General features: G+C 42.0%; 5 protein-coding genes across 7 annotated transcripts in view; 1 reads left to right on the top strand and 4 right to left on the bottom strand.

Annotated features, from left to right (window-relative positions):
- Positions 1 to 6,241: 6,241 nt before the first annotated feature.
- igsf3 (immunoglobulin superfamily, member 3) lies at positions 6,242 to 73,575 on the top strand. The gene is made up of 9 exons (XM_029458606.1): positions 6,242 to 7,224; positions 21,960 to 22,340; positions 46,049 to 46,468; positions 49,685 to 50,071; positions 52,496 to 52,903; positions 55,697 to 56,122; positions 66,227 to 66,637; positions 68,382 to 68,828; positions 69,385 to 73,575. Exons 1-9 carry the CDS (start codon positions 7,185 to 7,187, stop codon positions 69,633 to 69,635), a joined length of 3,171 nt encoding a protein of 1,056 aa, XP_029314466.1. The 5' UTR covers positions 6,242 to 7,184; the 3' UTR covers positions 69,636 to 73,575.
- A 5,970-nt stretch (positions 73,576 to 79,545) lies between these two features.
- Positions 79,546 to 82,171, bottom strand: rpe (ribulose-5-phosphate-3-epimerase). Its single transcript, XM_029459065.1, has 6 exons — positions 82,050 to 82,171; positions 81,599 to 81,678; positions 81,342 to 81,481; positions 81,072 to 81,206; positions 80,342 to 80,428; positions 79,546 to 80,240 (listed from the first exon to the last, which is right to left on the bottom strand). The coding sequence occupies exons 1-6, from the start codon at positions 82,169 to 82,171 to the stop codon at positions 80,118 to 80,120; spliced, it is 687 nt and encodes a 228-aa protein (XP_029314925.1). The 3' UTR covers positions 79,546 to 80,117.
- Positions 82,172 to 104,031: 21,860 nt separating this feature from the next.
- Positions 104,032 to 109,919, bottom strand: LOC115026496 (atypical chemokine receptor 3-like). Its single transcript, XM_029459343.1, has 2 exons — positions 109,725 to 109,919; positions 104,032 to 107,079 (listed from the first exon to the last, which is right to left on the bottom strand). The coding sequence occupies exon 2, from the start codon at positions 107,008 to 107,010 to the stop codon at positions 105,874 to 105,876; it is 1,137 nt and encodes a 378-aa protein (XP_029315203.1). The 5' UTR covers positions 107,011 to 107,079; positions 109,725 to 109,919; the 3' UTR covers positions 104,032 to 105,873.
- Positions 109,920 to 118,941: 9,022 nt separating this feature from the next.
- LOC115026497 (NAD(P)H dehydrogenase [quinone] 1-like) lies at positions 118,942 to 120,440 on the bottom strand. 2 transcript variants are annotated; one of them, XM_029459344.1, is made up of 6 exons: positions 120,284 to 120,440; positions 119,973 to 120,140; positions 119,759 to 119,889; positions 119,572 to 119,685; positions 119,388 to 119,489; positions 118,942 to 119,308 (listed from the first exon to the last, which is right to left on the bottom strand). In XM_029459344.1, the coding sequence occupies exons 1-6, from the start codon at positions 120,285 to 120,287 to the stop codon at positions 119,009 to 119,011; spliced, it is 819 nt and encodes a 272-aa protein (XP_029315204.1). In that variant the 5' UTR covers positions 120,288 to 120,440; the 3' UTR covers positions 118,942 to 119,008. The 2 variants fall into 2 exon arrangements, with proteins under 2 accessions (XP_029315204.1, XP_029315205.1); XM_029459345.1 differs by having other exon boundaries at positions 118,949 to 119,308; positions 119,973 to 120,137; positions 120,284 to 120,376.
- A 2,798-nt stretch (positions 120,441 to 123,238) lies between these two features.
- LOC115026436 (NAD(P)H dehydrogenase [quinone] 1-like) overlaps positions 123,239 to 124,193 on the bottom strand; it is a 1,471-nt gene continuing 516 nt past the window's right edge. For both annotated transcript variants that reach the window (XM_029459281.1, XM_029459282.1), the window contains exons 3-6: positions 124,060 to 124,190; positions 123,873 to 123,986; positions 123,689 to 123,790; positions 123,239 to 123,605 (exon numbers count right to left, since the gene is read on the bottom strand). In XM_029459281.1, coding sequence (XP_029315141.1) covers positions 123,306 to 123,605; positions 123,689 to 123,790; positions 123,873 to 123,986; positions 124,060 to 124,190 — 647 coding nt within the window. In that variant the 3' untranslated portion in view covers positions 123,239 to 123,305. The remainder of the gene's footprint in view (positions 123,606 to 123,688; positions 123,791 to 123,872; positions 123,987 to 124,059; positions 124,191 to 124,193) is intronic.

The raw sequence follows: 124,193 nt of genomic DNA, 5'->3' as shown, positions 1-124,193 counted from the left end.
CTCAGCAAAGTTAACACTTCTCATTGTTTTTACAGTTCAGTATTATATGGATTATATTACATCGGCTTCAGAGGTGCCGGTAGGCAGAGATTATGTTAACCTTTGGACACAGCTGATGGCTGTTTCCCCAGTTTCCAGTCTTTATGCTAAGCAATGCCAACTGCTTGCTGGCGGTAGCCTCATACTTGGCGTACAAACATGAGCGTAGTATCAGTCCTTTCAACTAACTCTTGACAAGAAAGTGAATAAGTGTACGGTAAATTTCAAATGATTTCTTTAAACCAAAATTAATTTACACTGTTTGATTTCCAGCCTTGTCCATGAGTACAAAGAAGGTTGTAAACTGTTTTCTGTCTGTCTGTTAGCCTTAGATAGATTAGATAGATAGATAGATAGATAGATAGATAGATAGATAGATAGATAGATAGATAGATAGATAGATAGATAGATAGATAGATAGATAGATTGATCCCGAGGGACATTTAGGCATCCAGTAGCTTCAAGGACATATGACATTACACATCTCCCCCCCCCCCCTCCCACCATTAAAAAGTAAATCAAAATCAAAATCAAATTAAGCAATAAAGGCTGTTATAAATACAAAAATACACTGCAACATTGAGCACTGTTTTTGGTTTTTGGTTTGAATCCCCCTGCCATCACCGAGAGGAGTTGTACAGCCTTGTGATGGACTGGAGATTTGCACAGGATGTTTCCATGCCTTGCACCCCACTGAATGTTGGATAGGCTGCATCTTCCACGTGACACTTATCAAGTAATAATTAAGTGGAGAGAAAAAATACCGACTTCCTGAATAAGACCCAGTCACTGATTATGAGACAGTGTTCTATTGTCCCTGCTGTCAGATGAAACCCATTTGTTCTCACTCTATATCACTTTCACACACAAACATCATATCCGACACGAGTTTGACCCACTTACTAATTAGATTGCTACTCATGGATTAGCAGTCTAATAGCCACTGTTGTTCAATACAAGCGACATCACTGCTAAATCACAGAAGTATGATGATAGGATTTTTATTTTCATATACTGTATCTAATTAATTTAGATTTACTTGTGAATTCTTCTTACACTAATGTTAAAGAGAGCAGCAAACAGAATGGTTTAGAGGACTGGAAGTTGTTACCAAAATCTACCTTTGAGGTTAAAGTGATCCAATAATTATTGTTTAATACCTTGCATACAACATCAAGAAGTGTCAGACCTGTGTTCAACATTTGTCAGGAGCAGGGTTGTGAATCCAGGTTATATAATAAATGTTGTGTGGTTGTGTTGTGTTGGTCTGAGAGGGGAGTAAGAGACATGTGTCTGGGAATAGACCTGAGATCTTCTGGTTGAAATCCACTACATTAAAGTCCCAACTACCCTGTTATTTCTCCAGACTTCACTGCCACCTCAAGAAAATGAACCAGTACAACCACAGTAATGTCAGTTCAGATTATTATTAATATGTAGTTAAACAATGTCAAAGAAAAGGATATATGTGATTAATACTTGCATGTATCTATTATAGTAAGATGAATCAAATTACCACGTAGAATAATACTGTGAATCAGTAACTTGGTAGTGTATTGACTGTGGCCCCAAAAGCCTTTTTTGCCGACATACTTCCTCTTCCGGCGGTGCGTCATGTCAGTTTTACAAGGGTTTGTGGTGAGAATTAGTGTCCTTATTCTGCATACACAAAGAAAAAGCTCCAGTAAGTGTGACCATGAAAAGAAAATGATGTTTTTCAGCCTGGAGTTGATAGATAGCATCTGCTTTGTTGTTGTTACCCAACAGCAAAAAAAAAGGACATGCCTGTACCTGCGAGGGATGATGATGAAATGTGTGCGTGTTGTGTAATGTGGTTTGTGTTTTGGGGCGTAAAGTTGAACAATGTTCACAGTGTGTTTAAGCTCACCTTGATGCCCTTGTTGTCATGAGCTATTCCCTGAGAATACAGCGTGTGTGTGTGTGTGTGTGTGTGTGCGTGCATGTGTTTTTGTGTGTCACTTTGTCCAGTACATGACAAATGAATAATGTATGACATTCAGCTGTGCTTGCACGTTTGGCAACACCCACATAATCACGAGGAGAATGAGAGACAAAAGACAGACAGAAGGAGAGAAGAAGGGAGATTAATGCAACACAAATGCGTGAACCTCACTAAAATTATTTTTAATGAAGATCCAAGATAATTAGTTCTGCCTCATGCAACGAAAGAACAAGTGCATACAGCTGTCCTTCTTCATGACACCGGAGGATTTTATCCACACCGCTGCCAAAAACAAGTTATAATTGTATCTGACTTTCTGTTATTCAGTGTGGCCTGGTGGCCCTGCTGCTAACACCCTCTGTATATTAACAACTGAAGTAACACAGTGTGATAATACCTAAGCCTACCCAGGCTGGGTGAAAGGATTTATTGTTGCTCAGATGTTCACACGCTTGTTCGCTTCATTCAAAAGCCTTTAATTGTCACGTTCAGTATTCAGAGTAATAATTTACAATGAAATAAATATAGGATATTTCTTGCACCCAAGTGTCAGCTCATGATTACAAAAATTACATGTGGTGCTCTGTCCTTGTTGCTGTGTCAGCTGTGCAGTAAACTAAGGAGATTTACCTAAACATAAATTAATGTTGTTACAACCCTCTACAAAGGTAGATTGAAAAAAGTAGGCGCTTTCACTGGAGGGTAGTAATTACTGCAAAAACAGTTTGTCATTGAAATCCTTTGCCCATGCTCACATACATGTGAACCAGGGGTTTACTGCAAAGCAACTCTTATACAATGAATAATAAAAGATTCCAGTGCAAACACATGTGGGAACTTACAAAAAAAGGAACATACATTGTGACACACAGAAAAGAAAAGTTCTAAGTAGCATGTAGCACAGAAATGACAAAGAAATCAAAAGAAGCTATCATATGTGATGGATGGAAGGAGACACTGACCGACAGAAGGCAAAAGAAAAAGGTCATTTCATATTAATACTCTACATTAAGAGCCCAAATGATGAATAATTAATCTGTTGCAAAATGTAGCGATTTGTGCTCCTGGTAGGCTAATGCAATGCAAAAGAAAGCTCCGCAACTTCGGCTTTAAATGTGTACAGCATAAGTGTGGTGTGCACGACTGTAAGTTTGGATAACTGATTTTTAGCTTTAAAGAAAATACATCTTGTGACACTTGGTTTATAACATGAAGGCAAAATTACATCTCTGACTGCACCAGCCTCAGCTGTAATCAAAGGTTATCTGACAATGCAGTGTTTAATCTTCCAAGCCGATGTGAAGTGTGGCGTGAGAAATTGGAGTGTATTATTTTGACTGTGACTCAGCTCACATTAAATCCTAGATAGAAGAGGCACTCTTGAATCTGGTTGGTCCCAGCTGGAGAGTTGCCTTCTGCCTGCTGTCTGTCAGTCTGCTGACTGTCAAAACCTACAGTGTATAGAATATGTCAGGTGGGTACCTGTGACTATACACTCCTCATGCACTCATGGCCTCTGAGCAGAAACATACCCGCCACATGTATATGGAATAGGAGAAATGTTAGGATTGTGAATGTGTCCATACTTGTTGATGGATTGCACAAAAGCTGTTCTCCCCATAAGCAATGCCTAATCACTTTGACCTTATAACCCCACTTGTACTGATGTTTAATTCAGATGAATCACATATTGCAACATAACCTTTGTTTGACAATGAGAAGTTTCACTGCATATGTTCTCTTCTTATCTTTACCCATCTGGACTATTTACCCAACCCTTTCTGCCTTGCTCTCTCACTTGTCTTCGGGAAGTCTATTAGAATAAATATTACCAGAGGGGAATTTCAAAAGTTCTCTTTCTACTGCTTTTTGACTCCATCAGAACAAAGAGCTTTTGTTTACTTATTTATAAATTTCTCATTTGTTTCAGAGATGATTCGTGTAACAGCTCATTGTGTCCTCTGTGCAGCCGAGCTTACAGCTGGGATTCATCAACATCAAGTGGGTTCCATGTGATTCCATGTTTGGGTGGTACATATGTCTTCACATGTACATTTCATGTGTAATTTCAAGTGACACTGACATCTGTGTGGGCAGGTTAATAATGGACTCTTTTGAATACGTATGTCTGTGTGCTTGTCTGTGAATTGCCTCCACATACTCCTCTGTGTAAATCTGACATGTGAGACATGAGAAAAATGCACAGAGAAATCAAATAAATAATGAATGTACTTTTGGGACGTACTGTGAAAATGTGTGTATGATGAAATAAGTGAACAAAATCTCTCTTTCTCCTTAACATTTCCTTTTTAACCTTGCTGACATCAGCTCGACAGACAGTGCTGTAAGGGTACTGAAATATTAAGATAAAATAAATAAAAAATGTTTTTATAAATGAAGCGGGCCCTAACCCTAAAACAGTCCAGAACAATTATAAAAGGTACTGCTGGTTAAAAAAAGGCTTTAGCTATCAACACTTTTGACGGACCCTGTTATGAAGTGCACACAGTGCAGACTCCTCTGTTTCCATGGAGACCTATTGTGATCCTCAGCACCCACTATACTTGCAAACATTCCTCTAAAGCCTTTCTCCACGCAAACAACCTTGTGAATAGGAAAACGGACGTGTGGGGTCAAAGGTGATCTCATCTTCAGTGCTAACGTGATACTGGGCTCAAATAACGTTGCAGATGCCTTTTAGCTGCTTGCCTGTGCAAATTGTGACATCACTCGTCCAGGCAATAAGGAGTCTATAGAGAACTGAGCTAAATTTAGGTGCAGCAATATGTAGACCAGGTGTAATGCACATGGCCTACCTAGCCAGCTCTGTATTAATTCAGCAGCGTTGGACCTGGATAGACCTTTGGAGAAGCTGAACCAATAGCCCACATGCTTCATACGAGCGTCTAATACCATTCTGGCTTAGTTTTTGTTGGCAGCAATGTCTGCTAAAGCCTTTGTTTTCTCTAACATGCTAAAAGCGGTCTCTCTTTTCTGTTAATATGACACAGTTTAAGACAGAAGGAGGGATGAAAAGATCTTTATTTCCGTTATTTCGATATAAGGTTACAGTTTGATAGCGTATCGTATTGTGTAAACATCTTTCTTAGTGTCTCAGGGTCAGATCCATTTAACCGGTTGTTCGGGAGGTTTTATCCAAGCTAAAATCCATGAGCACAACAATGGGAAAAAAGTCATTATACTGCTTCCAAAAAATGTTATTCATGTTGCATTCAGGCAGTGTTCGGAACTTACAATTCACAGTGGATAAAGAGAATACCAGATGGGTCCATTGCAATTACTTTTTTGTATGTGCATGCAAAGGCCTGCTCATTTATTTATGTATTACAAAGAAGGAAGCTCTGGGTTGGATTCTATATTTCTGTCCTTTCCAGAAAGCAACACTCTTACTTTTACAGCTTCCCAACAAAGCAGTATTATCTTATTGTGCTACTTTCTGTTTCCAAGCAAACTCCCATTCACCCGGTCTATTTTGAGATCACGCTAATAATGCAGTACAGTGTCATGCAAATCAATAAACCGGCATATGTCAAAGTAATGGTTGGTTTAGCTTATGATCTGAATCAAAGAGGGATGGAATTTCTAACTTGCAATCTCTGAAAGGTGAACTATAATGTGTTGGGGGAAAAAATTGTTTGTGCAGATATTCCCAAGCAGTAAAGTGTCACCCTATTATGTTGATTGCCGGTTGTGTGTATGGCAGCGTGGGGTAGGGGAAAATAGGGGTGTGTGTGTGATATAAAATATCAGACTATCAGTGCTGGGTCAATTATGCGTGAGAAGGTGACTTTTGTGATCAGCATAAGACAAGTAAACACCATAAAATGAATAATGTAGTCTTAGAAAATTAATGTATCTATGTTTCATTTGAAAGACCCTATCGTTATGCACTTTAATGTACAGTATAATGTGATTTTAGTGCCATGATGATTCATGTCAAATGCTGGTTAAACTTTACCCTGCAAAATAAAAAGCTGAGAATATTAGTATCTATAGAGGCTTAATTATCCTTCACTTCGCTTAACCTATTCAACCCATCCACGCCATGGCCTAGAATTTAAATTCAGAAATGCAAATGTGGCTTCTCCCCACTATGCTTCTCCCACAGTCGACGGTGTCCCACACGGCCGGGGCGTGGTCTTTGATAGGGGGGTGGGGGCAGACAGCACGCTGCTAAGTTTTCAAACTGCCAGGCAAACAAAAGTGATTTTCCAAGCAGGAAGCAGGAAAATGACCTTGGAAGAAGAACCGCTATGGACTGTTTCTGCCTGGGACCAGATCACAGCATTTGTTAGACAGATTGTAATTAGTGTTTGAACTCATGAGTAAAGCAGTTTTTTTTCGTAGACATTTTTTTTGAGCATTTTAATGCTTTGAATTAGGACACGCAGGCTCAGGTGTATTGATAGTACAATTAGGAACCCAGTGTTTGGAGTTAAAGTATGCATTGATTAATCTGATGTATTGTGTCAGAGCACAAAGCCTTGTCTGCTTCATCTAGAGCGCCCGCCCATTGGGCTTTCTGCGGAGCGATAGTGGGAGATTGATTATAGTCTCCGGGATTTGCCGTGGAGAAAGCCAGTGCCTGCTTGGGCTGAGATTTGCTCTCCTATCAGCGAAAGGGGAGGAAAATCATAGCGAGGACTTATTACAGTCTGACTCTACACCAGCAGCACTCTCTCAGATCCCCTTGTATACATTCAGCCTCCTGTCTGTAATCAGGTTTTCCAAATACGCGCAAGTCACGCTGGACTTTTGTCTTTTATTTCCGAGGAGGCTGCGCGTGTGACTCGCCTCCGCAGTCTCGGATGCGTAGTAAACGGGGAGTGGGTTGGGTCGCACCAGGCGCCTGGCATACGCTCAAGTCGTCAGCGATAAAAGCAAGATAGGTGAGGGTGAAATCGAGGGGAAGCGACATCCGAGGCTTTCCCCCCCCATCCCCGTTTTTAAATTAGGAGGACGCAGAAGAGGTGAGTCGGACACTGGGCAAACCGCCTGTGTGGATTTGACTTTCAAGAAGACCCGGCCGCTTTTCTCACCCGGGATTCGGAGATCTTATTTCTGATTCAGGACCAGCGGTTAACCACACTGTCAAACCCGACCAGACACCCCCCTCCTCATCTGAAGGGAATATTCAAGTGTATCTGCGGGGCAACACACAATGGCAACCGGTGCGCTCCTTCTTGCCTGTGCGCTGCTTGGTAAGTCATATAAAGAATCTTTCAGTCTTCATCTGTGCTGTGAATTTCCACTCTCCGTTAGATCAAAGAGGCTGCACCTGTATGACACATGTTACACCTCAGCTGGGAAAGCAACTAACCTACTAGTCATCATCATGAGTCAGGTGGAAGTAGGTTACATCGATAATCACTGCAATAATGACAGATGCCTGTGACCAGCTGTGTGTGTATGTGTTCGTGCGCTTAACTAGGTTAATGTGATATTTGGACTTTCAGTCATAGATTAACCCTATACTGTCTGACCTCCTGTGTTCATGGTCTGGTCTTTACAGACAACCTGTTATTAACCTGTAGTTAACCCACACACACATGTATAAATACACACACATAGCTTACATACAGTGTAGGTATATAACAACACGCATCATAGACACACCTGGATCACACATCACCAACACCCCAGGCTATATATTTATCCAGTGGATGTGAGGACACTAAGTTCCAGCTTTGTTGTACAGTAAGTCATCCCTAAAGGGTGAAAACCACTTTGTGTTCAGTTCTCACACATTTGTGACTTACCTGCAATTTGTTGTATATCACAGACAAATGCAAGTCCAAGCATGTAGCCTACAGCCGATGCACACACTCGTACACACACTCATGCAGGCATGATTGCTGACACACTCTTACACACAGTACATCCTGCCTGTGAACTGTCCCAAACAAACACCAGATGGCTTTTCTGTTCCTGGATGGGGAGGCCTGTCAGTGCTGCCGGAGGACAGAGGAGGGGGGGCGGGAGTGGGAGTGGAAGTCAGCCCGCTGGAGGCCCCCACTTGGCCAAGAGGATTACCAGTCTGCGCCTTGCCACACGTTCCCTTTCAGCACATCAGAAGTCACTCTCACTGGGTTTGGGGGCTGCAAATCACTTTTCCCCAATGAAAACGTGAGATGTATTGTTCCGTGTACAGTAGAGAAGACGACGCACAGTAACAATACTAATCTAATCTACAGTGTAGGCTGGTTAACGGAGGGTTTTCATATTGCATAATAACCATGAGTCATATGGTTAAACGGGATACAGTTTGAGGTGGGGAAGAACACTTCATGTGTCAGGATAGAGTTGTTTGTGGAGTGTGTGTGGATCACTGGCACAAATCACAAGAGGATTCAGGATACTTTCTAATGCTGTTATGACATGTTGCCAGCATTAGTGGTAATATTAGGCTGGCAATTCTCCTATATTTGATATGCTGCAAAGAAACCCCCACATAGCTGATAAATTTGTTGACTGACAGAAATAAATTGGCAACAATTTTGATAATTGAGTCGTTTTGGAAAGAAAAAAATGCCTCTTTTTTTGGGCTCTATAGCTTCTCAAATCAAGTCTCATGATAGTACACTGCCTATCCTTGGGGCTGGACTGTTGCTCAGACAAAACAAGATGTATGAAGACGCCATATTAGACTCTGGGACCTTGTGATGGCTGTAACACATACAGAAACATGCCACCATCTGCCATCAACATAACACCAACACCAAATCCCAATGGCAAAAAGATGATCTGACTAGAGAGCAGACACAGGGTTAGTGTCTCATGTAAGGATACAACTATGCTCCAAAAAAAAGCAACATTGGTGCTAGTGTATACATATGTATGTATTTATTGCCATAGCAATCGTTTATCCCTCTCCTAGGATGCATGTACAAGCATCCGTGTTAAATGAGATGTGCTTGTGTCTGTCTTCTGTCTGGTTTTGCCTCTTGTGTTAGCGAGCACATGCATTTGTTTGAAAAGAAGAATAAAATACAGGTGGATGACAGCTGTATCAGTCATTTTTAAACCCAAAGGTGCCACATTTTTGGCAGGCAAATCTTATATTGGGGTTATATCTGCTGCTGAGTTTGCAACCAGGTGTGAGTGCATGCCTATTTGTGGCACTGGGGTATATGATATAAAGCATATAAAAAAGAGTTGCCTGAAGGAACAAATGTTTATTAGCTTTAGAAACTGGATGTCTTCCTTCCCCCCCTGCAGAGAATGAGAAAGATGTCTTGCGCTTTGTGTGGTGTAACACGGTGTGCTTTCTTTTGGCGGGGGGGCGGGGTGTTTGCTTCTGTTTTTGTAAGGGTGTGTTTGAAACGGGGTGCCAACCTAAAGTACCCAAGCCGTCCCAGTTTATATAACTAAATTGAAATGTAATATGTGCGAGGCTGGCTGGTTTAACTGTGAAATGCCTGAGCGGGTTCCATTTACTGTGCTGACAGGAGAGCAGCCAGGTGCCCGGATTCAGATGAGCTGCCACGGGTCCGGTTTATAAGCTGGTCTCAGAGCAGCTTTGTACAGATGAAAATTTTAAAGCTCATGTCTGACAAGATGCACATTCTGCCACCTGCAGTTATTCTCGATTTGTCAAGATGTCATGTTTTATATACGTCTCGATTATCTCTGCCAACTCTGAGGAACAGGTGCTGTTTTCACCTCCGTTCACACAATATCTGAACTCGTTATAAATGCATTCGCGAAAACCTTTGTCAGATGGTTGGTCGTGAGGATAGGAAAAATGTGATGAATAATTCATGCGGGTTGGCTAAAAGTGGGGTGTGGCAGTGGGTGTGGCCTTTTATTCAGTAGGAAGGAATATAACGTAACCAATATACTACACAGAATCATGCTGACTGCTGCATCTTCATGTCATAATTCATCTTGTATTTCTCTAAACGCCACCGTAGCAATTCAGTTTTTGACTTTATTTTCCCTTCCATCCATTAGTTTCCATTTTGCAGACTTTTAAAATCGATATGTAGTTAAAATGCATTACCACGTAACCATAATGGGAATTCAGTGAAGCTGGAATGAAACGATACACTGCAGACTTGATGGAATACACAAATCAAGTCTCCGTACAGAAATGCATGAAAACCAGTGAAACCAGTCCTCCCACAAGTAAGAACAATACATTCAAATGTAGGAAATTCAGCAGTAATATAAAGTATACATGCAAAGTCCCTTGTTTCTCCCTTCTCTTATTTCTGTTCTGTCTCCCTGTGCATTCAGTCATCCTTATCTTAGAGTGACATTATTAAAGATATTTTTGATCAGTGGTTTCAAGTGAGAAAAGAGCTTTGTAACCATAGCCTGTTATCCTGGCTCATTACAGTGCTATTGATTGACAAGTTTTAAGTATCTGAAGTAACACCATCAAACTTTTGAGTCTATAATTCCCAATCAAACAACATGAAGGTACTTGAGAGTTCATTTCCTTTTTTAGGCATAACTAGTGTGCCTTTTTTTTCTTCCAAAACGCTTGTGCCGTTGAAGAAATGCAGCACTTATAGCCACATGAGTAAAGATTTGATTGTCCGTGTAGTGCTGCTGACAATTCACACACTTAAATGTGGTTAAAGATTGAAGACTCATTTTCTATTTCAGACATTCTCATTGAAATGTCTGCATGCGTTTATGTGAAGGAAGTCTATTAACAGCTAAGTAAATCTGGGCCATGGACGTGACAACTTCCCTTATTCCCATCTAGTTTTTTTTAATATGATTTTTAAGTTAAGTTTAGGAAGTTTGCACAAATATAAAGTAACAGCATTTAACTACTTAGAGGCTGACTAAGAGCACATTGGATTCATGTGTCATAACTCTGTATGGTCATGAGAAAGTTGAGGTCAACTCGAAGGGATTTCAAACTTGCTTGGGATTCAAAGTTTACATTGCCACACCCCAGCCTCTCCTCTGTCCCAAATAAGAATGACAGCTGGAGGCTCCCACCCCAAAATGACAGGGATTTTTAGCTTGTGTGAGGTCAAGCCAATGTGTCTTCTTGCTGTGCATCTTGAGTCAGCTGTTGCCACACTGGGAATGCTTTCCATGTGTTTGTAACTCTCAGCTGACAAAACACAGAGTGGCGTCTAGACTCTGAGGCATAGTGCAATGACTCCCTGTCTGGCTGTATAGCTGATGATGTGCTATATATGTATATGCTACGGAAAAGTTTGGCTTGTGTGCGTGTGATCGTCCCGAGTTTTGTCACTCATTGTCTTTTGTCTGTTGATACAACCTAAAAACAGAGAACATACTTCCCTTAGGGGAGATCCAGGCTTATGCAGCTGTCTGATTGTGGTGTTATATCCTGTGCCTGTTACATTCTGTAGTTGCACGCGCGCTCGTTTGCATTATAAGCACTACGAGACCCGCATACTTGTGTACACCCATGACAAGAAGCCTTTTGTCCTATTGTTTTTTTCATATCATAACATTGTTGACTCAACTGATAGAAAACAAACAATAGAGAAGTAGAAACGCGGCTGTCAGCTTGACTATCATCCACCAACTGTGTGGTAAGTTTCAGTACGTATTCATTAAAGTGATGAGTAATGAAAACGCAGGCCCTTTGTAGGTCAGTGTCAGGACTGATGTGTCCTATTAGTAATGGATCAATAGAACTGGATGAGGGGTGTGTGCTTCTGCTTGTACAATTTGTTGCATCAGGTACACCCAAAGGCAAGGCCAAATACTTGTTACTAGTGTCTACTACTCAAAGCACAAGTAATTGCCTTGTCATACATACTTCACAGTCGGCTACAGAAACTCACACCTAACTACCACTGCGGTTTTACTCCAACCCCACTGTCCTCTGTTATCAGGTTTCCTCCTATCTCTTTCCTCTCAAAGGTGAAAAGTTAGTGTGAAGGATAGAAAATAACCTCTCCTCCAATAGAGCTTTCATGAGAGATCAAGGAAACTTTGAGATTGAAATGACTTTATTGCTAGCAGAGCAATAAATCAGAATCTTAGAAGTTGGTTGTGAATAATCACCGCTAGTCTTCTCATGCAGTGTCTTGTTTTTTTTTAATGATGATCCTCCCCCATGACCCAGATCTCTCTCAAATCCACATAGGAAGATGAGTGACTGTGTGAAGTGAAGCAAAGTTCTCGAGGGAGACTTCCTGCCTGCCACAGTGAATCAGGAAAGCTGCTGGACCCGGAGTCTGAGCAGAGGCAGTGTCTGCTTTGTGTCTTGATTTTTGAATCGGCAGTAGCACGTCTGGTTTCCTGTCAGCACTGTCCAACAGTCTGCCGGGATCGCGTGGCTCATCCTGCACACTTGGTCACGCCTGAGATCGTATCTCTTGTTTTGTGATAACAACCCGACAACAGCCCTTTAGCTATTCAGTTTGTAAACTATTTGTGTTCTTTTGGGCTGATTTGCATGTAACACTGCCTCGCCTCACTCAAACGATACTCTGGCTGCCTCCTCCTCCTCCTCCTCCTCCTCCTCCTCCTCCACCTCCTCCAGTGAATAGACCATGACCTCCCTCCCCCACTCTTTTCTAAACAATACCATGCCCAGCCCACCTCCTCTTCAAAGAGCACTAATTAGAAACTACCCTCAAGGTGTGATCCAAACCAGATACCGTCCTTACAGTGTCAGAGGAAGAATCTGTTTAACGGTCACATCTACCTTGGACTAGTTTACAGGCACCTTCTTTGCCCAGTTAAAAGACCAACCCAGCCTCCTTCCCCTTGGGATTTTGTCTGCTCCTCCCCCCCCCCCCTCTGCTGTTCTGTGCTGGGAGTGATGATGACGACCGGCGAGATAATTCCACTTTACTCCTACACACACACACGCATACACTCGCAAGCACCCACAGCACTCTGAGCTGCTGTCCTGCGGTGTAGCCACACTCCCCTGCTCCATGCTTATATCATTCACCAGACCAGATCCCACGCTGGTGGGATACCCACCAGGCGGTGTAACTATGGTGACCGCTCCCCATCTGCACACCGCTGATCCATATTCAGTGGCACACGCGCTGCTCGTTGTGCACGTCCAAAGGTGTGTGTGTGTGCACATGAATAAATGTCTACATGCACGCCCCCCCCCCCCACCTCCTTTTTTGATTTTTTTGAATTCCTCTTGTGCAATCATTAAAAACACATCACTTACTTTACCATTTTGTTGTGGTAATGTGCTTCTTTTCCGCTTAACACCTAAGACCTAAGAGATGCATGTGTGTGTTTGTGTCTAATTGCTTATGCATAAATGCATGAATTTACAAGCGCATGTTTTTACTCCCTGAAAGGCAAAATGACTGACAATGGCAGAAAAAGTCTGTTTGAAGTAGACTAATTAATAGTTAATTAGTTTCCTTTCCAGTCTGCAGCTTAATGCACAAACGTGGGAACTGATAGCAAGCTGCCAGTCACACAAAACCTTACCACTGTACATAAAGTAGATACAGCTGTCATGCTTAATTGTGCACAAGCATAAGATGGATAATGACCAAAGATAACAGAGTTTTATATAGACTCACATTCTTTTTATAACAATTAACACCAACATTCAGTCGACTCTGCTTTTTATATATATTTTTTACATAATCTGTGTCCGTGTGAAAGTTTAGTTTGAAGTAGATTTGAGACCACAGTGTGTGTGTGTGTGTGTGTGTGTGTGTGTGTGTGTGTGTGTGTGTGTGTGTGTGTGTGTGTGTGTGTGTGTGTGTGTGTGTGTTGAGGTTGGATAGCACTGGGGGTTGGGGAGATGAGGTTAGTAGGGTAGCAGGTGTCCTTATAGAGTTAATGGATTTGGCGAAGGGAGTAGATTGAGGCACTTAAAGCACTGTGTGTGTGTGTGTGTGTGTGTGTGTGTGTGTGTGTGTGTGTGTGTGTGTGTGTGTGGATATGAATGAACCGCTGTGACAACTTGCCTCTGTCCAGTCTTGACTCCTTTGTCTCCGACACTATCATAAACGAAATGAACAGCAGGTGGGATCATGGTGTTGTTCGTTATGAAAGAATGATTGGCACATTTAACTACTAACCTAAACACTTCCATGTGTCTCACACAGACAGTCCCGCCACATCTTCTGTTCATCACATCTACCAATTGTAGCCATCTGTTACGAGCTCTCGATGACCCGCAGAATTGTAGATTTGAAAAGACGGTATGCGAGCTATATATTTGACATTATTACATACGTAATTGTTTTTGATATCTTCTTCATGACTTGATATTCTCCAAATGTTAGTGAGAATTTCTCCTTTTTGTAAAGTGCCTTCAATTCACTCCTTATATTCAGCGACCTATGTGGTAGAATTCAAAAGCAAATTGACATGAGCAGTCGTCACCAAACAATGGAAATATACTTCCTGTATGTAGTACTTGATTTTCTTTATGTGCAGCTGTTGATTGATTGTTTAATTGTAACTGCGGGGTTGAGTACAATTCTGGTATTCATGTATAGTATAGCAAGCTTTCTTTTGATTGATGAATTAGTGACACAGCTTGTGTGTGTGTGTGTGTGTGTGTGTGTGTGACTCTGTTGTGCTACTCAAGTAATCTTGTTTGCGTTCCCTCACCTTCACGTTGAGAGCCAGAGAGCGATAAAAGCAGCATATAGAATAAACCGCAGCGTGACCGGATGAGAAGGAATACAGTTAGTCTGGCGTCACTTATATTGTAAATTGTTTGAAAATGTTATTTAAAGGGTTCAGAGGATCTGCATGCTGATTATCTGTTTCAAATGATCGGTCGGGGATGAAACGATAGAACTTGAGAGCTGTTTTACATCGTGGTCAAAAAGGAAGGCGACGCAGCTGAGGGTGTAGGAGGGAGGATGAAGAGGCAGCTGTTCAACAGAGAAGGATGGATTATTATCTGCTCCTTGTTGTTGACACTATCCACTAATACTTCCAGCACCGGAAATAGATGGGAGAATGTATGAATCAGCCCACATGGAAAAATCCCAATCCTGCTAAGCAAGCATCGCCCCTGCTCCTACTTATATTCATAGTGTAATGGCAACAGACACTTGCAGTGTACAGTAACACATTAACACGGGTGTATGATTCAGCCTTAAGAAACCCCTGCTGCTTCTATCCTGGTCTCACCAGCTGTTATGAGCAACAGCGCAGGTGAGGTCATGACTTTTGTAGCCCAGGGGGGGCCATCAATTAGGACTGGTTAGCATAGTGAAAGCAGCGGACAGCATGACCCAGGTGTGACAAAGCAGGAGTCCCAGTTAAGAGCTGTAGACGTTGATCTGAATCAGAAAAAAATGGCACGTTAACATGGACTCGACTCCCTAAATGGCATGGGACTTGAAAGCAAAAACATTCATGCCTCATGTTTTGCCGCTGCGAGGTTGCCAGGCAAACAGCAGAGACTTCAGAAAGTTGTCGCTCGCAGCCAAGAAATAGTCCAGCACATAAAGCGCACACACACGAGAGTGGGATCAGTCTTCTCATCTAACTTTCGGCAAGAAAGAGAATAACAGTATTTCCCAAAATACTGAACAATGTAAAAACACTTCTGTCCCAGTTCCGAAAGACGGGGAGAGAAAAGAACTATGCAAGATGAAGCATTTGCATACAAACTCTTTACGCTCCAGCTAGAGATCGTGGCTGTCTTGGAGGTAGCATACATGTGCAGTACATTAATTTACCATACATATATACGTCTGCATTTTATGTTTGGTTCTCTCTTTGCCCTCCGGCTTTGTTACCTGCTTTCCATGACTGTGAAAAGTATAATGGCAACACTGCTGGCTTACACAAACTCCCTTAGTGATTTCTTTCCCTTCATATAACTGTTCTCATCTTGTAATCGTATATATATCACTGACATCACCTGGCTCTCTGTACTTGAGGCATACAGATATAAAACAGTGACAGTACATCCACTTCATCTTCCCACTCTCTGAACACTCCTGCACTCTCTTGTTCTGCTCTGATGCGTGGATGTAATGGGCAGTTGATGTAACTGTTTGTCAGCTGTTAGAGCGGCCTGGCTGCTAACCGGCCCTCTAATGGAAGTTAGAACTCGTAGTCTCTCTTTCTCGCTGTATTTCTCCATGTTTGACACTCAAACACAGAGCGCCACACCTGTTGCCCAGCTGACAGGCTTCCAGCCGCTAGGATGTTTATTTCTTTTCCTGCCTTGAACACTGGAAATGATTTAGCTTTCACACGCACAGAAGAAAACATGCAGTGCCACTCGTCTTTTCTTTAAAACTCCCCAGTTAATAACACCGCAGTGAAGATGGGTTTTGTTTGAAGCTGGCAAAAGGGTCAGAGTTTGTTAACGACAAACCTCGCAAAACTGATTTCTACATTCTGACGCCGACGATGATTATCACAGCAGGAAGGAGTGGAAAAAGAAGGAGAGAATGAGGCCTGCATTGTAATATTTGATTCTGCCATGAGCCCATCTATCAAAGAGAATCTGAGGAAGCTGTGAGGAAGAAAGAGTGGGGATTCTCTTCACTGCATTACATGCTTTACATTAGGATGACATGCCGTGTGCAATGAGTGAGCAGCCAAATATTCACTTTTTGTGCACTGCTTCAGCACAGGCACATGTCAAATGTAGACGAAGATGATAGGAAATGACAGAAAAGGCCATTCTAATCTCGCAGGGTTCAATACACGGAAGCGTACAGGTTCATTTTGTTGCACGATTTTTAGGCATGATTCTTATTGCACCATATCCTCTATAAATGTTGACGTTTCCCGCGCATGAAAATGTTTCTTCTTTCGACTGCTTTCATGTTTCTCCCTCCTCTTTTCCCTCATCTTGAAATCTCTCTGTCTCCTTCATACTCGTGCTCTCTTTGGTAATGATGTTAACAGGGTCAAATGCTTTTGGGGGCCTAGAGGGAGAAAAACGCTGAGTGATTTTGGAGAATGGTTAACCAGTGCTTAGAAGCGTTGAGAGGGAAACACTCTTAAGGTATTCATCTTTCTCCAGCATATAGTTCTTTCTGTCACACATGTATGTGCATCACATCACAAGTCAGTGGTACGCTTGTATTATCGCTTAGCTCTGTTCATTTCAGTAGTGTTCAGCACCCTGGAGGCAGCTGTCGTTTTCTCTTTAGCTTCCTTTACTTGTTCCTCTTTTTCCCTCTCTTCTCACCATGCGATCTTTCCTTTGCTCTTCGCTACCTCGCAGACTGAGAATCTTCACAAGATTTCAGATCTGTGGGATGGGTCTGAATCTTCCTTGGGGAGATAGGACATTGACTAGGTCCATTTTTTTTAAATGTCTAGCAAGCATGCTCATAATTAATTCATATTTCACTCACTGGTTCACCCTCTCTTCTTCAACTTTCCCTGAAAGTTTATGTAGAAAAGTTTGAGGGAGAAGACTTGCTGTTTATAAACACCATCAGGGGTGGGCAATACCACAACATTTGGTTTTGTTTTGAAATCGTGGCCAAAATGAACATTATTGATGTAAATAATTATGTTTTTATTTTTTAAAGCCCTTTTAAATATTTAGTTTCACATTATGGCTGAGCAATATGTCAACATTTGCTTGGGCTGTGTGGTTGTGGTTTATTCAGATTTCATTGACAGTGGCATGGCAACACAAGGAAATAACCCTCCAGCTGCTGTCAGATTCTGATAAAAGCTGTTATTAAATCATGATTAGTACATGCGTGACATCACCTTTTTCCAAATGAGTGCCCGCACTCTTCAAACTAGTGGGAAGAAGCCAGAGAAGCATATAGACATGCATGCACACACAAGCACACCCCATACTACGAACCCATTTGGCCCCCTTTTTTATTTTATTATTTGTCTTTTGTTTTACTTTGTATATTCTCTTTTCCCTATACTTGTCTTTACTTATCCTGTAATCAATTAGTCACTCAATTAAAAAAATGTATTAAACTTTTTTAATTTCATGCATTTAAAATATCTTTTAGATGATGCTCCTCTTTCATTCAGTATGACTGTTTGGTTCTAAAACAGTGAGGAAAACCCTGCATGCAAGACCAGAACAGCAGCAGAACTCTATTAGAGATGTATTTTCTGTTTTTATATCCATCCTGCTTTTGTGTGAGAGAAAGAGAGAGAAAGTGGTGACGGACAGCTCGAATATCTGCATTAGCACATATCCACGCTGCTGTGAAGGTCCTCCTGCATTACTTAAACCCTGCAGTGGTTTTGTTATGCACCTTTCTCAATGTATAATTAGCATGTGTGATAGAAGAGTGCTGGTGTGAGTAGTAGGCTTGAATGCCAGTGGTCTCCCTGCTGCTTCCACTGAGGATAAGACACTGGCCACAAATGATGGGATTAGTATTTAACCCCGTTGGATGGATGGATGGATGGATGGATGGATGGATGGATGGATGGATGGATGGATGGATAAAGTTTGTCTGTGGTCATTCAACATTATCTGACATGGATCGCATGTATCCTGCGTCCAGTCAACAAGCTAAGCGAAAATCCGAGGCCTTGTTGAGCAAATATGGGCACTCTGCGATCGAGGCCGCGCAGCCAGAGGTGAAGAAGTGGGGGAGTTTGCGGGCACTGGATTATTGTGGAAGGGTGGTGGAATACAGCGATCAGTTGAAGGTCTGCAGGGTTTGGTATGTCATTGTCAGCCTTTCTAAACAGCCTGCAGAGCGATGGGCACTTTGAAGTTTTGCAGAGCTGCTTAAATCCTGCCTGAAAAGATTCAGAGAACTGTGAGGCACAGAGAAGAGACAGGAATATACACACACACACAGAGAGAGAGAGAGAGAGAGAGAGAGAGAGAGAGAGAGAGAGAGAGAGAGAGAGAGAGAGAGAGAGAGAGAGAGAGAGAGAGAGAGAGAGAGAGAGAGAGAGAGAGAGAGAGAAGAGAGAGAGAGAGAGAGAGAGAGAGAGAGAGAGAGAGAGAGAGAGAGAGAGAGAAAAAAAATAATTGATGATGGGTGAAACATGCAGTAAGGCAGTGAGAGTACTCAGAAGTAAGGAGGCAGCTTGTTTCAAGAGGATGGCAGTAGACAGGCAAGCGGAGGAAAACTCTCAGTGCACCAACACGTTATGAGTAGTATGTTTTTTTTTTTGTTTTTTTTTTAGATGTATGAGTAATATGTTTCCAACATTTCTAGATGAGTAGCTGCAACATGAGAAGCAGTGATGCAGCGGTACAGCTCTGAGCTGGATGTGGGTAGACCGGGCGCCGCCAGATTAGCACACTGACATCACAGTGAAGAAAGACAGGGAACCAAAGTCTGAGTCAGAATGGATGGCTGCCTCTTACCTAATGCATCCCATAATATCCTCAGCCAGATTCAGCCAGCAATCCTTTGCTATGGACTTTCTGTCAGTCTCTTGGCGTTTGCTCACTGTGGAAGGAGTTCCTATGTTAACTGACTATTTAAGTATTCATGGCCAAATGTTTTGCAGGTTATGGCCTAAACAAACCTAAACATTTAGTTTTGTTATTGATTATTCAACGGGAGTGCATGAAAAATGTAAGCAGTGTTCATGTGGGAAATGATATTAACAAGTACATAATTATTATTGACTCCGTTTATCATTTCAAGCCTCATATAGTATTCCTAAAATGTTCCTATAGGGACATATCTGTTGTGGTTAAGAGACATTACTGTGAGCTTAATATACTTTACAATTGTTTGTTATTTTTACTGTCACTATAATATTTTACGATTTTCCTGCTGTAACATGTAGGCAGCTGATTTGCAGAAAAGTGTGCTGCTTTTTGATGAATGAAACATTTGACCTTTTTTCTTTTAAAGGTTAACTTGTCAAAATGTTTTATCCCGGTTAGTCCTGTGGGGGTCCATTAGGAGAAATCAAGCTATAAGTAATGACTATCAGTTTTCACTTTGGGATGCCAAGCAATCATAGATTTGTAAACATTTTTTATCAGTTTATCATTGGAATGTGTTTCTAAAAAGCAAGCAATAGACAAAAGACCTGAAGCTCCGACCGCAGGAAAGAAAATAAGACTTATGATCCACAGACTCGTGCATAGATTTACACGCATGGGAGTAAATGGACGCACACGAATAACAGTGAATGAAAGGAGGGAGTTTAGTGTAAGTGTAAGAGAAAGTTACTATAGAGGAGAGAGGATGTTGAAGCTAAAAAGCTGTTCTGGTGAATTATTAATGCCAAGTATTGTGCCCACAGACACACACACACACACAGACACACACAGCATCTTACAGTCTTACACACACACAGCATCTTACAGTCTTACACACACACACACACACACACACACACACACACACACACACACACACACACACACACACACACACACACACACCATCTTACAGTCTTACACACGCACGAACACACACAGCATCTTACAGTCTCTCTCACATACACACACACACACACACACACACACACACACACACACACAGCTGCAATCCCCAGTTGCTTGTGCAGACAGGAAACGGTGTAGTTGTCGCTCTGTCTGGATTTGAGGGGTATGTGTAAGTGCTCTGTTGTCTCCGGCCCCCATGAGAGAGATGTTTGTAGTTCTCTGAATGGTGTGTGTGTGTGTGTGTGTGTGTGTGTGTGTGTGTGTGTGTGTGTGTGTGTGTGTGTGTGTGTGTGTGTGTGTGTGTGTGTGTGTGTGTGTGTGTGTGTGTGTGTGTGTGTGTGTGTGTGTGTGTGTGTGAATGCAAGGGGTTGAAGCAAGATTCACATATGCTGTCGACCTAAATATAGTCTACAAAGCATCATAAAGAATAGTAATAATCAGTCTTCACTAGGGGTTTAACGTTAAAGTCGGCTCTCAGTTTGCTACACTACTCTGTAGACGGCTCATGCTTCTGTCTAGTAATTCAATGTTTTGTTTAAATAAGAACAGCATGTGAGGACAATAGAGGAGTTCTTAATTATTCATCTTAAACATAAAATCTGCAAAAACAAAGTTTTAAAGTTTGTCCTTCTCAGATTCTTATGTTCTTTGTTTTTATTTGCAAAATGCAAATAATACAAATAAAACACCGGTAGTATAAAGAGATCCTCATAATCTCAAGTGTAGAAAATGCTTCTAGGGAGCAAATGTTTAAACTGAACTTGTATTTCTGGCCTAGGACTGGGAGGCATTTGATAAATGAGGTTGCACCTCGGACACTACAGCATGTTTGTATCTTACTGCCGATTAATTCCTGTAAATGAAAAAAACAACAACGTTGACATCTAATTGCTGACATATTTTATAAATAAATAAACACTTTTGATTACCTTAAATAATTGTGACCAAGATATGTACTGAGTGAGACAAAATGACAGTTAAAAGAAATAAACGTGTTGGTGCTCACTGGTGGCAAACCATTGAATGTAATGGCAGCTTTTGAACTCGGCATTTTTGTACAGATATTTTTTGTTACATTTCAGCCCCCATATACGCAGATACCGATATCAGTCTCTGTGAAATGATTCATATTATGGATGCATCAGGAAAAAAACTTGTTCTCGGTTCAGCACGACCCTGCTGATTTGTGTTTTAGCAGCTCACACTGACCTCTCTTCTAACTTCCAGATGGCTGCTTCTCACCTTCAGTGTAATATAACTGCAGTGTTGTCCGTGTGGTGATGGGTTAATGCGTGAGTGCGTGCAATAGTAGTGCGCGTGATTGGATGACAGCTGTTAAAAAGAGTTGCTGTGAATATTTCATGTGGTTAGTGGTGTTCAAAAATGTGTGCGTTCGTGTGAAGTGTGTGTGTGTGTGTGTGTGTGTGTGTGTGTGTGTGCACACCTCAACCTCAGTAAGCGCTCTCCAGAATGCTCAGCTGCACCTGTCACGCTGTCTCTGTATTTCCTGGGAGATGTTGGGTGCATAAACTCTGCAAATGCTAAATATTTAAACTACAGTTTTGTAACTCATGTTCTCTCTTTCCTCTCTCCCTGCCCACACCCCATCCTCTCCATTTCTTTTTCTCCCCCTCTCCACTTCTCTCACCCCACCTTTGTCTTTAGCCGGTGTTGCCGTGGCTCAGAGAGTGGTAACGGTGCAAAGTGGACCGCTGGTACGGACTGAGGGCTCCCACGTGACCATCTTGTGCAACGTGACGGGCTACAAAGAGGGGATGGAGCAGGACTTTGAGTGGTCCATGTACCTGCCATCAGTGGCGGACAGGGAGATCCGCATCGTGAGCACGGCTCAGCCAAACTATGCCTACGCCGTGTATGCCCAGAGGGTCAACAGTAAAGAGATCTATGTGGAGAGGCTGAGCGGCGACTCGGCTATGCTCCACATCACCAAAGTGCAGGCCAAGGACCAGGGTCTGTTTGAGTGTTACACACCCAACACGGATGGGCGGTACCTGGGATCCTACAGCGCACGCACCAACCTCACTGGTGAGTCTCTAAGAACACACGCATACATTGTACAGATAAACCACCTGTGTGTACAGATAATACATCGTATAACATATGGATATCACACCTAAGTTTTTGAAGAACATAACTTTTAAGCCTTAATATCACCCCCCCCGGTACAGTTGTCATGAACGGGGAAATTAGCTAGAGAGACCAAAACCATTTTTTTTTTGGGACCAGGCTGTAAACATGTTTGTTTCCGCTTTTTAAAGTTGGGATATTTACCATTGGGGTCTATGGGGATTCACTTTACTTTTGGAGCCAGACTCATTTGAGGAACTGCACTTTTTGGAACTTCCACGTGGGCTTTATTTATTTTTCAGCACTGGAGGTTGCCGCTTGGTACAAATATATAGCACATGTTATCACAGGTTACCAGATTAAACAGAAAGCCAACACAAGTCGAAGGTTGCTGTATATAATAATTAAACTGGTGTTTACTGATCAGTTTGTACTGAAGCAGCTTTCAGACACAGAGACGGTGTTTGAACAAAGTGCTCGCGCTAATGTATTACGACCCACCTTTTGTAGCAGAAATGTAGCAGAGATATGGTCTTTACGTTCATTTCAATGCTAAATTGACCTGCAAAGTTGGCATGTGACCCCCTGTTGACCCCTTACAATCTCTGTGACTCTTTCATATATCCTGCTGCCTTTAAGTACCCCTCAGGTATTCAGTGCACATGATGGCAGTTTCATTATACTTTGCCAAAAGGCCCAAACTGGCAACCATCTCATTTAGGAATACTAACCTGCCCCAGGTTTTCTGTGGAAATTGACCATATATACCCATATTGTCAATGAAATTAGAAAGGAATCTTTTAACACATGGCACCCCTACACAAAACAGAGCCTTGAGATTAAGTAACTTCATTACACAATGTGCCTGAATTTTGCATATACCAAACACATTTACAATAACCTTTTCCATCCCCATGAAGGTCTGTGTGCTATGTGTTGTGAACCTGAATGTGTTAGAGATGTGTCCAAGTAAAACCAAGGCGTTAGTTGTTTCACAATCAGATCTGTGACGATCACAAAAAACAAATCAATAACCATGCAGAACCAATCCAAAAAATAGCTGTGAACTGTGCACTCTTTGGAAGGAGTGTGATGAGAGGAAGTGTTGTTCTCCAGTTTCACACAAAATCCCACCTGTCCGGGGGAAAAGCAAGCTCTCTCTTCTATCTCTCTCTCAATCTCAATCACTCACCCACACACCCACACACACACACACATGCTCCTTACCACACCTACATACTGAGTCTTCCCTTCCCCAGAGATATTGCAATAGTGCACCCGCTGTGTTGGTGTGATGTGTGACGGTTTCAAACAGAAGCATTAGTTTCTGTCTTCTACTCCTTCTCAATCGCTCTGGCTCTCCCAAAGACATGTCCAGATCTGCCCAACAGGCCTGCAGTATTGAAGCCACAGCTGTTATGGATGGAGATTCCATTCCCTTCATAACTTCATGCCTTTTTATCCCTGACATGGCCGACCTTCCTCTCAGGGTCCAATGCTTGTTGGCTTAAAATTCAAGTTATTTGTGTCCCAGTGTATCCAAGTCACTTAGTGAGTGGCTCTGTTAACTGAGAAATGTACCAATATTGTTGTGCTTTCTTTTGGCCCTCTCTACGGTGCGCTCAACAGATCAATAGGCTCGGCTTTTCGTTGAATAAGTGTTATTTTCTAGGATGAATGTGGGACAGGGCTAAAACAGCACTGCTGATGGCACACAGTATTTATAGAAATGCATGTGCGAGAGCTGTGTGCGTGCGGAGGTATTGAGGGACCGTTATCTGAGCCTTTCTGTGTCTCTAACCTCTTAACCCAGTTTCAGAGGTCAGGGGCACATGGCAGGGCCTCTCCTCTTTTCTTTTCTTTGCTGTGCTCTCGAGTCCCTCTGTGATCCCCCAGCAGCTGCACGCCTCCTTGAACCGTCGTGGGTAAACAATACCTTGTACTTCCTCCCCTCCCCCTCCAATGCCTCTTCTCTTCCTCTATCGTCTTTCATTATGGCATCTGTCTGTCTCCATTTATTAGACGAGGCCTCTTTCTCTAATTTGCTTTTGCTCTGATTTGTATGTATGTATGTATATATTATTTTGTTACATTATTTTTGCTAATGCTGCCTTTTTTGAGACGTGTGTGCGTTTCAAGGGTTATTATCGAAGGACAACCACAAGCAGGGGACTATTGTCGAGGAAGGAAGGAAGGATCTGAGATAGAAGGCTAGTGTGTGTCTGAGGATTGGTGGTTAGGTTAATTGTAGGGATAGAAGGCCACACAGTAATCTGTGTCCTGAGTACTGCATTAAGTCTTACTCAAAGGGATGTGTTTTGTCCTTTGTCACCTTTCCGTACAAAGAGCAGGGGAGGGTTTTAGGGTGGAACTTTAATAGCTGCTGCCTGAGGAGGAGAACAGTTTCTGCACCTGGACGCCGTTGATACTTGTGACGCTGTGATTTCATGTCTTGTATTGTCCTTCAAATAGAATCGGACACCTGTGCTGTGCATGCGGTTAATTACTTGGAAATATGATTCCTTGTTTTTCTTTGTATGGATGCTTTTTTAAGGAAATGAGAAGACAGAAAGTGTGTATCTGTCTTTTTTTACCCTCTGTGATACTAAACTTGGATTAATCAAATGAAAATGTTGCGCTGCTCAGCACCCAAGTGCCAACCCTGCCTTAGGCAGTGCAGTAATATAACACATGTAAGAAGAATAATTGGCCATCAGGGTACAAATACTGGATTATATCCACTAAATCAGGGACTGACACAGAGATGCTGGAAAATCATTATGTTCTCATACAGAAAAGATTCGATTTGACATTTCCATTGTTATTCTTTTCCTCGAATATTTTGAATGGTGAGAAGTTAGACTGGCTTACTGGCTATTAGGGATGCCTGTTAAAGAAATATTGGCCTACGTACTTAAAGCGCCTATAACTAATATTTTTAGATTAACAAATGTATCTGCATGTAATGAAACAATCTTTATAGTGACAAAAGCCACATAGAATTATTACCCTGTTCTGCATTTCCCCTCAGCTCTAAAGAGATTTTATATTTCCGTTCATGGTTTTTCAGCCCACAACTGAACTGTTTAGATTTAATATCACCAGTCTAATCAACCTTATTTCCAGCAGCTGCAGGCAGTTAAAACACCTTAAAATCCCACTGCATGCTACCTGCTGCTGAGCAGACTGACACAATTAGAGAATAGCTGGTGAACATAGCATTTAGCAGCTAAATAGAAAGATATTTGCCTCAGGAGTTGGTGGAGACCATAAACAAAGTTAAAAGTAGGATGATTATTGGACTTAAATTCTTCAGGTGGCCAGAAACCTTATTTTCACTTTTAGCTGAAACTGCCCCTAAAAGCTCCTCATCTGTGTAGCCCCACTTTGCCATTGCATTTTGGATCTCTGTAGAACGCCTTCAGATCAGGCAAATATTACTCGACATGTTTGAAGATGTGGTTCCATGTTTACACTGCTTTACTAGACTGACGAGCTCAGAAGAGTAAACCAAACTTGAAGTGTTCATCATGATGAAGAAATATGTCTCTCATATGCCACACAAGTGCTTCAGTGTGGCACCTTTTCTATATTTGATGTGTTTTTGAATGACAGTTCTAAAGCTACTGTAAACTGTGGCTCCAGGAAACAGTTGGATAAATTCCAAACTCCTGTTTTGTCTTTGTCTAGTGATAACAGCAATCAGAAAAGATGACATAGTGACAGCGTTATCCCTTTTAACCTTTTACCAGCTGCACTGGCACCACAGTCGAGCTTAGTGTGCAACCCACGCACCTGTTGGTAAATGAATACAGTTCAATGGAAAAGGCTATATTTAAAACAAATTCTAAAGCCATTATTTCTCATGCTCTTACATTGCGTGTCTTTTCACTGGATCAATTGTTGTTGTTTGTGCTCCACTGCCGTTGGTTAAGCGTTGCACTAGGCCTGTATTTGACCTGGGTGCTGTGGAGCTGTTTGAGGCCAAAGGTCACTTGCAGTTTGCCTGTGAACACAGCCTAACTCTGATCTCTTGGAGTTTGACTAAGCTCTGTCTGTCTGTTAATGTGTGTGTGTGTGTGTGTGTGTGTGTGTGTGTGTGTGTGTGTGTGTGTGTGTGTGTGTGTGTGTGACTTACTCCTACACATCAGATTGCAGAAGAAAAGGACAACAGCCTGACATGGCCATCATGGTTGTCCTTATCCTACGCACCAGCCTGTGTGTGAGCGAGTCCAACAGCTAGCAGAACAACAAGCCCTCGCAGAAGTATCAAACTGCTCTTACTTATGAAGCTCCCTGATACCCTGACTGTCCTAGAAAGCACCATAGGAGTCACCATGCTGGCTGCTATACAGATCATAGCCTCCGCATTTGGCAGTAGTCATCCATTCCTAGTCCTGTAGTGATGTAGTAATAGAGCTGGAGAACCAAAGCCTTGGTGAATCTTTAAACTGAAGCATTCTTGCATCTTTCCGTTATTCACTGCCATAGTTCCTCTTCAGATGTGTGACACTAGAAAAAATTAGGTTTGGCAGCGAGTGGTTTGGAAGAAAAGAAAGTGAGATGGATGGCGGGAAAAGGCAGCGATGAGGAAATTGAAAAAGATAGGAATGGGGACAGAAGCGGCAGTATTGGAATTGGGTAGTGGGGCGATGCTGAATAGAATGTGTGACCAATAAATGATGAGCTCTTCCTCTCCACTCCAATATGATTGGTTACACCTCCCCGAGGCATTACCCACAATACAACTGCCGCTATAGGGGTGCCTTTTTAAATAGTCTCTGCCTGATGTGACTCTTAAGGTTAATGCAGTTACAAACCGCCATACAAGTTCTAAATGCAATTAGCCAGCACAAATTGAGGAGACTGAGAAAGAAAGAGACAGAAAGAAGAGGCTAGAGATGAGACCTAGCAATTTCAATTAAGGAAGAAGGAAGCTGTTTCGGCGAATCATTTTCAGAACAAACCGTTGCAAAATACCACATTTCTCCAGTCACACTACATTCTCATTATATTTATGGCCAACATTTGATTTACTTCCATTTTTAATGGAGAAAAGGAATCAGTTCACCTGAAACTGTGGCTCAACTGAATGCTGGAAATCTGTGAAGCAATGCTTACCCAAGGTCAAAATGCAGTTTTGTTTCTGTGTGAGTGTTTGCGAATGGGGCAAAGAACAGGAGTGTTAGCCTAGCTGAGCCTGTGCACTGCTACACATACATACAGAGTAAGAGTGGCTGAATCATGCTTCTGCTGAGCTCAGCTGTGTGTGTGTGTGTGTGTGTGTGTGTGTGTGTGTGTGTGTGTGTGTGTGTGTGTGTGTGTGTCCCTCCCTCCCCTGCCTTTCTTTTCACAAGGGAGCTGGCGCTGCCAGGTTGCACTCCTGTACTTCACTTAATGAGATAGACTGAATGTGGAGATGTCATCTCGAATTCCATCTTCTACATTGGGTGACACCGGGACCCCGCCCCCCATATCCCTCTTCTCTGCTCACTCATCATCTGAATCCTGCTCGCTCCATCAATCCAAAGCCCCAGAGTCGATTTGGTCTGGTCCCCCGCCTCAGCCCCCAGCTGGCGTTGGTCTTTCAGGTATATGGATTTGTCAATACAGCTGCTCTATGAGCTTCATCACAAGAGAGGCACGAGGTTGATTGAAGCACATAGGATTGTGTACAGAACCAGTGGATGAATAAGGACAGAGGAGGGAGGAGGGAGGAGGGAGGATGGAGGATGGGAAGGAAAAAGATGAAAGTCTTTTTTAGAGCAGGCAAACATTTGGGTGAAGCCTTATGTTCACAAAGAAAGATATAGTCAGATGTACTACAGAAAAATAAAGGTGATAAAGTGTAGATGAATAGACAAGAGAGGTTGTTTCTCTACGTCTGTTGGTATTGATTGGGAGCATAGGCCTGTGTGTGACTGGACCATTTTATCTCCCTCGTTTCTCCTTGCAGTGACACTTCTAGCTTTGTCTGCCTCCCCCCCCCCCCCCCCCCCCCCCCCCCCCCGCTTCTCTGGCCTTACCATCACCTCTCAGTTTCATTTACTACTGCATTCCCTTCTCTGCCTTTTGTGTATGTGTGCGCGTGCATGTAAACACATACTGGCTCTAAGCTGCGGACCAGGCAGGACTCCAAATGGAAAGAGATTTTATCACTATGTCTGGCTTGCCATTTCCTTGTACATCTCATCTAGCGGACAGGGCTTTCTGCTCAATAACATTACTACCACTCGGACCCACCATACATTCACACACAGAAACACTGTCACAGTCGCACAGTGTAGTGAGCTGTCAGTCAGGACAGATGTCACACCCATAATTGAGTCTGAGAGCGACGGTGCTGTAGTGCTCCCATCGGAAGAAATCCTTTCTACTGAACATCACTGAAGAGGGCTTTAAAAACCCAGCGGATCACTGTAGTAGACAATACTACTGCTGAATAGAACATGTAGCACTGTGAATAAAACAGCGCTGTTAAACGGGGCCAAGCAGACACCTGTCTGGGTGGGGGGGAAAATGCATTTATTCCAAGTTAGAAATGTTCAGTTATTCTTTTGTAGGGCTTCACAAAGGCTCTACTCAAAGTTGGGGCAGTAAATCAATTAGAGAATTGTAATTTGGAGGAGCAAATGCATTTTAAATGTGCCTTCCGACGTGTAATCTCATCGCAAAATGGTCAAAGTCCCATCTTGCTGGGGTGGATCTTAGGTCTTGCCAGCTGCCTGTCACTTGCATTGACTTGGAAACACTGAACAAACACATTCAGAAGGCCATTTGGATATTGGACAAATTCACTGTGAACATTGCCAAATTTACAGAGGACCACTGAAGCTAGAGGTCTTCACATGACCTACCAACCTACCTGAAATCAGAAGAACAGTCAGACACACAGACCCTGCGCTCCCCGATTACACTGAATATAAAATGGTCTTTGATACTAGGATCCCAGTGACCCATGAAGACTACTGGATGAGACGGCATAGTGATTTAGCCCAGCTGCCTCTTGCTTCAAATATTGCTGCTAGGAGTATGGCGGGCTAATTAGGAAACTGTTGCCATTAAACATGAATCTAAATGCTCTCTTAGCCTACAGACTCACTTTCAAGCATACACTGCTTTTCAAATTTTAGTGGTTACCCTTATGAAAATATAAATGATGTCAGAGAGGCTCTGCTCAGAGAGATTTAGCTCATCGCCCACGCTACTGAGCTAGGCTAATGAGAAAGGATTTATTGTGCTAACAAATACACGTGTGTTGGTGTGTGTTTAGTGTATGTATGTTTATTAATGTTTATATAATGAGCTAAAGATGCGCCACTGTTCCTGTTGTTGATTTGATTAGCTTAGCTAAGCGCTAACCCCTCAGGGGCCTGCTGCCTCTTCTCTGTGAGATTAACAGAACACAGCCACACTTTGAATATGAATTCAGCATGAATATGGATGTGAATGAATGTGCGAACGAGTGTTTGTGTTGATGTCGTTAAAATGTGTGCTAGTAAAGAGTGGATCTCGCAGGATAATAGCCTCCAGGACTCGTGTGGTTGTGAGTGGGGTCCAGGACACTCACACTGCTGCATTGTTTGATGTTGGCGGCTGCTTTGAAGCCTTAACTGAGCACTAAGGGGACAGGAGGTTTTTTCCTGGTGCAAGCTATAGCCGACATCTGATAAGCCCGTTTGACACAGACACCATTCATATATACGAGAACATGCATAGATATTGGCACTCAAGCTCTCACTTGAGGCAGGTTATGCAAGACCAGTTAGAGATGCTGACACGTAGACTATTTTCAGTGATGTATCCTGTGCACGGAGAGAACTTGTAAAGAGTAACTGCACACAGGCAAATAATTGTTTTCGCAATGCCAAGTAGTGGTTGGCAGTGATGTAGTTTGTGCAACGCAACTGGCTATGGTCACAAGCGCATAAGCTGCACTCCATTCTGCCGTGCCAGCATGCTGAATGTTGTGTAGCGGTAAGGGCGGGGGAACCCTATAAAACGAAGATTGGTATGATGTTAAATATCTATTGGCTGATGGGCAAACAGCTACACGTCATGAAAATGCTGCCCTAAACATGAATATTATCTCTTTACAGTTTATTTGAGAGGCAGGGACATTTTTTGTAACTTTTCGATTTTGATTGAGCCACAACAAGCCACAGTGAAGTATGTTTCTATTAGTATGTATTGTTTATGATGCTGTTGGTCTTTCGCTAACCTGCTTTACAAGTTTTGTGTGCCAAATTGAAATAGAGTGGAAACGACTGCCATTCATGTCAAACCACCGTGCAGGTTGGCTTTTTGAGCGCACCCACAGACCACACGCAGCTATGATCATGGGTGTGGTCAGAGGTTCAACAGCTATATCTTTTACCCCATTGAGACCAGTTGTTAAGAGCAACAATGTTTTAAGTTAGAATTTTGGGCTTTTCATGCCTTTATGATAGAGAAGTGCAGATTGTGAAAGGGGAGAGAGAGAGGGAACGACATACAGCAAACGCCACAGGTCTTACTCGAACCAGTGGCTGCTGCGGGCAAGGATTAAGCCTTTGTATAAGCCTGTGTTACCAGTTGAGCTACCGGGACGCCCAAAAACAGAGGTTTTAGTTAAAACACCTGATGTAATGGATTTGAACGTGGGCCGCAGAGCCAGCCACAGGCTTTTTTCAAGTGCTGGTGTTGAAGTGAAATGTAGAAGTGGAGAAGCCTGAGAGGCTTAACTCATTTTGGTGAAGCAGCAACAAGGCAGCAAGCTGATGACCCTCGCGTTCTGTCTCAGGGACACACAGCTATCTAAAATCTGTAGTACACAATCCAATAATGCACATACGTGTGTGTGTGTGTGTGTGTGTGTGTGTGTGTGTGTGTGTGTGTGTGTGTGTGTGTGTGTGTGTGTGTGTGTGTGTGTGTGTGTGTGTGTGTGTGTGTGTGTGTGTGTGTGTGTGTGTGTGTGTGTGTGTGGTGGGGTTGGCATATGCCTAATTCCCCTCAGTGCTGGCAGCTCAGACAGACAGTTGCTCCCTCATCTGCTGCCCTGCTGGATGGGTGCCTGGTGATTGAGTGCTGCCCACCTCCCTGAGCTACACTCTATTTGTTTTTATCTCTCTCCCACAAAGACACTGTTTCTCATACACCAACACAACACACACACACACCTGCTAATACTCTGCACCTCTGGCCAGCTTCCACACTCCACTCCACTCGACCCCGGTCTTGCAATGTGCTCTGACGAAGTGGTACTCTAGATTCTTGTCATTGTGTGTTTATGCACAATACAGAAGGCCTTAGATATATGACTGTATTCTTGGACTCGTATGTACCTTTTTCGGGGAGCAGCCGTTTGGAACTGGCCAGAAGACAAGTGATATGTTTTGTAAGGTTCACACACACACACACACACACACACACACACACACACACACACACACACACACACACACACACACACACACAGAGAGATATGGTCAGATGGTTGGGGCTATAACTGGTTCTATCCTCAGGGAAGTCTTTAATTGGTCACAGTGCTTTACCATCTGGGGCTGGGGCGACTGATGGAGGGATGAAGGGAGATGGTGGGAGCTCCTGTTAGGGGTATAGAGAGAAAAAAAGAGGGGGAGGGACTGTAAATGCAGCACAGGGATGCAGCTTATTAGTTTTAATACTTGCACCTCCAGTAATATTAGAATCATAATACACTTGATAAATGTTGTTTATAGTGTACAAGGGGGAAGGTGTGTTTTGTGTGTGTGTGAAAGCAAATGATTGCATCCGTGTGCCTGTACAGTAGGTAGACGGGTTATTGCTTGGCAGTGTGTGTGTGTGTGTGTGTGTGTGCTGTTGATAGACATGGAGCAAAACCCTGCACATGTGCTCACAACCTCCAGGACGGCAGAGTTGGAGAAGACAAACCGACATACATAGGGGTGGCGTCTGTATGTCTTTCTCTCTTCTCGGGCTCGAGTGTTTGCTGTAATTCATGTTATTTGGATGCACAAGCAGACGGAAGCGTATAACGGATGAAACGATGGAGAAAGTGGGTCTCAAGCTGGTGAAGATGAGAAGAGAAATGTAGGAAAAGAACGAGAGGAAGGGGGGGAATGGAAGGAATATTTCACGTGTTTAGGCATGATGAGTAAATCTTTGATGCTTTAAAGGATTTCAGTCAACGATAGCTTTGCACACAGCTCTTCTCAAATGCTCTTAGGAAGATTTGTCTTTCATACTCCCACCTCTCGTCAGACTACCCCTCCTCTCACGCCTTGCCTTATAATCTCCCGCTTACTCTCCATCTTCCCAACACACTCACTCAGGCTCATTTCCTGGCTGGGCCTCAGTGAGAGGTTGTGTCATATTGTGTACACGAGCGTGCGCCCGCTTGTGTTTGCGTGCGTCTTAGTTAGTGTTAAATCCTCCTATTCTGCCTTTGTGTAAACAGCGTCTCATGTTTGAAAGCTTCTTCTCACCACGGATCCCTTCTCTTATCGCACAATTCAGCATTTTAACACATCACCATTCTCCTGCTACAATAACAAAGCCCACTCCTTCACTCACTGCCCATCTTTCTTTTCTTCTCCCACTTTCTCCTTTTGTTTTTACCTTACCCTCTCTGCTTGTGCCGTTCTGTGAGAAAACCATGACGCGTGCATAGAAGTCTGATAAAACAAACTGGTGAGACATGAAGGTTGATTGGAAAGTGCTTTAGATGTGTTCTTGTGTATTTATTTTAATTTGAATATCATATTTACAGCCAATTTATTTATTTGTTATTCTTAGAACTAGTAGTTTTCTAAATTCATGCATTTTGCAGCTCAGCACATAGTAGTAAAACACAGCCTGTGCCAGCAAGTTTTGTTATTAAACCACTGTATGTTCTCCTACAAAAATAATCTTAATAAGCAGCACACCCCTTAGGACTGTGTGTGTGTGTGTGTGTGTGTGTGTGTGTGTGTGTGTGTGTGTGTGTGTGTGTGTGTGTGTGTGTGTGTGTGTGTGTGTGTGTGTGTGTGTGTGTGTGTGTGTGTGTGTGTGTGTGTGTGTGTGTGTGTGTGTGTGTGTGTGATTTAGTGACCCAGTACAGCTGAGTCACAGCTCTGGAGGAAATGTTTGGCGGAGCAGAGGGGAGTAACTCAGTCACTTATACTACTGTGTGTATGTCAAAGAGCAGCTGTCCCCTCAGGCTGACTATCTGTGTGTGTTTGGGTGCTTGGGTGGGTGTGTACGAGAGAGAGAGTTTTTGATGTGCCTCTCCTACCTTTTAGGTATAATGAGCTGTAATAACTACAGGGGCCTATCTCTATTTCTCTCTCCTACTCGCACACAGAGCAGATGTTGATGATGATCCCTTTACTAGTTGTACGACCCCCTTGGATAAAAACAAACACACTTGCAATAGCGTCATAGTCTCACTTCCATGCAGACTACATAGAGTGTGATCAGCACTCGATAAAACGTGCCAGCCTGTGTTCTAAGACAATCATGAAGAAGACGAGCTGGAGGAGAAAGGAGGCAGAATCAGAATAAGTGATAATTGGGTGCTTGTCTAACGAAAATTAAACTCACCAGAAAATATGGTTGAGAGAGGGGGCGTGGATAGAGGGGGGTTTTCGTATATGGAAGCTCGAGTCAGGAGAAATTGTAAGGAGAAAAATGGGACAGAGCCCGAAGAATGTAAGGAGACAGGAAATAGTGCTTCAGAGACCCCATTATTAAATGAAGAGGCCCTTTCCTTTCAGTCATTGTGACCTCTGTGTTACAGCACAGGACACACACTTACACCCACACACCCACTCAGACTGATGTTCCATTAGCAGGGGACCTCACAGCTCCTAACTGAAAATCTCATAACGGCGTCTGTAAGATTTCTCATATCCTCTAACCCTTCCCATTACACCCCACCCCCATTTCTATTTTGTCTCTCCACATTTTTAGAAGATTGGATGTAGCGTGTTATGATAGGACTGTGTGGAAGCCTCTTTGATCAGATGGGATAGTGTGAGACATTCAACTTATGATGCTCATTTACAAAGAAATAATAGAAAAATGTTTTTTCATTTGTACAAGTTTGTTTAATAAAATACCAAAATGGGATAAAATGATTGAGAATAAACTCCAATCTCTGAATTCAGATAATAAGCAAGTGTTAATACATTCATAATGTGTAAGGAGCCCGTTCATTCTGCACATACTCCACTCTGAAAGGAAGACTTTGCATCTACAGTAACTCTTTTGTCCACTCATAAAAGCCTACAGATTACAGCACATATATTTTTAGGTTTTCCCCATTTGCATGGTGATTGTGTCTACAATGATCCCTTGATTGGGATTGAGCTCTGGCATGTTCTGGCAGCTTCAGCCCTCTATGCACAAGATCTTGACCTGGCGGAATTCATCAGCAGAGAGAAATCAGATAAATAACTTTTAAATCTTGACTCATTGATTTTCAAACATACTCTATGACTTGCTGAATTTATGTACTCAAGGTCTTACTTTCTGCAGATACAGTAAATGGTAGTGCAGCAGTGAAAAAGATCCTGCTGCTTGTGTTACATAAATGGATGTGATTTGTTAATGAATCATTTACTTGTTGTGCCAAAACAAAAATGTAAAAATCAGTTATGCCTCTGACCATGCACTAAGCTGTGTCGAAGTCTGAAAGCTTTGCAGACTGACTTGGCTGCTTCCAAATAATTTCAAGTTGGTCCACAGTGCCATCCACATATAGACACATGAATGTGCCGTTACATTTCTCATTGTGCTTCCTGATTTTAAATAGTTCCGTCCCAAGGCATTATCAACACTCCGCCCACCATCACAACAGTGTCGTATGCACTACAATTAAAACGTGATAAAATTACATTAGAATTTGTTCATGTAATAAATTGATACTTTTTCAAGACAAATCACTGAAATTACTTAATTAAATTAGCTAATGAACAATGGATGAAAATTGTAATAAAAATAGCTAATACATGATTAGCAGTTTGCCTAACCACTCCTTGTACAATGAGAGCTTAGCAACCATCACCAGGCACGGCAGGCCTGTCAAGCTTTAAATCTTCTCCACATGCTGCAGCGGTGTGCATGGGGCTCTGTTAAGAGCAATGCACAGCTTTTAACGAGTTTGAAAGGATGTTGTCTTTTTGGTAGCCTTTCCAAAAGCATTAGAGCTAGTGGCTGGCTATAAATGAGAAGCATTAGACATCTTAGTCTTTCTGAAATCAATGACCCATTGCTTGGAGAATTATTATTATTAAGAATTTAAGGTATATCTGCATTCTTACAGTAAAATGCAAGTATACAAATCTTGATGGGGTGTAGTAGCAAAAGTAACTAAGGAAGGTGAAGTTTAACAAACGGTTAATAAACTACTCTGATATAGTACTAATACTAAAAGTACAGCAGTAGATTAGTTTAACACTTTTTCTATTACTGAATACTTTTCTGGAGAAACAAACACAACAGTGTTTGAGTAAATAGAAACTTAAAATCCTTGGGTACTGCAAATTGTGGATTTAAAACAAGAAGGAAAAAACCCAGACCCTACTAATAACGATACCGTAGTGACACACACATACTCGCTTGAGAACTTCATATTAACAAACACAACATTTTGACATCAGATCTTAATAGACAAACAATCCCCTTTTTTTCCCTGGGTCCATACAATGCACAACAGTCTTTATGCCTGTATTACATAAGGCAGAAATAGGCAAAAACACGAAAAGAGACAGATGAAAATAGTGTTCTCAATCTGAGACTCAATAAGGTGCCAGGCTCATCTGATCATGTGTGTGTGTTCTATTATGGATGTACCCCCTGCTGTGGACCTAGATCCCACACAGCAGACTTCTACTCCAGTCTTTCTTCTTTCATCTATGTTAAAGAGGGCTCCCACGTGTCTCCTTTCTGGCTCTAAGGCGTGATCCTTACTCTGCCCTTTATTTCTCATTTTACTCCGTATCCTGACGTTATTATCAGTTCAGGCTCTTGGGGATGGTTTGTAGATCTTGGTTCATCAGAGTTTGCTTTAGTTGTTGCTTGTGGTGTTTTGTTTGAAGAACCTGCTTGATTTTCCATTCTCCTGAGAAATTGCTTGCTTAGGAGCAAGCACTTTCTCTCTCTCTGTGTGTGTGTGTGTGTGTGTGTGTGTGTGATTTTAGGGTATTGAAGTAAGAGGGACATCACATCAAAGTTCATTTAGCTGACACTTTTGTCCAAATCGACTTACAATAAGTGCAAACAATCATGAGGATACAACTCCAAACAGCAAGAATCTTGCAAGTACATCAGCTTCAAATAGGTACAATCATTTAAGTGCAGAACAATAGCTTCAAATAAGCCAAACAAAAGTGCAACATACAGAAACAATAGAATATGAATTCAACCATTAGCTACAAATAGGCCAAACCAATATAAGTGCAACATACAAAGACTTTTTTTTAAATTAATGTCTTTATTCGTCAAGGTGCAGTCGAAACATGTGAGTTTTCAGTCTGCGACGGAAGGTAACCCAAGTAAACACAAAATGCAGTTCTTAAATGATGATTTAATTTATTGAAGGAAAAAAGCTATCCAACCCTTCCTGGCCCTATGTGAAAAAGTAATTGCCCCCTTAGTTACTAAATCAACCAATTTACCCACTCAATTTTCACTCACCACACCCAGGATCTAAACATTACTTAAATAGAACCGGTCTGTCAATGTGAAGTTGGATAAGAAGTCTCAAAAATAAGCACATGATGCCGAGATCTAAAGAAATTCAAAAACAGATGAGAAATAAAGTTATTGACATCTATCGGTCTGGAAAGGGTTACAAAGCCATTTCTAAGGCTCTGGGACTACAGCAAATTACGGTGAGAGACATTATTCACAAATGGAGAACACTTGGAACAGTGGTAAACCTTCCCAGAAGTAGCTGGTCACCAAAGACCCCAGACTAACATCTAAGAAACTGCAGGCCTCACTTGCCTCAGTTAAGGTCAGTGTTCATGATTACACAATAAGAAAGAGACTGGGAAAAAATGGCATCCATGGGAGACTCATTGCTAGTGATCACAAACGTTTGATTGCAGTTGTTGCCGCCAAGGGTGGCACAACCAGTTATTAGGTGTATGGGGGCAATTACTTTTCACATGGGTGATATAGGTTTTGAATAACTCTTTACCTTCAATAAATTAAATTATCATTTAAAAGCTGCATTCTGTGTTTACTCATGTTGTCTTTGTCTTCTATTAAAATTAGTTGGATCATCTGAAACATTTAAATGCAACAAATGAGCAAATATAGAAAACATAGGCAAGGGGCCAAATACTTTTTCACACCACTGTAAGTCGGAAAATGAAGGGCGTATGTCATCTGTCTTTTTCACAAAGTTGTTGACAAAGCGGGACGGTAGGAGGGAAGAAGGAGGTGGGGGACTGGGGGGATCAAGGAGGAGATCAAGAGTTTTTTGGGTTCGGAGTTCGTCAGGGTGTTTTGATTTCAGCCATTTTGTTTCAGCTCCCCGTAGTATGGTTCTGTTAGCATGCACAGAGTCATCCAACCAGGGAGCTGGAGTGGACTGGCGAACCTGCTGCAAGGTGAGAGGACAGAGAGTCCAGAGGGACATGTACACCAGTCTACAAATAGGTTGCAAACAAAATCATAACCGTCTAACTGAAGTATTTTGTGTACGTCCTGCACAGAAATCGTGAATAATTGGTGCTGTTGGGTTGTGGAATACATCAAGCAAAAGAGCGCTGTCTTTTTGTTCTTCATCTTTGTTCTTTTCTTCCTTTTTCCTTTTCATCCTCAACCTTTTATTCCTCCTACTTTACCCTCCTCCCAACATTTCCCAATTGAACCATTTCATCCCTCATTCTGACTCATCAGCTTTCACACAGAAGAACAAAGAAGTGGAGGAAGTGAATGGGCAGGGTAATGGATAATAAGTATGAGAAAGACAGGTGTAGGCACAGTTTCTTTATATATATATATATATATATATATCTCTTTCTATTAATTCCTGACCCGCCTGCCTGTGTTCCAGGCAGTACGTGACGTCCGCTCAGTGATGTTGGACTTACATGAAGTGGAGCTGAAGATCGCCCACGCTCTCTGTTTTCCTCTCAGCAGTGCTCTTAGTTTCACAGAGTAATTAACAATAATTACCCTACTGGCTTTGCCAAATGGGCATTTGCTTTGCAACACCACACTCAAACACACTGACACGTATGGCCATTACATACAGAAAAGCGCTAACCATGTCAGCGGTGGCTGAGCACCTGCAGTGCTGGGCATTGCATTGCATCATACACTGTAGGGCCAAAAGTATGTGTTCACCCAAACATATACTTTTGTGTGAATTTGGATTGGGGATTATTTTCTTGCTTTTGAGTTTGTTCCCCTTTTGTTCCAGATTAATTAATTAATACATTTTACAACTCTGGAAAGTTGTCACAACAGCAGGTATTTTAGCTTTTGTCACGACAATTGTGAGGTAAACAGTAGAAATGTGCCATTTATGTTACAAAGTAATCCATTAGGAATCCATTAGATTGAATGTATGTGATGGAAATTGAGGATTTTGAATCCTCTTTTTATCATCACACAGCACCGATCCTAGTATTAGGAGGAGTGAGCAGCTATTATATATTACAGCAACCAGGCAGCAGTGTTAGGCAGCAGTGTTGGGGACCGGCGATCCTCCAGTTCCCAAGCCAAGTCCCTACGGACTGAGCTACTGCTGCCAAGTCCCTACGGACTAAGCTACTGCCGCCAAGTCCCTACGGACTGAGCTACTGCCGCCAATGCAGTCTTGCCAGATGACGTTGTGTTGCCGAGAATTCGAGCCTAGTTCAAACTTTTTGCTGGACACCCCTATATTGTTTTTCCAGAGATAAGTTGCCACCAATGTATGCACCCAGTCCAGCATTGCAGCTGTCGGTCTGAACCCAACCCTAGGCTTTCCGGACTTGGTGTGGAAGAGCATGACTGGCCTGCACAGAGCCCTAACCTTAACCGCATGAAAGATCTTTGGTATGTAACAGCGACTGTCCGACTGTAAGCCAGGCCTTATCCCCAACACTGGTGCCCAACCTCACTAATGCTTTTGTGGCTAAGTTGGAGCAAATCCCTGCAGCCAGTTTAAACAATCTTGTGGAGTGCCTTCCCAGCAGAGCAGAGGATGCTATGGCAGCACATTAACGCCTGTGGACTAAGATGTATAACAATCGGATACATTATGGAAGTCCACATACTTTTGGCCGTCTTGCTAGTAGGGTCATCCTGCCAGCTCTCAACGGAGTTTCTGTGGATTGCGTCACTATATAATTTTGTTGCAGTATTTGCCGGCAGGCATAAACAAATTCAAATATATGTCAGAGAATAGCTCCATCATCAATATTGCCATCGTTACGCACCTTTGATATCTACTCCTTTATTCCGATTGGCCAGCAGCCAGTGGTAAAAGTTTCACATTTCCAACTGAGGCTAAGCTACCACCAGTCTCAGTAAAATAAACAGAGCCAGACACGCGTTAACTATTACACTTGCATTTTACACTTAGGCTTTCAAATAGGCACATAACCGCGCAAAGACAACTAAATTACATCTGTGTGGGTGCATGCATGTGTTGTTTGGGCTGTTGAAAGGAGACGGCATGTGCTTATTTGAGCCAGAACATTTGCACTGGTAACATCCAGAAGGCATCTCTCCAGTTTTGAGTAATCATTAGTATCTTCTCCCACAACGAGACCAGAGCAGTGAGCGCCACAAAGTGTCGGGTGGTTGGATCTTCACGTTTGTTCCATCTTTAAAAAAAAACATGTTCCCACAAACACTCACATGTGAAAACGGTGTACGAACACAAAGAAACGCTGCTATTTGATTTCCCGTTGTTCCTTTTTTCTGTAAGGAATCTTTTCTGCTTCTGCAACTTGAATGACCACGGAACACGCTTCAGAGAGATGTTAAAGGTTTGGGTGCGTGCGAAATGTACTCTTCAGGCTTAATAAATTATCATCTGTTTTTCATGTCGTCTTTGCAAAATCTCTTTCCATGCCGTTTTTGTGTCCTCGTGTCCCCCACACTTCTATCCCTGTGTGACTGGACTTAAAAGGCCAGCTTGAGGGATGACAACCGTCACTCACTTCAGAGGGCTGAGAGAGGAGGGGAAGATCAGGAATGGTGGGAGATGAAAGCGAAAATTGCAGATGAGGTAGAGCAGGAAGAGAGTAGTTTTTAAAGATTTATACACATTGACAGCTTCAGTGTCAGTCAAAAAAAACCGCACAATAACACAGACATGTTTTTTTTCCTTCACATCCACACATGAGAACCTCCATTTCAAAAATGCGAAAGATTGCCTAATTCATCAGTGAGAAATGTTTTAATCGCTAGTACTTGTGAGATTCCAGCCTCTTCGAATGTGATACAAGTGAGGAAAATTACTTTAAATTCCTGAAAGTCCTTAAAATCAAATGCATTTATTTATTTTATGGTAATAAATATTGGCTCATTGAACACATGCACACTTTTTGCAATGATGAAATGACAGTGCTAAATGTTTCTTTTTGAATATGTTAAAAATGCACTGAGGAGGCATACCCATTAACCTCAACAGACTTTCTCTTGCGGATTTGCCTGGGTTAGTGAGGGAAATTAAATGCATTTAATATCTGGCATTTGCTCTTAGGTAACACTATTATTAACACTTACATGAGCTAGGAAGATTTTGCAGCTGCACAGCTTTTGGCTTGGCAAAGTGGCTCCATTTTCTTTTAACACGAGAATCAACTTAAGTTGAGAGTGTGCGTTTTGTTTTCCCTAAAATGTGACTTGTACAATCTGTTAACATTGTGGTGTCTGACCCTCCATGTAGACACACAAAGCTGGTCCCTCCAATGTATTATTTATTCATTAGTTAAACCTGTTTTTTTGGTTTGGATTAGAATTAGACTGAGTTAAAGGATATGACTGGCTATATTAAAACCGTTTTGCTATTGTCAACAAATCCCCTGAAAAGACCAATTTTAATTTTATTGTTTTATTCTGTCCTCTACTACTTTCCAGCCTCCGAAGCCCATCCATTTGTACTGAAGTAATTCTTATAACTTTAGAAGAACAAAAATAAACGACCAAGGATGCTTTTTGTTTATTACTCTACACATTTTCCAACACATCTGGGCCCTGCAGACTTTTGAAAATGTTACTTAAATGTATAAGATAATACATTTGTTAGGGACTATTTTTAAGCAAAGAAGATACACTTTTGGTGTACAAGTGAGTATTTACTGCAGCAGGATGGTGTATGTGAGATTGACTTAAAACAAACACAGTGCCCATATTTATTGTAATGAAGAACAATGTTACCTATTGCAACTGGCTCATTGAAGTGTTGTAATAATTGTAGCTACATGTAATAGTAGGATCAACTCATCGTTGGTTTTGGTGTTTTTGTAGGATTTGTTTACCACAAAAAAATATAGAATAGCCTAAGATTTGTCTTTTAAGGCTATTGTTATGGTTAAGGAAGAATAAGTCATTACAATGTCCTCACAAGTGACACAAATGAGTGTGTTTGTGTGTGCCACAGAATGCCATCGCATCCTGTTCTTAATCCTTCCCAGATTGAGGTCAGTGGGGCTATTTGGAGGATCTCGGTGTGTTTACAACCTCATTCTGACCCTTGGAAATGATGAGATTGGCTGGTGCTATCTCATTGGTTCTGTCTCCCAGACATATCTGTGTGTAGGGATGTGATTGGCCCAAACAATTTGAGATGATGTCAAAATGTTAAATATCTCTATAAGGAGCCAGCTGAGGGACATGAAGAATCCGCTGGCTGTTTCCACACTGTTTCCCCCGGAGGTCCACAAAGGGGTTGGTGTTGGGGGGATGAGGTTGTTATAGTACCTCCCAGCTGTGCTGAGAGGCCCTCGGCACCATGTGGGAGGGTTGCTATGGCAATGGCAGGTTGTAGCGTAGGTGTGTTGTTGTGGTAACTGTATGTCTACTTGAGGCTGCCGTTCACTCAGTGTTGGCTGGAGAGTCGGAGAGGACTCGGTGACACCAGGTCTGTGAAGAGCAGAATCAGACTTTTGGGATGCTTGTGTAATGAAATGTATTTTTTATTGGATCTTTTCTTTTTCAGACAGAACATGGTAACAAAGGGCTGAGCGAAATGGTTAAATTCTTTATCACAATAATTAATAAGGATATTTTCTGATATGAATATGCACTTTATTACAACATGTTGTGTGCAAAATCACTTGTAAAAATGATCAAAGTGATTAATAACCTTGATTCTAGTGACTCGCTACATCATAAAATAAAAAACCTTTATATCCGTAAAACTTCATCTAAACAATCTATCTAACCCAGCACATATCTGTAGAACAATAACATGAAATCTTATATTCACAATATGATTCCACTGAAAGTTAGTACATTATATTATTGAGGAATTATCACCCAGCAGTTGCAACCATTAGCAGGAGCTGACTGCTCAGCCTAAACCTGTACTGAGCTAGAAAGGTTCTCAGTAGAGTGCAGATCTCCACCAGGTGTCTCTCAGTCTCCCTTCCCAAACAAAGACGAGTTGAATCTCAATCAATTGTCCCTCCCAGTTTCTATACAGTCTCTTAAGAGGAGTGAGGCGTCAGCAGTCAATGACTGTATAAAGCAGTGAGCAAAATAGGTTTCTCAAAAATTGTGAATTACCGCAACCATGAGAGGTCCTTGAGCGTACAGTCATAAATGAGCACAAAGAAATAATAGGCTGATGGGTCCAGTACTATTTGAGATTATATGCAGACAGACAGATACACACACACATGCACACACACACACGACCTAACGCATGCTCTCCGCACAGGCTTATGCCTGGTGGAGATATTAAGCATATTTATATCCACACTAATACAGATCTACTAAGACTCCCATGCTAGTCATTTTATCATCCAATCAACAAACAAATATATCAGCAGAATAGTTTTATTTTTGCCCCTGACTACCATTTGCATCCCTTGTTGCTAGACTGTTTATCAAGCTCTCAAATTAATGGAGAAGTGGTTTAGAGCAGTGGTTCCCAACATGTGGGTTGGGACCCCATTGGGGTCGCTGAAGCTTTACAGGGGGTCACAAGGCCTTCTTGATTTTAAGGGGGATTTTAAATATATACAGTTAGCCAAAATCTCAGGAGTAGGGTAAGGGCACAGTGAATACCTGAACACAAGCTGCTTTATTCAGAGAGTTTTCCCTCTATGCTAAAAAGTCTTGTCCTACATTAGAAAAGTACACATATAAAACAACCAAAGAGCTAAAAGAACAATGGCTAAGCATCAGGGAGAAGAAAACACAGAATTGGTCAAAAAAAATAAAGCAATCAAGTATGCATGATTTGTCAATGAAAACATAGAGACAGAGAATTGTATTAAAAGTTCAAACAGGAAAACTCATCTCTGATGCAATACTCACAGGATAAGTCTGCTCAAAATTCATCCAAATAGTTGTTATACACAAACTTCATGCTGTTATTCAGTTCACTATCTGGGTTAACTTTACGGTAACATCAGTTGTTCTGTACCGATATCGTTATAAATGAAATACAATAGGAAAATATCTATAAAATGTCACTTATTCAGGGGTTATCAGTTTACTCAATGATGATCAAGGGTTCCTTTCAGGAAAAAGGTTGGGAACTACTAGTTTAGACGGCCTATTCAGTTAGACCTTGTCTGTATTTTAAAGATGGCTTCAAACTATTGCAGGAAACAGTTTATTCTTGTCTGGACGTACTGTATGTACCGCTACAATGCAGCATCTCATTACATTGCCACTGTGTTTGACCCAGCTGATTACTCGCTTTCTTTTCTTGCCACTTTTGTTTTATCGTTGTTTCTTTCTCTGAGTGTCTTGTTAAACTCCAATAACCAGATGTCATGCCTACTCTCTGCCTCCTTTATCTTTTTTTTTTCTCTGATCTCTCTGCCTTTGTCCCCCTCCGCCCTCCCCCCAGTGTGTTTCATTAGTGCTGTCTGTTCCTCTGTTCCTGCGATCCCCATATCTCAATTTAACTCATGTTTTCACACAGACACATGAGCGCAACCACACAGAGATGCATGTAGTATATACAGTAGTATGTCCTTGCATATGTCAAATGATTGCAGTAATAAAGCTTTTTTCCCCTGTATGTATTGCTAGTCATAGCGGGTGACTTGAGGCAAAGCACAGGCCTCAAACATGCTGATTTGTATTCTTCACAATGACAATCCCTTAAGAGCCTGAATAGCCAAACATCTTGATAAAGCACTCCACTAGCATAAACCCTCGCAAAGCACTTCCATTTTCTGGCTTTTAAGAAAGGCTCACCACATGGCAATGCAAGAAAGCTTCTCTCTGCATTATTTGCTCAATTCATTTTTATCTCAGCCTAGCTTAAATGGTTGACTGCTGTCCATTATACCCACTGATGTCTTCATATATTCTCTGTTTGTTAGGTTTTGTGTATGTGCACGTACACATGTGTTTGTGTGTGTGTGTGTGTGTGTGTGTGTGTGTGTGTGTGTGTGTGTGTGTGTGTGTGTGTGTGTGTGTGTGTGTGTGTGTGTGTGTGTGTGTGTGTGTGTGTGTGTGTGTGTGTGTGTGTGTGTGGTTACACCATCCATAAGCAAGCAATGCAGCATCAACCAGACAGGCCATGCATTAAATAGGGAGGCAAACAGGATATCATTCAGGAGCAGCCGCACACAACCACACACAACTGAGAGAGACAGTTTTCTTTTTATTCAAACCTTACGACCTTTCTTCCTCTTGGTTGTCCTAAATGCAGTTTTGGAATCTTAGGTCCAGTGATATCTATCAGTTTCTCTCTGCCGAGCACACTCGTACATATCCAAAAATACTCCCTTAGTTCCTTCTTAAAAGCTATATGTACATGTTTATTTCCGTCAGAGTGTTTCGAGCCTGCTTCCTGAAATGATCACATCTTGATGTCTCTGTTGCTTCCCTGCACTTGACTGTCCCCCTCTCTCATCTTCACTGTTCTCCACCATCTGGCTTAAAGTCCGTCTCCTGTTCTCAGTGTTATTGTAGATGGAAGGGCCGGGATGAATTTATTACAGCCATTTTAACTCGCTGCTTGCATATTTAGTATATGTGATCAAATAAATGTTTGAAAAGTTTAAAGAGGGAGTGCGGCTGTAAGATGCCAGTGTGGAGCTGTTCTGTTTGCTATAGCAAAACCAAACGGGATATAATCAGCCTGCCGGAGGCGTCTTCGGAGGCATCTGGCTGTGTGAGATAGAGAAAATGCCATCAACGTACGAAGACATGTGAAAGACATGTATGAACGAGAAAATAGAGGTGAATCGCCTCAGAACAAAAAGCTTGGTTGCTTTAACACCTTTTCCTCACACTGGAGAGTAAATCAGATTTGAAACCATTTACAGCAGAATGCCTGTTTATTTTCCCTTCCATAATAACAGGTGTAAACAAAAAAAGGCTGCTTTGTTATGGCCAGTTCTCCAACAACATCACATGGTATTTGAGTTGTTTGAGGGTTCATATGGTATTTAAAGAAATGCAACAATTTTATAAAATGAGTCATTCTAATCTGCCCTGACATCCCAAAGAGCCTCCACATATCCTGATATTCTTTCTTCTTCTTGTCTTTACTTTTGCAGTCATCGCTGATTCGTTGACGGTAACGGCTCCAGCCCAGACTCTGTCCAAGGTAGAAGGCGACACGCTACAGCTTACCTGCGAGGTTTCTCGGACCACACTGCAGCACACTCACTTATCGGTGGGCTGGTACCTGCGGTCCCCAGAGGATGCGGCCGCACCACCTCAGGAGCTGGTCACCTTGTCAAGGGATTTTGTTCTGCGCTCTGGCGGACCGTACAGGCAGAGGATGGCGGCAGGGGACCTCAGGCTGGATAAAACCAGCGCTACATCCTACAGGCTGACCATTCACAAGTTGCAGCCGGTGGACCAGGGCCTGCTGTACTGCCAGGCTGCTGAGTGGATTCAGGACACCGACGCCAGCTGGTTTGCCATGACCCGCAAGCAGAGCGACAAGACTCAGCTCCGCATTCAGCCCACTGGTGAGTCAAGTGAAGAGATTCTCAAAAAAAAAAGAAAAGAAATGGAGGGAGGGACGAGAGAGGGTAAAGATTCTGCTCTACTCTAAGGTTCCCCCTGTCCTTTTGACAGACACACACGCACACATGTGGGCCGGCTTCCTCTGATTGCTGATCTGTATCTCACACTAAGCTCATTAGCTCACTAAAAAGGGCTTAACTAAACCTCTACAGACTGCCCACTTTTGTATTCGTGTCTGTTTGATGGGCAACATTACAAGCACATCCAATAATTATTTAACAAGCTCCAAACAGCGTGGGTTTTTGACAGGAGGAAACCTATGGCTTCCACCTATACAATTTCCTAGACAACAAGTGGCACAGGGATCAGAATGTAAAGATGTTTTTTTTTTTCCAATCACTCCTTGCCAACAATTACACCATTCTAGTCTGTGCTTGAGTGCATTAATGGGAGAATCCGTGCTGGTTTATTGCGGTTGCCAACTCTAAAGGAGGATATTGTCTAATGGAAGGGAGGAAGGGAATTACCAACCAAGGGAGGAAGGGAGAGGGAGGGGTTGTGGGGAGACATGGCGTTGAGTAAGTAACAAGGGGGTGCAGGATGTAAGTATGTGAAAGAAAGAAATAGTTTGTTGGGGTGGCTGATGGAGGAGTAAGTCTCATATGATCATGATCTAATAAGCTGTCAACCCTCAAGACTTGATGGACCACAAACAAAGACTGCTTTACGACTCCTCACATACGTACTTATAACCTCCCATCCGACTTGACCCCATCTCACCCACTGCTCTGTATTCCACATACATAAAGAATCTCTTTGAATGCTTCCAAGAAAGGGCCACAGAGATGGGTGATAAACCGCTTTGACATTAGCACAATTACCAAGGCAGCACGCAGTGGCGAATGTCTCATGCCAGTAAATCACTTCAAAGTGGAATCGTTTTGCCTTTCTCCATTAAGCATCAGATCCGCTCTGGACCAATACAACTTGATGGTGCCCCAGATAGGGCTGGGTGGATGAGAAGGAGAGTGGAAACTCGGATGTAAAGCAGGTTTGTCAGATGAGTTCCTGCTACTTCAGGGAGGAGACAAAAGGCACAAAGAGCTCCCCTCTCAGCACCCTTCGTCACTCTCTGTCTTCTCTGTAATCTATAATGGATGGAGGTGTTGTTACGTGACAAAGAGAATACAGCAGAGTTGTGCTGCAGTGTGCGGCTCTGGATGTGAGTGCTCAAACTTGTGTGAGGATTCACTTCGATGTCTTCTTGTGTACTCACTTAATGCATGATTCCGGCACAACTTGCATACCTTTAGGCTGAACTCGTGTATTTGATGCTGCACCTGTCCGTGTGCATATTTGACAGATGCAGAGAGGAATTTAGAAAGGAGAGGGAGAAGCTCTTCCATTAGGCTCCTATTATAAAAGATGGAGTAGATCTCACGACAGTCCCATCACTAGCTAATCACCCACAGGGAGCATCAGCGAGAGGAGCAACGGACAGAATCCTAATGTACCTTTCGCTTTCGTTTTTTTTTTTTTTACCATCTCTCTCTTTTCTCTCACCTCCTCCATGTTCCCCACTCTCACATCCACTCTTATTATCTGCAGTCATGTCTCATCACTGCATTTCTTTCTCCTCTCTCAGACTTTATCCATCACCAACTTCCTCCTTAGCCCTTCTGCTCCTCACACTTGTTTTTTGTTTTTTTTAATTAGCTCTAAACACTAACACATGCTGGACCTGTTATTTATCCCTGGGCATTCTCTCAGCTGAACTCTACTGTAAAAATGGTCTTAATGGAGCTTAATGCTTCCCTTCCTTCACAGTTAATCCCATTCAAATGTCATAATACAATAACTTGCTGTCCTTCAGGTTCAGCAAGTAATCTGTGGGCCTTTCTCTTCACCCCTACAGTATGCCTTTTATTTGCATGCAATGTGTGCAAGTAATGATTATTTTCATCAACTATTCTAGTGATTTTAATCAGTCCAAATTCATAAATGTTCAGTGATATAAAACAGATAATAATGATTATTATTATTATTATTATTAATGTTATCCGATTCATGATTGTTTCATGTTCCTAGCTACACTGCTATGATTTATTTGCTTTTAATTAAAGGCACTCAGCATTCCAGTGTGTGTATACAATATCCCTATCCCTCCCACCATAATGTTCCCCATAACAAGCTCTATACCAACGTCAAGCTTTGAACTTTTACACATGAGTGTGTTTCTCAGGAAGTCTTTGTAATTACAGCTCGGGGCAACCACCTCACTGAGAGGCAGAGCAGCAGTCTCTGATACATACTGTGCTCATCATCTGGAAATTAATACAGCAAATAAAACTGAATTCCCAGCCATACATTCACACACACACACACACACACACACACACACACACACACACACACACACACACAACTTCACATGTGCAGACACCAAGTGGAAGAGCTAGCATTAGCAGTTTACTTTGACTGTCTTAGACCGTGCAGGGGGAGGAGGAGAGCGCCTGACTCTGTTTCAGACTGCTGAAGAGAATTTTAATTAGATGTGTTTTTTTTATTGCAAAGGTGAAACCAAGGGGGGGGGGGCTCTGAAAGATCAGTGTTTCACTGGGGTAAAGCACTGTGTGACCTCAAGCTTCTCGAGTTTCTATTCTCTTTCCCTCGCTCTCTTTTTTCTTTCTCTCTCTAACTGATGTCATTGTATCGCCCCCATCTATCCCTGACCCCCCCCCCCCCCCCCCGTAATCTCCTCACTCTCTTTCAGCATGCAGGTTTAGCATCCTAGACTGTGGATATTAGGAAAAGGCAACATTGTGCATTTCAATTGTGACTGACATTAAGACATCCGTCTTGTTTTTAAACATCAGAGAAAAGTTGTTTGGGAATGTAACAGATATCACCTTTTTGAAGAGATCCCCCCCACACCTACGCTCTTTCCATTCTGCTGCTTTATTTTGAATCTAGTGCTGTATTCAAGGGTTTTTGTACATGTATTGATATTGGATAAAATGAGTATCTTACTAAGCCACAGTGATGTGCAACATTCAAAAGGGGATTTTATTTGTTGTTACATAATCTCAGTTATATCACTGAGGTTTTCCCATGCAATGCAAAACTTTTTTCCAGCCAGCCGACCACATTTGTATTTGTCCAACTCAACATTTCTTTAACCGTGATGTCTCCCTCTGTTTTCCATCTTTTTCACTTAGATCGGGACTTCAGCATCCAGGTGAGCACGGAGCGACGGTCCTTCACGGCCGGTGAGCCGCTGGAGCTTCGCTGCACCATTGAGGCCCAGAATGTCCCAGAGCGCTTCTTCTCGGTGTCGTGGGTCTTCAGCAGCTCACCGGTGGCCGTGGTGGGCCCCAGTGCTGTGCCTGTCCTGGGCCCCGATTATGTCGCTCGCGAGGCGGCTGGCCACATGACCGTACGCAAAGAGAGCACCAACGTGCACTTGCTCAAGCTGCAGCACCTACGGCCCGAAGATGCTGGGAAATACATCTGCCGCGTGACAGAGCGGGAGAAGACGCCCACAGGAGACTTCATCGACCGCAGCAAGAGGTCGCGCAATGTCCAGATCACAGTCCAGCCGCTCAGTGAGTAATAATCTGTTCACAAGGCCAATGGCTTAGCCGTCCTGTCCTTAGTTGTCAATTACACTGAGAATTATGAGCTTCTGATAACAGTTTTATCTTCATGTAGGCATCATGACATGTCATGCTGTGCTCCTCTCCAGCCGCTATCTCCGTCTTTTTCTCTCCGTCTCCCCCTCTCTCTTTCTCCAAGGTGGCCTATGACAGATAGCTGCACAGCCTCTATTGTTAACTGAGAGCAAGACGGGAAAGGATGATGCTACTCTTATTGCTGATGTATTTTCTGTTTGAGTGGATTGCTAAGGGATGGTAATTCAGCATTATGGTCCTTCCCATTCCCTTGGCTTAGGGGGGGGGGGGGGGCGTGTAACACTATAGTTGGATAATTGAGCACAGAAGAGTCCGGACTCAAGAAGGCTGAGCTAACAGCCATGAAATGAAAGCGTGGAGAGAGAAAAGAAGCAGAGAAAGGCGCCTAGCTCTCCAGGGCTCTCTAAGTGGTTCCCAAGGCTAAATTAATGTGTCCTGCTGGGGCAGACCTCTTCAGCTGGGTTAAGCAGAGCTGGCCGGTGGTGTTGTGTCAGGCTTGCAGCTGATCAATGCAAATTTACAGTCAACATTCAAAGCCTTTTTCACAATCCTGTCACTTAGATTTTTCTCCATCTTTAATGGACGCAGGAAAACGCTCCTCCACTAGTTTGGGTCATTTGCTTGATTCCCTCTTCTCTCTATACTTCAATGTCTCTTAGGACTGGAACAGTGTGCGGAGCCAGCTGCTACCAGCATTATAAAACATAATAATCACAGAGTAGTATCTCCTCTGAAGCAGCTAGCACTACCTTATTCTGACCGCTCTGCACCCCCTGCTAAATCAGCCCAAAACAATGGCCCCGAGCTTGCAGCAGTCTCCAGGGAAACCTCTCTGTATGGGAGGTTTTGTTTTCCTAACAAAAGACCTTAATGCCCCATAAAGGATGTTTATAGGGTTTACACAGGATAATGGCCATGGTTATTGGAGGAGAACTTCTATGATATACAGCAGAAGTAGTCAGGCACGCATGTATTTGAATGCAGAACCTTACTCTCAGGCCGCACGCACACAATTTCAAGATGTTCTTCATCACTCTAATTGGGGGAATTGGGTAAAAGTTGGTAATGGGGTGCGACAGGGGTTAAAGTTAATGAGTCAGAAGCAGGCAGAGGTGACAGCGAAGGAAAAACAGAGGTAAACACTTCTGACAAATCAGTGTTGATGGATGAGTTTACCTTTGCAATGAGAGAGGGAGAGAGTGCTTGCATGTCACACTGAATCTATGTCATAAAGATAGAACGGACAAGTGGAGGGTAGGGAAAAAAAGAGAGGGGATATACTGTTATAGAGAGGAAATACATTCTGCAGTTCTGCAAGGAGCTAGTGAGGGAGATATAAAAAATGAATAGGAAAAGGAAGAGTTGGAGGAAGGCAAAGCTGTCGAGGAACCAGACAATTTAAAAGGAAGGAGGATGTATGTATCTACTTGTATCACTGTCTAACAAACCTCTCTTCACGTCTCAGTGTAAGAAAGTGATAGAATACAATAGGATCCTAGCTGTGGAAAGAAAACTATCAAGTTATTTCAACGAAAGACAGAAAAGAAGAGGAAAAGGATGAAGGTTTCTCCCTTTGTTCATTTGAGCGTGATAGAAGTAAGAAGCTAGTTTATTCCATATTCACAGACACCTCATGCTTATTAGGAACGCCGGCAAGCTGAGAGGGAAGCAGCAGAGCTTGGCCTGAGGGGAGATAAAAAAAAAAAGTGAGAAACCTTAAGATACTTCCCCAAGAGACAGAAGCACTGGCCCCGTATGGCTACGAAAGCTTTTGGGTCAACCAGAGCTCCATAATGTTTGATTGACGTTGAAGTGATGAGAGTCGAGATGCAGCAGAAAAACAGAGTAGAAGACCAAGTAAATACTTTTATTCTCCACTTCCTCTGAAGTGCTGCTGAATCCTGTGATCTGAGCTTTCTTTCCTGTGCCCGTGTGGACTTGGTCAACAAAGCCACACAGGGTTCAGAAAGAGAACCTCAACCCACACAAATTCAACAGGGCCTCCTTTGCGGCTGTCACTCTAATGTGCCTGAGGCCAGGTACAAAACCGCACTATGGTCACCTCACACATGCACGCATGCATGCACACGCAAGCATACACAAGACTGTGTGGTACTGTACTCTCGGGGACAGGCTCAGCTATTTGTTTTATTGCCCCTGGCCTCCAGTATGTTCTGAATGTTTTACCACAGAAAGTGTAATCCTTGTTGCCTCTGGGATTCAGTGTGAGAAGGAGTTGAGCTTTTGAGAAACTTCTTGTAACCCCTTTCATGTGTCCCATCTCTACTCATGCTAACTGCCATGTCTCCCTCTCTCTCTTTTGTCTTCCCCTCTCAGAGAGCAACATCACAGTTTCATTGTCCAGCAACACTTCTGAGGTCGTAGAGGGCGATGTGATCCAGTTGACCTGCTCGGTGTACTCCACTACTGGCCCCCTGTCTGTTGTCTGGCAGTGGACAGACACGCAGGCGACTGGATCGACCCTGGAGGTGGCCTCGGTGGATCGGGATGGCGCTTTATGGCACAGCCCCTCCTACAGAGAGCGCTCCAGCTATGGGGAGATACGTGTGGAGAAGGTGCAGGCCGACACGTTCTCTCTGTCCCTGTATAATGCCTTACCTGGGGATGAGGGCCTTTACCGCTGCACAGCAACTGAGTGGCTTCAGACCGGCACTGAACCAGAGCTAAACTGGGAGAAGATAGGAGAGAGGTCCGCCACCAAGACGGTCACAGTCAAGACCGTTGGTAAGTTACTGCAACCTAATCTAACCTCAATATTCTGATCCCACCAAGTCAGCAAGGTACATTGTGAGGCTTGGGGTAGCAGTGGGGACTGCATGCCTTCGCCTAATCTTAAGAGTTGAGAAGAGCTACTGTCGAAAATCGCATACCTATTCACTTTGAAGAGTCCAAAACCAAATGGAAAGAATAGGCAATATGGATTAAAGAGACACAGTATCCAGTAGAGATCATGCTCCATGCTGTACATCCCCAGGTGCACCAGTTATCCTGCTGCGTAAGTAAGTGTCTATCAGCCTGTACATGCTAAGCCTGTATGTTTCAGATGAGCAGCAGCTGAGCATGTTACAGGGTTAAATATCCTGGATCATATGGACAATCCTATCTATCCTGCTGTAATAGTATTTCCACGCAAGGTTCAGATTCTACTACAGACGATGTAATACATCTGCCAGCTGATTATTCGACACATTAATATGTGTCCAGGCTGCACAACCCCCCCCCCCCCTGTGGAAAATACATAAGGCCCGGTAAGGCATGTAAACTTTCTCACAAGACCATGTGTCTGCTCCAAATCAAAGAGAGGCATATGGTTTGTGATTTGCTAAAGACTGATGAACGGCGCAGGCAGAAAATGAAGTCCGCATAGTAGAATACACCATGGTTTATTCATGCACCGCTCAGGGGGAAGAGCTATTACGACACACACACACACACACACACTCTCGCACCACCTGCCACATGTCGAGAGTGCTTCCATGACACCCATCATAGATGCACACATACTTTCATTATTAGAATGGAAATGCAGCGGCAATGTGTTTCACAGTCTGTGGGTCTCCTCTGTCAGTGCTGAGTTAAGCTGAACATCCTCCGTACAGGCTGAAGAAGCCACTGGAGCGGAGCAGTGAGGAGCTGGCAGACCAGGAGCACTGGGCTCACTAAACACAAGCACACACACACAAAACCAACGGATTAACTCCCTGCAGCAGCACACAGCGGTGCTGCAGAGAAGAGATGTCAGTTTTTAAGTGGCCATTTGTTAAGTTCGGGCAACAACAGAAACATTAGTTTGAGGAACAAGGGACGCATTATGCAAATCGGGGAATAGAAGTCCGAAGCTGCTCGTCTCTCTCCAGTTACACTGCTCGACATCTCGTCTCTCTCTTTCCCTCCTCCATGCTTGTTGATCAAAGGATTTTCTAAATGTGCGCTGTTGTGTGACGGTCAATGTGCATGTTTTACTTTGTCTCAGATGTTGGTCCTCGTTTTTCTCGCTTCCAACTTTAATTTTCTTGGACCTAAACCTGCCATGCAGATAGAGAACTCCCCCCCCCACCCCCCGTGTTGTAGCTTTCTTATCTACGTTTGCCTTGCTCTTTGCACCTAATAATAAAAAACCGGAAAAGTTGTGCTCCAGTTTCTTTTTGAGCTCAGATTGTGCTGCACACTCACTGACCTGTTCTCTGAGTGTAATGCTCTACAGGCCGAAGCTCAATATTTTATATATGGTCACTGTACCTTAATTATAGATCATAGCCTCCTGCTTTATGGACTCCCTGTGCTCGCTGACGAGACCTGGAGGGGATGAGAGAAGTATATCCTCTGGGAGTCTTGTGTTTTTGTTGCCACAGTGAAGACAAAGATCCTTAGCAGAGAGTCTTGTTTCCAGCTGATTGGCTTAAGAGGCCCTTAGGGTGTCTGGGGTGGCAAGTGTGTATAAGTGAGAAGCCTACACACACACACACACACACACACACACACACACACACACACAAGCCAAAAATGTATAGTAGTCTCCCACTCAACTACAAGCACTTTGTATAGTGAATGAAACTAACGCATTCATGTTTATTCACACAAACAAAAAGATAGAGTTGTATGGGGAAAACTGGATCACCGTGAAATCCTCTTTTCTGTCACAGAGGCAGGCAGACAGTGAGGGGAATGGATTGATGGAAGAGAGGCGCAGGGAGATGAGAGATAGACTGAGAGGGGAGAGTTATTGTCTATTAGAGAATTATGTCCCCAGGCAGCTGTCCCAGCAGTAGCCAAGTCTGGACAGAGAGCCATTGATTACACACCCTGAAGGACACCGGGGGTGAAGCTGTCAGAGGAGGGGTGAGGGACAGGGAGAAAGCGACGTGGCTGGTGACAAGAATATAATGGAGAAATCTGCAAAAACCAATAGGCACAGAAGGGCCATGGAGTCTATCTCTCTCCAGTGTAGATGCATCTTGTAACATATGGAATTCGGTGAACGTTTTTAGTTTAATGAGGATAGTTTAGACTTGGCAAGGAGTTGGGCGTAGATCGAACATCAGGGCATAGAGGAAATGTCTCCCCTGGGTTTTCTTTGTTGCATCACCCATTCATTTTGAGGAGCGCTCACACAGTGGAGCATTTAAATTCATACTTAGACACAAGCACAGGGTAGTACATACATACGCATGCAGATGCAGAAGGTAAATGGCCATCTTTAGGCGCTTAATTATAAAGGAAAATGATTGTAGAGATGCTTTACCAGTAAATCGGTGCACTTTAAGTTGATACTAACTGTATTTGTTCAGGCTCGAGGCTTTGTTCCTCTTGGTAGCCATGCTTAAACCACCCCCACATCATTACCTGAGCTTTAAACTTTCAGAGAACAGACTCTATCACACACCCGGGTTGTGTAGTGCTATTACATGTAATCAGTGGTACTCTACCAATGTTGGAAAGGTTCATCAAAAGTCAAATAAAAAAAGCAATTTTTCACTCTTCCTAACATTCTCTATCCACATTTCTCACCTTTCATAGAATCTTCCTTCATGGTGTCGGCCTCATCGCGGACGCCGTCCGTTACCTTCGGAGACTCCTTTGACCTCCTGTGCCTGGTGAAGCCCCGTCACAACCCTCGTGTCCCCACCTCCGTCACCTGGCGCTTCATGCCGACTGGCACAGACGCTGGTGATGAGGATGAGGGAGAGTTCAAAGATCTGGTGACTTTCACCCGCGAGGGCACGCTGCAGTGGGGGGAGCAGCTGCTGGGGCTGGGTACCCGCACTACAGTGGACCGCTCTCACTCCAACACCAACTTCCGGTTGTCGGTGACCCGGGCAGGGCGGCGTGAGGCGGGCAAGTACCAGTGCACCGCCGTCCTGTGGAGGAAAAACTACGACAACAGCTGGAGCAGAGTAGCCAACCGCACTTCCAACCTGCTTGGCATCAGTGTCCTACAGCCAGGTAAAGCTGCATGGCTGCTTGCCAGACATACACACATTTAATTGGAACGGACACAGACCAGCACACAAACAAGGATAAACAGAGATTCAGACACACACTCACACACGTATACATCCAGTGAATTCAGCAGAGCTTAGAGGATGTCTGCCTGCTCTAATTGCTCTTAGTCTCTGGTTTAGCTACTAATTGGAGTGTGTGTGTGTGTGTGTGTGTGGGTGGGGATGATGTGGGGGTGTGTGTGTGTGTGTGTGTGTGTGTGTGGATGATGTGGGTGTGTGTGTGTGTGTATGCAGGGCAGGGTGGAGTGTCCTAATGCTAATGGAGCGCAGTGAATGGATTGCTAAATATCCCACAGGAAGAGAGAGAAAACTGTGTAAAAAAAGAGGCAGAAGAGAGAAGCGAAGGACGTAGACAGAGAGTGACAAAGTGTGATAAAGAGTGAGCGATCTGTCCTTGAACCTTTTTTCCTCAGCGGAGACATTAAACTATATGCACCACCCTCATTGGCCCTCTGTGCTCCACACGTACACAAGGAAAAACCTATTCAGACACAGCCCAATTAGTGGCTGAATATAAACAGCAAGCACACACAGATATATAAACAGCAAGCACACACAGATACACAAACACACACTGGCCAAATGTAGCCCAGTCTAGTGTGCCTCAACAGCATGATACTTCATTTATCCAGGTGAACGTGCCTGAGGCAAATACTTATCCTGCAGATAGAAAAAACCTAGTATGGCTTTCAAAGCAGTCCAGCAAAGCGTTATGGTTCCTGAAGTACCAACGGGGTCCAGATTTGGCGAGGAGAAATATGAGCAAGGTGCGTGGGTGGAATGAGAAGTAAGCTTTTCAACTTCCCAAATGCCAAATGTTTTTTCTGTGACGTTCTTTTTGTCACCATGAGAAACGCCTGGATAGTTATGTACAAGCTTGTGTCTTTGCTTGCCTGCAGGTCCCTGCCATGTTCAGGTGATGATAAGTACGATGCTGTATTGAGTTCAGAGGCAGACTGTGGTGATCAATAACACTTTGGAAATGAGACCGTGGGATGAAGTCACATTTACAGTAGATAGTCTCTCGTTCCCTGCTGCTATTGATTCATATGCGCACATGAATGTGAGCTGATGTAAACGAACACACTCTCGCACAGAAGCAGCCCAGTTCAGAGACGGTGCTTTTACTTGCTTGACTGACTGACTGTGCTCTGACCTTAACAATTCACGTAGAACGCACGCCGTCCCCGGGCCCTTCAGGAGTTATTTGGAAGTCTAGTTATCATCCTGAATGCTCATTTACCTTACCCCCCCCCCCCCCCTCCATATGCAGTTTACACTCTTTATCCTTAACATGAAAAAGGGCACAGGGGAATAAATAGAGAGTCCTCCTCCCACTCCCTTTTCTGGCAGTGTCTCCATGACAAAGTGATTACTTACCTTGGTAATGCCATCAGTAACCGTGACGACGTGATCAGTTGGCGACTGAAAGCCAATCAGTTACCATAACGGTGCGATCATTCTGTGTGTAAGGGCACTATCTCACAGGGGAGGGCGAGTGAGTAATTTCTTTATCTCATTGGTTGCCGAGACCCGGCTCGCTCCGGCTCATGTCGTGTTCGTCTCCTCCACCTCCTGTGTTCTCTTTGGGTTTTTTTTTGTTGTGCAGTCAGACCTTCATTTACTGATGATTAATTTCTCAGTATGTAGGACGTCTCTCTCTGCCTCACGCCTCTCCTCCCCATCTGCTTTTTCTCTCTGTTTTCCTAAATGTTAACCTCTCTTGGCAAAATGAGCTGCTGGCGTTTTCAGTTCCCCTCTCAAAGAAGTGGGATAAAGGGGACTGTGTGTAATGAGGGGTGAGCAAACATAGCATCTGACCAGATTCATAATTGAGAGACTTTAAGTCATGCTTCCAGAGGTACCTGCTCAATATGAATGAGTTGCCTCACCAGCATTATGTGTGCACATACATACTTGTGTGCATGTATAGGTTCTTGCATGAATGCCCCTGCTACCATGTTTCTCGAGATGTTCCTCTGAGAGCTTCCATATGCTTACTTTGCATAAATACAGAAGCCTTCCTCACGCCTGATACCCAGCGACACAACAGTAGAACTATTTTTCTCAGCTTTCTGATGGTCTAATTACACCACCATCTTGTATTCAGTAGACACAGTGTGCATCTGACATAAGAAGGTTTGAGGATGCAGAATGACGTTCCTCATTAAATTATAGGAGAACTTCAAAAGCGGAGAGTGAAAACTAGCATCAGAAATAAGCGCCCTTGATCCAACGTCCGTGCATCTTAGATTAGCAGAAGTGAAGTTGTGGGATGTAGATAAAAGCAGGACCAAACCGACACAGAAGCAGTCAGTCAGTCAGCGTGACGTTCCGTTAAACTAGCGAGCTGCCTGCAGTCAGGCACCGGCCTATTCCCTGTTCCAGATTGCATTAGCTGCACAGTGCCTGTGTCCAAGTCCCATGGGTCATATTAGATGAGATCGCCACCATATCTGCACACGCACATACACGCACACACTATTGTTATGGTCATTGTGAGGGCAACCTTGTGCTTGGGTTATCCACCACAGACTACTTGCAGAGAACCTCTGCACACACCACCATGCTCATGTACACACAAGCATGCAGTACATACACACTGGGGGGTTACCTCCCAGTGTAGTGTAAGTGTAATTATCTTAGGGTAGAACATGATTCAATATTAGCCCTCACAGCAGAATATCTACACAAACGCACACGCACAAAAAAAACCATAAACACGCGGTATACAGTTACACATATAGTGGCAGTAATATTAGATTTCACCTGATTGAGTTTTCTCTTTGTCTCTGCCTGAAATACAATAATGGCAAACACATGTTCAGCATGGCAGATCACCAGGGAAGCCTCTAAGTCTCTACAACACAATCTAATATCATCTACTCATAACTCTAAACACATGCACGCACACGCACACAAAAAACACTCCAAACTAATTATGCTGAATCTTCCCTAATGGAACCGGCGTTTAGATTAATGATGGTTTTGGGAGTTCAAGACATTTTTCTCATCATGTGAGTGTGTGCATGTGCACATTTGTGCGTGTGTGTCTGGTACGAGGAGTGGGATATTATTAAGACCGTCTGGTTATTGGCTGAGCTAGAATGATGATGATGGAGGGGAGGGGAGGGGGGTGTCCCACTTAGAGTTTCTCCTCATTTCTCCTTGCACACCTACGCTTGCCTGGCTACCTTTCGCGCACATTATCAAGCATCACGACGCAGGGAGAGATGCCTTTTTTGCTTATTCTTATCCTCCCTTCTTGTTGACTTTGTTGTGGATGTGCTTTGATTTAGAGGATATATGCCTCCTACTTTATCCTACTTTATCTTGTCCTGCCTAATATTCTCTCTCTCTCTCTCTCTCTCTCTCTCTCTCTCTCTCTCTCTCTCTCTCTCTCTCTCTCTCTCTCTCTCTCTCTCTCTCTCTCTCTCTCTCTCTCTTCGAAATTAACATTGGCTGGCACTAGCAGATGCCTCATGTGCTCTCCTTTCATGCCAGCGAAGTACTTGCCACCCAGCCGTTATTGATGGCATAGGCGTCACTGCAGTGATTGGAGATTCCTGCTTATCTGGGCATGGATAACAGCTGTCTATCTTCATTAAAACCCGTCCTATCACCTGCATGTCCTCCTTTCTCGCTCCCGCTCCATCTCTGTCTTTCTACATTTTGTTCTCACTCTCTCCATAAGTCTTTTTTAATGTCTTCTTTCCCCTTCACTCTCACTTAGCTGCATGTTTCCCTCCACACACGCCCCCAGCTTCTTTCTCACTCTTGTGATTTTTTAATATTTTATAATTCCCTGCCTCCTTCCTCCTCCTCATAATTCTCTCCATTATGTTTACATTTTTCTTCAAACAGCTTCTTCACCATTGTCAGTATTTCATAAATAATGAGGATATGGTAGCTGTGCTTGTTTGCACACAATAGTGTCTTCATCACAGTGTAAATGTGCGTGTCAGGGTTGTAAATCTTTTTTTCTTTTTCAGTTTGGGTTTGCCCACAAGCTCACCTGAGGCAGCACTCTGTGTACGGGCTGTACTGTATGACTGCAACATACAACCTGCCTCTCCTCTAATCAGAGTGCACTTGCTGTACACACACACACACACACACACACACACACACACACACACACACACACACACACACACACACACACACACACACACACACACACAGAAGAACAGACTGGGTCGTAAAGGGTGATAAATGAAGAGCCTTTGAGGGGTGCACTGAAACAGAAAATAATTTCATGAAAGATTTTTGATTAATCACGCCTGTTTCAGACATTCAAGGTCAGCCTCCTTCCCTGTGTCTTCTTCTCCACAAGGGCAAACCCTTATAATGTCTCTCTGATGCAAGAACACAGCCACATATTTCTGTCAAATCCAATCCAGGCCTCATTTCTTTGTTCAACCCAATCTGAAGACGCAATGAGATTCTTTGTGTTGTGTCTTTCCATCGCTCTTAAGCACCTGTGTGTGTGTGTGTGTGTGTGTGTGTGTGTGTGTGTGTGTGTGTGTGTGTGTGTGGGGGTCTGCGTGCGTGCGTGTGTGTGTGTGTGTGTGGGGGGGTCTGCGTGCGTGCGTGCGTGCGTGCGTGTGTATGTGTGCTGCAAACATGCGCTTGTGTGTCCTGTTGCTGTTGTAATTGAAGTCGTAACTCAGAGCTAGCTACAGTGCTGCTCCCCATGTAAATCAGTGGCTAATGGTAGGAGCAGAGCAAGAGAGGCTTAGCAGTGCCGCCTCCTGAATACACACACACGCACACACACACACCAGCCTTTATCCTGCACTTACTGAATGACCACTGTTCTCTGTGGTTTAATGAGCATAATGTGTTTTATGCTTATTGACAGCCCCCCCTTTTCAAGAATGCACACAGGCACACGGCTCGATCTGATATGTCTTTATGCTCTACCCTCCGTGCCCGCTTCACTTTGGGCCATTAATCTCCCAGAGTTACCCTGCCCTGACCCCGTGGCTCACCCCTCTCTTGTGTATCCGTTTTTCCTTTGGGCGAGCCTGCGTCCAGCAATCACTCTCTCAGACAGGCAGGCAGGAAGAGGGAAAGTGCAGTCAGTGCATCAGTGTGTTCGGACTGATGGCAGAGAACAGGAATAATATGGAGGTTGCATGTGTATGTGTGTGTATCTCTGTCTGGGTGTGTTGAAGGCTGCTGTTACGTGCACAGATCCACATAATTAGCCCAGTCTTAATAATATTGTAGTGGGAGTTGGAAAGGGGGAGAGATGAGGAGTGGTAATATCCCTCTGACACAATGGGATCATGGATACATTGCAGTCATTAGCGTTGACATTATGCTCCCAGTTCGGCAGAGGAGCCACTCTTCAGTCAGGGGAACCCCATCCCTCATTGCCTCTGACTAGCAGCCCGCTCTGATCTATGCCCCCTGTGACAGTGGTCCGGACGGGCCAGGGCGCGTAGCATTATATGTGTGTGTGTGTGTTTGTGTTTGTGTGCGTGTAGCTGCAGAGGTTGGCAAGGAGCAGCAAGCCAAAGTAAGCTGTTCTGCAGGGGATCAAGGCGTGTCTAAAGCCCTCAGTCCTAACATGCTTGGGGTCCTGGCCGTGGATTAGCCCGTGGCTGTGCTAATGCTAACGCTAAAGGCGGAGCAGGCAGCCATTAAGACTATAAGTCTTTTGGAGTGGAGCTGGAAAGACTGCCTGCTGCTTTCTGAAATCCCCCTAGGAGCATGTTCTCACTTTCTGTCTTTTACATCTCTCTCATCTTTTCCAGACTCTTTCCATCCCTCTGCACGCTCTCTCTCTCTCTTTCTTACTCCTCGGCTCTCTGTTTTTTTAGGTGCTTGTGAATATCCGTTCAGTTTAGTGATATATTTCTTAGCTCTCCTACTTTTCTCCCATCCTGTCGTCTTTAAAAAAAAATCCCATCCCTCTCTCTGTGTCTACATTTCCTCCCTCATCTCTTTATTGTCTCTTGCCCACTCTGGCCTCCTTTAACTAAGTGGAAGCATTACATCTGTGGCCCAGTGGATATAATGTCAGCTCAGTGGTCATTAAGTACATATTAGACCATATTTAAAAAGAGCCAAAATGTTAGGCAGAGACCCCACCAGCACCTAGTGTTCGCACTTCATTCGGGCCTCATTAATATTCATAAACCCACAGGTGATGCTGCTGAATATTTATGATGGTGTCAGGCGATTAGACAGAATGTGATCAGGGGAGACATAGATCATCAGAAGGGAGGAAAGAGGTGATGATTTGTCAAAACACAGACTGTGATGAAGGAGAAAAGAGGGGTGAAGTGGACATTTCAACCTGAGCCAGTCTTGTATAAAAAGATTTCACCTGGAGCAGCAGCTTAAAACATAGATGGAAAATGAATTACATTTCCTCTCTAGACAAATAATAAAGGATAACACTCTTTGATTTACAAGCTCAGGCTGTATTCTCATCTTCTGAACACTTGGCCAAGCAGTTCTCCTAGCTCCTTTTTTTTTTTGAAGTCATCCTAAAATGTTGTTACAAGCACGTGTGAGCTGTGGTTAGTGTGCGCTGACATGCCACAGTAGCATAACTAGCTGTACGCTCGTCCTCCCCCCCCGGACTCAAACTTGTTTTCATCGGCTCGACTTCATAAACAATTGTGTGTTGCAGCTTTTGGGGTTTGGGGTGCACTTTGTTATCTGTCTTCCTTATCAAACTGGGCTGTTGTTTTTATCCTTTGTGTATTTACCTCCACTGATAAATATAAGGCATAAAGACAGCTTTGTCTCAACTGCAGTTTCTGTAGCTATTAAATGAGACAAATTGGGCACACATGGGAAGGGGGGGGGGTGAGACATGGGTTCAATGAGCCAATTAGTGACAGTACTGTGTGTGTGTGTGTGTGTGTGTGTGTGTGTGTGTGTGTGTGTGTGTGTGTATGTGTGTGTGTACTGTAATGACACTACATGCCCAGCAAACTGCTGATGCACAAGTACCTCCAGTGGAGCTGAGATAGTTAAGGGGTGTAGAAGCACTTTGTCTGGATACAGCTCACATTATTGCATCTCCATTCCACCCAATAAAATATTGTTCACGCATTTGCAGAGCAAGAATTAGACTTTCAATTAAATTTTATTTAATCTCGCCTGGTGATGTAAACAAAAGGCTCTTGCCTTGTTTAATTAAGTCTGCTCTTTGTGACTGGAAAATGAGATCAGTTGGGTTCCCTAAAAAGTATGCCACGTTGTTCAAGAAGACAAGGTATTTATGCTCAAGGTTAATTTGAGTATACATTTAAAAAAAGCAAAATATAGATAGAAAAAGAGACAGTTTTTCCCCTTTTTTTCTGTGGAGAAAATAAACTGACCGGAAAAAAAAAGAGGACACAGGCTGCTGCATATAAAATGGGCATGCAGTTTCGTTCTCACCGAGGCCAGGTTTGACTGGCACATGAACTAATGCGAAGCAGTGAGTAAAAGTGTTTCCAATTACGGATTTGTCTTGCGTTGTGGATGCACCCTTGAGGATCATTAAAGAAACACAGTAGCAAAGAATAGGTGATCACACTTAAAATAGGTATTGACAGTCTTGCACACAAGAACACAGTGCTCTTCCGCAATATAGTGAATGTGCCCTCATCAGTGGCCCATTTACAAAATGACATGCATCATGTAGAATTTCTAGCCTGTTTTCTGCTGCTTGCGTCAGCAGATGCATTGATTCAACTGTGGAGGATGGCTTGGCTGTAGCTGAAGGAAGAAACCTAACTCTCAGAGGGAATGGACACGTGTCAGAGGATGTGACGGGCTGGTCTGTGAAGTCGCTTTTCTGTTAGTGAGGCATTTCACAGCAAGAGGATTCAGGAGGGAGTGGGAGACTTAAAGGTTGTTTTGGGACATAAAAAAAACGTATTTCACTTCCTTTTATTTCTCTTCCGTCTTTCTGCTCATTGATCTTCCATTTTATTTGTCCCTCTGTCTCTGCTTGTAAGTGCAAGTTATGATAACTTGTAATAGCTCATGATGCTGCCTAATAGGGCTTGAATAATTAGCCTATTTTTGCTTTGAAATGGCATTTCTGTAAACACGGATACAACAACAGGCTTTCAGCCCCCAGTTTTTCTCCTGGCTGTGGATAACTTGAAATGGGAACGGCAGAGAATTGCTTTGTCCTGTGCCAATCCAATCCTGCATGGTTCCACTTCAGGAGGTTTGGAGGTAATTCTCCTGCAAAAAAAAAAAAAAAGATTGCCAGGAATCCGCAGGGCTCGGCAGTGTTTCCGGATGGGGAGATTGTCAAGCTTCCTAACAAGTCTCCAGTGGGTACCGAGGCAGTCGTAAGGATTTATTTCAGATGCTAGCTCGAAATGCCGTTACACGACAGGGTGGTCTGGTGATGCTTTGCAGCCATGCATCTTGTGAAGTCAACCAAATGTGTTCACACTGTATGTATCGGGCAAATGTGCATGATCAGAAACGCCTATCATTTGAGCATGCACAGCAATCTGTTGGTGAGGGTGAGGTTTTCAGGGCAGATGGCTGTGACCCTAGGCAGTCAATCATATCAAAGCGTGAGCTAGGAGGGGACAGGAAATTGAGATGCAGAGGGGTTGTTTAAGATTGCAGGAGAAGCAGAGAGAGGGCGAGAAAGAGTTTTACATCGGGTCATATTTGTGTCAGTAAATCAATCGGAAAACAATCTTTTACAAATTCATATTTCGGATTAAGGCTGTACATCGTTTGATAGTTTTCACACCAATGCAATCAAAACCTGTTTTGCTACCAATCCCAAAGCAATACTTTTGTTTGATACGTTACGTTGAGAAATATAACATTTGAACAAGCGGTATTTATTGGTTGTTTTGTGCATTAGCAAAACACCTGACGTCTTATTTTGACAATTCTGGTAGATCTGCTCTGATCCAACAATATGCGTTTTATACATACTCTGTATATGTCTCTCATTTTGTTGGGAAGAGGTGGCAATATCAAATTCTGTCTCCTGTTGAGATCAATTAAGGGAATTTGTTTCTCCAAATTGGGCTCATCTAACATGCAACTCTTGGCTCGCTGTCAGTGTGCCATGCCAGCCCTACAAAGTGCTCCCAATGAAATCTTCGTGTTTTTTTTTTAGGTCAAAGATTGTTAAAATTGCTGAAAGAGATACACATATGTAGAATTGTCCTATATTTATTCAAGCTGTGTGATATATGTTTGAATGCAGGTAAATACCCCTGAGATTATGATTGTTTGAGACAAATGTGGTGTGAATTCTGTTTTGCTTTGATACATCTCATGTTAGGGCTGTTGGTTGGTGTGTGTTCTACATGCTCTGTGCTGAACTAATCCTCCACACACACACACACACAAACACACACACACACACACACACACATACACACACACGCATTGACAGCAAGGCCCTTGCCGCGGTCACACCTGATGTACCTGTAGCTAATCCTATCCCACAACCAATGTCACTGTAACCAATCCTGTCACAGCGCTCAGGCAGCCTCAGCTACTTCATGACATCTCAGTCACACCTCTGTATCATCTCCTCCTCCTCCTATCTACTCTCCTCCCATCCTTGCTTGACTTTGTATAAATGTGTTCCTTCTTCTTTCTCTTTCCTCCTCTTTTCATCAGACTGCCTGGCCCACTTTTGTCTTGTATCTTACCTAATAATATCCATAGCCCAACTCTACAATCCACCTCCCTCTCCTTTCACCCTTGTCTCTTCTGCTTTTCTGCATCTTATCTTACATTGCAACTTTGATTCCAACAAACCTACCATCCCCTCTTTGATTTGACATTTATTCCTCCTTTCCTTATCCCTTTCCCTCGTATTTCTTACTTTCTTTTTCACCGGCTTCCCCCACCCACTAACCACTATCTTTTTCTGCCCTGCTGCTGCCAAAAATAAACCCAGCTACAGGTCGTCTGTCACAAAACAGAAATTGCATTGTGTACCTGTCTGCAACGCTCACATTCTCCTGCACCCAAAGGAAAGACTGTGTGCTGTTTTTCTATCCCTCCTGAACCCCCTTTCTCTCCTAATTATTTGTAGAGAGCAAGCTGCGAGTGCAAAAGACCAACCAGTCTCAGGTGTACCTGGAGGATAGTCGTGTCAGGATCAATTGCTCCATCAGCTCCCAGACCAGCCAGGAGTCCCAGCACGCTGTGCTGTGGTACGTGAGGCGCGCCACTGGGTCAGAGGCGGACGAGCTCCTGCTGAGGATCGAACGCTCGGGGGCCTTTGAGTACGGCGCCTACGCAGACGAGGAGAGACTGCAACGCCGAGTACAGGCCGAGAGGCTGTCTCCCCGACTCTATGTGCTGACCATGAACAGGGCAGAGAACAGCGATTCTGGGACATACTACTGCCTGGTGGAAGAGTGGCTGAGTGACCCCGATGGAGCCTGGTACCGACTCTCCCGGGAGTCCTCTGGGTTCACACAGGTTCTGGTCAGACAGCCAGGTGAGCAAGCGTTCTGAACTGCTGTTGTCTTTAACAAAATGCTTATTTATTCCCACAGCAGGGAAGCAGCAGCTGTCACTTTAGCTCCACATTCTGCCCTGCTTTAGACCAGTTGAACATTGTTAACCCAATCCTCCCCCTCCAAGTGGCTTTTCCCTCACATCACCTCCTACTCCCACATGCTCTGCTCAAGGCCTCAAGGCCGTCTCGCTCTGATGACATTACACCTGCCCTAGTCAGAGCTCAGGTTGCAGAAAAAATGGGTTAAAGTCATGCCAGCTGTCATTTGCCACACAGAGGTAGAACCCTATCCTCTTTTCCAGTACTCAAAAACTTCCAGAGCGCTCAAAGCCATGAAGTACCCACTGCCACCCAAACCCTGACATCTTACATATGAAAGTAATCGCATCTCATATATGTTTCTGTCCTGGACTCAATTTCCCCTTAGACCATTTTTTCCCCCACACATACTTGCTTCCCCTCCTTTACAATCAAACTCTGTGACAAACCCTTTTTTTGTATGAATCTATTCCACGCACCAGCTGAAGGTGACTTTCCTCTGACGTCTCTGAGAGCACTGTTCATCTGCCAGGTGTTGTGTTTATAATGCAGAGTGAAATCTCAGCTATGGCAATCTAGAACGTGAGGATCAAAACGTCTGGTCACAAGCCAGCAGGTCAAGGAAAAGGTGTTTTGTGTTTTATGAAGACGGTGAAGCTGACACTGCTCAAACAATTCATTGAGCTACATTACCCATGCAAATGCAGAGATCTGGGAATATATACACCTTATGCTAGGTTTTCCTTTGTGTAGGGCTCTGATTTCTTTCATGCTTTAGTTTAGTTTAGTTTAGCTCCAACTCAAAAGTTAACATGTCGTTGGTTGTGGAAGCCCACCAGGGGCCTTGGCTAGTCTTTAGAACACATACTGACCTACATATAGGTTTTTACTTTTAATGATGCATAACGATCTACATACAATAAATGGCATATGCTGTATAAACATCATAGATATTCATTAAGGTGCTAAAAAATTCACCTAGGAAGCCATCCAGGAATCTTCCTGTCTGGAGGAGAGATGAGGGGAGATATGTGTCAGCACTCGCCTTTTTTCCGCTCTCCTGCTGTCCTTTCTGCTTGTCGTTTTGCTTTAACAAGAAGACCATTACAAACTGTGTGTGAGATGAGCCCAAGCAAGCCAGGTCCTCACTGCCATCTTTTTATTTTTTACTGCAGTGAAACTGGGTCATTATACCACCCCTGAAGGGTTGAGGCATACCCATACAGACAGACAGACAGATAGACAGACTCGCTAGCCTTGGGGTAGGATCTAACCTTGCTGGAAAGCTGAAAGACCGTTGATAGCTGTGGGCAGCACTGTGGGATTTATTTATTTTTGTCTTCTGTTTGCACATTTTGAAATTCTGGTGCCCCTATTTCCAGAACCATTTGTTGTTTTGTGGAGTTTATTTGAAGTTTGAAGTCAAAGTGCCTACCACAGTTTTCCAGAGGCCAAATTGACATCTTTAAATCACTTGTTTTGTCTGAACACAGAGATGTTAGAAGGTTTATCACACGAGACCAAAGAAATCAGGAAATGCTCATATTTGAAAAGTTAAAATCTGCAAATTTTGGGCTTTTTTTGCTTAAAATATTTCTTAAATACTGTACATTTATAAACATTTCTACGTTTTCTGCCCCCATCTATTTCTCTCTTTCTTTCTTATCTTCTTGGATCTCCACAGAGATCCGACTGCAAGTGGAGGAATTGGAGTCAAACGTGACAGTAGAAGAGTCCGCCTCTATTCGACTGGGCTGTAGCATTCCCTCGCAGTCGTCCCGAGACTCCCGCTTCTCTGTGTCCTGGTATGTGGAGCGCTCCGAAGAGGAAGACGAGGACGATGAGGAACAGCCGGGTGAGGAAGACAGAGAGTGTGTGTTCTCCATCGGCCATGATGCCGTTTTTGGAAATGGAAACTGCAGCCCCAGAGAGGATCCAGGGCCAAATTCCCGCCTGCAGTTTGAGAGGACGACCTCTGACCAGTACAGCCTTACCATTCAAGGAGCGCGGCCGACAGACGCAGGCCGATACTACTGCCATGTTGAGGAGTGGCTGCTCAACCCCCGCAATGCATGGTACCGCCTGGCCACCAACAACTCTGGGTTCACTATCGTCAATGTAATGCAACAAGGTAAGTCCTTAATTAACTAAATCCTTTAAGCTTCTCTGAATGCAGGTGAAAATGAACACTGTGCCAAAACTATACTATACTGTATCAATAGCTGTCTTCTAATATAATACTGGCAACTTATTAAGAGCTTCTTCACAGACAGCACAAGTTGTAATTAAAAGCTGCTTCTTTGGATCTTTTGTCTCACTGTATATAATACATATATATATAGTATACCAATCCTAATAGGTCCTCTGAGGTTACAGTATATGTAACTAGAGAATATTATATTCCAATTAAGGAGCTCTTAGGTACTTTTTATGTCATCCTTGGATGATCTTGCTTCCACACCTACAGTATTTATTTTAAAGAGCGCAGCGCCAGAGATGGCCACCTACTGTTATGCTGACTAATGGTCCTAAAACATGTCTTATAAAATCATTCGACAGTATCAATATCAAAATATCATGTATAACTGTAAGAAGTACATTTTCAAAGAGTCATGAAAGCCAGAATACAATTTCTTTTTCTTTTTGCATCTGTGAAAAGCTTTGATTGGTCCGTTCTCTGTCGACAGTGTCCACCCTGCAGTCAGTGGTGTGCTCCAACGACTCCCTCTTCTACTTCGTTTTCTTTTACCCCTTCCCCATCTTCGGCATCCTCCTCATCGCCGTGCTGTTAGTGCGCTACAAGAGTCGCAACAACAGCAAGAGCCAAGAAGGCAAGAACGGCGCCCCCCTCCTCTGGATTAAAGAACCTCACCTTAGTTACTCTCCCACCTGTCTGGACCCACCTGCGCTCAGCCTGCACCCCGGCTCTGTCGACTAAGCGAGGGCCCCCCTGCCTCGCCCACACCCGGGATCCAGCCAACACAATGCCAGGGAGGAGATCTGGACTCCACTTTCAGACCTTACTGTCGTTCACTGCTGTTGAGTTAGTCAATCAGTTGATCAGTTTAAAAATCCCTACCCTGGTGGCTGCCTGTTTTACGTTAACAACTGTGTGTGTGTGTGTGTGTGTGTGTGTGTGTGTGTGTGTGTGTGTGTGTGTGTGTGTGTGTGTGTGTGTGTGTGTGTGTGTGTGTGTGTGTGTGTGTATAGAATGGGTGTGCCATGTTAGCACGATTAATTGTGCGAGTGCGAGTTGAAGGACAAGAGAGTATCATGAGCCTTTTGCATTTTAGTTTTCTGTGAAACTCATAGCTGCATTTTGATTTTTATTACTCTGAATATTTGTCTATTTTTCAAGAGAGAAAACTGTGCACATGAGATTGGCCAATCCGGGAAGAACATTTAAGAGAAGGAACTCTATAATGGACTCCGGCACTAAGTTGATGCCAAAAAGTCTCCACACTGATCCAAGAGCAGCCACAGCCTGGCCCACTATGTTGGTTGCCATAGTGATTCTCTGCTCCCACTGACTCCGTAGCTTATGACTTGGTTGCCAGCCTGCAAAGAGACAAAGGCAAGGACACACAAGTCAGTGTCCTAAGCGAGGATGTGTGTATGTGTGTTGGCCCACCTGCCTCCACAATGAATTTGCCTTGGCAGACAGAAACAGGTCCTCTTGCGCCACTTAAACACTGCCAGACACTCTGGCCTTAGTGAGAGACTGCTCCGCTGTTCTCCTCCATCCTCTTCCTCTACGAAAAAACACAACAAGAGAAAGAGAGGTAGGAACGTCAGAAATGATGGAGAATAAATGAACGGCGCGCTCCTGCTGAGGATATACGTACTTGGACATAAGGGATTTTTTTTCAGTGCCAAGACCTCCTTATTTCCAAGCTGTTCTCTGCAGCTAATGTTTGAAGTTTTAAATAGAGTTGGAAAGCTGATTGGTTTTCAAGCAGATTGTAAATATGTCTGCTTACCTCCTGCTGTGGGTTTATAGGCCTTGAGGGCAAAAGGGCAATTCATACACTCGTGATAAATCAGTTGAATTGTCCCGCTTAAATCACACAGTGGGGGTTATTGACTGAAATTAAATTCTTGCACATTTCTTTAAGTTCCCCAGTATGACCACTCCGTCCAGTCTTTAAAAGATATTATAAGATGCATATTAGTTTAAAAAAAAAAATACTTTTGATTTGTTAAGAGCCACACTGAAGATTACTAATGTGTAGATGTGTAGTAAAACACTTACTAACGTTATCTGCACATTGTAAGAAAACAAGTTAATGAGCGGGGCAAATGTTTAACTTTTGTGTTTATTTTAAAATTTCTATTTATTGTTTTTTACTACTTTGCATAGCTTTGTAAGATTTTCTTTTTGCTTTGAAATTCTCTAAGAACTGTGCTGCTTGTGTTGCCAGGCAACTGCACCAAGCAGATTGTGTCAATAGGCTGTGTGTTGGCAATGTGGTAGATGTAGAAATGCTAGATTTGTCCTGCGCATTGCAGTCTGTAGCATTTCGAACCAGATTGTTACGTTTGGTCAGTGTCAAAACACTGTATATCTATTACCTATAATAAAAATGACTGTGGCTTTACACGAACAATAGTTGAACAGACAAGTCAGAGAAATGAATTCACTTAATTATTTTTGCTTGAGTGGCGTTTATTTAGTGAAATGTGATGTAACACCTAGGTAGGATGTTTGATCAAAGACAGCTGAAACTGAACTGTTCCAACGTCTTCTAATCATGGATTCTAGCTGACGGCGTCATCCTCAGATGCCCTGATGCAAGGCAGAAGGGTTGAGAATATGTGCCACCTTCCCCTGGATTACGAAAGGAAAGGTGAACAATCGTCTTCCCAACCTGGACCCAATCCTTTCACTGCCAGACTGGACATAAAAACTCTTGAAAAACTTGACATTGTTGTCTCAATCGTGTCAACATGTATATTGCATGACAATACTGCAGGAGGAATTTTGATGTTTTGTAAACTTTGAACTCTTTGAGCATTGTGTTTGTGTGACAGAGCAGTGCCCCCCCCCCTTCCCCCTCTTCCCACACCTACCGACTTCCTGAGCCTAGAGTCAACACAAAGTCCAGTCCCTCGTCATCTACAATATTTGACTGCCAATTCCAGATGCCCTTTGAAACCTGTGAAGTAATCTATTTCAAGAATGGGTGTTGTGGAGATTGTGTTTGATATTAATGCTCATATTTGTCTTTTTAATGCTTTGCTTTTATGCAGCACTTCATTAAACAGATTTATGTCAAAAGAAGCCAAAAGTGCGCAGCTGATACTGACACAAGCCTCAGAGTTCTGAGATTTCAACTTCCTTCACTGTTTTTCCAGGTAACCAGTCCATTTCAAGTCTACACTGTTCCACGTGGAGTAATGCCGGTGCTTTTTAGTCGGGAGTTAGAAATGTATTGCACATGCAGCAAATTCAGCTACAACTAGATGTGTCTTTAAAAGAAAGGCCCATTGATTTAGCTGCAAGTCCACTCATTAATAATGTGTTTAGGAAGTGTTTTAAATGGGTACAAACTATCGGACGTAAGCGGCGCACAATGGAAAGTAGTACACATACTGGATATTACAAGCTCTGAAGCAGTTAAGGAGGCAACATTGCGACCATCAAAGTCTTTGTCAGACAATTTTAATAAAATGCCACCTCCAGTTAGAAAAACACACGATACATAAAATAATTCCCATAAGCTAAAATATTATCAACTATATACATAAACCTTCGTAGCAACTATGCTAAAGCTGGCAATTAGGCTATGCAGGAGAAATATATATACTGTATAATACACATTTTTTGACAAATTTACAATGGCAGAAATACGTACAGTATTGTGATTGTGCATGAGAAAAATTGCTTTGTGATTTTTATTTTTGTGATCTCCGCATTGGAGGTGGAGTAGTCATTTCCTCTGTATATATTGCCTGTTTTTTTTCACATGGGTGTTTGCCTAACAAAGACCTTGGTGATCGAAATGTTGCCTCATTAAATTGCAATATTCAGTGTGTTGACTACCTCTCTTGTTCCGTTATAAACAGTCTTTAGCCTCCTGTTGCTATTTGATGTAATGTTTCAAGTCAAAGTATATACTGTATTTTAAAAATGCAGGAAAGCTGTTGTTAGCATTTTCTGGTCCGAGTATCATCAGGAATAATTAATGGAGCTGTTGGAAAGGTCTTGTGTGATTTGACAGTAATGGTTGCATATCTTATTGACTTGCATTTGCATTGTCAGTATATAGTAATAGGGAGCTGATTTCAGTTTTTCATAAGCCGAAAAAAAACGACAGGAGCGTGTTTGTTGGCTGAATGATTGCCTTTTTATAAATCTTGAACATTCCCACAGATGCAGGTTGTGTAAATGGTGCCACTGAACAGCTGATTCAGCTTCAGTGTTTAAATGACATAATCCTGAACTTTATTCATAAAACAAAATACATTTCATCCTTCGAGACTTGAGTCAGGAAGTCCAGGGCGTGGTGTGTGATGTCACAGCGCCACGATCGGGCCTGTACAGTCGAATTTTAAATGCCGTTTTTTGTAGTAATAATAACGAAAACCATTCATAGCTGCCTCCCAAGATTCCTCCGAACGTTCTGACAGTGTTGTAGCTGCATTTTGAGGGCTGCATGTATTGGCTGTGTGCTGGCTCCAGATTTAGCTGTAAGATAGTTTGTGGTGTTGTTTTCAGTTCAGCCAGTAATGCTTTATTTTTAGTGATGTATTTTTATATGACCATGGTTTGGTTTGTTTATTTTTTCAATTGTTGTTCTATCAAATAGTTGCCATTGTGACCATTAACAAGGCACTTTGCTATTGTCAGTTTATTGCAATAAAATACATTCAGTGCATCTTCCTGTTTTCCTTCCAGCTACATGTGTTTTGCAGTATTATGAGATAGGTTAGTAGAACAACATATCGATGCAGTTTTCTCACAACAACCGTGATGTACTAAAACACTACCAGTACCCTTCCCAAATTTAGTTCTGCTTTAACCGTAAATTCAAGGTTAATGCCCTGCAGGCGGCTGGGTCTTATTGAGTCGCCGTTGGATTTTGACCTCTAAACCCCTCAACAACGTGAGGGTTTATTATTTACTCTGCATGTACAGTTGGATCTTTCTGTGTAGGTCTGTGTTTTTTTCAGAGGGAGGGAAAGAGAAGTATTGGGTCAGCATGTCAGAGGTTAAATGATGCTTTGAGGGCCTCCTGCAAGTCAACCATGCACTTTTTTGACAGCCTCAGCAAGTCTCATAACTCATCCAATGCAGATGGACTTGCTCCCTCGTTCTCCCTCTCTCTTAAACACACACACACACACACACACACACACACACACACACTGCCCAGCCGTAAACAGAAGTTGTCCACCAGTTCATGGCATTCAGGAACTTTTCTCCCATGAATTCATATTAGCTCATATTGATGAATGCATACCAAAAGACGACAAGAATAAATACTGCCAACCATTCCATTAATCATGGTGACACAAAGTGAAAACCGCATTCGCTGGAAGAAAAATCATTGTTTTGAGTTTACATGTGGAGTTGCTTGAATGTTTTTTGGGTTGTGAAACATGCAGGTTGCCCTGAAAGAGCTTTTGGTCGACTATTGACAAAATAATCTGACTGAAAGAGCCCCCATTTTCAAAGCTCCATTGATGCTGCTAGCACTGATAGCAGGCACACTGATACCGCTGATGTTATTGTCAGACAGATCTGTCACAATTTCACAGGATTGAAAAAAACACAGAGCAATATATTCCTGTCCCACTTTCCCACTAGTTTTTGCTCTTGCTCCATTGTTTCTCAAGTAGACACCCTATGAGGAAAGCTCTCTTTTGCATAAAAGTAAGCAACACTCACAAATCCATAGTCATCGCTGACACGGATGCATACACCAGAGGGCACACATGGGCAGACAGTACTTAACGACCGAGAGCAGCGGGGCAGCAGTCAGGCAAATAGATTATGATTTATTACCAGTGAGACAGGAAGAAGCACTGAATAGAATGCAAGGACAAGAAATGTCTTCTCCTGCTTTCACTGCGGTGAGCTCGGATGCATCATAACAAGGACGGAGAGAAAAATTCCTGAAGATTGGTACAGATCAACAGCATACAGGTGTGACAGGTGATACAGGGCTTGTGTATAAAAACATGTCGACTTACGAATGCTCAGCACCCACTATATATAAGCACGGTATGTTCTGTTCTTGGTGGTGAATAGATAAGAGAGGCAGAGCTACAAAATAAACAGCTTGTAGAGTGTGACTAGTCTTTTGAGGCCTGTGCACAGCTTGTTGCACTCACCTTATGAGTCCACATTGCTTTGTGTGGTATGACATACTGTGATGTAAGTGTGAGTCAAGAACAGCGAGAAATCTTGTAAATACATGAACTGTAACATTCACATCTTGAGGAGTGCACTGGTTTTTCTCTACGTGGTTTAAGTAAAGGGGAAATATAAGCACTGTTAGAAATGGCACTGCAATTTGCTCTTGATGTATTAGCAGTCGTCGGTAATCTCGAGGGCAGTGTGATCTGTGTAAATTATGCAGGGGGGAAAAAAGAATCGATAGTTGTATCATGGGTCTGTTAGTTAAGGCTGTTCCTTGGAATACATTTGAAGTGTTTGCTGTTGATCATCATGGAAACTGAATCGCATGGAGCACACACAAGACACCTACTGACATAAAAACAACAAAAACTCTGATGGTCCCACATCATTCATTATGGATTAAAAACATGCACAAATGTACAAACACACAAACTGACACGCACACTGGAATATTCTCACTTCATCCATAATTTATAAACATTCAAATTGTGTGTGTGTACTTCTACTGGCTTTGCCTGCGACGGAGTAAACTGATGCTGAGGTTGCTTCTAAGGCAACGCTCCCCTGGGATCTCTGCATTTAGTCTCTATTCTCTGAGGCCCTGTGGAAGCCTGGAGATTCAGATGTAGAGATAATTAACTGTTCCAGGCATGCATTGTTGTATTTGTTTTAGTGAGAATGTAAATGAACATTTAAATACCTGATGGGTGGGATGGCCTTGATCAAATGTATAATTTATGTTGGAAATTTGGCCAAAGCCGTCTTGTCCTGACCGTATGCTAAAGCTAATCTCGAGTTTAGTCAATGCGTGTAGGACTTTTCACTGTAAGAGGGCGGGTTTACCAGAGGTAGCTTTGGTGAACAGGAGTAGATGGGGAGATGGGGGGGGGGGGGATACTAGTCCTGAGGCATTTTTAAACAAGACTAAGAGTCAATAGTCGCTGTAGGCACAGAATGCTTTAAGCTAAATGCTAACATTAGTATGCTAACAAGCTTATGTTTAGCGATGTTTACTAAATTCAACAAATTCAGTTTTGTGTGTAGCCTAAGCATGCTTACATTTTCAACACCAAACGCAAAGTACAACTGAGGTTGATTGGAAATCGATTAGTTTTGCAGGTATTTGATCATAAACAGTATTGAACCAATTAACATTTTGACCTGACAGTTGTGCTGCATGAAAAGATAAAGGATGAACAAAGTCAATACAATCCATAAAGAGGAAGACATGATCGTCTCTATCAGATGTCATTGAAAGAGTTGTTGAGACATTTCACTCAACCACAAATGTCAACCTCATGGTGGCGCTAGAGATAATAAAAAAAAATCAGCACTCACTCTGTCAAGCGTCTTTGAGTTTCTAGAAAAGCGCTATACAAATCTAATTTATTATTATTATTATTATTATTATTATTATTATTATTATTATTATTATTATTATTATTAAATTAGTCAATAGAATAACATTCATGGTCGGGGAACCACTAATGTCTGTATAATATATTAGTTGCAATCCATCCAATAGTTGTTTAGATATTTCTGAACCAAAGTGATGGACCGACCAACATTTCCATCCCTGGAGCAACGTCGTTAATAACCTGGCTTTGATATGTTGTATCAAAAGTGGATAGAGCAGGCCACTCACTTTCATTTCCTTGAATCCATCCTAGACCTGCTAGGCAGAGTTGTGTGGCTATATAGTAAGAGATTCATACAAGCAAATGAATAATTACCATTTGTAAGAAAAATTCCTATTATAAGCCTTTAGGCATTTTACACAGGAGTGCTGAGATGTGGCAGGGCAGATAGCTGCCCTTTGACATTGTGCCCCCTTCTGTGAATCAGAGTTATCCATCATAGGTAGAGTATATACAGTAGCCCACCTTGCTGCAAGGCAAAGGCATCTTTTGTAATATTATTCTAAGCAAGTTGTTTTTTTAAAATTGTTAATAAGACTATGCACACTCAATCCGATGAGGCCTTTATGCATAAGTAAAGGTGGTAACAACAGCGAGCTAATCAGCAATGTGCATCTTGTTCTCCTGTGGGAAGCAAAGTAATTATGAATGAGCAGAAGAAGGCGAGGCAAGTTCACTAATGTGCCTTTAGTGCTGAAGAGGAGCAGAGAAGTAAAAAGATGAAACTCTACTATATAATGATCCCAGAAAGGGCGAAGGGTGAGTCATGGAGGCAAAGAAAACACATAAGGGAATAGATGGAACAAAATGAATGGCAGTAGAAAGTGCAAGAGAAGGGAAAAAGGGAGGAAATGTAAAAAAAAACATGTTCTCATGAGACAAACAGTATCTTTGGATGAGCATGTTTAATATTTGATAGCATATAATATACAAGGGTTCCTTATTCAGTGATTTATCTCTCATAATCATGAATGTGGTTAAAGATACTGGTATGCTTGAGACCCTGGTGTAAAATCTCCAGATGTGGATTTTACACCCACTCAAACTGGGAGTAGCAGTTCCCTGTGGTGGTTTGAGTTCCTGTGAGTGAGTAGTAGCCCTTGCGGTCCATCAAGGCGGTCTTTTGAGGGACCTGCTGTTTGGTGATCTGACCGCCTCACTGTGTGGTTGTTCAACCTGTGGTACTGCGTTGAAGTCTGCACACAGGGACTCAGACATTCCCTCGTGGCAGTGCTCTGGAGATCAAAAGCTCTACATGATGGCTGTCTGACTCATTTTTGGTGTAAAATCTGAGTGTGTGTGTGTTTGTGTATTCTCAGTTTTCTTCTATACATGTTGTCAAAGACAAAGGCGATTCACACGTGTGATTAGGAGGAAAGGCCAAGTGCTACTCTCCCTACCCTTCAATCTCTCATTTATTACTGCTTTTAACTGCAAATTACAGTACCTGTGGATGTGGTTGTCATAGCACCAGGGAAGTCTCTCACGAGTGACTTTGATGTATATGTTCGGGCCTAGCATGAGATATGTCTGCATCCTCTATACACTAACTCTTTCATTTTCACCATCGCTGCTGCGCATATTTATATCATATCAATTAACTGATAATAAGACTACGATATGGCTTAAGGAGTGTGGAGCATGTGTAGCTGCTGACTGCTCACTCACATTGAATCGTGTCCCTGTCTTCGCGAGGCTGCAGTGACACTGGCATACAAAACGCCTGTCATGATCTATTAGAACATAAATCGGTCACAGGAGATTTCCTTATGATGTACAAACGCATATATTACAGTGTATACAAAGTCTCTCGTCACATGCACACACTCTATACAAACCTTTCTAACGCATACAATCGGATGAGCAAGAAATATGACATTATCTGCCATTATATGTGACATTGAAATGAAAATACAGATTTCAGGCATCAATATTTCAACTGGTCTGTGATATGCCTCCAAGACATATGCTGCATTATTAAGAGCGGGCTGCTGGCAGTTTGAAGTATGTCATGGGTGATTCTCAATGACAGGGACTCTTTCAGCACCCAAAGCGATGAGAGATGCTGAGGACATGGCTTTCACTCTTTCTGGTTGTCCTCAAGAAAAGAATTAGATATCTCAGTCTGGCTCCACAAATACAATATAACATTTCGATTCTTGAAAACGCATCCTGTTCAAAAACGTACATTTCTTTCTATTCTAATTAAATTGTCAGTGACATCACTACTGGACAAATTGACAGGGTGGTTAAGAGTTTCTGAGAAAACGAAAAGTAGTACTGTCAGTATGCACATACTGTAAACAGACAGGACACTTCTCAGCTTCAAGTCATTTTGCCAAACAACTCTGCGGTAGCTTTATGTAGCCAATTCTTTGCTGCGCTGTTAGTTGCGCTGTTCACACTGTGGAATTGAATGCATTATAGATTACAGAACTGCATTTTATAATCTAGAGCCGTTTAAATAATCTGTTTGTGTGTACAAATGTATAATATACGCTCACAATCTAATTACACGATTTCTTACACTGGCATGGAATCCCCCCCCCCCCAAGTATAAGTGATTCAATAATACAGCTTGATTTATATTTATTTAAAAAAAATCTACATTCAGTCTTAATTAAAAGCGTAATGTACTTAGCATAAAAAGTGATCTATCTAAAAACTTTGTAGCGAGTAACTATAGCTGTCAAATAAATGTAGGAGTAAAACGTTTAATACTTCATTCCTCAAAATTGTATTTAAGTTCAATACTTGATTAAATGTACTCGTGTACATTACACCCCTGCATGTAATAAACTGTATGTTGTTGGTGATTTAGAAATGATTAAAATCATGCATTTATTTATTATCCTAAAATAGTGTATGACATATTCCCACATTAAGATATTATTTTTTACCTTAAAATAAAGACAGTTAAAATGTGTAGGAGTATGTATTGCATTTACCAAGCTAATGTAACATTTTGCAGTATGTTTAAGAGGTATATAAACACTTATTTTCTCCTTCATTTTGGTAATATGAACCACACTCAAGGGCAAACTGCAAAGAAATCCACACACCACTTCATTGGAGTCTTTTTAATTAGCAAAACCATGGAATTTAGAAGTGTACATTATGTATGCTCAGTAGTGGGGCAAGTGTGAATGGCTTATTTCAACAAAACAGCTAAAATGAGCCAAAACCGTTTAATGATGTATGAAACATGATTTCGGATGAACGTCGGAAAAGTACTCGCTAAAACTGAAGATATACTAAACACAGTGCTCCTTGGACCATTTTATTTACTTAATTACATTTTAAAACAGTGTCAAACAATATTCAGGAATGTTTACAGATGTGAAATAAGCTTAACCTCAGCTCCATCCTGCAATGGTTGTTCCCAATGCCGAGATGAGACTCACTCAGAGTTAACTGCTCAGAGAGGAGATTGTGACAGGGTGAAGTTTAAAAAGTTTTGTCGAGGCACGGTGCAGCTTCACTTACATTAAAGTGATTCCACTTTTGGCAATCAGCCCCCTGCTCTGACCGTGACCCCTGACCTCAACCCCAAAAATGTCCTGTATTCAGTCTGTTCCCCTGGCTGCTGTGTTGTGTTGCTGGGACGGGGCAGGTAGGAAGTCACAAAGAGGACATCTCAGCGGTCCAGCGAACGTTTCTGGATTGCCTCGGCCACCACGGTGCGCAGGAGAGCGATGACGGAACGAGGGTCGTCGTTGCCTATCACAGCGCTGCCCGACACTATCATGTTGGCTCCTGCCTGCGGGAAACATGAACATACACTCAGTGTAAAAGAAACTCACAAAATGGGATTTGAATTGTCAGTGTGTATTTTATGATAGGTGTATTCGTACTCCTTACCTCTGCACACTTGTGAATGGTGTCGGGGCCAACTCCTCCATCTACTTCAATGTCTAATGAAGGGAACTGACTCCTCAACCAACTCACCTGGACATATGCACATTAAAAAAAGAGCTCAAAACCTGCATAGCACCATATCTACAACACAAGTTTCAGATATAATTAGGACTGCAAAAAAAAGACACAGTACTGCGGGATGAATCAGAAACATCATGAGTCATACAAAAATGCTTTAGTGAACAAGGGCTTTTATCAGAGCTGTGATCTGTTATAGACATTTAAAGGACCCTGAGCTAAAAACAAAAGGAGAAGAGAGCACTGGAACTGAAACACTGTAGTTGGTACTTCTGCAGTATAATTTGTTGTACTTCTGTGGTAAAGCAGAAACTTGTATGGAATTTGAGCATGTATCTGTAACTGCAGTGGGTCAACGTGAATTAGCCAGGAGTTTAATAACTTTTCTCAAAAATGCCAACTTGCTAATGTTTTCTCCATAATGTGGCATGCTTGTCATGTTACCAGTTAAGACTTTCTTGCTGCAGCACAATGTTGAATCAGTACTAATGGCACTATGGCTTGGTATGTATCTCAGGTCTCAAAATAACACTATCAAAGAGGTGCTGACTTACTGTATAAAAGGTCATCTTATAGAAGCCTAGTTTGTTTTGCGGTTGTGTGAAAGGTGTCCTGTTTTTTTATTTTTCTTCCTCTACCTGTAGTTTGTCCTTACCTTGGGCATCATGTCCTCCATGAACTTCTGTCCTCCAAAGCCAGGTTCAACAGTCATGACCAGAGCCATATCGATCTGGTTAGCCCAGGGTGCTAGCTCTTCAACAGTAGTACCAGGCTTTATGGCCATACCCACCTGCAAAACTCAAGTGTCAGTATGAAGACATAAAATAAAACAGTCGCCACAGCACTTATGTTTGGAACTGATGCCAATATTTAAAATTTTGCAAACTAAAGCTATTCTGCCTCTTGCTCTGCAGCATTATGTTACCTTCATGCCACTCTCTCTTATCTCTTTGATGAGGTTACCAGGGTTGGTGGTGGACTCTATGTGGAATGTATACTGGTTGGCTCCTGCTGCAGCCATGGGCTTCACCCACTGCTCCGGCCGAGACACCATCATGTGCATGTCTGCAACATTAATACTGTCACAGTGCTGCACATAGCAGAGGCATTCATGATTCAGTTGAATATGATAATTGGGTTAAGGTAAATTGAGCATATGTTTGGGGATGGGTCTTCTCTCACCAAAGAAAGGGTCCTGGCCTACTGACTTCCTTAAGCACTCTACCATGGGATGTCCAAATGTGAGGTTAGGGACAAAATGCCTTAAAAGGGAAACAAAAACAGATATTTTACTCTCAGCTGTGATGAAATTCTCTCGTCTTGCATAAACAGTTGCAAACAAGAGCCTTGCATAAGTGTAGAGGAAGGTAAACAATGACTAAACTAGCAGGCAGAAGAAGGAAGTCTGCTGTTAAAACTTGGAAGACATTATAATATTTGACACCGTGAGGTTTAAAAAGCATTACATAATATACTTAGACCAGATAAATCCAGTTACATAAATGTTGGCTTATGTCAAGCTAACTTAGCTTGTTGATTTTAGCCAACTTTAGCTCTCACGCATTGGACTTCCAATCGGCTTGCTAGTCGTTAGCATGCTAGCTAGTCTTAACTAACTAACTGATAAACTGACCCGTCCATAACGTCGAGGTGCAGGTAATCTGCCCCGCACCCCATCATCCGCACGCACTCGCGTCCCAGACAGGCCAGGTCGCTGCTCAGGATGGACGGACCGATCTTTGCACTGTAAGCCATGCTGGTACTGTCTGTATGCAGCCTTGCAGCTAACACCAGTTAACCATAACATAAACTACAACTTCCGCTGATGACCTTCAAAATAAAGTAGCTACAATATCTTCTAATATGTCTAACAACCAAAATGTTTAGTCAATCAAAGCCCAGCACAAATGCTAACATGTGGCTATTAAAAGATATTAATCAAAATTTAAAGTACAAAAAAGCAAAGGCACTTATCATGCAGAATTACCTTATTCGAGATCACTTTAATGTTGAGACTGGTGAAAGTGAAGCAATTTGTCATTGCTTTATATACTTCTACAATGCATAATACAATATCATATTTAATTGTAAAAATAAACAATAACAAAAACAATATTGGATTCCAAAATATAGTTAAGTAGATGTACAAAGTAGCATTAAATGGAAATACTCAAGTAAAGTAGAGTAGGCCTACCTATAAAAACGTACTTTAGTGCAGTACTTGAGTAAATGTACTTTACATTCCACCATTTGGTATGTTAGGCCTATGGTTTATTATTATTATTATTATTATTATTATTATTATTATTATTATTTATCTATAGTTAGGGGAAGGGAAAAAGCCTGAAATATAGATAGGTCATATAAAGCCTATGGGGATACATAGATAAATATTTACAGATAAATAGAAAACAGGAAATAAATAAGTAATCAATTCCTGTTTTGCTATGTCAATACATTTATATATTTCACGTCAAACAAGAAATGTCATTAAATTTGTGTTGATAATAATTAAAAAATATAAATATAATCGTTCCTGCAGTCTCAAATATATATTTTTAGGAGACAAAATTGACTCACTTCCGGTCTCACACTAGGTAAGAGCTATAAATATGATGCAATTGTGGCCTCACACTTCCGCCTTCAAAATAAGACATACAAGCCTACTTGTCGACACTAGATGGCGCAAAGCTCATATGGGTAATGAAATGTCATATTAGCATTTCACAGTTGATTTCATTTGAACGGCTGGGGGTTGGTTGAGGAGAATATTAAATTAAAAAAAACTCCTGTCAGCTTGCCTCTCTGTGGTGCAAAAACAGCTGTTTTTAATGATAGGAAGATTTGTTGGGTAATAGGGGACACAGTTTCGTAATTAGGGTATTGTGTTACGGGGCACACAGTTTACTAAATGGTGCAAAAGGTATAACATTGCCAAACCTTTTGAATCCTTTCTCAATTCAAATTCTCCAACATACTCACTGCTTCTATTTTCTCTCTGTATTTGGCCATTTGTTTTGTGTTTTAATGTCACAGATTTCACAGACTTCTTGTCAGCCCTCCATCTGTCTCTGTCATTCAACTATTACTGAAAATATAGGGTTACATGTCAGTATGACCAGATAGATAGTTTAATGGCCCCATTGAAGAAAATATTTTTAATTAATTAATTAAACATCTTTAATGTCCCGTTACCTGACACCAACGTAGACATGAAATAACAATAACGAAGATAAAACAAGCAAATAGGTTTCCATTTAAACAAAATCTTTAGTGCAGATTTATAAAATGCTTCTGAAATAGTTTGCAGCAGGCTATCTTTCCTGCACGTTAGTTATAGTTAGTCTTATTTGTCTTATTTGTTTGCCACAGTCATCATCTTGAACACAGTCCACAAATGGTATGAATATTTTTTCAGATGAGTGTTTAAGTTGTTATGATTTATAAGAAGCAGATGGCTGAGGTTTTACAAAGCCTCTGCAGCACTCTGCTGTGGCCCAGCCCACAAAGAGCCACGCTCGTATACCCAGAATGGCTAAACAGAATCTGACATTTACGAGTTTTACCCACGTTTTGAATTAACTGCAGCAATGATGAAAACACTGGTGGCACGGTGTACTGTGGCAGACAGCAAGATGATATATGTGATTTTTGAGTATGGTTGAGGCTGTGTAAGTTGGCTTCATAAAGAACTGGGACCTAAAGAGTCTCTGAGGAAAGAAGTAAAGAGGCTTTGACAGTCATGTTGTGGACCAGTGGCATAGCTGCTAGAGTTTTATAAGTCTGTCAATGCAAGAGTCCTTCATGGTGTCTCTCTGATTCTTGAGAGCAGAGTTGACGGGGGTGTCTAAGGAACACAGCTCCACAGCACATTAAGCGACCATTATCTTCTTAACTTAGATAGTTGAAACAATATGTTGAGCAAAATGAACATGTTTAAGTGGTAAAGTTGCACTCAAGGTTTGATGCATTTGTGTTTTTTCTTTAAGAGGGGTTATTCTTTCTCCTGCAGCTGACACAAAGACACATTCTTCAACCTTTACTGTAAACAACTCTCACACCAAGCAAATCATTGTTAGCCAACCGGAGGCCTCTGCTTACTGGAGGCCCCTATTATTAAAGACACCTTTTTTTGGTTTAGTGCAGCTCAGGAATGTGACTTGCACTCATTTTCAGGACGCTGTCAAGCTGCTTTCTATTGCTCTTTATTGAAATATTCTTATTTTAAAAACACTACAGACTAAATAATGTAGCAGTAGTCAACTGTCACTATATTCAAAAATGTGCATGATGACATGCTGTTTGATGTATGAACAATATCAGAAAACTTTTTCAAAAAGCACATTGCATACATATTTATATATACTGCACATTAAGCATAAAGACAAACATAAAGTCGTTACTGGTGTAAAGCTGATTCACCAGCCTTAAATTGTGGATTGAGCTTTAACTATTGCCTCTCTGTAATACCATATCATCTTACTAGCGGTATAGGGTGGGCGCCTCCAGATTTAATGGCTGAGACATTCAGAATTTATTTGAATGATAAAACTCTTTCCGTCTGTGTGTGTACTGTACATATTCTACTTCTTTGTGGCGTTCCTGCATCTCAGTGATCTGTGAAGACAATTAAAAAATGTCTTATTTTAAAAAGACTAATCAATTCCATTCGAAATTAGACTGTGTTCAGTTTCATATGTATTAGCCATTGCCATTTTTATGAGTTTCCAGTTGTTGAGCTGTTAAAAAGTGAGTAAAAGACTATTCTTTCAAATTATTTTATTTTCAGAGTGTTCCCACAAGGTACTTTTTTCATTAAGCTGGCATATGGCTTCATCAGCACTCTCAATTATGTCCCTGGAGGTTTAGATTTAGCTGTTACAGGTGGCTAATTAACAGTGTGTATCAAACATGTTTAAACCTGTTTAATAGTCTTTTGAAATGCATCATTTACAGACTATGAATAAATTATCTGGTAAATCAATGATGGGCTCAGTTCCAATAAAGAATCTACTGAAAACAACAAATACTGAAAAAAAGCCACCTCCTATATTACAATTGCTAAGCTGCAGGGGAAATAGTGTGTTGATTCCATACAGTGAGAATTCCTGTGTGTGTGCTTGAAGCGCTCTTCAAGACGTGTACATTTACATTGAGCAGTATGTGACCTGTAACCTTGGATACGTTTGGTTTATGTGACCTTTAACCTCTGCTATAGAAGGCAGAAACAGGAACGGAGACAGTGCTGCACTGCTTTTTTTATTTTGCTCTGCAGCGGTTGATAATTAAAGACTTGGTACAACTCCAAACGTTTCATGTATTATCTTGATGGAAACCTTCCTCCCGCTTTCCGCCAGCAGTTGACTCTAGCCTCCTGAGCAAACAGAAAGCGATAAACTAGTTTCTTGTGATGATCGGAAGGAGAGTGTGGAGCATGTGTCCTTGCAGCCTTTCCCTTCCTGGGCTTTATGTCTTCTTGGTTGGGGTCCATACGTGGAAAGGGAAGGGTTGGGAGGGTGCTACCTCCCTCTGCTAGGTTAATGCTCCCAATCAAGTTTGTTTTCCTGCCAGTGGAAGGTCACAGGCCTTTATTATCGATGCTCAACACGCAAACTTATGAGTATTTGATGTCAGGATGTCCATAAAAATGGAAAGAAGGATTAGTAGGAACAAGCACAGCAGGTGTCTATACATCCTGTAAACTGCTTCTTTATAGGTTGACCAAGTAGTGATCCAATCAGGCCTGAATGTTAAAGAGGCGAGACAAAAAGGAAATACTAAGAAAACACTAGATCTCAAGATATCATTTTATTTTTCAAGACTTATTTTTAAAAGTGTTCAGCCTTGCACATTATACTTGTCAATGCTCATTATGATGATGCACTCAAAAAGGGAAAGAAGTAGCTTCAAAGACTCATCGTGGCCCCCAGACTTGTAATCATTAACTACATTAAATTTAGACTTTGCACCCAGAAAAACTAAATTGTTGGTGTTTATTTGTGCTGCTTGGCCTGTGATTGCAGGATTTAGGGTATACTGCAATAAAGTGTAGTATGTCATATCATTACAAAGATAAAAGTACATAAAATGAATTTGTGAAATCAGTGAAGTGGTCCTTTAACATTAACATATGTATGTGGGTAGATGTTGTCTTGCTACATGTCTAAATATGTTAATGTAATCAGGATAATTAGCTTTATGTCAATTATTTAAACAGCATTAAATCAATTTGTGTCATGGTGCGTGTTTTCTGACATGACGTCAACCGTATGTACCCTTTTTTTGTGATTTAATAACATAGCCCCACCGAGTAGGTTTATGTGAGCAAAGCTTACCTTCAGACTTCATAGAAAATCTAATCCACTCGATTTAATCTTTAATATTTGAAGATTGTGAATGCAACGGGGCTGTTGAAAAAACACGGCAGGGTTTCATATTTTCTCACAACATGTGCTCTTATGCAGGGTTTGTTTAATGAAAAGGGAAAATCCCGTTCTTCTGAAATTGCTTTCTGAGATCAGACAGAGAGATGTTTATTGATCTTATATTTTCAATATCCACAAACCTATATCTGAAACGCTTTTGATGCTTTTATGCATTTTTATATTCACACACGTGATGCAGATACAGTCTTAAAGTCTAACAGAGTTAAAGTAAATTTGGCAACAAATGAGAGTATTTGTCCAAACTCTTCAGAGAGCAGCGTGATCGATATCCATGTGCGGGCTGCAGTGTGAACTGTGAGGATCCTGTCGTCTGCTGGGAAGAGTTTAACACGCTGGTAGTGCTAAGAATAAAACACAAACATCAGCTGCAGAGCATTACTCAGCTGTGGAAATAAATAACATATCTTTGGCACTAACTAGCCTTTGGAGAAAATAACTTTATTTTGAAAAAATGTGACAAATATCACTATGAGATGATCGAGGTGGGAGAGTCAATCCTGACCCCCACATCTGGTGTTTTCAACAGCTGTTGGGCCAACCGTGGAGAGTGCTTAAGAATTGAGCTGTGTCAAGAAATTCTCTAAAATCCTCAGTGAAGAGTTGTTGAGGGATTTTAACTGCAGGACACTGGTATCCGGAATGCAAACAGATGTAGTTATGTACATTCAAATCATCCAAACACTCTAACTCAGTTGCTAACAAAATCGTACAGTTTCACAATATTTAGGAAATCAAATATATCATTTCACATAATGTTAGCATGACTGATGATGAACACAACTGAAAGATCATAATTACAGCTATTAATGCTCAATCACATCTGGGAACTGTACCCATGTGTATGTTGGACTGGATCGGAATAGCAGCTGCTTCTGTGAATGAGTGAGTAAGTGCTGTTGTATTGGCAGTGTAACTAAAAGGCAGGTCTACAAGGAAAATTATAAGGAAAATACCCAAAATATCAGCTGCTAAGGTAGCTGATAATGTGCCTTACTGTTTCAAATCTTGTTGATTGGTTATTTCTTTCAGATGACTCCCTAATATGTGGATAATGTCACTTATTGTCAGGGTATTTCTGATGCATCTAAGGCACTTCAGTCATCGAAACTAAATGTCAGGTTTTTCAAAATAAAAAGGGCAGTTGCTTTCTCTTCAGATTCACCTTTGTTTATTATGTCTTTTATTTTTATAAGGTAATCTCATAAAATCAATTTTGCAAGAGAGGCCATGGATAACAAGCACACAGGGTGAAATTCAGCAAAGAAGAGGGTCATTGTTCCAAAAATATCCAATATCTCAATATTGTGTACTGCAATAAAGCCCCAGCTTGAATGTGACATGACATGCCGAGGCATTGCGCTCTCCCTGCTGTTTATTAAGTTGAAAAAAAAGATCAATCAATACCACTATCGCTCTCTGTACGTTCAGCACACAGAGGGGCAATTATTTTAAATGTCAGAACATAACTCTTCAAATGCAGTAAACAAAACATCTGGGATGGCTGTCACTGTAAGAGTATCAAAGCTTGGATTTATGTTAACTTTATACTCCATCCTCGAGTCTTCAGTCCTGGCAGTGAAACATTTGAGCGCCGTTATCAAGGGAAATTGCTCGTACCATTAAAAAAAAAGAAAGAAAAGAAATAGGCCTGACTCTATAGACTTACACACACATCCTGACTTAGTGTTGCCACACTCTCCAATTAACGTCACACAGAGAACGGACGGAAGTGAGAGCAGGAGTGTGATGGGTTACAGCCCCCTGGAGACTCACAGACGTACGAGAGCACTTCACTAAACTTCAGGTTTTATTGTGGCCGCTCCTACGTTCCTACTAACTGAGGGTTTTCATTCAGCCTTTAGATATCCTTTGAGGTATTTTTGCTTCTGGTATTCTGTTTTCCCTGCTGCTGGTTGGCTGCATTCAAGGCTAATATTGACTTTAGTGATGTGTTTTTGTTTGGCATGGGAACGCTTCAGGCTTTGGCTGGCACTGGCCTCTTTGAGTGGCTTACCAGAGGGGCCTGGCAGATAGCCAACATGTATAGAAGCTAATAATGGACTCTGCTATATGGCACTGCTCTGCTCATCAGATGAGAGAAGAGGGTGTGGAAAGAAACTGCAATATTGGAGCAAGCCACTGTGGTTTGATTTATTGTATATGCACAGCATTGCATTAAACTTGAGTTATGGTGTTATCCATGTGATATCCATGTAAGGCAAATAAAAGAGTTTAAAAGATTTCAGAGCTCCATAGAGTAAGGTGCTTATGTCTTTATTTGCCAGGAAACATCCCAGGGCATTGAGAGAGAAGAAGAGAATACAGAAATGATGGATCACAATTGAGGAGCAAGGATCAATGGGCCCTCTGCCAACAGAGTTCACAAGCTACTCCATCAATAGGAATGGAGGCACGATAGGGAGTTGTGCCGCACAAAGTAAAGCACAGATCCACACGAGCCTTGACAAATCTTTCTCTCACTAATGCAGAAACTATCTGACAAACAAATAGAAACGCTGGCAGTTTTGGAGGAGATCCACCCAGCAATGAGGTTCAGCAATGTAACTAATTAATGTTGTTTTTCAGGATGTGACAGGGTGTTTCCTTTACCGGGTTGCGTAAGGTTAGCACTGGTGGTTTAGTGGTTAATCAGGGCGGATTTCCTTTGAGTAAAATAACCAGTCCTGTGGGTAACTCCAGTCGTTACAGTAACCATGTCACTCTCTGGTGTTCCTACAGTTGCCTAACGTTGTCCAATTTTACACATTATTATTGCCAAAAAGATTATGTTTATGGTTCTGTTTGTTTGTTTGTCAGAAGGATTACGGAAAAACCTCTGGCCCAATTTTCATGAAACTTGTTGGAAAGGTTTAACATGGGCCAAGGGAGAAGAAATTATATTTTTGGAGCAGAACTATTTATCACGAGGCAAACACAAACTGTTTTTCACTTTCGTTAACACTCTCTGAGTGCCCTTCTAGTGTAGACGTTGTAGATTTGTAAATGCAATATAAAATGCATGACTGATATTATCCTACTTTTTATCCTTGTTTGAACTTAAATCACTGGAATATTCCTTATGGAATGAAATTTGTCATCTAAAGAAATATTTCTTTGTTTTAGGAAAATGCTTGCTTTAATAAGCGAAATTAGACGATAAGATTGATATCAGTTTAATTACGTGTTGATGTTTAGACATATGTCAACATAATTATAAGTGTTGTTAGGAGACACATTCTGTGAAGATTCCTTAAAAGCTGTAAACAAACAACGACAAAACCAACTTTTACAATTCTCTAACAACGTGATAACGGCTGAAACAAACACAATGCTGATATGTCTCCAGATATTCACTAACAAATAAGAACAAACAGTAACAGCAGCAATAACAACCACAATGCTGCCTGGGACGGCCCGCGTTTATCTTGCTGTGTATCTGTAGTTTTCATGACAGTCGAGTAAATTTCACTTGTGCATTCCTGTGGTATTAAGACACTCATGGATCCCTGGCAGGAATTTCCCCTGGCACGCTCTCTGTTTTTTCTGCTGTGTCCCTGCCCTGCCTCTGGAGGTGAGTGAAAGTTCACCCCCACCAAATCTGGATTCTGAAAGAGCATCTTTATGTTTATTTTTAGTGTTTCTCTGGACTGTTTTGGGAAAATATTCCACCTCACTATGGGATTCCAAGATTTCCAGAGTTTTATTTCACATGTTTTTGGCAGGTTCCTGAGTGTATAATGAAAGTAAAAAGGACATGTGTGCTTTTTTGCATATGCCTGCTTGCGTGTGTTTGTTATGCAGTGTACTCAGATCCATATCAAATCCTTTGTGTAAAACAAAGGCAGAAAATAATGTTCAACAAGCCCATGAATGTATGAAGGTATAGGATAACTGTTGCGATGATTATGATGGTGACCAGTGGGAGAATCAAATTACTTTCAGACAAAGGAGAATAGAAACCTGTGAATAGCATCTTCAAATCATACCAGAAAAACAAGAAGTGATTCATGTCATTGCCTTGGCAACATCTCAATGTTCTGGACTGGAATTTCTCTTTTTAGGAGCAGCTTGATGCCATCAGGGGCCAATTTTCATCGTTCTGTCCAGAGCTGTCTCCAAGCTGTGTTCCCCGAGTGATTTATGGGTAAACGTAGACTATAATCCATATCACCTTCACTGCAAAAGGTTGTGTGAAATGTTCCGTAAGGGTTTGACATATTCAGTGATGGCAAAGATCAGGAGAATGGAGACATGGGTTGCGAGGGTGGGACTCTTGGTTTTCCTTCTGCGTCATTCCTGAGCAGTGGCAGTAGATATCATGTCCAGATGCTGTTGCAGTGGACGCTGGGACATTTCCCCTCTTTTGCCCTAGAGCTTCCCTGCTATCTTTGCTACACAGGATTGCATTTCTTGGGGGGGAAAATTTTATTAATTTGATAGCAAAAGATACATTTTTGAAAGCTTCTATAACAAATATTTTTTAATGTACTGATCAAATTACTATGTGTAATGTGAAAGGGCTCGCTCGTTGTGACAAACCCAATGAGATTGTTTAAAACCGACTGCAATTAGCCTCAGCTCTATGTGGTTTAACTCCTTTTCTGGCCTGCAACTTTTGTGGTTCACTTTCTCTATGTCAGATATGTGCATATCTGACATAGTCAGGTTTCCAGAAATAATGACTCCAAATGAATGCTAATGTTTCTCCCTGTCTCCTGAATGTGTAAATATATGCAGCTGTTTGCTAACTAAAAAGTAATAAAATGTCAACGTCATGTTTACAGCTTGTTTCCGCTGCACCGAAGTGACCAAAAACATATTCAAGGTTTAAAGATGTCAAGGCATGCCCAGGTACTGTCAGATGATACAAATCAACAAATATACATTCCACATATGAAATCCTCTGTGAAGCCAGCAGGTGTGTGAGCAATGTTACGACTCTCATTGGACTGCAGTAGTGTCCTTTTATTTCTAAAGGTTGAACTTTATCCTGTTCCAGAGTCCAATTTGGGTTCTTTCCACTCTTGTGCTTCTATTTAACAAGTCAGTATTGTGTACCACCAACACTAATTCTCTGACACTCCATTTCCATCACCACAACATTCAAGTTAAGACATTTATAGCTGCAACTGTCACTTCTTGGCTCGACTCTGACTCATACCGGAAAACTGCACAGTAACTAAATCACAAAACATCATGTAACCAGGCAAAAATGTACACACAAATGGTGATTTATGTGATTACTCCTTGTAAAATCATGATACACAGAGGAGTTTGTTTTCTTCAGGCAGAACATGTCAGAACCCTGACGTTGAAAGAAAAGAGGGTTATGCTGAAAACCACTGTTACCGCAGTGGTGCCTTATTCTTGAACCCAAAGTGTCGAGCCCTTTATCTCCTTCCACCATACAGACGCCGCAACACACTTAGATACAAGATCCTACACCCATCAATCATTTTACACCAAATGTAGAGCTTTCCACAAGCCCTGGAAGTAAGATAGGATACAGGGTCCAACAACACAGGGTTTGAAAAGAGAGTGCTGGCCTGGTGAAGTGAAAATGGTATCCCACAAGAACCGATAGTTAACATAAAGTGTTCAAGACGATGAAATAAACAGAAAATCAAAACAGAAACTAAATACTTTTGGGGAGAAAAGAGAAAGCTTTTATGACACTATTGAGAGTAAATAAGGCTTTTCTCTCGGCAAGATAAGACCATGCACTCTGCTATTTGAGAAGAACCAGGTCATGGGAATAGGATCAGAAATGATGGACTAAATGTACACCAAAGTACTCTAAGCGTCTCATGACTGATGCTAATGGCAGAGCAGAGTTGATAATGTTTCTCAGGACTGTATGTCATGAACACCTTTACGTCTGTGCTGAGTTACATTCTAATTTCTTTCAGCCATTACACCTCACTTGTGAATTAAACAGGCCAAAAATGTTGCATAGATACAGAAATCCACAAGTTGATTGAGCTTTTCATTTAAACCTCTTTAAGCCTACCTGAAGCTTTTACTGAGCCTGCCCTTGTGAGAAAGTGTAAACTGTGCTGCCATATATCCACACCCTCTGCCATAAAATGCACATTGCGCACACACATTTCCAGATGGGCATGCACGGCTGCACACTGCACATGTGCAAAAAGCCGCACGCCACATGTGCACAGATCTTGATTAATGTGTGTAGCATTTGAAAGAAGGGGAATGAGCCTTTGATATCTGTATATCTGTGTTTCCATTACAAGGCCACCTACTCAGCACTATTTATACACTGTACTGCAAACATAATCCACATAGCGGGAGAAGCAGGAGGAGGGGAAGAGTGTGGTGAGAATGGGTGGAAAGTAGGGGGAAAATGTCTGAGGATTTAATTAAGATTGTGGATTAAGGACTGAAAATAATTACACAGTGTAATGACAGAGAGTGAGGTGGTGTGTTTATAAAGCTTGGAGCAATGTAAAAGGGCACCTGTGTGAGCTTGTAGGTGAACTGTGTTTTACGTGTGTTTGTATTTGTCCACCCCGAGAGGAAGGTCTGTGTGTGTGGGTCTGTGGCCTGGTGTGGATCAGGTTCGCTGCCTGTGTGTGTCCCTGCCATGGACCCCCTCTGGTGGGCCGAGGTGATGGATGATGCCTGGAAGCTCTGGAGTTGCATGGTGTTCATATGAGTGCCTGTCTGAGCAGCTACCAGACAGTTATGGATGATAGATGCTTTTTAGTTTGTGTGCATGTGTGGATAAGTTTGGGTGTGAATTAGTGACAAGTTACTGATGGCTGTTGTGTTTCGGGTGTTATTCTAGCATTATTGATTACAAGGTGACAGGTATGTGAAGGAAAGCTATTTAATACTGTAGCAGAGAGTGGTGAAACACACACCTACACACACCTCCTCCCTAAAACTTGTGTTTGTTCAAACCCCCCACTTCTCCTATAGAATTACAAGCCATATACCAAGTGTAAGGCCGGGATGGAAAGCCTAGTTGGGTTGCAGCCTTTACTTGTGACATATCGACCTGAATGAAAATGTTCATCCATCAATCTATAATACAGACAAGTATGAGTTTACTGACCAGACTTAAAAACTCAGATATCTTACCACTTTTCAGCTGGTAAAATGTATGATGATGTATGATGTACTGTATGTATGATTGAGAATACTTCTGCATAAAGCTAAACAATAAGCTTTAGTTTTATACAGGTAAGTGCTGTAGCATGTATCTTGACTTCCTCATTGTGTTACTGATATTTATCTTCTTCTTCTTCTTCTTCTTCTTCTTCTTCTTCTTCTTCTTCTTCTTCTTCTTCTTCTTCTTCTTCTTCTTCTTCTTCTTCTTCTTCTTCTTCTTCTTCTTCTTCTGATATCAATGTTAAAACAGGCCTAAAAGTCTACAGCCATGCGGCTCTGTGAGGTTGCACTCAGCTTTGAGCTAAATGCTAACATCAGCATGCTAACATGCGCACAATGACAATGCTAACATTCTGATGCTAAGCAGGAGATTAACAACAGATAAGTGAAGCGTAGCATAGAGTGACTTGTCTTATTTTGCACCTGTATGTAGGTGTTCGTGTGAGGTTTAGTTTGAATCATTATGTTGATGCTTGTCCAGTGTAAGGTTGGCGTGACTCTTGTCTGTGACCTCAAAAGTGCACCAAAATAAATAATGTTCCTCAGTACTATTTCTTCCTTTCATGTTTTTTTTGTCTTCAAAGGGACTTCATTTTAATTAAGGGAGTTTCCACTTAAATAAGAAAAATCTGACACAAAAGACTTACATTCCATCTATTGCTCCATCCCTCCATCTCTCCTGTCATCTTTCTGCCATTTTTTGGCCCCCAGCCCCACATTATGGTCCTTTGATGTTCCATGATACTTTGGTAACTTAATTGGACAGTGCTGCAAATCATCAAGATCATACATTTTTGCTTCAATGAGAAAGTGCTGCAAAGGAAACTCTGCTGCCGGGATGTTTTCCCATGTTGAGTAAATCTCAATTTCTTTTTTCATTCTTTTTTTTCATCTAAAATAACTTTTTTGTTTTCTATTTACTGTACATCAAATACATCTGATTTACAACAACCTAAGATATATGGCCTTCTGTGCTACTGCTGGTGGTACTAGGTGTAGGGGTGCCTTGGTAGTCATAGAGCATGTCTTATAATTACAATGTCCCAGGTTTGATTCCTGCCTTGGCACCTTTGTTGCATGTTAGACTCCTCTCTCACTGCCCAATTGTGTCACTGTCCTCTGTTAACAGACTCAACAGGCTAAAAGGTAAATGTTTCAAAATCTTTGCTTTTGAAAACTTAAATAGCTTCAGCTGTGACTTGAAGCAAATAAAACTAGTAATTGATACATGAGGACATAAGAGGACAAACCCTGAGTTCAGCCTCAGAAATCTTTCTATTCATAACTATAAGTCAGAGCAGAAATACAATCTGTGACATGTTTTCATTCGGTCAATTGTGTGGGTGAATGTTGAGATTTGGTGTCATACACACAGACATTGGGCGTGTCAGCTCTCGGCTTCTCCACCCAAACCACCCTCACCCGGAAACTACAACTTCCTCCCCCATTCATCTTGCTGCAATTTTGTTTTATTTCTCAGGAGCTGTTTTACAAACTCATTTGTCAAACCACACAAAGGTTTATTGAGCCCTGCGAAACCAAGCTTAGGAAAATAGTGGCGAGGAAACTCTCCTTTTTAAACACAGAGAAGGATTACAGAAACCTCAAGCAGTTAGGTTTTGAAGTAATTGTATCGAGGCCAACAGCAGCAAACCTCATCCACAACAGATACAGAAGTTTTAGTTTCAGGATCAAAGTTGGTTTATATTGGAAACAGTCAAATGTAGTTCATCGTGTTTGTGTGGGTTTGTTTGTGCGCTCTCATTTTGAATTCCTTCTTTTCGCAGCAGGGTGTATGACGTTCATCTTGGGTAGCATCAGCGGACCGGCAACAACAGCCTGATGGAGGAAGAGTTGAGTGAGTTCCAGGGGAGAGCTGGAAGTTTCCTTCCTGCGGGGCGAGTAACTGGGGTGTTATGGAGGATGACAAGTACCTCTTGTTAAAGCCAAGACACTACGGGGTGGTTGTTGAATGACATACAGATATTCGTTTTCACCTCAGGGTGTGAATTGTGTGTATGTGTGTGTGTGTGTGTGTGTGTGTGTGTGTGTGTGTGTGTGTGTGTGTGTGTGTGTGTGTGTGTGTGTGTGTGTGTGTGTGTGTCATGGTGGGAGAAACTCCGTAAACTGATACCATGCAGAGATCTATCTGTCCTGCTATCAAAAAAAGAAAAAAAAGGTTGAAGGAGGAAAAGAGAGAAGGATATGTTTTTCTTTTCTTTTCAATGACAGACAGAACATAAACACTGGCACATCATTGGTGACAATAATTGTTGATATAACATTTAGTATACACAATAGAGTGTCTGTGATGAACAATGTGAATGATGATGGGTAATGATAAAGAAATGCAATATAACCACAACTGCAGCTTTAATGTCTAAACACGAAACGTTGAAGGTTTCAAAGTGGTTTAGTGACAAAATATTAAAAATGTTATCCCTATAATATCCGCTCTAAAATAAAGCATGAATCAACCTGTTTAGGATTAGGCTTAGGCACTCACAGCTATTGGTTAATGTTAGGAAAAGATCATGTTAAATGCTAAAAAAAGGAATAGTCAAAAGTGCCTTGAAGGACGAGACACAACATGTTTAGCCTTCTTTACCAACATAAATCTTCTTCTAACCGTGAAAAAGTTTGTTAGCTATCATCACTGTAAGGCTTCCTACACCAGAGAAAAACATGAATAAAGAACATAGCCCTGGCAGACATTACTTTTCCCTACAAAACTTATGTGAGAAAACAAATCCTTAGCATATACATGTAACGTAATTTGAGGAGACTGTTGGCAGGAGAGACCGAGATTTGATTCTGGATCTTTGTTCTTTTTGTATGAAGTGATAAACTGTCACAAAGCATTATACAGGAATACTGTTTGCCCACCTCCTTGACCTTATAATGGAGTCAGCCGGTGTGGAGAATGCACATTCCATCAAATTACAATTATTATTCATTTCATCGCTTTTTCTTTGTTTCCCCCGTGATTTTGTTGGGAGAATACCGACTTGGGGATATTCTTTTACATACGGTAAATGGTTAAAAATCAGTTCTAATGACATTTAATAATTTCCAGGCAAAACTCAAATGTTATATAATATAGAATTACATATTTGGCAACATGCAGTATCCTCCGTGTAATCTTGTATTCTGTGGTGAATAAGTGGATGTTGGCATGTGTTCAAATGGTACATTTCATCTTGCATGAGAAACGTTTTTCGTGGTCGTGATTATAATGAAAGTATCAGAATGCAGAATGACACAATTTCTATTGCATTCATTTGTGAAGCCTGCTAACTCTAGTTTGGGGGATTTTCATGTTTCATGCTCCAGTGTTGAAGAAAAAACACAATCAGACCCTTTTATTATATACTTCAATATGAACTATTGGATATTAAACTCTCGGCTTAGTTCCTGGGAGTAGAAAACAGCCATATTAAGGAGCTCTACATGGTTGGTGCACTACTTTCAAGTCTCAAAAAGCCTATTTTCCAGGGAAAATCCCATGAATGTGGCAGGTCTTAAAAAGAAACAAGACTGAGAAGGCAACTGAAAGTTTATGAAGCTTATTAAACTGGGTTCTTGTGCAGTGATATCATGTTGACTTGACTGGGACGCCCTGCTTTTGTTTTGAATAAACAGGCTTGTTTTTCAGCCGAATGCCAGAGTCTGACCTCAGAGAGGAACTAAAGGAGGACATTCGTCTGCTCAAACACCATTGCAGACAAAACATCACACGCAGCCACAAATTGGTTTGTTTTTTTGTCACTTCAGAGAGTGACAGAGAGGTACTCTGTCAGTTGAGATTAAAGTATATCAACACTATTCTATATCATTCTCTTCCAGGAGCAAAAATAAGCTATCATTACCTGCAGTCAGTCCCAAAGTTCTCTGAGTAAGTCATTCATTATCCATCTAGGAAAAGTAACGATTTGAGTGAAACACTGTGATAAACATAACCAAACTATGTACTAAAGCAATATTTATTAGCTTAGCATATTGTAGCTCTTTGGGTGTGGCATAAGTTCTTTGCGTTATGATGTTATAATAAACCATTCTCATTCTCCACACATCAGAGACATCAAACAGTTCATATGAAAAGATAAGAAGACCGATTAGTTAAATAAACAATTGTTGCATATAAGTAACGTAATACTTTCACATGAATTTATAATCAAGCCCCTCCTAACTCCAAACACATTACTGGGTGCTTATAAAATGTGTGACAGAAATCTGAATAATAACACAAGCAAATAGTCTGTATGGATTTGTGCGCCTCCATAAACCATAAAGCAGCTGCCTGCTCTTCTCTGACACGTCTCTGAAGTTTCATCAGCGGCTCTGACACCAACGTGCCGCTGAGCTGATGGAGTGGAGGGGGAACTTAAAGTTGCAGATCAGGCTGAGCTCTTAAAGCCGACGGGATGGTGGATGAATTAGGTGATGTCTAAACACCGGAGCTGTAGCCTGGGCACGGAGTGCAGTATAAATCAGGCCCCCCAAATATCAAGCCTTTGCAGCCATGTGTTCATATACAGTTACATTTGAGAATCTGGAAGAGATTAAAGCTTTTACACTAACAATAAGCCATGGGATGTTTTATGAGGAGTTGAGCATTATCAGGCATGGGGTGGTAGGCAAGAGGGGAGAACATCACAACCCATATTTCATGGTACATGTGAAGCATATTTTGAAGCGCTCTGTGTCTAATCTGTGTTTGGAGTATAAATAAGAGTAAGAGGTGCAGTCCACAGACGACCATATTAACTGACTGGGACGATAAGAACCCTAGAGCTCATCTTTCATGGTTTTTAGACATATATAGTTAAACTTTTTAAGAGAAATGGCTCTGGTACACTTTTTAGATTTATTGTATAAAAGCCATACTATCTTTAAAGCTATACTAACCAATATATGTTATACTCAACAGCTCATTTCAGCTCTACATAATGTGTTGGTGTTATTCAAGTCATTGTTTTTGGTTTTACAGCCAACAACTTCCCTTTGTTTCAGTATCAGTGCTCTTATGAACCTGTTCCCAGCAGCAGCAGGTTTTTCCAGCAAAATATTTATAAAAACCCACTTTATACTTCCTGCCCATCACAAAAGGCAACGTCCAGATCTAAAAAGTGAAGCCAATGCCAAAGTGTCAGAATGTATAGAAGTCTGTAAGAAAACTGACTGAACATATTCCTGACCAATTTAAGGTCTCAATCGCTAGTTTCAAGTATTCTTCTATACAGAATGAAGTTCATATTGTAAATGATGGTCCTATTTAGAATAAAATAGATGTTAAAGCAACGTGACAAGCTTGTTATTGACAGATCTCTTGTGAAAGGAAATGTCTTCCTTTTCAGCGTTCGGATGTACTTTGCTCCACCCTCTCATGTCACTGGTGGTACCAAAGGTTAGTGACGGCCAAGATGCCAAACTCGAGTCTACAAACCAATAGGTGATGTCACAGTGACTACGTCCATTTCTTATATACAATCTATGGGCGAATATTGGAGCTTTTAGCAATTAAAGAGCCAGATATTTCCTTCAAGTGTTTGTGGAGAGAAAACCAGAGCTAAGAACAAAGTAAATCAAATCGTGTGGTGCTCACAGCAATAAAGAATTACATTAAAATAATCTCTCTTTCGATAAATAGTGTCCCCATTACTCTGGATGATCCACAGAACCCATTGTATTATGACTTGCATTGGGTAGAAGGCAGAAATCTCAGAGACAGATATCTCAAAACCTGGACAAATAAAACGAACTTGGCGAGATACCAATAAAGTTTGGTGAGAAAATATGTTTGTTTTCTTTGTAATTTCGTTGACCCAACCCATTTTAAAACCGTTTTTAAAATCTTTCAGCAGGAGGACGTTTCGCTCTGTTTCCCCTTGTCTGAAACTGAAATATACAGAATGCATGGTCCATTTGCTCTCAAAGACCTGTGCGGTATCATCATTAGTCCTGAACACAGCAACATAAATTCCAACACCAGCACCAGGACCTTATTTCCTGTTGATGTATTGTAGTGCGCACAAAGAATCTGCCCTCATCTTAATTTTATCAGGCCTGCTCTTGAAAGGCCGTGACTTTGACTTGTGCCGTCGGTGTTGTTTGATCCAAATTCAGGATGGTCTTTTAACTCTAATTTTTTCTTTCCCCCTTTGACTGAACATCTGTCCGACATCTGGCCATAGCACTTGTCCTCCTCTGCTGACGGGAGTGGAGTCATGGAGTGCTAAACTAACCCTATCCTCTAACTTTCTTTATATTCACACCAAAAACTCCCCACGAGCACAAGCAGCTGCTGTTTTCCCCTTCTATTTCATTAATAATTCAAGACCCCTTTAAGTCCTCATGCGGAATTCCTGCTAGCCAGAGCGAGCGAAAGCAAGCACAGACTTGATTTGGAATTGAACTTATTCTAAATGCTTGGAAGTGGGCCAGAAATAATATGTAAGTTACATTAACAACTTCACATGCATGCATAGTATGTGTAGCATACATATAGCCAACAATGCAAGTGTGCTCCTTAAGTAGAGAACATAAAAAAGTTCATTTGTTCTAAATGAGTCTCCACCTCTGCACCTCCTCCCTGTTTCATCATTCATTAACGTTATCTCTACCGAGCATAAGGTATAGATTATCATCGTGCTGTAAAGCAACACTCCCTTAATTGACGTCATCTCTGGCCCATTTCCTTTGTTTTTTAAATTAAAACAGATTAAGAATGCACTGTAACTCATACACAAACCAACCATAAGAAAAGCCAGGATTGAGCAAGTTTTGGACCACTGAGCTTTTCGAATCTCACACATTTAGCTTTAAATCTTTCCTCTGGTCTGGAGATGACAGGTTTATATTACTGTATGCCTTCCAGGTAGTGACATCAGAAAACGTGATGCAGTGATACGAGTGTTATGAACCTTTCAGACTTTACTCCTGTGAGCCACTTTTACACCCCAGTAGATTGTTTGGGTTTGCGTAGAAGACTGGCCCAGTAGTGTGTTTGACACGTCCTGTTCAAGCAATTTATAATGGAAACAGAGGTGAATCATAACTGGCAAACTGTAAAAGGAAGCAAAGCACTTCACAGCATATGTGTGTGCCAAGTAAAACACAGGCCGTTTGGTCGTGCAGCAGCAGAAGTGTGTGTTACACTCTTATCACACAGTGTATTCATTGAACATCAACTGTAAAAGGTGGAATAGATTTGCTATTCCATGTACACATCCATCTTCAGCGTGTGTGTGTGTGTGTGTGTGTGTGTGTGTGTGTGTGTGTGTGTGTGTGTGTGTGTGTGTGTGTGTGTGTGTGTGTGTGTGTGCGTGTGTGTGTGTGTGTGTGTGTGTGTGCGGGTGCGTGTGCGTGAGCAGTGTCTGTGTGTGTCTGACATTTGCCGAAACATGTTAGCTTGCAGGCATACTCAGAGTCGGCTACTGTATATATATGTAAACCGCTTTAGGGTGTTTTTGTCCTGTACCACAAAGAAAAAATTGAACAAGCTCTATCCAAGGCTGGATTACAAACTGCCCCCGGCCCCAGACTCCCAAGGGCCCCGAAGCCTTCAGGTTGGAAATTAGTTTGAGGTATTTGATGTATTGATTATTATAAACTGGAATTGGGTGTGTTCTAAAGGGGAACTCCATTGATTTAACACATTAAAGTCTGTTTACATGTCCTAGAGGGTACTACTACATATGTGAGAACATTTGTATCAAACCTTCAAACCTGCACAAAAGCTGATACATTGGAGTTGCCTGTTGGGGCTGAAGACTACAAGTTAAAAAATGAAATAAATCCCACTCCTCATCTCTACTTGAGGTTAGCGGCTCGAGGCTGCATTAGCCGCAACTAGCATCACTCACACAAAACTCTGACCGAGCTGTCGGCTGTTGTGTTGTCCGTAACGTATGAAATAAAAAAGATATCTTTGGTTCTGCTGCATTGATGTCAAAGGATAACTGTCATCCTTAAAATGACCATTTTCAAATCAATTTCTCATCGTGTGTTATCTTAGATAATTCTTAGAAATCGTTGTTTTTCTCACATGCCTCCACAGTGAACGGAGAAGCAAAAAACAGGGTTGATGAATTGAAGTAAATGGAGGACATATTTAACAATAGACAACAATACCAAAACATCCATTTCAAAAAACTCTCACACCACTCGTGCAGTATAATCCTGGTGTTGTGTATCCAGTCATCCAGCTCAGTAACTAAACACATACATATTCAACAAGATCTTATTTGTTAAAACATTTCTGCCACAAGGGACAAATTCCTTTAGGTGATTGCTGCTGTTGTCTTATAGAAGGACTCTGTCTCATTCATGTGCTAACATTAATGTTTAAATTGATATTAGGCTTACATTTTGCATTTTCTTCAATATTCTTACATTTTCATTGTATTAACTTAAAACCATACTTGGGGAACACGGGGAGGCCATAATAGGCTCACACCTCACTTTTCACCCGGGGCCTGCTTATGGGTTGATTCGGCCCTCACTTTGTGAAAAACAAAACAATCTGCATTCCAGTGACTACAAAGCTGTTTAATTTCCACATCATCTTGTTTAGTGAGTTAGTTGGTGGAAGTTCACTGACCTGGAGCAAGCCATCAGCAGGCTGCAACATCAGGAAGAGATTGACGGGGTTCAGGTCAGACGAGTAGGTCTTGTGTGGAAGAAAATCATTCAAACAAGAAAGGAGGCAGAGTGCCTTGTTGTGGAAGAAGTGGCCACCACACACCAGGAGCACTGCAAGATCAAGGCAGTGTCACAGGAAAGAAGGATGGTAACATCAGCAGATCAATCACTTGGTTTGACCTTTGGAAATCTCTGCAGACCTTCCTCATCAGATTGACCTATGACACCCTGTCCTGCCGGAACTAGTGGTTCAGCAAAGAGGAGGGCAAAGCTGCCGGTCTCTTGGCAATGCAAACCTTCAACACATCCAGTCTGCAAGACAGACATACTGTCTCAAGAGCACTGCAGTTGGTGACGTGACAAGACACTGGAAATATGTAGGCAAGGGGTAAAAAACGGGGAAGAACGTGCATGTCCTATATTATTTTCAGATGTTAGAATGATGAGGCATAAAATGAGAAAACATTAGGAGATACTGAGGGACTCAGTATTATTGTTGACATTTCAACTTTTTACTGTGAGTACACAAACGACAATGACTCTATAGTGAAATATCAGTTTCCTCAGGATAGGAGAAATGCTTGAAAAGTGGAATCAACACTTATCTCCTCAGGCAAAAATGACAGTTGAACTTGGCAGAGAGATCTCCCAGGGAGATCACCACATCCCTCCGCCCAGACATAGTGGTGGGGACCTTGGTCAAGATGGTCTCCCTCATTGAGCTCATCCTCCCATAGGAGGAGGGGGGAGAGGCTGCCTGAAGAAGCTGAATCACTGACTGATTGCCAGGAGTTTGGCTGGAGGGTTGTCCCACATCCTGAGGATAACAGTGGCAGGGTGGTGTCCCTCCCAAAGGGGAGTAGGTCAAGTACTGGGGTTAAAAGGGCAAAACCCTGATGAGTTGTCGTTCCTATGTGACAATTCTGTCTGTGGAGCTGCAACAGACAGCAAAGCCACGTGAGTATTACCATGCACCTACCTATATATCCTTCTCAGTTGTTGGGGGCATTTTGATGGAGCTAAAGTTTTATTCTTGTCTCACTTAATGAGGAAACACATAAATCTAAGTTCTGTACGAGATGGAAGAGAACAAACTCATTTAAATTGTCTCAAACTGTCAGACTGTGCCTTTACATTGGCAGGAGGAGCGCGACAAGCATGACTTGCCTGGAGTACAGTGCATACATCACATGACAGCTGGGACAAAACACACAAAATTATGTTATGTATTAGCTAAGTGAGTTTATTTGTCATGTATGGATTCAATGCCTCAAATAAAAGCGGAATTGTTTCTCAGTTAAAACACTTTTTTTTTTGCAATATCGGGGCATGGAGGACGTTGAGTTGAGAGATTATTTTGACGAGAGCAAAAGAAACTGAGGCACCGGGGCAAAACATTTTTCCAAGAATTTAATATATAACAAAACACATGTTGCACATTACAACACCAAAGGAATGCCTCTGTTCTTGTAGACACATGTTCGTGTCCCCAGTCTTTTTTGATCACACCATGAAATATTTTCAGTGTAAAAACATTCATGTGCAACCAATCACTCAATGTGCTCTTTGTCAGCGTATCAAAATAATATGTCGCTTCCTACAACAGACAGTGAGTAAACTGTATAACTCAATGTTTATGACACATAAAGTGTCATTTCTGGGTGTCAAGCTTTGGCCCCACACACACACACACACCACACACACTCACACACACACACACACACACACACACACACACACACACCAAAGTAATGCAATTATGTTTTTTTTGCTTGGCTGTTACACACCACAACTGCTGCTTACATGAAAGTAGTGAAGCTATTCATTCATGTTATTTAGTCATAAAACCTTTTGCCGTCTGTGGCCTGTGTGCTGATTTAGGAGGATTTATACCACATGAACATGTGTATCCTTTCCACTATTAGCACTGTAACATATTTAAAATGTAAAGTGTAGCAACAGTATAGTATATTATGCAATTCTGTAGGTTTCAGAAGACACAGGATCTATCTCCTCTTTAAGATCAGTAGTCCCAGTTGACGCCTCCAGACAATGTTTGGAAATATAAAAAAAAGACAACTGCAAAGTAAATCATTTGCCATGTGGATGATGTTAATCATTTGTAAGCACAACACCTCGGCTTTCTTTAAAGGAACAGTTTGAATGTATGCTTATTTGCTTTCTTGTAGAGAGTTACGGTATGAGAAGGTTGATACAGTGCCACTCTCATGTCTGTACGCTAAATAGGAAACTGAAGCCAACATGTGATTATCTTATCTTAGCTTGGCACAAAGACTGGAAGACAACAAAAAGTCACTGCGTCCAGCCAGGAAATAATTACACATAATCCACCCAAAAAACGGATTTGTACGGATTAAACATATACATATAAAGTGTTCATTCGTGAGTTTTGGAGGTGCTGCAAAGCAGATTTCCCCCCCTGTTTCCAGTTCTTATACTAAGCTAAGCTTATCAGCAGCTACTCGTATCTTCTTATCTTTAGTGTACAGACATGAGAGTCGTATCTAACTCTGAGCAAAATTATTATTATGCAACACAGAAAACACACTTTTTAGATAATTTACCAACCTTACAAGAAAGACTAAAGATGTATTTAAATTATTTGTCTGAAGGGTTCAACTGATGTGACATGAGGTCATGGTTTACAATGAGACAGCAGGACTAAAACACTGAGCCAGTCAGTGGCTCGACTAAAATGATGAAGCAGCATTGTATGACGTGGAGCACTGAGCAGACATCAGTGTGTGAAGACTATGATTTACAACATGAAAGAGGCAAAACAGTTCATATGTACAGGATATAAATACAAATTGATTTAAAAAAGATTAACAATATTTCATTGCACACCATACACACAAACACGCACACACATACAGCACAGTCCTACAATACACAGTCCCACATACATAGTAATACACAACACAATGATTTTACACATTTACAGCTACTGTTTTGACTTTACATATGAATGACAATATTCACTTGAGTTCAGTATCAGCTGATAATAAAATAATAAAACTGCTTTCTAAGTGCTTTTAAATTTGTCCATCAACGTTGTATTAGTCAAGCATGTTTCTGTACAAAGAATGCTGTGTGTGGGCAGATTCTGATTAGAAAAAAATCAGTTGTAACATATGTTTATATGTTTATATTGCATTATAGCCATTCAGATATAGAAACAGTGTTCAAACAATGCTATTTTAAGTTTGGCATGTTTCAGATCTGTGGCGGGTTTTCTACAGCTACGGCAGAGTACTCAGTCTCAGACATGTTGGAAGCCTCGATGAGGCGTGCCAAGCCCGTTCTCGTGGAGTATTTAAAGATGAAGGCCTTCATGAGGTCATAGCGGTAGTTTCTGTTGATGAAGTTGTAGAGAATGGGGTTGAAACAGCAGTGGAGCAAGGACAGGCACTGGGTGAGGTGTAAGGCCACGTAGATCACATTCTCCAGGCCACAGGTCAGAGGCACCAGGCCCAGCTGAGACAGAGCATCAACTAGGAGGACGCCGTGGTAGGGCCCCCAGCAGCCCAGAAACACTACAATGTATGCCAGGATCACCCTGCGGCTCACACGACGCTCCTGCTCCACTGTGGAAGACGGTGAAGAAGAAGAGGAGCGGGTGAATGCTCTGGCTAGCAGTGCGTAAAACACTGCAATGACGGGGAAGGGGAGAACAAAGCCCAGCAGGATGAAGCTCAGCTGCACGCCCACCATCCACTCCCTGGGGTTTTCCTCTGGGTACACAGGCCTGCACAGCATGGTGTCCCCATGTGTTGACTTCACGGTACGCAGGAAGTAGGTGTCTGGCAGGGAGGCAACCAGAGCCAGAAGCCACACCCCTACGCACGCTGCGCGGCGGACTAGCTTCCTGCGCGCTCCTCCCTCGTTGTCTCCATGCTTCTTCACGCTCAGGTAGCGGTCCACGCTCATGCAGGCCAGGAAGAAAATGCTGCCGAAGAGGTTGACGGAGAACAGCAGGTGCGTGAGTTTACACGCCACCTCACCGAAGGGCCAGTGGCCATGCAGAGCCAGTGAGCTCACCCACACGGGCAGGGTGGCACACACACACAGGTCTGCGACTGCCAGGTGTGCGATGTACATGTGTGTTTCATGGCGAGGGGTGGAGTCTCTTTGTGCACGGATGTTCACCCAGAGGACCAGAGCGTTAGCAGCCACACCGACGATGAAGATAAAAGTGTAGAGGACACACATGGAGTAGAGCAGAGCGTTGCGGTTGAAAGCCGTGGCACACACCATTGTATTCACACTGGATATGTTGCTAAAGGCATCTGAGAAGTTGAGGTCCCCCAACGACTCCCACAGGTCTTCCAGCTCACTGGTGCTTAGACTCATTTTTCAGCACTGGGAAAGGACCACAGACCACTGGGAGGTAACACACACCACCTCTGACTGGGATAGATCCTGTAAAAACAAAACATCAACTCGTCATTTCTTGCAGCACATATTTATCTGGATAAAATTCTACATGCTACCTTCTGGTATCATATTTAAGAAGCAATACTCAGTTCATAAAGCAATGGCTTATTTTACCCATGTGGACTTAAACTCCATGAGCTAATAAAACATAAAGCATCTTGTGGTATGCCACCAGATCCTGAAGAATCTTAATGTGGTTAACTTGTTAAAACACTGCTTTCATGAGTTAATAGAAGCTCTCTGTTGCCGTGTCACAAACGTAGGAGTTCTGTGATTGATGTGCCGTCAGGGGGCAGTACAATAAATGTTTACATTAGCTCCACTAGCACAGAGTGCAGATTAGAAATAAGGAAGTGGGATCGAGAAATCCAAACAGGGTGTACTTCCGGAGCGTTTTGGGCATTCCAAGATAAAGCGTTGGTTAGGGTGGGAAACCTGATGCCATTTTAAACAATGTTTTCTTTTAACATGCTTGTTATATACAAAAGAAAAACATGTTTCTCATCTGCTCTTGAAGGAGAGGGCGAGAGAGTAACTGTCACCACCCAGATGATCAAAGAAAAGGCTGATCATAACCTCAAATACGTCATTTTACAACATCTGAATCTTATAACATAGGAACACATGCATACCATTTCAAATACAGGGTGCATTAATGTTATCATTAAGGTGACTGAAGCAATATGCAAGATCACAGAGATGGTGGTCTGGAGCCACTTGGCATGCCTATAATCTGGCATCTGATGCTTATGAGTCTAAATTGCCACTGAAACTCTGTGCAGCTCCCCTAACTGACAGCCTGCCACAGTGTGAAAGATCAGAGGTGATAGGTAATAGATCACAAACAGAACACGAGTGGCTTAACCCCACAGTTGCCCCTGAGTCTGACTAACTTGTACGCCCACAGAGTGAATTGTGTGCAGAGATCAGCGGGACGCTTGACGGCTGCAAAATGGTCCGATCAAGGTTAAAACGAGGGTCACCGACCAACGGGTGTCACAGCACGCTGGAAAGCAGTGAAATATAACCCCGTCAGACATCTGTCTGTGAAGGAGACTTGTGCTGTACACAGGATAATTGGCAAAACGTCACATAGGATGGTGAAAGAAAAAGTGAAAATAAGGATAAACAAGGACATCTGGATCATATTAAGATGTGCAGCTGTCTAGTGTGTGTTATGTCTGGCTTTGTTATCTGTTATCAGTTTACTTTTGTATTTCCATATACTTCTACTTCATCACATTTCAGTGGCAAATATTGTTCTTTTTGATTCACAACATTTATTTGACAGCTACAGTTACTGGTTACTTTGCAGGTTCGCATGTCTGGTTATACATACAAAACATGTGATAAAGTACTTCAAATAAGCTCCACCAGCTGCACAATCAAAATGCTGTTCACATGATATTGAGCTAGACTGCGAATTTTTTCAACTTTTATATGAGTTTTGCATCGATGCAGATATTTAATTTAACAGTTAAACAGTTAACTGCAATATGATATTCTAACATGGTCCAATGAATAATTTTACTTAGAATATATCTGATAGATACTTCTGTACTCATTTTGAATGCATGCCTTAGATATTATTATTATATATAGCAGTTATAAGAAATGTCAGAAACCTGACATTTCATTTTACTTTCAATTAGTTTAAGACACTGGAGAGTGCTAATCATTGTAGTAGCCCTCACAATGGTCTCTGTCTAATTCCCGTATATTATATGGAAAATACCTGGAGGTGCCAGGTAGCGCCACAGGCTTCAAGCTAATTAACCTCTTAACACCCACACCATCAGATAACAGACGGAACATGTAGCCCATCTCTCTCTCTCTCTCTCTCTCTCTCTCTCTCTCTCTCTCTCTCTCTCTCTCTCTCTCTCTCTCTCTCTCTCTCTCTCTCTCTCTCTCTCTCTCTCTCTCTCTCTTTCCTGTCTCCCTCTCTGTTTCTCTTCTTTTCATCTCGGGAGCATCCAGTTACAAATGAGCTGAAAACCGGCTTTTGTTACTCAATACACAGAAAATAAAAGCGATCGAAGGCGATTTTCATGCTAATTCTGCCGACAAGAATAGTGCAGGTGCAGCGTGTTTGTCAGAGGTTTCTCCAGTCAGTCTCTATCTACAGGCTTTAGTTTGGGATACAAATATCTGCCTTTTAAAACAGGGTGTCAGGTTTCCGCGTAGATTACCAGTAAAAGTGTTGCCTTGCGCGTCATTACGCACACGTAGGGGAAACACATACAATGTCATTGTTGTCATTGTTTAATTGTATCAGCCTGGAAACTCACTTCTCTTATCAGTCAGTTGGGTATACAGTAGCCTCACTCCGTGCTTGAACGGGGAGGCAAATAAACAGCGTAGAGCCACGCTGAGAAGATGGAGAAATACACAACATAGAACTTTTCTGATTCAGTAACAGCACTCACCATACTATTTTATCCCGGTGTGGTATCTGTAATAACTTAACAAAGTTGTAAGGGAGCAAGGAGGGAGCTGCAACTATATTCCATTGTGCAATCATGTATTGAATAATGGCAATAATAAATCCTATATTGTCATATATGCATATACGCACTGATTATCTCCCTGTACACTCTCCAAAGCCACACGAGCTCATATAAACAGCTTACCTGTTTTTGATTCCTGATCCCTCGCTGAAATATCTTCTTTTAAACAACGGGTTTGTTTGTTGCTGAAGGATAACTTCAACTCCACTACGACAAACTTGTGTGCGCTACCCTCCGCCTCCTTGAATGAATCTGAGCATGTTCCTTGTTCTGCACTTGCTTGATACTCAGAAGAGCTACGCCTCCGAGGCTGGTCCAAACTGCTATGCGCGTATTGACATGGCATCGCCCGGGGCGTTCAATGCACAGCAAGCAGCCCGACGAGTTTCGGCCAAGAAAGAAAAAATGAACACGTGGAATTTCCTCCTTATGATTCTTCATATCTACTACATATTACAACATTTTCACATTGCTGAACTTTATATGTTTTTACTACGTCATCTAAATCTGGATATGGCATGCAGGTCTATACATGTCTATAATATGGCATGCACTGGACTGCAAGTACAAGAAATGATCGCCTATATATATTATTTTATTTTATTATCAAGGTATCATTCAAAGCGTGTAATGTATGAACATTTTAGGAAAGTGACGTTAGAAATATGCAATAATATTGAGTAGGCTATAACCAAGAAGACTTTAAGAAAAAATACATACAAATTCCAAAACGTTTTAAATGGTGTTTAAATGCCGCACAAATGTGAACTTTTGAAAATATTTTTTGTTATGATTCACTGGCTGCTATATATAGACCAATAAATAAAAATGAATAATAGAAAATCTTATTTAGCATTAAACTACATGATGGCACACGTTTTGTAATCTGGCATGCAGATTAAATGATGATACATAATAATACATTCATACAACATTAAACTATATATGGCATGCATTGCATAAACATAATGCACAATACACATTAACCACATTCAACTATATTACAAGGGCACTTCCTTGTGCCCTGCCCCAGAGACCTAAATATGAGACCAGAGCTGCAGACAGTCAGTAAACCACATCTACTGTTTTCTGCTTCCACCCAAAACCAACAAACGGGTTAAACCCAACACCCAGTCTCACAGAGATAACTGAAAACACCCTCTAAATAACGGACAATACCAAAAACCATATTCATGATTTAGCCTAGATATTTAATCTAATGGTCGTTTCTGTTACTTAGAATAAGTTTTCACCAAATTAAGGTTCAACAGATAAGGTTGTTTTGTATTAATAATTAAATGCTTCTCATGAAACTATGAACAACCTCAGCTGCAGACTCCTTGTTGTTTCATTGTCGTTTGAGCCTCATTCAGTCTCATTGCAGGCACATCCTCTGGAAGCAGCACACAGCATTGAGGGAGGCTCATGTGTTTACTGAAAGCCGTTGAAAGCTCACCTGCAACTCTGGTGGCCTCAAAGCTTCTCCCACCAGGGCAATTAACCCCAAGTTCAATACAAAGACAGAGTCACACAAAAAAAAGGAGCAAACTGTGGAATTTATAAAAGTACATTAATTTAGTTTGAAATGGCAAATCATGATAATAAACTACAATAGAGCTCATAAGTGAAAGTCATTCTTTTGATGTCAGGTCCAGTGATTGAAGTATTGACTTTACCACATACAATATGTCCAGCATGTTTTCTTAGGAAAAAGATATTGTTGACTCGTACAGGTCATCGCACTGAAGTTTATTATGACTATATGCCTTGTATTCAGTGCAGAAATGCAGCCAGCAGGGCTACTCTGACCTCATTAAAGAGCAGTGTAGTGAAGTCAGTTTCAATGAGGCTTTAAAGAGAGCTCCCACTACGCACGCATACCCATTGTCCTCCATATCAGGAGCATCAGGGGGGATTTGTAAGCTGTTCTGATAAGCATCCGTAGCCCTGTAGACTGCTGCCAACCTCTGTTCTGCAGTTCTCATTCACATGGAGGCTGGACTGGTAACAGCAGGGGCATGTGTGTGTGTGTGTGTGTGTGTGCATGTGTGTGTGTGTGTGTGTGTGTGTGTGTGTGTGTGTGTGTGTGTGTGTGTGTGTGTGTGTGTGTGTGTTGTTTGAGAAAAGGCCATCCGGCTTCCATATACCTTCTGTTATAAAAAAGTTATTTGTAAGAATCTAATTAGAATTGGATGAAACAGGATTACTTCAGAAGCATTTTGAGTCATGCAGTAGCTCTGCATCAAACATGAATATACAACAACAATGAAACACCAAATACGGTATAATACATAGAGAAACATTTAATTAGGTGAAGGGAAATCAAATTAAAAAGTTCCACAGTCTGCACTTCAAACACTTTCACACTTGAATCCGTGCAATTATTTTACTAGATATTATATGTCACATTTATTTATGAATAATTCCTATTTATTTATATATATCTTATTGGTCAAATGACTGCATGCATGTGAAAAATGTTGCTCAGAGTGACAAACCCTCAGAGAATTTGTGTAAGCGTCTCTGTTTTGGAGGGGGGGTTTTCAGTAGCAGGAGGCAGCTGTTTTCAGTTTTATAAAAAGCTCTGATAAACCCACTGTAAGGTACTGGCCAAACACCAAGCGACAGACAGACAAAGTTAGCGCATGGCTAAAGAGCCAGATATATCCCTCAGATATTGGTGGAGACCAGACAGAGCTAAAAGAGTTACATCCATAAATGTTACTCCGTGTTTGTTGGATGTGGCGGCAACTGTTCTCTAACAAGTTCTCCCCATCAACTTAACAAGGTGAAAGGTCAATATTGAGTTGAAATCTTTTGGCCAAAATCGATTAATGCAGGTTTGATAATTGTAATTCTTAAATCTTCTACTGATACTTCTGTCCATGTCATATACAAAGCTACAATTCTGCTGCGTGTTCATGCTCAAAACATCATCCAGAGTTTTATTTGTCCACTGTTCAAACACAGTATGGCTCCTTTGGACAAGACCAAGTTCATGATACTATTTTTCACACATAGGATAAACAGAACGATCAAGAGATAAGGAGATGGAAAATGGTCCGCGACTGCAAGAGGGAAACAGGGTGGCGATGACGTAAAAGAATGAGGAGGGGGGATGGGGCTTTGGGAGAAAAGTTGAGAAAAATAGAGAAAGAAAGATAAAGAGAGTTATTCCTAATGACTGCCATTTCTATTGTAGTCTAGCCCTGCGTCACGGTGGGGGGGTCTGACAGACACAATCTATTTTCGTGCAAATCTCCATTCAGAGGGTCCCTCTCAACCTGATTCTCAATCACATCTTTATCATCAACAGTCACCCTCCCTCCCGCTCTGAGGCTCCCTCTTGCATTTTCTACTCCCTCACATTCCTTCTTATCCCCTGCTCTTCTAACCTCACTTACCTTTCCCTTAATCACTTATTCATTTACAATTATCTTTCAGGAGGATAAGGGCCTGTGTGTGTGAAGCTGAAAGCAGTGGTCACTTGTGAAGGAGTGTGTGAACATGTAGAAGCAATGGAGCTTTTAACAATTCAAAGGACAAAAGATTGGCAGCTATTTGTTCAGTTGGGTTTTGTCTTGGGTTTTCAAGCCAGTGTTTTGTCAATGCTGGTGTTCTGTGAGCTTGTGATGAGGTGATCTTTTGTGTCTCTCAGGGATATGTTCATGCAGGTGCGTGTTTGGCTGAAAGAGCGCGTCCCTGTTGGGGAATGTAGCAACCAAGGCATTCCTCACATTGACAGAGCATCTCTCACACCAGCCCCTCGAATGTCAGTGAAACCTGAGAACTGCTCAAATGTCAAACATTCGGGAAGAAAAGTGGGAATATACTAAGAGGCTTTGTGTTAAACAGGAATGTGGAATCAATTATTTCTTAAACTATAGATTGTTTTGTCCACGTGGTGACAGCCGAAGCAAGATGTACCATGTCATCTTTTAAATTGATATGGTGACCTGTGGGGAACATCCAGATTCCACAGAGCAACATTAGCATTCATTTGAAGTTGGGTTTCTGACCATCTGGCGAAAGTTAGTCAAATATTTACTCTCCTTTTAGATGCGCATTGTTTGCTCTATACCAACTTCTGAAGAAAACATCCAACTATTTAGCAGCTAAATGCTGCACTATGGTCATCAGTTAGTTGCTAATTGTGAAAAGAATCGCTGCCTTGTAGAGCTCTCCCTTTACTCGATTCTTTTCTCTTTCTATTTCTCTGACCTCACTGAATCTGTCAGCGAATTCATGCATGGCTGTTGACCATGACTGGCTGTGGCACCATACAGCCCATTGACTTTGTCTATCATCTCTGCACACAGCAGTAACTCAAACAGTGCATGTTCTGCTTTCCCCAAGCCTTACAGGTGTCTATTCACCCCCACCCCTTCTGCTCAAAAATACACACCATGTTCATTCATATGAGCCGGGTCACCGGGATCATGCAGAAAATGGGTAAAAGCTGCAGAAAAGTCTTGCTCCAGGGGACAGTGAGTGTCCACTATGGATTAGTGAATGACATAATCTGTCCACGGGCTGCACGAGAGTGTGTCCGTCTCATTGTGTGCCCTGAGGGCTGTAGCTCTAATCTAGTAATCCTATCCTGACAATCCTGATGTATGCTTCACAAGACGGTGCCTTTCCATGCCGCTGACATGGAGTTCACAGATAAGGTGGCTAACTTTCACCTCTATTGTCCTGTCACGCTATATGAAAAATGAACCATCAGCACTGCTGGAATGTGCTGGTGTTTTTGAGAAGCCTTCAGCAATACCTTCTCTGGCTACAATACCTTTAGGTGTTGCCAGGGAAGCCGATGGCTTTGCATGAAAGCCTCAGTGTTGACGCACTGTCAATGGGATCAAGTTCATGGTTTAACTTGTGTTTGAAACTTTGCATCAATAGTAAACGGTCAGATTTAACATAGACAAAGTGACGTTCCATTTGCAAACATAAATGTCAAGTTTTATAAGAGCGTGAGCACTGACGGAAAACCAAACACTGCGGGCTTTATTGGATATAAACATAACTACACAGCACTCAAACAGGATGATGGAATAAACAACATATATAAACATGCTAACAGAATGAAGCCTGTCTCGTTTGAATGGAAAAAGATCTAAATGGCGATAGCTGTAAATATCATGTCCTTTAAAAATGACCCTGCGGCACAAAATGATCAAAATCACCAGAGCAACATGTGATGGAAAATGACCTCAAGCCATTTTTCTCTGTCCCAGGTGGTTTCCATTCATGGTCTCGACACCAATCGCATAAACAATAGCACGGCACTGCAGGGGGATTACGGCCAGGATGTGGCAACCCAGACAGCATCTGGAGTTGAGTCCTGTGCGCCTAGAGCTCCAAGTGAGGGGCACTAGCGCTCCCGTTCATCTAGTCTTTCCTTATAGTCTCATCTGTAACCCTGAGCTCCAGCTACATCTATTACTCACAGAGAAAAACATATGAGGCCTTTTGTAATCTTTCATTGTTCATATCGACGTGTGGGAGAAATATCCAAGGGAGATGCATGAAACAAAAGCCAGAAAGGAGATTGAACCAGAGATAGAAAACAAATAGGAGTCAACGACAGGATGTACTGTGTTCCCCGTGTGTCAGTTTCTCCCATCCCTCTGCAGGCTGTGGTGGAGATAGCAAAGATCTGCTTCTCATTACAATATAGGAAAGGATTTAGAGAGGAGCATAATGGCTGACTGCAGTCTTAACCCTGTCACTCTGATTCCCCAAACCACCAAGAGCCTTCCCCGAAACCTCCCAGACACACTCAAACCTCGGCTCGTAAATAGAAAACAGCTTTGCTGCTTCGCGTTAGCTTCCCAGTACCAGGCACTCCATACATCAGAGCCTGAATGGAGGCCAATAGCGTCATGTCAATCCATTCATCAAAACCATGATGGCAGGCCTCCCGTGTAAGTGTTTCAAAGTTGCACATTGCAGGCTTGCCTGGACCCTATCACTGCCAGGCAAGCTGAGTGAAGTGTCAGGAGCATGATTTGTGAAAGTGTTTGCTTATATGTGGTAAAATACAGTCAGTTCCCCCAGAGAACTACGCCTCCAGTGAACGTTCAAATCCTTAATGAGCAAAAGATGTGTGAAAAGTCCCATTGTGGTAAAAGTTTCCTGTGCATTTTCACACTGGTGAGAGGATAAGACTAACACAAAAGAAGGATGGAGATGAGGATGAAAAGAGCAAGGCATGAAAGACACATCCTGCAGGATTTCATGAAAAGAGGAAGAGGCAGTGATTGTTATTATTTTTTCACCCGTGTTTTTCTGTCCTTTTTTGGACCTTGTATGAAGAGCTGTTTGGCTCTATTTGTAGTCTTGTTCCTCCACAGCTGTTTTAGTTCACCCTTTTTTTTAATCTTTTTATCTAACCAGCTGTGCGGTTTGTGATCACAAACATAGGACCGTGAGATATTTATATGTGATGCACACACACACATTTTAAGAAGAGGAGTTTAAACCTTGAATTTATGAGAAAATAAAGATTACTGAAACCTTTTCTAGTGTCTCAGGTACTCCCTGAAGTAAAACTATTTAAAATATGTTTGAGAACTCGAAATGTATAGAAGTGTTTTATTGGATTATTAATCTCGGAATCTTTCCCTCTAACAAGGAATCTGGGAATGTATCTATGTACTGCAAGAATAACTTGATTTAGGTGGCTACTGTGATTGGTGTGGTTCGGGGGATGATTGTGCTCAGATGTCAGAGTGAATTCCTCAGTTTCATAATGATGGGGAACATACAATGGACACTCTGTGGTACGAAGGTAAAGGGGGCAGTTAGAGCTTCAGTTAAAGCATAAAGGGAAACGATAGTGTAGTTCTTCATTACAAACCTTTCCTGCTGCCACTCTTAATATAACTGCCTTGAACTGTGCCTCAGTTTCCTTATGTATATGCACACATGGACTCACTCTCTCACACTCTCTCACACACACTCCCACAGGAAAAATTCAACAAGCTTTGGTTTGTGTTAAGGTATAATTGATTGGATTTTAATGTAGCCTCTGAAAGAATGAGCTGATGATTGGTAAAAATAATTTCCCTGCACTACCATCTCTCTCTCTCTTGGTCACAGTGTTTAATAGCTGGCTGGTTGTTAACCCTATGACATCTGGTGCAAACACAAGGACCCTTTTACAACGTAATCAAACCACCCTAAAGTAAACTTAGAACAATCAATCACATCTGGCTGACCATCAGTTTTAAGCAACCATGTCTTTATGAATATACATATTTACATTTTTTTACAACCCTTGATAGAAATGGTTTGACATTTTGTGAAAAAGACTTAGATGAGAAGATCAACATTTAGACATGAGAGGACCAATAACACTCTGTCTGTGCAATAAAGATTAATTAGATTTTGTTAGAGCAGGATAGTTGTTTCCAGTCTTTGCGCTAAGATAAGCTTACAGACATGAGTGCAGTATCGATCTTCTCATCTAAAGGGGATTTTCTTCTTGGACCAACAGTGTTCAAAAGTCGATGTTAATAAAAATCTCCAGGTCCAGTCAACCTTCATGCTTCATCTGAAAATGATATTGTTATTTTTTTTATCCAAATGATTGTGTGGATTTGAGCTTTCAGTAAAGCAGGACTTTTCCGGAGACTCTGTTTCGTATCTGGTATAAAACGGTGCCCACTTCCTCCCATTGAACCAGCCAAAAATGGCCTTCCCTGCAGCCAGTGTGGGAGAACTGGGACAGACAATGGGAAGCCGGATGGACACCAGTTCAGTGACTGTGGTATAACCCTTACATACATAAACACTCAATGCCCCCAAACCCTGCAATTCAAACACCAACTTTAAGGTTTTCTGTCTCAGGCTATTATCTATATAGAATGAGCAAACTTCAAATGCTTCAAACCGATAGTAGGATTTGTCCACGTTTCTTTGTGTATTCTGATTATAGAGCTGAAGATAATTAGTGCATAATGATTCACGCATTTCAAACACTTCACACTCAAGACTTTATTTACCACACTGTCATCTATAACTCCCCTCATGTGGGAAGAGAGTGTTTAGCTGAGAAGCCTAGAGTCTTAGCACAATATTAAACAGAAATTCAAAGTCTTATGTGTGTCTCTATAACTCAGGATAGCTAAATTTCTTCTGTTTTGACAGCAAAATAAGGAAATGAACTGAACATGTTCGGCCTGCATAGACAGGTGATTATGAAACTGGACCTGACTGAACACAAACATACACAGCGTGACCTTGGGAAACCTCAGCTGTGAAATGTGCACAACATTGAGTTCCTAAATGTCACAGGCTTTGGTCTGGACATTAGAGTGGAAGGCCATTTCCTTAAGTGTGCCCCCCCCCCCAACCCCATCTCATTTCCTCCATACCCAAACAAAAGCTGCTTCTCTGGGAAAAGTGCTCAGCCACTTATGTTTCTGTGTAGAGCCCAAACCTGCTTGCAAGCAGGCTCTTTGGTCGTCAGTATGTCTGTATACAAGGTACACCACTTCAGCTTCAACCAGACGATTGATTGGTTCAAAATAACCAGTCCAAAACAAAGTGCACACAACTCAGCCCACCCAAACATTTCAGTCAAAACTTCCACAAGAATCAGCAAGAATTAAAGCTTTATTGCTCTCGCAGATCCAAAAAGAGCACCGCTCATCACTACCCTCCAGCTTTGATCTGGCTAAATGGGCATGAGTGGTTTCCCAAGGTGCAGGTTTCACACCGTCAGAGCAAACTTGGTTTAGCAGGTTTAAAATTAACTTCAGCTGGAAACCATTCTCCCCATCAAAGCAGTCAGGAAAGGAGCAGGGCATTTCTCCCAAGAGGACAAGCAGATCTGAAGGGTCAGAATGAGGATACTTTGAGATTGGAAAAAAAAAATGTGCACCAAGAGGGCTATAAAAGGCATTATAAAGACTTTGTAAGTTAGATGGACATTAAACCAAGGCTAAGTTAACTTTGTGAAGAGTTTGAGAAAACTATAGAGTTGATGCTTTGAAAATCAATTATTATCTTGTAGAGCGTGACAATTGTGTTCATAGTATGAACCTCAGGAAGAGACTAAAACAGTTAACTTGGCTCTCAATTGGATGTCATGTTGCAATACGGTGAACAGAAATTTGTCTACAACTGCTTGGTAAACTAACATTTACTGAACACTGTCATTTAAGCTGAGAAAGAAATACAAGCCAGTGGTGAAGCACAGACTAATGTCGTGCTAATGCTCACATGTCACTACATTTCTTGACCCTACTTGTATAGGCAAAACCCAGTACAAGAACCCAGGCCTTCATGATTGAATTACCAAGACAGTATCAAAGTAAACAGAAAGTCAGAATATTTCATTCAGCGTTTATTTATTTGCCATCATGCAATAGGACAGGTTGGACAAGCTAATGCCATCTTTAGACTCCAGCTTTCATCTGGTTGTTGGGTGGTAGTGCCAGGCCCAGGTGGATCCCCACGGTCAGTCCAAACTCCTTGGTGGCATGTTTCTCATGGACCTCAGGCTTCAGCTGATAACCCTTCTCCCTATCAAAGCAGTCCAAGGGAGTGAAGTAAAGTGGTTTCTCTCCCAGGACACCTTGCAATCGTGTACGCCAGCCCTCAAGCATGGTGCCGCGGACCTCAGAGGGAATGTCAGACGGAGCCCAGAAGATCTGAGGAGCCAGAACCTGGAAGCCACAGTAGTGCAGGATGCCATTCTGAGAGAGAAACACATTAGTGTTGAGTCACTTGAAATGTTACAGCGATCACTCTTTTATTGCTTGGTTGATGCAGTACCTGCAGTGGCCACAGTGTGACATTCATGTCTCCATTAATGCCATTTGAACTAAACATGGACTCATGAGACCCAGTTGTGAAGGAGAGCATGGCCTTCTTGTCCTGTGCAGAAAACCAAGAAATTAAAGCATAAACACAAACAGCTTTACCACAGTAATGCAAACCTCTCCATTTGATCTTTTACCTTAAAGATTCCCTGGCTGTAGCGTTTCTCTTGGGAGTAGGCAAAGCCCAGTGTGAGCACCCGGTCGATCCAACCCTTCATGATCGCAGGAACAGTGAACCAGTACATGGGGAACTGAGAAGTAGGCCTTGTAGTTAGTGCAACACAGAGTCAGGGCTTAAACACACGTTAGTCACTCAGTCTCTACCTGAAAGATGATGAGGTCTGCCTCAGTGAGTTTGCGTTGTTCTTCAGTGATGTCAGCACACAGTTTTCCCTCCTCCCATGCGAGATTAGTCTCCTCTGCATAACGGAAGTGATCTGCATTCTTAACTTCTCCTGCAGAGACAAAATGATTATGAAAACCAGAATAAAAAAACGACGCTAAAATTAAAAGAAATTCCAGATAAATATTTTTATACCAGTGATGTCCTCAGCAGTAGCAGTGGCTTTAAACTTCATGACATACAAGTCAGATACTTGAACTGTGCAGCCCTGGGCGGCTAAAACTTCCTCAGCAGCATCTTTGGCTGCAGCATTGAATGACCCTGAGCTCTGGTGTGCATATACAATCAACACTCTCTTTGCTGCTAAACCAAGAAATAGAAAATTACAATTAGCAAATGTCAGAAACTCAGCAAATTAAACATAGTACAAATCTATGAGGCACAACAAGAGACACATACTGTCAAAAACCCTCAGCAAATACAAGAACACAGAGTTAAAAAGGTACCCATTCTGAAGTGATGCCTTGCAAATGATGAACTTGTGGAGTGTCAATGGAAAGAGTAGCTCATGCTTGAACAAAACTGAAGCTGCTGCTTTTATACAACACAACACTCATTTATCACAGGTGCTGTCAATCATCAATCAATGTCATTGTTCAATCAGCTGCCATCTCCCAGGACTCATCAACATATTTACATATACTTATTAGAACTACATTTTTGAATGGAGAGGAACCTTTGCACCACTAAAAGCTAAGAATATTTAGGTTTTTAACCAGTTGCAGATTTAGCCCGTTTCAAACACAGGATAAAGTTAAAAATAATACTCTTGCACATACACTTTCTCATACAAAGCAATGTGTGCTTATCCCATTTTAGCCAGCCCAGAAAGAGACACAGTCAACATTCCCCATGTCTTTGTTTATGTGTCTTTAATACAGTAACCTTGTGGATATTTGAGAACATGTGTGTCTGTCTTTGTCTGTCTGTGTACAAGATGTTTAAAAATTGTGTGCCACTCCTGATGTCTTTGAACCACATGAAGCAGATGTGACTCAGTGATGCTCTCACTCTAGTGTTACTGGTTTGCAGCACTGTTTTTCCTTTACATTACTTTCCTCTAAAAGTAACTGTTGCCTGCGGTCAAACCTACTCACGAATGTTGCCCTGTAAAAAAGAAAAAAAAAGCCCAGCAATGGACATCAAAGGCATGAGACATGAGCTGGCACAAATATGGAACCAAAATAAGCCCTAAATCCCATCGCTCCAGCCACTGTTAGGAGGAGGGGTTAATGAACAACTGCTACATATTAGCACATAGGCGCACACACATGCAAGCACGCAGCATGAGTGAGACATATGGATAGACTTTGGCAGCTATCTTTCTTTCCATTGTCTCTTTTTTTTTCACTGATAGAAAATATACTTGAGTTTTGTGAGTTGATAAGTATTTGTCAAATCAATACAGGCATTGTTAAAATTTAAAATTATGAGGCATTCTGGTGTTTATGAGGCCGACTCTTTTCATCTCTGCGGACTGTTTTTTTACACCATCCCCACTTAGGTTGGTCCTCGATGTGCTTCCTATTGAGCCTCTGGCTGCTTTCCCTCTGTTGTGACGGGAAGGAACCATGCGTTTTGCCGGGAGGTATGTTTTCATGGTTTGTAATGTGTTGAGCTACATAATTCCAGATTTCTTGCTACATTGCATGAAGTATGTTTCACACTTACATGTGTCAAGTATTGGCATGTGTTGCTCAAGTTTTGACAGAACATCTGCTGCACACCTTTAGGAGCTTCTTTAAAACACAACATAAGACAAAACCACAACCATGCAGTGACAGAGTACATATGGGCATTACAAAGGTACATCAAATCAAATCATCAAATCAAATGTATTTATATAGCCCAATATCACAAATTACACATTTGTCTTAGTGGGCTTTACAGACTGTACAGGATACAACACCCTCTGTCCTTCGACCCTCGCACTGCACAAGGAAAAACTCCCTTAAAGAATCCCCCAATTAAAGGGAGGAAAATGGAAGACACCTCAGGGAGAGCAACTGAGGAGGGATCCTCTCCCAGGACGGACAGACGTGCAATAGATGACGTTTGTACAGAATAAACAACAAAGTAAAAATATAACATCTGTGTGACAGAAATGATGATTTGATCGTATTTAAAAATAGAATCCAGGATGATGTCAAAAAATCTTCCCGTTGCCTGGGCGTCAGGCGTAGCCACGATTTATGATCCAGACGTAACTATTGGTAGTGGCAACCTGCCAGATGAGAGACACAGAAACTGCGGGGATGATGCCCCGGATACTGAGTTAGTAACATTCATTTAAAGGATATGAATGCACACAGATAGAGGGAGAAGAGGAGAGAGAGATGGGGAAAGGAGGAGAGATGTGCAAGTCCCCTGGCAGTCTAAGCCTATAGCAGCATAACTAGGGGCTGGTCCAAAGCAAGCCTGAGCCGGCCCGAACTATAAGCTTTATCAAAGTTGAAAGTCTTTAGCCTGCTCTTAAATGTGAAGAGGGTGTCTGCCTCCCGAACACAAACACAGCTGGTTCCACAGGAGAGAAGCTTGATAGCTGAAGGCTCTGGCTCCCACTGTACTTTTAGAGACTCTAGGAACCACAAGTAACCCTGCATTCTTGGAACGCAATGCTCTATTTGGGTTATAAGGTACGAGATCTTTTAGATAAACTGGAGACTGACCATTAATCACTTTGTAGGTCGGGAGAATGATTTAAAAAATAATTGTATTCTACATGTTAGCCGTAGCCAGTGCAGAGCAGTTAACACTGGACAAATATGATCTTGTTTCCTAGTTCTTGTCAATACACGTACCGCAGCATTTTGAATCAGTTGAGAGTGAAGTGCAGTAATCCAGATTTGAAGTAACAAATGCATGGACTAGTTTTTCTGCATCATTTTAAGACAGGAAGTGCCTTATTTTTGCAATGTTACATGAAAGAAGGCAGTCCTTGAATTGTTTTATGTAGGAGTTTAAGGACAAATCCTGATCAAAAATAACACCAAGATTCCTTATGATAGTGCTGGAGGCCAAATTAATGCTCATTTTGATAAATACTAGATAATGAAAATGTAGACAGTGCCACCACATAGCCATATACGCTAAGAGAAGTCAGTTTACTTGGCTCTTAGTTGGTGTTGTAAACAGGACCACAGCAGGAGCTTGGATGTCAAGTTGCAATATGTAGTACAGAGATTTGCCTACAACTGGTTGCTACAGTAACATTTACACTGCCATTTAAGTTGAGTAAGGAATACAACCCAGTGGTGAAGCACAGAGCATATTGTGCAAATGCTCACACTTGTCTTACTAGATTTCTTGACCGTACTTGTATAGGGCAAAACCCAGTACAAGAACCCAGGCCTTCATGATTGAATTACCAAGACAGTATCAAAGTAAACAGAAAGTCCAAATATTTCATTCAGCGTTTATTTATCTGCCATCATGCAATAGGACAGGTTGGACAAGCTAATGCCATCTTTAGACTCCAGCTTTCATCTGGTTGTTGGGTGGTAGTGCCAGGCCCAGGTGGATCCCCACGGTCAGTCCAAACTCCTTGGTGGCATGTTTCTCATGGACCTCAGGCTTCAGCTGATAACCCTTCTCCCTATCAAAGCAGTCCAAGGGAGTGAAGTAAAGTGGTTTCTCTCCCAGGACACCTTGCAGTCGTGTACGCCAGCCCTCAAGCATGGTGCTGCGGACCTCAGAGGGAATGTCAGACGGAGCCCAGAAGATCTGAGGAGCCAGAACCTGGAAGCCACAGTAGTGCAGGATGCCATTCTGAGAGAGAGAGAAACACATTAGTGTTGAGTCACTTCAAATGTTACAGCGATCACTCTTTTATTGCTTGGTTGATGCAGTACCTGCAGTGGCCACAGTGTGACATTCATGTCTCCATTAATGCCATTTGAACTAAACATGGACTCATGAGACCCAGTTGTGAAGGAGAGCATGGCCTTCTTGTCCTGTGCCAAAAAACAAGAAATTAAAGCATAAACACAAACAGCTTTACCACAGTAATGCAAACCTCTCCATTTGATATTTTACCTTAAAGATTCCCTGGCTGTAGCGTTTCTCTTGGGAGTAGGCAAAGCCCAGTGTGAGCACCCGGTCGATCCAACCCTTCATGATCGCAGGAACAGTGAACCAGTACATGGGGAACTGAGAAGTAGGCCTTGAAGTTAGTGCAACACAGAGTCAGGGCTTAAACACACGTTAGTCACTCAGTCTCTACCTGAAAGATGATGAGGTCTGCCTCAGTGAGTTTGCGTTGTTCTTCAGTGATGTCAGCACACAGTTTTCCCTCCTCCCATGCGAGATTAGTCTCCTGTGCATAACGGAAGTGATCTGCATTCTTAACTTCTCCTG

The sequence above is a fragment of the Cottoperca gobio genome, chromosome 21, assembly GCF_900634415.1.
Source record: "Cottoperca gobio chromosome 21, fCotGob3.1, whole genome shotgun sequence".
Taxonomy (NCBI): domain Eukaryota; kingdom Metazoa; phylum Chordata; class Actinopteri; order Perciformes; family Bovichtidae; genus Cottoperca; species Cottoperca gobio.
Note: the sequence above shows the minus strand (reverse complement) of the source record. Positions and strands in the feature narration are given on the sequence as shown.

Bases quoted from the DNA above. Each gene is read 5' to 3' on its own strand.
- rpe (XM_029459065.1), bottom strand. From the start codon at position 82,171: ATGGCTTACAGTGCAAAGATCGGTCCGTCCATCCTGAGCAGCGACCTG. The intron at 81,679-82,049 runs GTCAGTTTATCA...TTCCCTTTTAAG, and splicing joins CACCTCGACGTTATGGACGG to GCATTTTGTCCCTAACCTCA. The intron at 81,207-81,341 runs GTAACATAATGC...TGAGTTTTGCAG, and splicing joins TAAGAGAGAGTGGCATGAAG to GTGGGTATGGCCATAAAGCC.
- LOC115026497 (XM_029459344.1), bottom strand. The intron at 119,890-119,972 runs GTATAAAAATAT...TTGTCTCTGCAG, and splicing joins TACTGCTGAGGACATCACTG to GAGAAGTTAAGAATGCAGAT. The intron at 119,490-119,571 runs GTAAAAGATCAA...TTTTCTGCACAG, and splicing joins ACAGCCAGGGAATCTTTAAG to GACAAGAAGGCCATGCTCTC.
- LOC115026496 (XM_029459343.1), bottom strand. From the start codon at position 107,010: ATGAGTCTAAGCACCAGTGAGCTGGAAGACCTGTGGGAGTCGTTGGGG.
- igsf3 (XM_029458606.1), top strand. From the start codon at position 7,185: ATGGCAACCGGTGCGCTCCTTCTTGCCTGTGCGCTGCTTG. The intron at 52,904-55,696 runs GTAAGTTACTGC...CACCTTTCATAG, and splicing joins GGTCACAGTCAAGACCGTTG to AATCTTCCTTCATGGTGTCG. The intron at 56,123-66,226 runs GTAAAGCTGCAT...AATTATTTGTAG, and splicing joins CATCAGTGTCCTACAGCCAG to AGAGCAAGCTGCGAGTGCAA.